General features: G+C 57.9%; 16 protein-coding genes across 30 annotated transcripts; 7 read left to right on the top strand and 9 right to left on the bottom strand.

The window, feature by feature from the left end:
- Window positions 1-7,019: 7,019 nt before the first annotated feature.
- On the top strand, window positions 7,020-20,679 carry CRTAC1 (cartilage acidic protein 1). Of its 4 annotated transcripts, XM_064144602.1 has the most exons (16): window positions 7,020-7,117; window positions 10,880-11,076; window positions 12,332-12,528; window positions 13,406-13,536; window positions 14,111-14,267; window positions 14,868-15,002; window positions 15,285-15,430; window positions 15,613-15,749; window positions 16,414-16,496; window positions 17,006-17,106; window positions 17,191-17,359; window positions 17,855-18,000; window positions 18,131-18,173; window positions 18,648-18,791; window positions 19,977-20,102; window positions 20,457-20,679. In XM_064144602.1, exons 1-16 carry the CDS (start codon window positions 7,073-7,075, stop codon window positions 20,582-20,584), a joined length of 2,085 nt encoding a protein of 694 aa, XP_064000672.1. In that variant the 5' UTR covers window positions 7,020-7,072; the 3' UTR covers window positions 20,585-20,679. The 4 variants fall into 4 exon arrangements, with proteins under 4 accessions (XP_064000672.1, XP_064000673.1, XP_064000674.1 ...); XM_064144603.1 differs by lacking the exon at window positions 17,006-17,106 and having other exon boundaries at window positions 17,165-17,359; XM_064144604.1 differs by lacking the exons at window positions 19,977-20,102; window positions 20,457-20,679 and adding an exon at window positions 19,284-19,690.
- A 187-nt stretch (window positions 20,680-20,866) lies between these two features.
- Window positions 20,867-25,055, bottom strand: GOLGA7B (golgin A7 family member B). The gene is made up of 5 exons (XM_064144608.1): window positions 24,913-25,055; window positions 23,099-23,224; window positions 22,574-22,726; window positions 22,347-22,448; window positions 20,867-22,233 (listed from the first exon to the last, which is right to left on the bottom strand). The coding sequence occupies exons 1-5, from the start codon at window positions 24,922-24,924 to the stop codon at window positions 22,135-22,137; spliced, it is 492 nt and encodes a 163-aa protein (XP_064000678.1). The 5' UTR covers window positions 24,925-25,055; the 3' UTR covers window positions 20,867-22,134.
- A 6,254-nt stretch (window positions 25,056-31,309) lies between these two features.
- Window positions 31,310-35,134, top strand: SFRP5 (secreted frizzled related protein 5). The gene is made up of 3 exons (XM_064144607.1): window positions 31,310-31,997; window positions 32,451-32,528; window positions 32,956-35,134. Exons 1-3 carry the CDS (start codon window positions 31,466-31,468, stop codon window positions 33,294-33,296), a joined length of 951 nt encoding a protein of 316 aa, XP_064000677.1. The 5' UTR covers window positions 31,310-31,465; the 3' UTR covers window positions 33,297-35,134.
- Window positions 35,135-36,210: 1,076 nt separating this feature from the next.
- On the bottom strand, window positions 36,211-41,656 carry ZFYVE27 (zinc finger FYVE-type containing 27). 4 transcript variants are annotated; one of them, XM_064144600.1, is made up of 12 exons: window positions 41,342-41,656; window positions 41,198-41,268; window positions 40,930-41,116; window positions 40,658-40,753; window positions 40,362-40,474; window positions 39,424-39,554; window positions 39,063-39,134; window positions 38,878-38,898; window positions 38,531-38,675; window positions 38,179-38,225; window positions 37,243-37,324; window positions 36,211-37,017 (listed from the first exon to the last, which is right to left on the bottom strand). In XM_064144600.1, exons 1-12 carry the CDS (start codon window positions 41,536-41,538, stop codon window positions 36,953-36,955), a joined length of 1,227 nt encoding a protein of 408 aa, XP_064000670.1. In that variant the 5' UTR covers window positions 41,539-41,656; the 3' UTR covers window positions 36,211-36,952. The 4 variants fall into 4 exon arrangements, with proteins under 4 accessions (XP_064000670.1, XP_064000668.1, XP_064000671.1 ...); XM_064144598.1 differs by having other exon boundaries at window positions 40,930-41,268; XM_064144601.1 differs by lacking the exon at window positions 38,878-38,898.
- A 1,310-nt stretch (window positions 41,657-42,966) lies between these two features.
- MARVELD1 (MARVEL domain containing 1) lies at window positions 42,967-46,008 on the bottom strand. Its single transcript, XM_064144594.1, has 2 exons — window positions 44,517-46,008; window positions 42,967-43,902 (listed from the first exon to the last, which is right to left on the bottom strand). Exon 1 carries the CDS (start codon window positions 45,404-45,406, stop codon window positions 44,876-44,878), a length of 531 nt encoding a protein of 176 aa, XP_064000664.1. The 5' UTR covers window positions 45,407-46,008; the 3' UTR covers window positions 42,967-43,902; window positions 44,517-44,875.
- On the top strand, window positions 45,940-46,906 carry AVPI1 (arginine vasopressin induced 1). 2 transcript variants are annotated; one of them, XM_064144597.1, is made up of 3 exons: window positions 45,940-46,389; window positions 46,462-46,649; window positions 46,727-46,906. In XM_064144597.1, exons 1-3 carry the CDS (start codon window positions 46,348-46,350, stop codon window positions 46,782-46,784), a joined length of 288 nt encoding a protein of 95 aa, XP_064000667.1. In that variant the 5' UTR covers window positions 45,940-46,347; the 3' UTR covers window positions 46,785-46,906. The 2 variants fall into 2 exon arrangements, with proteins under 2 accessions (XP_064000667.1, XP_064000666.1); XM_064144596.1 differs by having other exon boundaries at window positions 45,940-46,649.
- Window positions 46,907-47,047: 141 nt separating this feature from the next.
- PI4K2A (phosphatidylinositol 4-kinase type 2 alpha) lies at window positions 47,048-54,530 on the bottom strand. Its single transcript, XM_064144589.1, has 9 exons — window positions 53,824-54,530; window positions 51,208-51,408; window positions 50,819-50,950; window positions 50,584-50,737; window positions 49,941-50,002; window positions 49,403-49,502; window positions 49,027-49,160; window positions 48,703-48,762; window positions 47,048-48,559 (listed from the first exon to the last, which is right to left on the bottom strand). Exons 1-9 carry the CDS (start codon window positions 54,226-54,228, stop codon window positions 48,398-48,400), a joined length of 1,410 nt encoding a protein of 469 aa, XP_064000659.1. The 5' UTR covers window positions 54,229-54,530; the 3' UTR covers window positions 47,048-48,397.
- A 173-nt stretch (window positions 54,531-54,703) lies between these two features.
- On the top strand, window positions 54,704-58,498 carry MORN4 (MORN repeat containing 4). 2 transcript variants are annotated; one of them, XM_064144592.1, is made up of 5 exons: window positions 54,704-54,808; window positions 56,548-56,645; window positions 56,777-56,891; window positions 56,979-57,088; window positions 57,248-58,498. In XM_064144592.1, exons 2-5 carry the CDS (start codon window positions 56,579-56,581, stop codon window positions 57,394-57,396), a joined length of 441 nt encoding a protein of 146 aa, XP_064000662.1. In that variant the 5' UTR covers window positions 54,704-54,808; window positions 56,548-56,578; the 3' UTR covers window positions 57,397-58,498. The 2 variants fall into 2 exon arrangements, with proteins under 2 accessions (XP_064000662.1, XP_064000663.1); XM_064144593.1 differs by lacking the exon at window positions 54,704-54,808 and adding an exon at window positions 55,153-55,191.
- A 79-nt stretch (window positions 58,499-58,577) lies between these two features.
- On the bottom strand, window positions 58,578-62,349 carry HOGA1 (4-hydroxy-2-oxoglutarate aldolase 1). Its single transcript, XM_064144590.1, has 7 exons — window positions 62,121-62,349; window positions 60,488-60,616; window positions 60,284-60,411; window positions 60,036-60,170; window positions 59,764-59,860; window positions 59,456-59,589; window positions 58,578-59,019 (listed from the first exon to the last, which is right to left on the bottom strand). The coding sequence occupies exons 1-7, from the start codon at window positions 62,347-62,349 to the stop codon at window positions 58,870-58,872; spliced, it is 1,002 nt and encodes a 333-aa protein (XP_064000660.1). The 3' UTR covers window positions 58,578-58,869.
- Window positions 62,350-63,258: 909 nt separating this feature from the next.
- On the bottom strand, window positions 63,259-65,644 carry ANKRD2 (ankyrin repeat domain 2). Its single transcript, XM_064145610.1, has 9 exons — window positions 65,573-65,644; window positions 65,102-65,215; window positions 64,860-65,021; window positions 64,577-64,684; window positions 64,350-64,448; window positions 64,035-64,133; window positions 63,818-63,916; window positions 63,452-63,550; window positions 63,259-63,363 (listed from the first exon to the last, which is right to left on the bottom strand). The coding sequence occupies exons 1-9, from the start codon at window positions 65,642-65,644 to the stop codon at window positions 63,259-63,261; spliced, it is 957 nt and encodes a 318-aa protein (XP_064001680.1).
- Window positions 65,645-66,976: 1,332 nt separating this feature from the next.
- On the bottom strand, window positions 66,977-71,762 carry UBTD1 (ubiquitin domain containing 1). 2 transcript variants are annotated; one of them, XM_064144587.1, is made up of 3 exons: window positions 71,575-71,762; window positions 68,019-68,246; window positions 66,977-67,780 (listed from the first exon to the last, which is right to left on the bottom strand). In XM_064144587.1, exons 1-3 carry the CDS (start codon window positions 71,639-71,641, stop codon window positions 67,395-67,397), a joined length of 681 nt encoding a protein of 226 aa, XP_064000657.1. In that variant the 5' UTR covers window positions 71,642-71,762; the 3' UTR covers window positions 66,977-67,394. The 2 variants fall into 2 exon arrangements, with proteins under 2 accessions (XP_064000657.1, XP_064000658.1); XM_064144588.1 differs by lacking the exon at window positions 71,575-71,762 and adding an exon at window positions 69,380-69,477.
- Window positions 71,763-71,949: 187 nt separating this feature from the next.
- Window positions 71,950-88,266, top strand: MMS19 (MMS19 homolog, cytosolic iron-sulfur assembly component). 4 transcript variants are annotated; one of them, XM_064144580.1, is made up of 31 exons: window positions 71,950-72,090; window positions 77,038-77,086; window positions 77,827-77,927; window positions 79,467-79,552; window positions 79,928-80,002; window positions 80,536-80,605; window positions 80,793-80,921; window positions 81,132-81,193; window positions 81,462-81,548; window positions 81,845-81,919; window positions 82,198-82,275; window positions 82,581-82,719; window positions 83,096-83,250; window positions 83,460-83,538; window positions 83,792-83,917; window positions 84,238-84,316; window positions 84,663-84,760; window positions 85,109-85,249; window positions 85,468-85,623; window positions 85,838-85,937; window positions 86,088-86,190; window positions 86,296-86,370; window positions 86,502-86,628; window positions 86,715-86,815; window positions 86,898-86,954; window positions 87,067-87,253; window positions 87,367-87,449; window positions 87,546-87,710; window positions 87,766-87,847; window positions 87,962-88,062; window positions 88,141-88,230. In XM_064144580.1, the coding sequence occupies exons 1-30, from the start codon at window positions 71,994-71,996 to the stop codon at window positions 88,012-88,014; spliced, it is 3,015 nt and encodes a 1,004-aa protein (XP_064000650.1). In that variant the 5' UTR covers window positions 71,950-71,993; the 3' UTR covers window positions 88,015-88,062; window positions 88,141-88,230. The 4 variants fall into 4 exon arrangements, with proteins under 4 accessions (XP_064000650.1, XP_064000649.1, XP_064000652.1 ...); XM_064144579.1 differs by having other exon boundaries at window positions 71,951-72,090; window positions 87,788-87,847; window positions 88,141-88,266; XM_064144582.1 differs by having other exon boundaries at window positions 71,951-72,090; window positions 85,082-85,249; window positions 87,788-87,847; window positions 88,141-88,266.
- A 421-nt stretch (window positions 88,267-88,687) lies between these two features.
- ZDHHC16 (zinc finger DHHC-type palmitoyltransferase 16) lies at window positions 88,688-94,453 on the bottom strand. 3 transcript variants are annotated; one of them, XM_064144583.1, is made up of 10 exons: window positions 92,268-93,052; window positions 91,852-92,046; window positions 91,537-91,625; window positions 91,296-91,324; window positions 90,959-91,092; window positions 90,724-90,771; window positions 90,081-90,166; window positions 89,707-89,830; window positions 89,562-89,632; window positions 88,688-89,211 (listed from the first exon to the last, which is right to left on the bottom strand). In XM_064144583.1, the coding sequence occupies exons 1-10, from the start codon at window positions 92,598-92,600 to the stop codon at window positions 89,097-89,099; spliced, it is 1,224 nt and encodes a 407-aa protein (XP_064000653.1). In that variant the 5' UTR covers window positions 92,601-93,052; the 3' UTR covers window positions 88,688-89,096. The 3 variants fall into 3 exon arrangements, with proteins under 3 accessions (XP_064000653.1, XP_064000655.1, XP_064000654.1); XM_064144585.1 differs by lacking the exon at window positions 89,562-89,632 and having other exon boundaries at window positions 92,268-94,453; XM_064144584.1 differs by lacking the exon at window positions 90,724-90,771 and having other exon boundaries at window positions 92,268-93,050.
- A 324-nt stretch (window positions 94,454-94,777) lies between these two features.
- Window positions 94,778-97,334, top strand: EXOSC1 (exosome component 1). Its single transcript, XM_064144576.1, has 8 exons — window positions 94,778-94,886; window positions 95,294-95,409; window positions 95,584-95,658; window positions 96,246-96,334; window positions 96,568-96,601; window positions 96,728-96,778; window positions 96,875-96,959; window positions 97,060-97,334. The coding sequence occupies exons 1-8, from the start codon at window positions 94,856-94,858 to the stop codon at window positions 97,164-97,166; spliced, it is 588 nt and encodes a 195-aa protein (XP_064000646.1). The 5' UTR covers window positions 94,778-94,855; the 3' UTR covers window positions 97,167-97,334.
- A 526-nt stretch (window positions 97,335-97,860) lies between these two features.
- On the bottom strand, window positions 97,861-100,531 carry PGAM1 (phosphoglycerate mutase 1). The gene is made up of 4 exons (XM_064144578.1): window positions 100,282-100,531; window positions 99,589-99,863; window positions 98,937-99,117; window positions 97,861-98,852 (listed from the first exon to the last, which is right to left on the bottom strand). The coding sequence occupies exons 1-4, from the start codon at window positions 100,418-100,420 to the stop codon at window positions 98,683-98,685; spliced, it is 765 nt and encodes a 254-aa protein (XP_064000648.1). The 5' UTR covers window positions 100,421-100,531; the 3' UTR covers window positions 97,861-98,682.
- A 420-nt stretch (window positions 100,532-100,951) lies between these two features.
- Window positions 100,952-112,288, top strand: RRP12 (ribosomal RNA processing 12 homolog). The gene is made up of 34 exons (XM_064144575.1): window positions 100,952-101,102; window positions 101,730-101,965; window positions 102,065-102,148; window positions 102,303-102,379; window positions 102,565-102,670; window positions 102,832-102,948; window positions 103,065-103,203; window positions 103,482-103,609; window positions 103,884-103,982; window positions 104,067-104,158; window positions 104,236-104,347; window positions 104,498-104,595; window positions 104,684-104,798; window positions 105,605-105,747; window positions 105,935-106,056; window positions 106,164-106,228; window positions 106,324-106,486; window positions 106,582-106,736; window positions 107,103-107,170; window positions 107,349-107,442; window positions 107,649-107,807; window positions 107,912-107,992; window positions 108,076-108,181; window positions 108,324-108,431; window positions 108,555-108,712; window positions 109,023-109,114; window positions 109,216-109,374; window positions 109,532-109,704; window positions 109,819-109,932; window positions 110,269-110,318; window positions 110,595-110,673; window positions 110,904-110,971; window positions 111,354-111,436; window positions 111,633-112,288. The coding sequence occupies exons 1-34, from the start codon at window positions 100,964-100,966 to the stop codon at window positions 111,733-111,735; spliced, it is 3,885 nt and encodes a 1,294-aa protein (XP_064000645.1). The 5' UTR covers window positions 100,952-100,963; the 3' UTR covers window positions 111,736-112,288.
- Window positions 112,289-114,632: the final 2,344 nt, after the last annotated feature.

Raw genomic sequence — 114,632 nt, 5'->3', positions numbered from 1 at the left:
TCCCCAGCCCAGCCATGCTCCAGACACTCAGCATGCTGATGATGGGAGCTGCAGCATCCCATGGCCCTGGATTGAAGGCCCTGTCCTGTCTGCCTTGGCATCCTAAGACCCACTGTCCGTGTCACACAGCCAGTGGGAGCACGTGCTGGGAGCTGACTGGACATTGCTGATAGCCACAGCTCCCCTTGCTTCTGAAGAGTCTTGATCTAAAGTTGCCATGTCTGTGCCTCCCAGGGGATGGCGGAGTGGTCCGGGAGTGCTGCCTGGCTCTCCTTGTCTGTTCATCTGCAGCTGCGTCAGCCAGGGCCGCGGGGAGCGCAGGCTGAAAGGAGCAGCATGGGAGAAAAGGAGCTATCAGTGGGCCCAGATCTGTGTCTGTATACAGACAAGTTATGCATCCAGATCCTGCTCATGTAGCATCCTGTGCTAGGCTGAGCCCTAGGCTGAGCCCTGGCCCTTGGAGTGAGAAAGAGTGGCAGCACCAGGCAACCTTAGCTCTACTCTGGTTCTCTCAGCAACCTTTTCTCCCCTAGCCCTGCTTTGGAACTCTGGAGCTTCCTTCCAGCTGCCAGAGAGCCTATCACCCCTTGTGACTCCCAGAGCTCTCAGAGAGCTGAGAACTTGCTGGCTCAGCACGCACACACAGAAGTGTTAGAAGGAGCAGAGGTTTTGGCTGACACCCTTGGCTCCCTGCCAGCCTGTGAGCAGGAGGAACACCGACAGCCAGGCATGGTCCAGGGATAGGGAACCATCTCACACTGGGGTACCAAGGCTGCTGCAGCTATATCAACCTCCAGCCAGCCCTGAGAATCCTCTGGGACCACACACAATGTGCAGAAGAGTCCCCAGTTGCTCTGCTCTGTCTCTAGAGGAGCCAGATAACCTGGGGAGCTCAGAAACCTGTCAGTATGGCTCAGGACCCTCCAAGGAGTGAATGCTGGGCTTAACATTGAAATACCAGGAAATAAATGAGTTATGTTCTGGGGCTAAGCATCACCTCAGGTGCTTCATTGCACCCTGGTCCTGGGAAGCCTAATTCTGGCCTGTGCTTGAGCAAGCATCGCTCTGATTTATTGCTGCAGAGCAAATGCTTACAGAGTGCTTTTGTCTGAGAAAAGCCCTGAGGAGCTGCAACGGGCACAGAGGGGCAATGAGAGAATTGCCTCTCAGTTGCAGTGTGGTTGGAGCACCCGGAGCACCCACAGCCCTGGGTCTGTCACATCCAGCCAGGGAATGTGCTTAGCCCATGGGGAGGGGACTGCAGAGAGCTTGGGGCTGGGGTCGATTAGATCTGTTTTGCATTGTTGCACCAAACACCTGGGGACTCAGTGGCTCGTGACAGTGCTGTATAATGTGGGCAGCAGTTGGTGGTGCAGGCAGGCAACAGTGCTGCCAGCAGCTTGTGGACAGGGAAGCGATGGGGGCCGTCACCCCAGCAGCATGGGCTGGCTGTGGAAGGGGATACAAGGTCTCTTGCTCCCTGTTTCCCTGCACACCTACAGCAACGAGGCATGGAAGACAGCACTTGTGCTGCAGGAATCAATACCACTCCAGGAGTGGCCTGGGTGCTCCTCCCTGCACTCCCAGGAGTCTGCGCCCAAACGCCTCTCCCTGAGCTGTCGCTGTTGTCTCCTCGCTGCTCATGTTTCTCAGCACTCTCAGCAGGACTATGCAGCAGCATGGGGTGGGCGGTGGCAGCCCCAGGAGGCTGAGGAGCGTGCTAACCTGGGTAGCCTGTCTCCTTGGGGAGACAGGGGGCATAGGCAAAAGAAACCTCTAAGGAGGAGATCCAGGTTAAAACTGATTCAAAGTAGTCCCTTTTGGCACTGTGTTGCAGCCCACTCCACCATGGCCCACCCTGCTATGGTCCCTAGATGGTACCAGAGCACTGTGGCTGTCTCTGTCAGGTAGAGATGCTCCCAGGAGGCAATTTCTGCCTGACAGACCGTGCACAGGGATGTAGAGACTGTAAGCAGCTCCCTATCTCACCCAGTGCTAGCCTTGGCAGTGCCACCATGTCGGGTGACAGTCACAGCCTCATGGGAAGGAATCCAGCTGCTTTTGATAGACCATGATTTGAATTGATTCATCAGCAGGATCCGCTTGGAGCTGATAAATCTTTCAGGAGCCTTGGCAGAGGATACTGAGTTGGACAGGCTGGGCATCCCCCTGCCTTCCTGCAGCTGCCCAGAGTGCACACCCAGCCCCCTGGGTCCTGCCAGCCTCAGCCAGCTGCTGGCAATCCCCCGGGTTTCCTAGCAGCCTAACGCTGCAGTGGAGATGTTGCCCAGGTGGGCTGGAGCCCAGCTTACTTTTTCCACCCTGCTGGCATCCTCCAGCTGTTGAACCTCATGCCTGTGCTACCTTTGCAAGGGACCCGATCATTGCTGGCCATTGCTGATTATCCCTGGCTCCAGCACTGGACTGGACAGATGCCTTCTATCACCTCTCATGGTGCAGGGTAGGGCAGTCTCCCGGCTGAGTTCTGGCAGTGGTGCATCTCCATGCCAGCCACAGCCACAGGATCCCATTGGGGACAAGTCCGGTCTGTCCCATGGGGCCAAGCCCTGCAGAGGAATGGGGCTCTGGCCTCATTGCCCCGTACTGTATCCCAGCAGGTAGCAAGGGAGAGCAGGGACGGGGACAGCAAGGCGGGAGACGAGCACAGGAGGATCCGGTTACAGGCAGCACGGGGCAGAGAGATAGGCAGAGAACAGCAATGCAGCAAAAAGGGCTTTTAGTGATAATTAATAATTAACATTTCTAATGATGTCCCGGCGACAGGAAGAGCCCAAGTGGGGACCCAGGGGCACTGTGTAGGGTGACAAGAGTGACTGGGAGCTGTGCAGTGACCAAGGAGGCTGTGCAGAACCACGGAGTGAGGGGGGGAGACAGCTGCAGGGCCAGAGGTCCCAGGACAAGGGATAAACACCCCTGGAGCTCCCCATCACTGGGCAGCACCCAGGGCCCAGCCTTCACACCTGGCTGCTGTGAGGGTGCAGTAAGCTGATGATAAAAGAGGACTGGAAATGAGATAAAAAACACATCTCAGGGATTTCCCTGGCCTCTGTGATAACAACTTGCCATGGGTTTCCATGCCCAGCAAGTGCTTGAGAGGGACCTTGCTGGCAGGAGGAGGGGACTGAGAGAAAGGATGCTGAGAGGCAGCAGCTCATGGTGAGCCACTGGGATGAATCCCCACATCACTGCCAGCCCCGGTACAAAATGCCCTCCAGCTTGGGAGGTGTCCAGACACTGAGCAGTGGTGGGCTGACTTGGGGTGCAGGACCTGAGAGGGCAAGGGTATGTGGGCAAAGCAGCAAATCAGGTGCTGTGGGACAGAGTGGAGATGATAGAGAGGAGAGGGACAGCTCAGTGTGGGAGTCCATTTCTGTTAGCCACCACATGAAAGTCATGCAGTCGTGGGAGAGGCAAACGAATCCTAGGATGCACCAGGAAAGACATGTATAGCAGGGCCGGGGACCTGCTTGTGTGCCTTCCTGGGCCTCATGGGGTACCTGCTTCTGCTGAAGCCGTCCTCGGAGAGAAGCAGAGGCATCGCTGGGCTGCCGGGGGAGGCAGAGCCCAGGAGACTTGTGATGGGAGGACAGCAGCTCATGCCCAGCACAGTGCAGGCTGCAGGGGAACAGAGTGCTCACTATAAATACATCAGAGTGGTAAACGCCAGGGAGGAGAAGAGCTATTTCAGCTCAAAGACAATGTTAGCACAGGAATGACTGGGGATAAATTATCCATGAACACATTTAGGGTGGAGATTAGACCCTCAGAGTTGGAAGGTCTCAGCAGAGCCCCTCCAGAGAAGAAAGTAGTGCCAGGCAGGAGCCAAAGCCAGCTTAGCATCTGAAGGACCTCACAGCATGCTGTGGTGACAGCACATGCCCTCTTCTAGTGTCAAAAAGCAGCAAGGGTGGCTGGCACGGCCGGCTGTGCTGGTGGGTACGGCGAGCAGCGGTGACTAGGCAGCATGCATGTCGCTGAGTGCATGTGTGAGTGGGGATGCGTGTGTGTGTGCGTGGGCTGCACGCGTGTTTGGGCAGCACACTGAGTGCTCACACACCGTGGGTGTGCACAGCGCGTGTGCAGGTGTGCCAGCTGCACCCAGACTGTGGGTGCCTGTGAGTGTGCTGGCTGTGTGTGTGTTGTGCACCCACCAGGCTGTGTGCAGGTGTCTCGGCCTTCATGCTGCTCTGGAAGGAGCAATGACAGCCCCAGTGAAGTACCCTGGCGGTTAGAGCTTTGAGTCAGCGCTGCTCTGCTCACCTGCACCCAGTTTGTGTAACACCATCTGGAATTTGCCAGAGGGGACAGACTGGGTGCTCTGTGACTCCTGATGATCCTGGGGAGATTGCTGTCCTGCTGAAGGTCCCCCAGCTCCCAGGTCAATGCTGTCCCTGTGAGGGTCATGGGGGTCACCTGACACTGCCAACCCACAGGTTCACCTTAGCTAGCTGGAGCATTTGGCACTGCCACCCCTCCACCAATTGCAGTTCAAGCAAGGAACGGACTGACCCTCAGCATCCTGCTCCCTTCTCCGAGGGATGATCCACCAGGCACAGGGATGAGCCACCACGCAGTGGGACATAGGAGTGTCAGCACTGCCAGCTGCAAGAGGGTTCCCATTCATAGGGGTTTGAGTAAGTGTGGATAGGGCAATCTCACCAAGAGCAAGGACCAGGGAAAGCCAGGACACTTCTGCCCTGGGGGTAGGAAAGTGGGGCCCCAGGTATGTGAGGAGATGACTGGTGCTCATACTGGCCTCCACCTGCCTGCACTCGGGAGCACAATGGCTCCCTTCCCCCCACAGGTTGTCTGGCTGCTGCTGGCTCTAATTTCCTGTGCATTGTACCCACTGCTGCTCCCACCATCCCCGGTGCATCCGTCTCTCTGTGTGCTGCACGGCCAGGGTCTCCTGGCCTCACTGCCCCACAAACATCCCTGCCTGCATACCAACTCATTCACCGTAGTTCCTTGCAGGATCACCCTGGGGTGCTTGCTGTAGCATGTCCTCTGTGCACCCAGGAGCAGAGGGACGGGCATGGCTGGACCAGGATAGACCAGCAAAAAGTACAAGGGCTTTGCAGGGCTGTTACTTATGGCCTGCTGGCTTCTCTCATCTTTCAGATGACACCCCTAGGCTGTCAGCATCCATGGGGAGGGCACTGAGGAGTTCCAAGCACCTTGCAACCCCACGACTGGAAAATCACTCTTCTGGGAGCCAGTAACACCTGGAGTTGGGACTCATGCATGCAGTACCTGTGTATCTAGGGGGTGTCATGGTGTGAGCACATCCCTGCTGACACCTGCAGAACTGTGTGTGCATGCACCGTGCTGTGTGTCTAGCAGCACACATCCTGCACGGGCACCTGTGCACACACATGCAGGTACGGATGCACGTGCACGGTGTCCTGATAGGCCTGCCTGTGGGTGTTCCCGTGCTTGGGGGCAGGGTGTGCTGGCATGCTGGATTTGCCACCCCGGGGAGATGGCATGCCCCGTGCCATTCACAGTCTCAGCATGTTTGAGCTGGCTGCTTGCTGACGTTTGTGCTCTGTACCTGCCACTCAGAGTGGGAGCCTTGGGAGCCAGCTTGCAGAGTTTGTGTCAGTAACCCAGGTGGTTACTAAACCTGGGATGAGCCAAGTGCTGGCACTGTGGGCCACCAGTGGATGGAGTGCACCCACAGCTCTCAGGTGCACAAAGACATGTGAGCACAGCACTGTGCATCTGTGATGGTCACACCAGCTTCCCAGCTCCAGCAGGTCTGCTCAGCATCCCAAATTCCCTGTGGTGAATGCAGAGAAGCAAGGGTAGCTCCTGTCCCATAGCATTGCCCCATAGTAGGTTCCCCATGCCCAGACACCATCCTGCTGGCCATGAGGACCCTGCAGCAGGCAGCCACACTTCAAGCTCAGTGCTCAAGCCAGACACCCTGCAAGAGAAGGTGATTGGAAATGAAATCAAGGGGTACTTGATGGCCTTGTGGAAACATCTTTATGGGAGGCAATCGCTAGAACTGGAAAGCTCTTGAATCCAGCTGAAAGAGAGGAACTGGGAGCAGAAGGCAGAATCGTAGAAACATTTCTGTTGAAAAACACTTTTAAGATCACTGAATGCAATCATTGAAAGCTGTACCCAGGCATGTTCGAGCCCAAAGCCCAGGCTTCATGCTGGGCCACCTGAAAATGTGCTCCACTAGGGTGGCCTGGTAGCCTTGTGCCCTGCCAGTGCTGTGCCAGTCCCAGCTACAGACACTTTCTGCATCCAGAGACACACAGAGAGGTTTGTGTCTGTCCCTGCAGCAGCCACACAGAAGGACATGTCAGGGAAGGCAGGCTTGTGGACTAACTGTGATCCTGCCTCGAGCATCTACTGGCTGCAAGATCTTGGGCAATTTAGTGACATGCATGGCCTGAGATCTGAGTCTTTTCTTGCAGTTCAGCCTGGGTTTGGGGGAACAGCCACTCCCAGGGTCCCTGCAAAGGGAGGTGTGTGACCTGCAGGGAGATGGCACAGAGAGGGTGCTGTGCCTTCAGAGCGTGGCTGGGTGTTGCCCTGTCACCTCGGTTGCCCTTGCAGGCAGTGGGGACCTCTACCTAGCCGTGTCCCAAGTGTCATCCACTCCCCAGCACCCACAGGGCGACCACAGGGGTGCAGCTCTTCTCCTGCTAGCCCAGACCACCCCACAGCCAGCCAGACCCCCACCACTGCTGCTCCACCTGCCTGGGAACCGACGGCTGGCTCATCTCGGACCTCCACCCCTCCTGCTGCCGCCTACCGCTCCCTGCGGGCTCGGTGCCCAAGGTGATGCCCCCCAGGGTAATGTTCCCCACAAATCCCCCCGCAGCGTCCCCGATGGGGACAGTAAATCAGCGCGGCGCAGCTCCACCCCCGCGCTCGCCATTGGCAGCGGCGTCCCCCACCGCGCTCATTGGCGCTGCCGCCGCCGCCCGGCTCTACATAAGGAGCCGCTCGGCCGGGCCGGCCCCATCGGCAGGCGGGCAGCGGCGGAGGCGCAGGGGAGCGGTGCGGCGAGGCGAGGCGGCGGTGCGGGATGCGCTCCCGCCGCCGCGGGGGTGCCGGGCAGCCCCCCTGGCCCGTGAGTAGCGGGGCGATTTGCCGCTCCTTCAAGTTTCCCGGGACGGGGAGGGTTCGGGGGTGTGCCTTGTAACTCTGGCACGGGCACCAGCCCGGAGAGAAGTTGGTGGCAGAGCGGCACCGCAGGCCTGCCCCTGCTGCGTACAGGTGGTTGTGGGGTGGCAAAGCTCCCGCCTCGGGTGGGTGAAGGGTGGGATGGATGCATGTTGGGCAGGGGGGCACCGCGCTCATGAGGGTGAAGTGGTGATGGTGCTGTGTGGACTGAGACTGAGAAAGCTCTGGCAGGAGCATCAGAGCGATGAGAACCGAAGAACAGCTCCTTTTTTTGGGGTGCTTGTGCTTGCTCTTGGCTGATCCCGTGGAGGGGTTGGAGACTGCAGAGAGAGGGGTCCAGCCGTGCATCTGCATGCGTGGGAAGGGGGCTGATTGTGTGTTGGTGGGTCTGAGCCTAGGAAAGACTTGCTGTGTCTTTGGGCTGAGCTCAGAGGCTAAGGTGACTGCTCATCTCCACACTGCATTAGCTGCTGCTGGCTGAGCCCCAGCTTGCCAGGTCCGGCACTGAGGAACCTTGCACGGGAAGGGACAGGGACAGGCTAAGCAGCAGCTGGGGGCTTTGGGCCCACCAGAAGGAACCCTGATGCGATGCATGTACAGGCCAGGGGCTGCAAGAGGAGCATGGGAGGAAGCAGCACTGAGCCCACAGCAGCAGGCAGCTGGGACAGTAGGACTGGGGCACTCAGGTTGGAGTAGAGGCACTGCAGGGGTTGGGCTGATTCAGACTGAGGTGGTGTGAAGGGGACACTGCTGGCATTCCTGGGGAGTTCAGTGGATGCAGGAGAGGGTCTGCAAGATGTCTTCTACTTATCCTCTGCCCTGATGGGTATAGCCACGGCTGGCTATGGTAGAAACAGGAATATGAAGTTACCAACAAACATGCATCATGATGTCATGGGGTGCTGTGATGTCACCACGTTGTCACTGCTGTGAGGTGCCTTTGGGGTGTGATGAGGCCCTTTCTGTGTAGTGCAAGGCAATGTCATGGCGGACCTGGAGGTGACTGCGGCCTGGGATGGGATGTCGCTGCAGTGGTGGCGCGTGACATCACTGGGGTGCGTGGCGTACAGCAAAGTCACAGTGGCACATGGGATGGGGTAGCTGCACAGAGAGAGAGCTCCCACCTTCTCTTTGATACAGGGCAAGGGTTGGGGATGTGGATGTAGGAACATGTGAGTCCTGAAGACAGCAGCTCACCACCTTTGGTGAGGAGTCTGGGGCATAGTCCTGTGCCTGTCACACAGCTCACTTCCCCATCCCACTTTCCCTGCAGGGTGCTGCCAGCCACAGCCATGTGTGGGGACAGATGAGTCCAACATGCTGCATCTCTGCCATGGGGCCAGCACCCTGTCCTTGTGCTGCCTGATTGTGTTCTGTGTGGGTGCCATGGGCTTGCCTTGCTCCCATCCTTCTGCTGCCTCTGCCGCCTCTGCCCTGCCTGACACCTTGGGTTTGGGACACCAGGCTTAGCCTTGCTGAACAGGCACCCTGGAATGATTACAACTCCTGTGGTGACCTTGCCACCCGATGCCACAACACGAGCTGGTACTTGGCTCTTCTGGGACACAGCAGGCTGAGCTCTACCCTACATGCAAGCAAGATCCTGTGGCCTTAAACCACAGGCGGAGCTTCATGCTGGGGCTGTGTATTAGCAGTATGTTGGGAACTATAAGGTCCTTCCTGTCTGCCATGCAGAGCCTGAGCCTTTCTCCCCCTTCCAAAAATGGTCTGGCTCTGGGCCGTGCATCTCTTCCCATGACACCAAACACCGGATCTGCTGGGAAAAGCCTTTAGTCTCAAATCAGGACCATTGTTTCCTCCTGGAAAGGCTCCATCCAGCCTGGAGGGATTCCTACTGCAGCTGGATGAGGGGGGGCACCTGGGAAACAAGGCAAGCTGTGGGCAGTGGAAACAGGAGAGGAATGTAGAGCAGGAAGAGCCCTGGCTGTGGCCTGAGGAGAGCAACCTATTGCTTGGCTGTGGCTGGGGGCGAGGAGGCACTGCTCTGCACAGGCAGGTTGCTAATGTGGTAGTCCTGCACGCATCTCCCTATGTCTAGTCTTGCTTCGAACCCAGTGAAGGCTTCCCCTCCCTTACTGCCTAGCACTGCAGAGTGACACCCAAGCTCAACCCTATGAAACTGTCCCCATTGTACATACCTTGCATGGGTCATCTGCATCTTCTGCTACTGGAGACCCATGCAGCCGGGTGATGGGTACAGCTCCCCAAGTCTGGCTGGGTGGTGGGGAGCATGGTGCTGCACCTAGGTCTGTGTGAGTAAAGTTGGACACACATTCATCCTTGCAGCTGGGCCAAGGGAATGGATAGGAGCAGAGAGGGAAGAGGAGTGGGATTGGTGCAGTGAGATACAGGGCTATGGGTATGCTGGGCAGTGGGGTCCAGGGTTTCCTCTGCAGCTGGAGAACAGCCCTTTTCTTTCTGGTCAAGTGAGCCTGGAAGTGATTTGGTTGTGACAAAGGAATCCTCCTTGCTGAAAGACCCTAGAGACCATTCCCATCCCTAGGAAAGACAGCAGCAGACTGTTCCCTACAATCTGGGGGGACAGGATCTAAGCCTGAGGCACCTTCCTCTCTCCAAGTCAGGCATATATGATACCATGCAGCTGCCAATAGCTTCCTTTGCTTGCTGGCAGGGTCCACAGCATGGAGATCATCTGGCAGCAGGGTCATTCACCTCTCTCCCCCTACCAGTACTGGGAGGGCTTGTTCCTGGCTGGAGAGGCAACCCTGCCCGGGCAGGTGGCACAGCTACATGGAGCCAGTGTCCTCCACTTTGGCGATGGAGTGCTCCAGCTATCCTTTCAGTCTGCAAGAGTGGGACAGGCTAGTTTTGCTCCCAGCTGAAGCACTGGCATGTGGGTTTATGCCCACAGACTGGGGGATGCCTAGCTTGCTACTGGGCTTTTCCTCTCTGTAGGGTATTGTCTGGCCTGGGGTGAGGGCTAAGCATCCTGAGTGCTACCTTGCTTGTCACCTGTGCTACAGCCAGGTCAGAGCCAGCTCCAAAATCTCCGCAGTCTTGCCAGCAGTCCTGGCAGACACTGTCCTCCGCAGTCCAGGTTAATTGAGCCTCTCCTCCCAGTCTCCCATTCCTCCCAGAATCTCCTTTCCAAAGATGCATCCTTGTGCAAAAACGTTCCTCAGCCAGCCTGGAAGGAGTGTGTTCTGCAGAGATCCTGGGAAAAACAGTGCCAACAGGGTGAGGAAATTGAGGCACACAGGAGTCACCTGGCAGAGTATCCCATGTTTTCCCTGTGTCCTTTCCCAGCTCCAGAAGGCAAACTGGACAAGTTCCCCAGCCTAGCAATGGCTTGCTTTCTCTATCCTTGTCAAGGGAACAGTGATTGACACTGTGACTTGCTAGACTCTTGGGTGCCAGTGGCCTCTTGGGAGAGGATGAGCTGAGGTTGAGCATCATCAGCACTCCACAGCCCTCCTGCTGCCTTTGTCCCTCCCATGGGACAAGCTCCCAAGGTCCTCCCACTCCTATTCAATCCTGGCTACCAACTCACTGGGGTAAAATCCTGTCTCAAGAAAGTCCCAGGTTGAGGAGCTGGTGGGGTGGCACAGGCTGGGGTGGGTGATAAGGGGTGGAAAAAGAGTGTCTGTTGTGCAAGCCTGAGGGGGATGCTCCAGGACTGCAGGGCAAGGTCTTTTCCTGAAGCTGACAGGGTGCAGGTCTCTCCCAGGTGCCTAGGATGCTGGTGGTGTGCCTGTTGTCTCTGGCCTGGCTCAGCGAGGGCTTCCAGCGCAGCGAGCCCATGTTCACAGCTGTCACCCACCTCCTCCTCCCACCTGACTACGACAGCAACCCCACACAGCTCAACTATGGTGTGGCCGTCACTGACCTGGATGCTGATGGTGACTTTGAGATAGTGGTGGCAGGGTAAGTGGTGCACCCAGTGTTTCGGTGACAGCAGGACCTAGTGACCCTGCAGGGCCAGGTGTTCCTTGCTCTTTCCTGGACATGTGGCCTTCTAGGAGGTTATGCACAAAGAGTCTGCATGCACCCACTCATGTCTGTGCACCTGCATAGGGTGTTGATGCCAGCTGGGTGCCAGCATGGGGCCATGCAGACACCCCATCCCAGCCCCAGGGACAGATCCTGCCTCTACAGGGCAATGGCATTGTCCAGCAGCCAGGGTCCACCCTGCAGTGCAGAGCCAGCATGTCCCCAAGCCAGCTCAACTCTGCTGACAGGACTCAGCGCTCTCCAGAGATTTGGTTAATTGGCTGGAGGTTTTTTATAGCCCTTTATTGGAGTGATGGCTTGGAAGGGCTGGCAGGAGCTGGAGAGGCAGAGCCGTGTGCTGTGTTGCAGCACCTGAGCAGAGCTGGACACAGAGCAGCTGCTGCTGGCAAGCCCAAGGCCAGCCAGCGACAGTGGGGACTGTGGTGTGGGCTCTGCATATGTGTACTGGCATGGCTGGGGTCAGCATGTCTGTGTACATATCACTGTGCTCACTCCCAAAGGAAGTTTCCACACACAGCTGTGCTCACTTGGAGGAGACCTCTTACCTCCACAGAGCCCATGCAGGAAAGGGGCAGAGCTGTGAGAGTCAGGACACCATGGTGGACAGCAGAGTCCAGCCCCACTACCTGCCCATTTGGGGCAGAAAATCATTTGCAGCAACAGGGACCCCCAGAGCAGCCCAGGACACCACTCCCAGCTGTGCTAAGCCAAGCAACCAGTCATGGTTTTGTAAGTGGCCCCAGTGGCTGTTGTATAACTTGTTTACTGGCGCCTGGGACAGGAGCAGGCAGGGAGCCTGTGGGGTGCAGCATGCCAAGAGGATTTGTCTTGCATGCTGGTTTCCCTGCTCTGGAAGAGGGCTGCAAGCAGAGACCTGTACCTGCCCTGCTGGGCCCCTGCCCTGGCATTGCCCTGATGTACCCAGACCAGGTAGACATAAGATGCCTGATGTGCTGGTCCAGACTGAGCATTCCCCCTTGGCAGCTGGGAGCCAACCCCATGTTTGTGTGCCGAGGGCAGACCAGGGTCCTTGGCTTCCGTGGGCCATGCAGGCCCCATGCCATACCCATGGTGGGGAAGAACATTCAGCATTCCTCTGGAGATAGGCTGAGGGCTTCCATCCTGTCCCCAAGCCTCAGGAAGCCATCATTCCTGCTCCTACCCACAGGTACAATGGCCCCAACCTGGTGCTCAGGTATGACAAGGCGCGGGGGCGGCTGGTGAACGTGGCAGAGGACGAGCCAAACTCTCCGTACTATGCGCTGCGGGACCGGCAAGGGAATGCCATTGGCGTGACAGCCTGCGACATTGACGGGGATGGCCGCGAGGAGATCTACTTCCTCAACACCAACAACGCCTTCTCCGGTGAGCCCTGCTGGCGGCCGTGCCCGGGCGCCTTGGCTGTGGGGGGAGCTCCCAGCACAGCCGCCCGTGACCTTTGGCGTGTGAGGGATGTGTGCGGGCTGGAGTTAATTTCTCAGTTGAGTGGCTCCATTGATTGATAGCAGAGCGGGTGGGACGCTGAGCCCAGCCAGCCGCCGAGTCAGCATTTCCAGCTGCCCACTGCCCTCCCAGCAGCACCCTGAGTGGGACAGCAGCTTCTCCAGCCCCCCACGGCTGCCCCACTACAGGAGCCCTGTGGTGCAAATCCCAGCTGTGCCCCTCTGTGCCGTGGCTCCCCGTGCCTGCTACACAAAGCCATATCTAATCCTGCCCTGTCTGTTGCAGGGAGGAGACCTGAGTGCCCCAGCCCAGCACTGAGCATCCCTGGAGCTCCCTGTATCAGTGTTCTGGCTCAGCTCTACCCCGTGTCCCTGTTCCACAGCCCTGACCTCCAGGCAGCAGATCTGTCTTCCTGATGCTCCTAATTACCCAAACTGCTGGTGGCCACTGGCACACCTGTCCCTAAATCAGGCGCTGCCATCAGCACTGTCACGGGTAGTGCAGCTCACTGCCTATGCCTGGCACTGAACTGATTATTATTTTTACCTTCCTGGGGGTGATCTACAGGACTGTGCCCCTCTAGGACACATTTTACCTTAATGAGTTGATTCTTCTGCATGTCTCCTCATGGCTCTTAAGGGTCATGGGGGCTCTTGCAGTGGCAGCTTGGGCCAACAGCAGAGATTTGGGATGCTCCAGGAAAGAGAGTGCCACTTCCACAGCCTTCCCTTGCTGCAGGGCACTGGCCTTGGGTGGAGGTGGGATGCCGCTGCCCCCTGAAATATACCCCCTGCCACAGGCATGGCCACCTACACAGACAAGCTCTTCAAGTTTCGTAATGGGCGCTGGGAGGACCTCCTGAGCGACGAGGTGAACCGGGACGTGGCTAGCCGCTTCGCCGGGCGCTCTGTCGCCTGTGTGGACCGGATGGTGAGCAGGCAGAGCACACAGCATCTCTGTTTCCTTTCCACCCCCGTGCCTCTTCAGCCCTCCCCTATTGACTCCCATGGGACTTCTCCTCTTGTCTGGGTACCAGCCCCGTTCCACCCCCTGCTGGGGACAGAGTTGCCTCTCAGTTGCCTGTCAGGGCTGGAAGCAGCTCCAGCCATAGGGACTGTGGGCTCCTGTCCACATGTTTGCTGCCAGCTGATAAACATGCCTGTCAAGGTGATTTATGTTCCTGTCACCTGCTCTTTCTTCTTCCTCCTCCTTCAGTGGTTTGCTTCCCAAAGATTATCACTAAATCAGGGCCCAGCTGCTGCATGGGACAAGGAGAGTGGTGGGGTGGAGTAGGACCTAGCACACCAGGGATACCGAGAGGGGAACAGGGTGCCTATGCTGGCACCATGACCCTGGGGTGCTTTTCACCATGGGCTTTGCAGAGCTCTTGATCAGCACGTGGTAGTGGTGCCTGGTCTCATGAGAGCATTCAGCGCCATGGCAGTGATCTTTGTGGAGATGGATTTTGGGTAGGTGGGTGCTAAGAAGATGGCGTTGGCCACAGGGCTCCGGCAGATACTCCATCTACATTGCCAACTACGCCAGTGGAAACGTGGGCCCCCATGCCCTGATTGAAATGGATGTGGCTGCCAGTGACCCTGCCCGCGGCATTGTGGCGCTGGTGGACGTGGCTGTCCAGGCTGGTGTCAGCAAGTACACAGGTACTCCGCTGCCGTGGGCCGGAGGGGACCGGGCACTGCTGGGCATGGCTAGCGCGGGACCTCGTCGCGGGCAGGGCAGTGAGCCGTGCCACTCGTTCTGCTGCCTGACTGCCCCATCTAGTGGCAGCCCCATGGCCCCTGGAAGGGACCGGGGCCGGGGAGAAGCCCACCCGGCAGGCTCGCTGTGCCCGCTATCATCTCGGCAGATCTCTCCAGAGCCCGCAGCATATCTAGGGCAGGCAGTGGGGCACAGGGGTGTGGCCACACGAGCAAGGCAGCAAGGAGCATGCCAGCCTGTGCCTTGTGCGCCCCCACCACCGCGGGGACCACTGCCGTGTCCTGCCTCCCCAGCGGGAAATTGTCACTAATTAGGAGTGTTATCACCATGGCGATGGCAGTGATTGGGGTTGGGAGTGACTCAAGCGGCTGCCAGGACCAATTAGTTCCTGATGAGAGAGATTGAAGGCAGGAGAGGTGGGCGAGGAGGGGTCGCCGTGGGTCCCAGAAGCACTGGGTGGGCAGCCCTGAGGAGACATAGAGGGCATGACTTCCTTGGGGCAGGGCACCAGCTGTTCCTTCACTCCTGGCTACTGTTCCCAGGGGGCCGTGGAGTGGCCGTGGGCCCCATCCTGAGCGATAGCGCCTCTGACATATTCTGTGGTAACGAGAACAGCCCAAATTTCCTCTTCCACAACTCGGGGGATGGGACATACCGGGACGTGGCAGCTACCGTGGGTGAGTAGGGGGAGCTGGTGGCAGCACACAGACATCAGGGAACTCAAAGCAAGGGACTCTGCCTGCCCTTGCCTGCGTGAGCTGGGTAAGTAAAGGATGGAGGGACTGCCCTGGTAACCCCAAGCCCAGGTGACCACTGGGGCTGACTGAGGTGCACCAGGAAATCCGTCAGTGCAGGGATGCAGTTCTGCATGGGGAGGACCCATCTGGGGACCATGGGACACATCCCTGGAGGCAGGGAGGAGGTCCTGTCTCCCCCCCCGTCCCCTTGTGGCTCCCCAGGACTGGATGACCCATACCAGCATGGACGTGGTGTGGCACTGGCTGACTTTAACCGCGATGGCCGGGTGGACATCGTCTACGGCAACTGGAATGGGCCGCACCGCCTCTACCTGCAGAGTGGGGCCCGTGGGCGCATCCGATTCCGGGTGAGGGCTGCGACTGGGGCCCCCCAGCTGGCGGCTTTGCCACTGACCTGCCTTGACTGCTGGGGAGGGCAGCTTCACCCTGATTTGGCTTAGAGCTCCAATTCCTAACCCAAAGCACCAAAGCAGGACTCAGTGTCTCGCTCCCTGTGCCTTTTGTCACCTCATGCGCATCCCTTGCACAGGACATCGCCAGCCCCAAGTTCTCCATGCCGTCCCCTGTCCGCACTGTCATTGCAGCTGACTTTGACAACGACCAGGAGCTGGAGGTTTTCTTCAACAACATTGCTTACCGTGGCTCCTCTGCCAACCGTCTCTTCCGGTAGGAGCCCAGCAGGTACCAAATGGCTGGGGTAGCCTGCACCCCAGTCTGGGTTTTGAGCAGCCCTCATGGCACAGCCAGGCTCACAAGGCTCCTTTCCAGCAGTGTCACTGCTTGGGCTCAGCTCATAAAAGGTGCCGTGACTGAGCCCTTCCTGTTGTCATTACCACCTACTGCAGTCGTGCCTGCAGCAGCCCCCAAGGTCCCCGACACTGCTGATTAGCAGGCACATGGAAGCTTGTATGTGGCTCCTGTTAACTGTGAGGGTCAATTCCTCATTACTGCTGTGTAGCACCTCCTTGCCTGACATGTGGGGTGATGCGAGCTGGTTGTCTACCAGTGCTGTTACCACCAGTGGGTGGAGAGCAGTGGCATGACTGGGAGCCGTTGGTGGAGACAGTCCACCCCAGACGGATGCAATAGTGTTTGGAGATGATGTTGCTGCTCTGCTGTTCAGGCCCACAAGAGCCAGACTCATGACATCCCTGTCACTTCTGCACAGAGTGGGAACATGAGGTGCTAACAGGCAGGAGCCAGTCTCATCTCCCATCTGCCCTACATAACCACCGGGACTGTCACTTCTCTGCATGCTGCTGTGGGAGTGGACAGGCACTTCCTGGGGCCTGCAGGGGCTGGCACTAATCCGCTGTCTTGTGTTTGGCAGGCTTATCCGCAGGGAGCACTCGGACCCCATCATGGAAGAGCTGAATCCAGGGGACGCGCTGGAGCCTGAGGGACGGGGCACGGGTGGGTCTCCCCAGCCCTGGAAGTGAGTGGGCCATGCTGGGGCTGTTACACAGCACTGCCGGGCACCCTTTACTCCTAGGGGTACTACACAGCTAGCTGAGTCGCCTGCCTGCTCCCTACCAGCATCCTGGAGATCACATCACCCAAGACTGACCCCTCACCTCCACCCATACTCAGCTAGTGGTGCCACCTCCAGTTGTTTCCCAGGGCTTTGCTCTTGGGCTCCTTTCTGGCTGCCCACTCTTCAAAGTCAGACTTGCATTTGGGATGGAGCCAGTCAACCTTCCGGGTCACGTAACCCCCAGGCATGACTTGCCCTGCAAGCTGACCTACCTGCTTGTAGGGTGCCATCTGTACAGAGACCTTGACTCTTGCACTGGGCTCACCACATCTCTATTGCTCCTGCATTGCCTGAAGTGTTGCTGCCACCTGTGGGAGCCCACACCAGCAGGAGGGTGCAGTGCTGGAAGATGTTGGCCCAGGCCCCAGGCATGATCATGTCCTTGCAGGGGGTGCAGTGACGGATTTTGATGGCGATGGGATGCTGGACCTCATCCTGTCCCATGGGGAGTCCATGGCACAGCCAATCTCCATCTTCAAGGGCACTCAGGTGACTCAGGAAGGGAGTCCTCATGATGTCCCTGTCCTTTTCACCTGTCCTTGCTTAGGCTCCCTGCTCCCTCCTCTTCTGCAGGGAACCAGAAACAACTGGCTGCGTGTCATCCCCCGCACCCGCTTTGGGGCCTTTGCGCGGGGGGCCAAAGTGGTGCTGTTCACGCGGCGCAGCGGGGCCCACCTGCGCATCATAGACGGCGGATCAGGGTACCTCTGCGAGATGGAGCCTGTGGCACACTTTGGACTGGGTGAGCTGGGGGAAGCAAGGGGCTATCTGTACCCCGGCCTCCCTGCCCCCCAGCAGGGGCTACCTCTGCTGCCACAGTGCCCTGCTGCACAGTAGTCATCCAAACCTGTCACTTTAGGCATGATGGGCTCCAAAGGAGGCTGTGGGCACAGTGCCCAACCACTGCAGCCCTGCTGCAAGGGGCAGCTGCCTCCTTCCTCACCCCCAGCCTGCTGCTTTGCCCAGGCACCAGGGCTTTCCCTGCCCTGCTTCAGCATGGCTGGCAGACAAGCCTGCTGGGGCATCCCTGCCCACTGACAGCATCCCATTGCCCCCATGTGCACCCCTTAGGCTACATCTCTGGGTTGACAGCATGGGCTGTTGGCATCAGGCACCTGAGGCCTGGCTCAGGAAGCAAAGGAAGGCTTTGTCCTTCCATCACTACCACCCTCCCTGGCCTCCTTTCAGCCCCTGTCCACCTGGGAGAACCTCCCTCTGACAGGCTGCCCACCTGCAGGGCGTGATGAAGCCAGCAGCCTGGAGGTGACCTGGCCAGATGGCCGCGTTGTGGCACGAGCTGTGGCCAGCAGTGAGACTAATTCTGTCCTGGAAGTCTCCTACCCTCTGGACACGGAGGAGCCACTTGTGCCTGTCCAACTGGAGGTGAGGGCCAGGTGTGGGTGCAGGCAAGAGGCTTTGGGAGCAGAAACAGAGGGATGGGCTCTGCTGGCTCTGAGGCTGCCCAGGGCTGATTGCTCCCTATCCTTGTGGTCTCTGCTTCTCCCCAAAACAGTGTGGGCAGGGATTCTCCCAGCACGAGAATGGACGCTGTGTAGGTGAGTGGCTGCTGGGGGCATGGATGAGCAGCATGTTGCAGCATGGCCCTGTAAAGGGCACAAGGGCAACACCCTGCTATGGAGAGGTGGCAGGCAGGGGCAACAGGATATGCACGCAGGGCTCAGTGCAAGGTATGGCTGCCAGCCTGGCATGTGGAGTGGGAATGAGGCCTGCAGTACAGGTCTAGAGAAGGACTGTGGTATCATGGCGAGTGAAGAGAGTGGTATGCCAAGGGCAGGGTGCATGGCTGGCATGGGGCAGGCACTGTATTAGGTCTAAGAGGAATGGAGGAGCAGCAGCAATGCACCAGAGTGGCCATGGCTGTGTGTGAGCATCCTGGGCAAAAGGATGGCTTGTTTATGGCTGTCTTTGGGGACATCATCTAACATATTTGGAGGGAATCAGGGGGGCCATGGCCAGCTGCCACAAGCTCCCAGCACAGCTGCCTCGCACTGAAACCCCTCTGCTTGTAGACACAGATGAGTGCACCAAGTTTCCCTTTGTCTGTCCCCGGGACAAGCCTGTTTGCATCAACACCTATGGCGGGTACCGCTGCCGCAGCAACAAGCGCTGCAGCCGGGGCTTTGAACCCAATGAGGATGGCACAGCTTGTGTGGGTGAGTGATAACAGGGACCTGCTGGCCCCATTCCAGCACAGGCTGGCCCAGATGGTGGGCAGCAGCCCCAGAGCACCACCCTAGGACTCTGCTGCACCTCTGACAAAGGCCTGGCTGCACCCTATAATTTCCCAGTTGGTTGCCCAGCCACCTCCACCTTGGCGCCATAGCTGTTTGTGCTGTGTCCACCCTCCCTGCACTCTGAGCCACCACTGACTCCTCCTCTCTCTTTCTCTCTCTTGCTCCTTCTCTGTGCAGCTCAAGTGGCCTTTTTTGGGGGATACCCCTCTGCGGGAAGCTGGCCCAGGCCCCCTCACAGTGCCCTCCTCTCTCTAGTTCTCGGACTCTGGCTTTGCCTCTATGCACTTTAACCCCTGCCCATAACATGCCAGAGCAGCCTTGGCAGAAGGACCGACCAGCCTATGCCTGTCTCTTTTTCTTTCTCTCTCTCTCTCTCTCTCTCTCTCTCTCCATGTTAAACCGCCCTGGAAGTGCTGGCTGTGCCCCACCGGGGCAGCCTGCAGTGGGATGGGCTCGGAGCCCTGATGCCTCTTGCACCGTATCTGGGAAAACAGCCCCAGGGCAGAACCCCTTCACCGGCTCCTCCTGCTCCTGCCACACCAGGACCTCCTGGGCGGTCGCTTGCTCCGTCGCCTTGATACTGTACCATGTGCCTGCTGGTTTGGCCTGCGACGTGTGTGCTTTGCCTGTCCCCTCCTCAGTGATGGGGACCCCCCTCCCCAGTCCTGGCAGAGGAGGGTCACCCCAACCCTGCAGGAGTAGGACCCTCTTGGTCTGTTTTTTAACGTATTGACCCTACTGTTTAGAGTCAGACCCTGCTCAGTCTTCCAGACCCTCTCCTGAAGAACCTCCACCAATAAACTATATCCTGTCTATTAGCCCAGCCTGCTGAGCTGTGCAGGTCAGGGCTGTGTTCACCCCACCCTGGGACTGCCTGGGAAGGAGGATAGAGAATGGGAAGAATCCCTAGCAACCCCCAGCTCTCCTTGCTCAGGGATCAGGAGCTAGCTGCAATATGCACAGTGGCCCTAGGTGTCTCTATCTCTGCTCATTCCTGCTCCCAGCCCTGGAAACATGACCAGATGTGCAGCACCACAACAAATGGGCCATGCTGTCTTCCCCCTGCATGTTGTAACCCCGTGCTGCTCTCTTCTCCACCACCAGACATTGATGAGTGTGCCCAGGGCTTGCACAACTGCAGCCAGCTCTGCACCAACACCCCTGGGACACACACCTGCCACTGTCGCCAAGGTTTCCGCCCCCTTGATCCCACAGCCACACTTTGCCTGGGTGAGTACCTGCAGCAGTGAGGCTGGTAGCCTGCAGTGCCCACCCACCACTGTTAGGTGCAGCCATGATGCCCTGGGAGCAGGAATCCTGTTTCCTGGGGTGCTCTGTTTAACTCGCATCCCTGATCCTGGCCAACCCAAAACACAGGGGTCAGGATGGACAGACTGTGGCTCTGCAGGAGTTACAGTGAGGGGGGCATCTGTCACTCAGCAGCTGTACACTAGAGATGCCTTTGTGTCCCAGCTTCACCCAGTCTCAGAATGCTCCCTTGCCCTTTCCCATCCCCTGCCCTGCCTGTGCCAGATAAATCCTGTACCCTTGGCACAAGTCTGATCTTCTCCCCTTTTTTTCCAGACATAGATGAGTGCCAGGTACAGCCTGGCCCCTGTGACCATATCTGCCACAACAGCCACGGTTCCTTCCACTGCCACTGCTACCAAGGCTTCTCCCTGGGTGCAGGTGGACGCTGTCAGCGTAACTAGCCTGCCTGGCACAGCTGGCTGCCCCCTCTTTGTTCCCAGCCCTCTGCCGGTTGTGCTCAATGCCAACTGAATAAACCCTTTCCTGCACTGGTTTACCTCTGGGGCCACAGGCACAGCTCTGTTCCCCCAACTTATTTTCCCCTTTCTCACCCTTCTTCTGGGGTTTGATGCACACTGGTGTGCTACAGGATACTCAGCTCCGGCCCAGCCCGGCTCTGTGCCCTCCAGCATCACCTCCCTGCCCACTCCGACGCAGGAGTATGAGGGGCAAGCAACAGGGGATAAAGTGTGGGGTTTATTGAGGAAAGTCTCCATGCAGTTGGGGGCTCAGGAAGAACAGTGGGGCCAGGTCTACCCTGCACATGTGCCATGACCAAGCCAAAGGGAGTCCTCTCTCCAGGTTCCTGAGAGAGCAATGCCAGCTCAGTTCAGCCCTGCACCTGGGCAGAGACTCTTCTAGAGGTGCTGGGTGTCATAGAGACCCTTCTATTCTTCCTGCATCTGGCCCTGGCCCGTGAACTTTGCAGCCAGGCCCAGGTGCTCCTCAGAGTCCCCACCACAGATCAGGCTGAAAATGGGAGTGCTGTTGGCAATTTCATGCAGGACACGTGAGCAGGAGATGAAGGGGCATGGTGGAGCTGCTCCAGCAAGTAGCCTCTCTGAACTGGGGCAGAGCAGACTTCTGGGACAGTGGTGATCCTGGTTCAGCTCTACCACAGCTCAGCCTCCACTGTGATAGGCTATGCATGAGCCTGGGGCATGCATCACAAGGGCAGGGGCCTGCCCACCACTGTGTGTCCCTGCCCTGGGCACGAGGCTTGGGCTGAGGAGCTCTTTGGGTCTGGTGGGGATGGCAGGAGGCAGAAGCAAGTGTTCAGTGTCATGGGCAGTGGAAAAGAGTGTGGCTGGTGAGGATGCTGCTGCCAATTGGGTGAGGGTATTTAGCCAGGGCTAGGAGCAGCAACAGGCAACATGTGGAGCAGGGCTGGGGTGAATGCACAGCAATATCATGCAGATGAAGCAGCATCAGGGTTCTGCCAGGCACCCTGAGCAGCTGAGCCCATCCTGCAGCACCAAGAGCAGGACAACCCAGGGAGGAGGTGCAGCTGGCAGTGCTTGTAGGCATGGGGTTAATTGTGTGCTCTCCCCTTAGCATTTCCTAGGGCTTTGCCAGTCCCTCTGCTCCCCATTGTGTGGCATGCAGGGTGCTGCCAGCTGGGGTTGCCTGCAGCAGGGCAAACTCCTTTGTTTGTGGCAGAGGCAGCAGTGCCAAGAACCCAGAGGGCTGCTGGAGCCCCTTGGCACCGGTTTGGCTCAGTGGGAAGCACCTAGGATGCACTAGCACCTGCCCACAGTGGTCTGAGCAGGGGCAGTGCCACTGCAGAGGGCATGGAGCAGAGAGGGGTGGGTAGCCCTACTGGGGCTATCCCTCCAGCTTCCTTCTCCTGCCCACCCTGGGCTCAGAAGCGGGTGCTCTGGTAGTGCAGCCTGCGGAGCTCAGAGAGGCCACTGTCCCGGCAGTATGAGTCCCTGCAGGGACTCTCTGCCAGTCACCGGCCCCCTGCCCCGCCACCACCGCTGCTGCTGCTGGAGCTGCCGCTGCTGGAGCTGCCACTGCTGCACCGGTCCTCGTAGATGGAGATCTCAATCTGGGCTCTGCTAAGGATCATCAATGAGATGAGCTGGTCCAATTACCTGGCGCCCACGCCCAGTATCCCCTTACCCTTGATATTCCCTCAGCATCCCAATGCCCAAAGGATACGACTCTCATGCCACGCTCCAGGGGGTCGGTAAGCAGCAGCCCTCGTGGTGCATAGATCTTCTCATTCTGCTCTTGGATATACTTGGAAATCTTCTTCAGGACCTGCTGGCACATGGAGGGACACTCAGGGCCTTCTAATACTGTTGCTCACTCCCTGTGCCATCCCTGTGCCCACCACCAGATCTGCAGCTATGCCCATCCCTGAGCCCTTCCCTGGACCTCAGCACCTTCTCATAGTGTGTCTCCATGCAAAGGAAGATGAAATAGGCAGTGGCACAGGCCAAGCACCCCTCCAGGTATGAGCTGCCTCCAATCTTCTCTGCCTCAGCGTAGAAGCTGTTCAGGGTTTTCACAGTTTCCTCGAAGAGCTGCCGCTCAATCTGTGGCAAAAATCAGCATGAAGAGAAGTCTGACCAGAGGATGACGCCCTGCACTGCCCTGTCCCCATCCCTGAGGGGCACTTTGGGAGCACTTATCCCTCTCCTCCCTGCCCAAGTAATGCCTCAGGTCCCTAGCCCTTGCCCACCTCCCACCCAAGCCAAAATCTGCTGAGCTTGCAGCCTGGCACCAGAATCTCCTGGTCCCCAGGAGCACTAAAGCTCTTGAAGATTAAGCAAGGTGGCTGCAAACGTATGCACCCAGCAGCATTAGCATGGAGGCCTCATGCCTTCAGACTCCCCTCCTCCTCTGAACTCCCATAGAACACCAACATAGGCACCCCCCCCACCCTGTCGACCGTCTGCACTCCATACCCGGCTCTCCAGCTCAGGAGGGAACTTTGTCTGGAACTGGCACGTGGTCCCATCACTATAATCACGCTGCACGAAGACCTTCGTGGCCAGGGATGCGCTGCGTCGCAGCTCCTGCAGGCTGTGCACCTGCATAACAGCAAGGTGAGTTCAGGAAGGGCTGCAGCCAAGGTGTGCCAGGCATTCCTGTTGTGGGCAGGGGGCCTGGAGATCAGTTCCATTACACCATCATCAGGGGTTGCAGTCTTGCACAACCCTGGGCAGGGAGGCTGCAGTGTGGGCTATGTCATACTATGAGCACAGCTCAGCAATGGAGGTGCAAGGCCATGGCAAGGGGAGGGTCACAGAATCACAGAATGTTAGGTGCTGGAAGGGACCTCCAGAGATCATTGAGTATAACCTCTCTACCAAACCAGGATCACCATGTTGCACGTGAATGCTTCCAGGAGGGTTTTGAAAGCCTCTAGAGGAGGAGACTGTAAAGAAGTTTCTCCTCACATTGAGATCAAACCTCCTGTGTTCCAACTTCTGCCCATTGTTCCACTGGGTATCACCAGAAAGAGACCATCACCTTCATCTTAACACCCACCCATCAGGATGTTAATAAGATCCCCTTTCAGCCCTCTCAAGACTAAAGAGTCCCACTCTTCATAGCAGAGATGTTCAAGTCCCCCAGTCATTCTCATAGCTCTCTGTTGGACTCTCTCCAGTAGATCCCTGTCTCTCTTGAACTGGGGAGCCTGAAACTGGACACAGTTTCACTAGATCACTAAGGCAGAGTAGAATGGAAGGAGAACCTCCCTAGACCTACTAGACACACTTTTCTTGATGTACCCCAGGATGTCGTTTGCCCCCTAGGCCACAAGGGCACATTGCTATCTCGAGGGGATAGCAATGTGGAGGCAAGAGGAGGTTGCTGTGGCAGCCTCAACCTTGGAGCATAGGACAATGCATGTGATTCTTGTCTTGGCCTGCTGCCTGGCTTGCCTCCACTTGCTGCTGCAAATGTAGGTGGCTATCCCCTGCTGGGCTATGGCCCAATGAGGGGACAGGTCCTTGTCCCCAGTAGTGCCCCACTCAGCACACAGCCACCCTAGCAGCATCCAGGTGAGAGGGGGGGGGGAAAGCTGAGCAGGAGCAGGGGCCCAGGCTGCAGTAGGGCTGCAGTGGCAGCACAGTGGGCAGCAGGCTGCATTGGGGCAGCTGCATAAAAGAGATCCAGCCCCAAGGGCAGGTACTCAGCTCAGCCCCACCAGCTCAGGCGCCCCACAGTGAGCAAAGCACCGTGGGGTCTGGGCTGTGGGGCAGCTGTGGGAGGTTTAGGGGGCACAGGTTGTGTCAGGGGCAGCTGTCAGACCCCTCCCTGTGCTTCCCTTGGATGACAAGGGGCCACTGCCTGCTGTGTGCCTCATGGGCCCGCTGCCTCTGTCCCGAGCCCCACCTACAGCGCCGGAGAGAGGGACCCCCATCCCCACAGCCACCTCTCCTCCCGGGGCACCCCACTCCAGACCCATGCTGCTCCCTCCAACAAAGGCACCTTGCACCAGCACCGCACCCCTCTAGCTCACCCGGACCCTCACATGCCTTTCTGTGCACATAGACCACGCATCCCTCCCTGCCCCTAAGCCCCCACACCAGCGCTCCCCAGTGCACCTCAGGCAGACCTCCGCCCCCCGTCCCCCGCCCCCCGCCGCGGATTCCATTCCCCCGAGCCGATGGGGATGGGAGGGCAAGGCGGGGCGCCTCTGCTGCAGCCCGGCATCGGGAGGGTCCCCGCTGTCGCGGTGGCCCTTGTCGAGCCGCCGCCGCGCACCCACCTCCGTGGCCATGGCGCGGGCTGTGCCCGGGCCGGGCTGGGCTGGGCCGGGAGCGGCGCGGGTGGAACGGGCGCTGTCACCGGGGCCGCGCCGAGCCGGGCGGGGGCCGGCGCTGTCCGCGGTGCTGCTGTGCCGAGCGGCGGAGGCGGGTCCCGCCGCCCCGTGTGCGCAGACGCCCGGCCCGCCGCGGCCCGCCCCGAGGCGGCGGCGATGGGCGCCAGTCACTATCGGCACCGAGCGCCTGGAGGACGCGGTCCCGACTGCTGGAGAGAGCAGTACCCGGGATCTGGCTGTTCCGGGGGTGGCCCCGGCGGCCGGGCTGCAAGGAGAGAGGACTACTGCTGCAGGTCCCCGGGGGTCCTACTGGCACTGCGGATAACAGGGCCGGGCTGCCGAGAGGATGCGGCAGGTCCCCTCCCTGGTGGGGGTGGGAAACTGGCTGCCGAGGGGTTCCTGCTCGAGGTCATCGGGGTCCTGGGCCGCCGAAGGACTGGCCCGCTGGGTATTCAGGAGACCGAGCATGAGGCTTGCAGCCTGCCATGCCCAAGAGCCTCGTCTGAAGTTGTTGGTTTGCGAAGGATTTGCAGCTGGCGCTGCACTCTGGGTGGACAGACATCAAAGAGGAGAGCTAACGAATTTCCTGGTATCTTTGTCCGTTAACAGCTCAGTTAGAGCCGGACAAATGCAAAAGGGTGACAGAGGCTCTCCCAAGACGCAAAGGAGAGGACACTCTCAGCTGGAGCCGTGGTGAGGCGAGAGGGATGTGGTAGCACAGGGCCCTTGTCAGGCGGGAGAGCAGCCAACCCTTCCCGCCGCACCTAGGCTGTGCTGAAGACAGTGCCTGCACTGTCAGCACGGCTGGTCAGGCTGCTAGCACAGCACAGCACAGCACAGCACAGCACAGCACAGCACAGCACAGCACGCTGCCCGCGGCACAGGGCCCCTGGCTATCCCAGGCTTCAGGCAGAACAAACAGAGGCAGAGCCCTGGAGAGGCTGGAAGCAGCTCACGTACCTCGGAGTATGACAGGGTTTTTGACCAAGGGAGCAAAGAACACATGCAAGTGAGGACCCAAGTTGCAGGGCTTGTCTTCCTCATAATCACAAAGCTACAGGTTACATAGCTTCGGGGAGGAACTTGCTGCTCCCATGGTTGAGAGCAGCTCTGCCAGCCCATACCCCAGAGCAGTGGGGTACACCCTGCCCAGGGAGCACCACAGAGCCAAAGGATCCCTGTGAACGAGGGAGGTGAAGTCTTTCATAGACACACACATGCATGTGCACAAATGCAAATGTTAGTGCGTGCACTCAGATGCCCACATCTGCCTTCACCCCTTGGCATGCACCCAGGTGCGTATGCAAACACACAGACAGGCATGTTCCCAGACGCCTCCAAATCCAAGCCCTGCATCCTGGTTCCTTCCCATGCCCATATCAGGGCTTGCCTGCCTGCCTGGTATCACCCTGCCAGTTGCCATGGCAATGCTGCTGTGCTTGCCAAGAGATGAAGTTTGCTCTTCGACACCACGGCAAGGGGCAGAGAGCAGCCAGAGTAGCTCAGCTGTCCCTGCCACTCCAGATTCTGCCCATCTGCCTGGGGTGCTGCTCCAGCGATGTCTCCAGCTGCACCCACTCAGCCCAGATGCTGGACCTTTGGTTCTGAGCTCCAGCTGCCTCACAGGCCACAGATCTAATGGCTGCAGGTCAAGAACCATATATCAAGGAGTGCTCTTTGGTAGGACATTTTCTCCCCATCATGAGAATCTACCTTCTGCCAGCTGTACTACGCAGGATCAAGTCTTGCCCAGTGGCAGAAATTACATGGGCAGGCAGGACCTGCCCCACAGTGCTCCACATTCCCACACAGCCCTTGACCCTGCTTATGGTGCCCATAGTCTCTGGTATCTCCAGAATCCACTGAGGGCTGCCAGGCCACCTCCCCAGTGCGAGCTGCACCATTGTGGGCTTTCCAGTTCTAATCAGAATAGGAATAGACCCTTCTGGCCTCCATGCAGACAAGACAGGCTACTGCCAAGCAATGCCATCACTTCCATCAGGCTAGGGCAGAGGCTGAGGGAGGCTAGTGTAGCTGACAGGATCACAGGCAGTAGGAGCAAGGGCAGCAGAGGCTTGTGGCAGCCCACAGTACTATACAGGGGACTGGCAGGGTGCCTGCAGCAACAGGACTCTGGCCATTCTGCTCCATCTGCTGAGCTCTGAGGGGTTATTTTTAGACTGCCCGTCAGAGGGGACAGGCACTGAATGCACAGCTGCTGCCAGAGCTGCCTTTACAAGTCTTCCTGGGTCCTCCCCTTGGTGCTTGGAATGAGTGGGCTCTGACCTGTCCTACAGACAGACCCAGCAGACCTCCACTTGACCACAGCTCTGGCTGACTGCCCAGAGGCTCTGCTACTGGCCCCATGAGACAAGCATGGGACATTCTTGGGGCCCCTATGGCCAGCCCTGCAGAGCCAGCATGCCCATGCACATGCACTGTGCAGCAATGCCTCAGTGCTGCCCTAGTCCAGAGCTGTACTTGGCTTCCAGGCTGGGACAGGGAGATGTCCCCAGCATGTCCCTGAGTGCACAGTGCTGCACCCTGTCTCAACATCCCCAACGCTCTCTGCAGGCTCAGTATGTAGCTGGGGCCATGAAGGACAGCTGGAGTCCTGCAAACAACCCTTGGGGTCCCATCCTGCACCCACTGCGTGCCAAGCCCCCTTCCCAGCCGATCAGAGCTGTCAGCAGCTCAGGCTGAACTTCAAAGGAGCCAGGGCAGGGCTAGACTTTGGCAGCTGCTTCACATAGGACTGGAGGGGGGAGCTTTCATTAGTGGGGGAGTTAGCATGAGCTCATAGGCCCAGAGCACAACGGTGACATTTGGGAGGTTGGCAAAGACAGTGGGGCAGGGTGATCACCTGATAACCTTTCCTGGGAGATGCCAGGTGTGTGCACCAGTCTGGGGAGGGGCACATCTCTCACACTAGAAGCCACTTCAAAACAGTGCCAAATGCCCAAACCTGTCCCTTCATGCAGGACATGGAGACTGGCCCACTGGCCCTACATCCTGGGTACCTTTCTGTGGTATCCACAGCACCAGCATGTCTAGCTGTGTTCATCCCAATGGGTGGTGCCAGGACCCTGTTTCACTGGGAGCCTTCCCAGTATACCCCACAGGAGTGCATGTTTTGGGGGACACAGCATAATCCTGCTAGTGGGCAGGCAGAGTGGGTTGCAATTTCAGAGCAAGGTGCCAAGGTCTGATTTTGACAAAGGTGCTAGAGGATTACTCTCATGCTGGGGATGGTGCTGCACTGGGAATAGATGTGGGTGGCCTTTCTCCCCTCCTCAATGGGGCAGGGGTGAGCAGCACACTGTAAGGCAAAGGGGCTCTTCCCCAGAGATATTCCCACACTGGTCATGCCCCATCTCTGCCCTGCAGAGGGGTGTTTGGGGTCGGGTGGCTGGCAGTGAAAAGGGCATCTGTGTGCAGGCTCGGGGAGATGGGCAGGGCCAGGAGCGGCAGGAAGAGCTGGGCAGCCTCAGCCTCACAGCTGGCCAGGAGTGCTGCCAAGCCACATTCCTGGCACTGCCAGGCCAGCAGGAGTATGTGTGCGAGCAGGACTGTCCTGGCTGCTGCCCACCCCGCTGGTCCCATACCCCTTGGCCATTTCAGCCTTGCACAGCTCCCAGACATGACCCAGACTCGATGGGCCACCCTCAGACAGGGCCAACCTCGCAAAGCCACACTGCCACCCCTGCATTGTCCCCCATGCCGGGGTGATCTCTCCTGGGAGGTGCCAGGCACCCCAGGACACACATCCTTACACGGCCAGCCCCGGTGTGCCCGTGCCCGTGCTGTCCCCTTCTGAGAGCCCCTGCTCTGTGATGGGTACAGTCCATGTTCAGCACTGATGCAGCTCAGCAGCTATAAGTCCCAGGAGCCTGGGAAAAGGCTGGAACTGGGGAGATGAGAGGATAGGGAGGACAAGAGGACCGGAGGTAGCCCACTCAATCTACCCAGTCCTAAGTGATGTGTTTCTGCCCGCAGAAACAAGGTCAGCAGCACCTGAAACTGCAGTGGCAGAGGACGCAGCGACACAAGGGAGGACAGGAAGAGGCAGACGCTCAGCGTCTCGTTTCACGGGAGCCTCCTGCTCCCCAGCTCAGATATGCTCTCTCCTACAACCAAGCACAGGTCCCAGGGGAGACCCAGAGTGGCGAAGGGGCACCCCCAGGGGATGTCCTCTTACCATGCCACCCTGGCTGGAGGTCCCCGAGGTCTCCATCGTAGAGGGCACAGCCCCCATGGTCCCGCTTGCGGCTCGCTGCCGTGAAAAGGTGACAGAGGCGGTGGCACAGCCAAGCTCCTCCGAGTGACAGGCGCGAGTGCCAGAGCCCCGGCCAGCTGCGCAGGAGCAGCACGGCGATGTGGGCACTGGAGCAGCCTGCGCAGGCAGGACGCTGTGAAGGGTTCCAGCTCCAGATCCCTTTCCTCGAAGTACAGCCCAGATATACCTCCCCATGGCCATTCCGGGTGGGAAAGGGTTAATGAAGCAATGAATGTGCGGCAGGGATCCCTCCAGAGCAGTGGCAAAGTCTCAGCTTGAGGACAAAGCTGCCAGGACACCTGGCAGGGTGGGGGCAGGGTGGGAGCAGGGGACAGACACCCCTCTCCTGGTGCAGCCCTGCTACCCGCAGCATGGCCATGTTGCCAGAAGGTGACTCAGTGGCTCTAATAAAGGCATCGTGACAGATGAGAGGAGCAGATCAGCTGGCAAGGAGCCCCTTTCTCCCACCTCAGCTCCTTCACCTTCATCTGGTGGGTTGCCAGCTGGCACAGGGTGATCAGCACCTCCAACATGTTTCTGGAGGAGACTCTGGGTGCAGGAGACTGGACTGAGATGGGGGCAGGGCATTCTGAGAGCCAGGAACCAGTCTGTGGCCAACAGCAGGACAGTACCAATGCTGGCAGTGCCAGAGACAGTCTGGGGACATCACCCACCCACAGGGCAAGGTGTGCTTGGCATCAGACACACTGGCAGTTCTATTCAGCACACGCAGGCTCCCTCTGTCCCCACCTCCTTGGTCTCGCTCCCAGGCCTTGCTAGCCCCTTCCCAGCCCAGCTCCCATAGCAATTGTGCCCTGCCCCAGCCCATCCATCACGGATTAGCTATTTTCTATCAGCGTTTATCTCCAGGTAATCTCACCCCATCTGTGACAGCCCGATGCTTCTAGCACTCTCCCTCCTGCTACCGGGCAGCCCTGATAAAGGGCCAGTCTATCTTATCATGCTCCCCAGCAGCCACATACTAATGGTGCCATCTCCGAGGCTTGACTGGGGCATGATGAGCTCAGCTGCAAGCCAGCATCAGGCATCATTGGGCAATGCATTGACAGGTGCTGCACCCAGCACAGAGGGCATGGGCAAGGCAGGCAGGCTGGAGGCAAGTGCAGGTTGTGTGGGTGAGGTTCCCAGTAAGCTCCCAAAGCCGATGTATCCCACCAGGGCTGGGGCGACAGTCCCTGCCCCCAGGCCGGAGCAAAGGGCAGCTGCTATCACTGCCTGCACGGGGGTGTTTGCTTTGTTGCCCATTAACGGAGCCGCCTTATCCGGTGGGCAGGGGCCAGAGGTGGACCACAGCCCGTTGGCCAGGCAAGGGTATTGATTGTGGAAAGGGGAGGGGGCTCCCTAGATAACCCTTGCAGACAAATGGGTTTCTAATGGGGTCTTGAGCCTTGCACTCCCCATAGTCGAGCCCATTTCCAAGGAGATGGAGGAATGTGGCCCTGGCAGGACTCTTACTCTGCTCAGGATCCAGTTCAGTCCATGCCCTGGGCACTACCAGAGCCTGGGTGCAATTCTTTGCACCCAAATTATACCTGTGTTTGGCAGACCACGGGCTGCCTGAGGTGCATGCTGGCAGGGCCATCCATGAGGAATAAGGACCCCCATCGTATTGCCTTGGTATTGATGTCACACATGGGTACTCCAGCTGCCACCAGTGCTACTGGGATGTCCTGCTTCTCCATCCCCTGCATCCCAAGCATTCCCAAACCCATAACCCATGTGCCACTGGAGACCCCGGGAAGCATGGAGTAGAATCAGTGACCCCTCCCCTGTGCCAGGGAGTGCTTCTACGGTGCCACATGGGACAAGAGCAGAGTTGCTGATGGGTAATGGGAGCACCTTGCTCCCGCAACACACGCCCATGGGGCACGCAAGCCTGCCCTTCCAGAGAACAGCGCCTCGGGGCACAGGCAGCCGGGGCGGGGCTGAGGGGGCTGTGTGAAGGGGGCTCTGTGGGCAGCCAAAGAGTGCGCAGCGCCCTGCGCCCACCCCGCGGCCCGTCAGGGAGGGCAGGCTGGCGGGGGGCCGGGGGCCAGCCCCGGGGGGGTCCCGGCAGCCAGAGCAGATTGGCTGCTGACGAGGCCTCCCTGGGCAGTTTAGAAAGGGCAGCGGGCGGGGGAGGCGCCAGGGCAGCAGCAGCAGCGCCGAGCCGCGCTCCCGTCCCGCTCAGCAGGCGCGGCTGGCGGCAGGAGAGCACCGACGATGCGGCGGGAGGGTGTCCTCCCGGGGGGGCGAGGCACGGCGCTGCTGGCGCTGGCGCTGGCGCTGGCGGGTTCTCCGGGCGGCGGGCAACACTACGACTACTACGGGTGGCAGCCCGAGAGCCTGCCCCACGGGCGCTTCTACGGGCGGGAGCCGCAGTGCCTCGACATCCCGCCCGACATGCAGCTCTGCCGCGACGTGGGCTACAAACGCATGCGGCTGCCCAACCTGCTGGAGCACGAAACCATGGCCGAGGCCAAGCAGCAGGCGGGCAGCTGGGTCCCCCTACTCGCTAAGCAGTGCCACACCGACACCCAGCTTTTCCTCTGCTCCCTCTTCGCCCCCGTCTGCCTCGACCGGCCCGTCTACCCCTGCCGCTCCCTCTGCGAGGTCGTTCGTGACTCCTGTGCCCCCGTCATGGAATCCTATGGCTTTCCCTGGCCCGAGATGCTGCACTGTGGCAAGTTCCCCTCCGATCACGAGCTCTGCATCGCCGTCCAGTTCGGGAACAGCAAGGTCACCCCACCGCCAGGTAAGTGGGAAGGGCACTGTGATGGAATGAGGATGCCTGAGGGGCACATGCCATCACTGTCCCCCCAGGCAGATGGGGATTCACATGCAGGGTCCCACTCCAGACCCCCTGAATCCCCATCCCTGCACCCCTTGAAGTAGAGCCCAGGGCACTGGCTCTGTCTGCAGCAAGCAGGGCACAGGTGGACGCTTAACTGCTTAGCGTGTGACTGGGCATCACTCACTGCTTATGGGAGCCAGGCACCCGGCTCCGTGCAGAGAACTATCCCAGAGTAGGGCAGAGCAGCCTGGGACGCTGGCAGGCAAGGTACTCTGTGCCCCCAACATCACCCTGGCACAGCTGCCCAGGGAGCTGAGGAGCTGTTTGGGCTCTCCCAGCATGTCCCTGCAGAGAGGGCTCAGGCAACAAGTACCCGCAGCATGGAGCTGAAACAGTGGTTGGTTTTTTCACCAGTGTCCAAGATCTGCACCCAGTGTGAGATGGAGCACAAGGCAGACGGCATGATGGAGCAGATGTGCTCCAGTGACTTTGGTGAGTGCTGGGGTCCACCTCCTTGCCTCTCTGGGACAAGAGGCTACTTCCTCCCGTTCTGACAGCCCAGGCAGAGGTTGACCACAGGGCACAACTTGTACAGAGACAGCCCCATGGGAGACCCCCTGAGCCATTTTCTTGGACCCTCTGTGCATGGGATGAGTGCACAACAGAATAGGACATTGGTAGGGAAACAGGCAGAGTGGGACATTTGGGAAGGTCAGTGGGGGTCTGTGCTGAACTCTGCTACCATAACCCCTTCCCCTCCCCACACAGTAACTTCCCCAAAGACCCTTCTGAGTCCTATCCCAGGGACAGACTACATCCTGTCCTGCACAGACACCTTGCTCAGACTCCCCTAGAAGCACCTCAGCAGTATCCCCTGTCCGTCCCCTTCCCAACCATGCTCCGTGGCTGCCCCACACAGTGGTGAAGATGCGCATCAAGGAGATGACAGAGGAGAACGGAGAGCGGCGGCTGGTGGCTGCCCAGAAGAAGAAGGTGCTGAAGCTTGGCCCTCTCAAGCGCAAGGACACCAAGAAGATGATTCTGCACATGAAGAATGCAGGTGCCTGCCCCTGCCCCCAGCTTGACAGCCTCAGTGGCAGCTTCCTAGTGATGGGCAGAAAGCTAGGCAGCCGCCTGCTCCTCCTTGCCATCTACCCCTGGCAGAAACACAACAAGGAGATGAAGTTTGCCGTCAAGTTCATGTTCTCTTACCCCTGCCCCCTCTACCACTCCCTCCTCTATGGGTCTGCACAGCACTAGGACTCTGCCCATCCTGCCATGTTGCAGGACTCCTGCATTGGCATCATGCTGCCCCCCCCTTGCACCCCAGCTGCACCCCTGGTGTTCCTGGTTGCACCCCAGGACCCAAGCTCTCCTCCTCACAGCTCCTTGGCTGTGCCTCAGGACCCTGCTGTGCACTCTCAGCGTTTCCAGCTGCATTTGTGGGATCCTTGATCCACAGCCAGGACCCCTTTTACCCTCCTGAGAGCCCCTCTTCTCCCATGACCCCTGCCCAAACTCAGGAGCTTAGGCTACACCCAGAACCCTTGCTCTGCATGTTTGTGAACTTTGGCCTGCACCAGAGATGCTTGGCTATTCCAGAGCCCCCAGCCCCAAATACCTGCGGGACCTTTGCTTGCACTTAGGATCCCTGCTTGGCCCTTCTGGGACTCCTTGGTTGCTACTCCATGCTTCCAAAGTATCCCACACCTTCACTTTGAGCTCACATCCCAGCCCTGGGTTATCCCACCTTTGCAGGCCTCACACAAGACACTGTCCCTACAGACTGCCCCCGTCAAGACTGACTGCCTAGAGCAACACACCTCCTGTGACAGCATCTCTCACACACACCCCTGCCAAGACCCAGCTCAGGCACCCATTGTCCATCCACACCACAGTAAATTATTCTGCCTCAGACAAGCCTGTGTCCAGCTCCCTGTGGTTTGTAGGCAGACGCCCCTTGGGACACTCTCATGGACCCCAGGAAGGATGAGAGAAGACTCCCAGTCCTACCCTGGGGAGTAGGGTCACTCTGGGCTGTGGCTCTAGACCTGCTCCAAGTGCCATGCCCAAAGCTGGGCAGCCCAGACCAGGTGAAGGGTGAGGTTCCCAGTGGTCACAGCATGTCTGGAGACTCGGAGGGTGGTGAGGACGATGGAGCAGACAGAGGCATCACTGCTGCTGAAGCCTTACAGCTGTGTCTGAGAGCAGCCTGGCAACCAGCATAGGAGGAAGCAGAATCTGGACCAGGCAGCCTCCATCCCTGGCCACCCCACCTGAAAGCCCTGTCTTCAGCTCCCAGCCAGCCCTTCTCAGCTGCCAGACCTCCCACTCCACAACCTTCAGTCTCCTCCAAGAAGGCTCCCAGTGGCCACCCACCTGCACTAGCTGGGATGCCGCAGCAACACCGGCGCTAGGGTATCCCTCAGCCTAGCCCCTATGGCAGCAAGGCTCTCCCCCTCAGTTCAGCTCCTGCAGCCACCACACAAGGGTTGTCTCTGCTCCAGCGGCACCTCAGTCCCAGCAGGTGAGGGGGGCAGCCTGCCCAGCTCAGTCTTGTTTACCCAGCACATTCCCACATCCACCCGTCTCGACGGGTGAGGGAGGCACGAAGGCAGCCACCAAGATATTTACCCAGCACCTGGCTGCCTGACATTGCAGCTTCTCACCAGAACTGGCCCTGCCACAGGGGAGCCTCCCAGGACAAGAAGGGAATTGAGGCTGCAAGATGCCTACACCCACCCTCCTCCTGCCTGAAGAGGCCTCTGGGCACTTGCCTTGTGCCAGGGTGATCCCTGCTCCCTCTGCTCACTTTGGGCATGGCCTTGGCCCTACTGGCTACTCTCCAGAGCCTCAAAAGGCACTCACATCCTGCACCGACCAGGGTGGGGGACATACCCCTGCCACAGCCTCGCACTGGGGGCAGGCAGTTCCTGCCCCCACCCTTGCTGATGTGGAAAATAAAATGGAGAGAAAACTGAAATATTGTTAGAAGGTATGTTCAGAACGAGGCTGCTGAGAAATAAACATCATCAATTATGTCATTTTACTGCAAAATTTAAAGTGTGCAAATAAAACCCCATCTCCCACAGCCCAAATTTATCTGTAGCCCTCTGTACTTTGTGTCATTAGCATCTTTCCAGGGAGTGTTCAGACATTTGTGGTCATTGCACTCGTTGCTCTAAGGGTTTTCTCTAGAAAGAGGAGTAACTTCTCTCTGCCTCCCACCATCAGCCCTCTGAGCTCCATAGCTCAACCCCCGCCAGCCCCTCACACACTAGTTCTTGTCTCGTTGCAGATACACCCCCATCCACAAAAACAACCTCACAACTCCCTCAGGTTGCTGCACCGCCCCCTCCACAATGCTACAGTTGCTCTGCTGCCCCCTAGTAATTACTGAAGCCTCCACATGCCAGCCCCCCTGGCACACCTTGGCCTTGGAACGCACCCAGCAAACTCAGACGTATTCATCGTCGCTGCCGAGTCCAGCTTTTCCCCAGATTTGCAGAGCACAGCCTGGAGAAGAGGTTTACAAGCGAACAGCTGAGGGCCCAGACAGCCCCCGGGGCTGTTCCGTGGAAGACCCAAGCTGGTGGGGTCAGCAGCGAGAACTTGGCCCCCAGCACCATCTCAGGCTGGTGGGTGTCACATCGTGGTGGGAACTGAACAATGTCAGCCCATGAGCACCATCTCCCCTCCCTCCCTAGACCACTCAGCCAGGGATTGTTGCAGCTGGCTAGTAGGGACCCAGGCCATGGCCATTCCCAGCTGCATGGCAGCCAGGGTCACATTCCTGGGATAGCTGAGAGCTTTGCTGTTCACGCAGGGAAAGGTCACCCTTGTGCAGGAAAACAGCTGCTGGGAACACTGCCTGAGTGGGGCAGAAGGAACAGCCTTGAGAGGCAGAAAGGAAGTCCAGCCAGTCCTGCCAGGGCTGACCTCCCCAGCTCCAGCCCTGGCACAGCCACGGAGGTGCAGCTGCACCCAGCCCTGAGCAGGGGGAAAACAAGGCCACAGTGTAACAGAGCACAGAAGCACCAGCAAGCATGGAGAGCTGGTGGCAGAGACACACCCTTTCTCTGTGGCCACCTGCAGGACAGCTGGGACAAGGCCACAGGTGCCAGGGTGGCCTGGGACAGGGATTGCTTTCATTTGAGGCAAGACAAAAGCCAGCTGAGGGCAGGAGATTTATTGATCACTCTCTATATACACATAAGTAATCTGTAGTAGAAAGCAGCAGTCACTAAGTACAGCACCAACTCATGCCTCTTCTTATGCTGCAGCTGGGACCCGGCGACACATCCCCACTCAAATGTATCCTTTCTGCCTCCTCAGCACTACAGCTGGGAGGACAGGGAAAGACTAAACCTACAGGCAATGAGGCCAAGTTGCACAGGAGTGATTAGCAAGAGTCTCAGCTGGACCACGGCAAAAGACCACATTCTCACGGGGATGGAGGTGGAGCTCTGACTTCCTCACAGAAACAGTCACCTAGCACAGCACTGGAAAAGATAGGGACAGAGCCCCAAGGTGGCTGTTCTACTCCACTTATGAGGTGGAAGTAGGATTGCAAGTGGGAAGGATGGCTTCTTCATCACTGAGCTGGGCCACAGGGCCTGAGCACTGAGTGTCAGGGACTGTCCTGGAGCAGCTGCCAGGGGCAGCCATAGCAACGAGGGCACAGCTGTGGGTGCTGCTCCACTGCAGGGATCCAGCTGTGCAGCTGATGTTGCATGGCAAGGAGTAAAGGTCTGCCCCCAGCCTGGCACTGGCAGGAGGAACAGCAGTCACAAATGTCCTCTGTCAGGGTGATGCCATGCTGGGAGCCAAGCAGCCCAGGTCCCCATTTGCAAGGGCACACTCTGTCCTGAGTGTCAGGCAGTGCAGGACCCAGAAGCTGGCTGTGCCTGTTTCAGTCACTTGATGAGCACCTGGTTGCACAGAGCACACACAAACACTGTCTCCCTCTGTGCCTCTGGAGCTGAAAAGAAAAGGAGGTATCAGAGATGCAACCCTTCCCCACCAAAGGCTAGAGACTCAAGCCACAGAATGGCTCGAAGAGCTGCAAACCCGTAACTGCTCTGTCAGGAGCCAGGCTGCACTGGGCAGGTCCTGACCACCCTCCCCACCAAGGCTGGGGCACATCCCTGCAGCAGACAGCACAAATCGGGGCAGGAGCTCTGCCTTCCTTCACCTTTCCACTCACCTGTGGCTCCCATCACAGCCTTAGGGACTTTGAAGGAACAACACCTGGAGCAGAAGCTGTTCCCACAGTTACTGCAGCTCCGCTGTGGAGAGAGACAGACAGACACTATTTTGAGCCCATTCCCAGCAAACTCCAGTGCTCACTTGCTGAAGTGGGGTGAGCATAAGCCCCAAGCCTCAACAACAGCAGAAGACTTATCTGCCAACAATGCCTACACCAGCTGCCTAACACTGTATCTGCATTCAAGTGTGCTCTGACATCACAGGTAGCCTGTGCCCAGCCTGAGAAAGCACTGGGATCACAAGTTCCAGGAGGCTTAAGGACACTGTGACACATCCCCACTCAAATGTATCCTTTCTGCCTCCTCAGCACTACAGCTGGTGTTCTATAATCTGGAGCAACATAATCTCCAGAGAGCCCAGACTAACCCAGGAGTAAGGAGAGGGGACAACAGCTCTGGAGATGGGGAGGCAGAAGGAAGACAGCAATGTGAGTCTGGACAGGATGAGATACATCCTTCCCAAAACTGCCCATGGGATGACAGATCAAGCATCATAGGCAGGGGGTCAGACAAGACAACAGAAGTGGCCTTTGCTCCCCTAATTCCCCAAGCAGACCCATGTTCTGCTTCAGCAGAAGGCTCCTGGGCCACAGGAAATGAGCTGTACTAGGGAACAGAATATGTGCTTTCTACACCAGCACATGTGGGTTAGGACTGAAGCAGCTACCAAAGGAGCAAATAGACAGACACCAAAACACAAGGGATTCCTAGCACCATTAGGCATACAAAAATAGCCATAGCTTAGCTGACATCATCTGTGGCTGGGCTGTGACCAAGGCCAGTCACATGAGCTGCTGGAGAAGGTCACAGAAAGCACATGCAACACCTCTGCCTCAGGTGGAGGCAGCAAGCTGAGGTAGAAGCCAAAGACTCACCCTCTTCTTGAGGACAGAGAAGGTGGCTGCGCAGCCTGTGCAGCTCCCTAGAAGAAAGGAAACGGAGGTCAGGCAGGGCTCTGCTGCCTGGGACTGCAAAAGGTACAGGAACAACCATAGTTGTTGTAAAAGCTCAGCTTGGAGATGACATTGCTGCACCATCCTATTCTTGCCCTTCCTAGAAGGGCTGAGAACATCCTCCCCACAGAGTGGGGAGGTCATTGTGGATGTCAACACAGCCCTAGCAAGTACCACACCACTCTGTCTCCCTCCCAGCTCAATGATACCACTAGGAGCAGTATAGATCCTGCCCTGTCGAGCCCCTTCAGGCAGCCGCTGCTCCCAGGCTTACCGAAGTTGTTGGTGGGGCAGCGCTTGCGCAGGCGCTCGGTCAGGCGCGACACCTTGCTGCGGATCACCTCGTTTTTGCTCATAAAGCCGTTGTCGGGCAGGCTGAGGTCAAAGTCTGCTGAGCACTGAGAACTTTCATCATCTTCCTGCAGAGAACAGGGCCAGAGGAGCATGGACAGGCAGCCAAGGCACACTTGAGGGCTGCCAGGCAGCCCACCCCAGAGATGGCCACTCAAAGAGCAGGATGCTCCATCTGGCACTGCCACAAGCCACCAGCAAACCAGGCAAAGCCTGCCAGTTTCAGCTGGCAGATGCCTCTCTCACACACCTTGGCATGGCAGTACTCACCATGACCAGTAGCTGGTTCTCCTTTTCCCGCAGCATGGGACAGAGAGGAGAGGCAGCATAGATGGAGTCAGAGGTGTCCAGCCCCACAGCCACCCTGCCCAAGCACCCACCTTGCCCACCAATGTCCAGATCCCTTCCCACCTCACGTGCCCTGCAGGCACAGCCTGTTCCCACCAGCCTCAAACCTCAATAGCATCTTTGAACTCCTCATCAGGCTCTGCCTCCTCTGCCTCTTCCACACTGCCAGGAGTAATGTCCTGCAAGAGATTCACGATTAGTCTTGTTCTATCCCAAACTTCTGTCCAAAGGTGGGCCCACTCTTCTGCAGCAGGTCCCACGACTATTGATTAAACCTTGGGCAGCCCCATGAACAGACACAAGCCCCACCCTACCTCTCCAGACTGCATCCTTACATGCAGCAAAAGAATTGAGCCAAGCCCTCAGTGCAGCCAGGCAGCCCCCAGCAAAGCTAGCAGCTAGAAGACATTTGTGAGTAGAAGGACACAGGCTCCCACCCTACAACTGCCAGCCCTACTCCTATCTCACCTCTGTGCTAGTGGGTGTGGGAGTCCGATCCAGAGGAGCAGCAGGTGGCAGGGGTTCAGCAGGCTCTGAAGTGCTCTTCAGGGGTTTGGTGCCCATGCAGTGTTCAATCGAGGCCTTGAGCTCCATTATCACTGGTAATCAGAGGAACACAGCTGGAGCAGGACGGTATTTCCCTTCTCGTAGCACCACCATGCAAACATCATCTGCAGAAGCTGATCTCCAAGGCTCCAGATAGGAGATGGACATATGCAACCTTCACCTGTTAGGTACCCTGAGCCCTCCTCTGCTCACACAAAATTAGGGGAGGAAGGAACCCCACCACCACCTGCCCCAGCTCAGGATAGGGAACAGCAAGAGCCTTAGTCACAGCTCCACAGATTTCATCCAACTCTCCTCCAGCATGTGCCACAGAACTAGGAGCTCCTCCAGGATTTTTCTTCCCCTCTGACAGCACATTCTCAAGTAGGAGTCATACAGCATCCCAGGCACCACAAGTCCTACAGAGCAGGGTCAGGGACCAAGATGGGTGGTGATGCTCATGAGCAGTCTGCATGGTCAGGCCTCAGTTTCCCACAGCACAAAGGACAGGAAGAAACATCATCCAAGCCAGGACACACATCAGGAGAGACCTCACTCCTCACCAGTGAGCCCCAGGACCCCACGGGACTGCAACCAAAGAAGTTCTTTACCATAAGGGTGGTGAGACCTTGGAACAGGTTACCCAGGGAGGTGGTGGAAGCCCCATCCCTATACTTTTAGGGCCAGGCTGGATGTGGCTCTGGGCAATGTGACCTAGTAGAAGGTGTCCCCACCTATGGCAGGGGGGTGAGAACTAGACAACTCTTGAGGTCACTTCCAACCCTGATAATTCTGTGATCATGGCTTCAGAAGGCCTTTCTCCAACCCCTCGACGTGCTACTTCCAGGGAGATCTCTTACCTTGGTAGAACTGGGCATTGCCCAGAAAGAGGGTGCTGTTGAGAATAGCAAGGACCCAGCAGAGGGGCAGCAGGTAAAGTATGCAGACAGAGCCCAGCAGTGCCCCATAAAACCTAGGAAGGAGCAGCAGGACACTGCAGTCAAGACGGAGCAAGTCACACCACAGCACCAGCCACCTTCTTTCACTTGGTCTTCCACTTGCTCCCTCCAAGCACCAAACATCAATCACAGCTCCACAAGCCTGGCCCGCCTCCCCACTGAGCGCACTGCAGGATGCTTGACCTGGTACTACTCACTGGGAAGAAATGGTGGGGTTCTCCCAGTACAGTACACTGTACACTGTCTTGCAGCTGCAGCACATCCCACTCAGGAACCCCTCCAGCTGGATCAGGCTGCAAATGAGACCTCACAGTCACAAATAAACTCCATGGACAACCCCTGGCTCCCACACACTCACAAGCTCTACACTGGCCAGGCTGGCATGAACCCAGACCCTCCACAACCAGGCAGAAGTGTTCCCAGACACTGAGGGCCCAGAAGCCCCACAGTCAGGTCTCCAGAGACTTACAAGTTCTTGACCTGGGCGATGGCCTCCTGCCGCGAGAGCTGTACCCTGCACAGATCTTCCCGGCGAACGCTGTGATACCTCCTGCGCACCAGTTCGGCCTCCGACGGCCGAGTCCGACACGTCTCCTGCAGGTAGCCCAGCAGGGCCGGCACCACAACCAACAGGGCAAGCACAGAGTACCAGGCGGCTAGAGGCGGCAGAACAGCGTCAGCCCAGGGCGCCTGGGGAGAGGACCGGCCCTGTTCCTCCGCCTCCCTGCTACACGCACCTCGGCCGAGGGTGAGCAGAAGAAAGTTGAGGCTGAGGCAGACAAAGAGGGAGCACACGGGCCGCTGCCACCTGTGGAGGAGAGGGAGGGTGAGCGACGTGAGGTTCCGGGCATAGTCTCGGTCCCGGCCCAGTCCGCATCTACCGGAGAAGGGAACGAATGCCCTCGGCTGCGTCCCGCAGCGGTTCCAGGTACAGCGCCAACCGCCGGTAGCTCCGCACCAGCTCCAGCAGGTCGAAAGCGGCAGCAGCCTTAGGTAGTGACGGCTCCGGCGGGGCCTCACCACCCCCCACCGCCCCTTCGGGCCCGCCTGCCGCCCCGTCCCGCTCTGCTGCCTGCATGACGGGCCGGGGGAGCGGGGAGCGGAGCGCGGGGCGGGGCGGCCGAGCCGAGCCGGCAGAACAAGGCCGAGTCCGGCCCCGAGTTCAGCGCAACCTGCGCACCGCTTCCGCGGCTCTCCTGACGTCACCCGCGCGCCGGCGCGCAGCCAATCGGGAGGGTCGGGCGGGAGCGCAGCAGGACCCGCCCCCACCGGGCAGAGGGGCGGGAGAGGCCGAGGCTGCGGGGCCGGTCCCGCTCTGCCCGGTCGAGCTCGGCCCGGCTCAAGCATCCTGCTGGCGGTGGATGTGCTCTGGGTCCAAGGATACGTTTGGTGGTGGTGTACCTGGGGCAAGGATTTGGACCCGGTGGGTCTGGTCTGGATGCTGGCCCTCACTTGCGACTGATCTGAGTCTCGACTCAATCCCGATCTGGGTTCTGTGCGGTGCAGGACTCAGCCCTAGTCCGAGTCCGGTTCCAGTTCAGAATTGGGTGCTGATCTCGGTCTGACTTATCTGGGAGATAGTCCTAGTTGGGGGCTGACCCTGATCTGGATCTAATCCTGAACCTGGGTTCAGCTTTAGTCTGGGTCTGACCTCCATCTAGGGCTAATACTGGTCTGAGTCTCATCCTGCTCCCACCATCCTGGCCACTACCAGGAGCTTGCAGTAAGGCAAGGCTGCTGGCACCCAGGGATGCTCTGAGGACCATAGGCTGCTCCTGGTGCCAAAAGGGGTGGTGCCAACCCATAATACTCCGTGTCACCATGTTCACTATACGCTAGCTTTCAGGCTATGAGAGTAGCATAGGACTCAGAGCGACTGCCAGCTGCCCACAGAATCTGGGCACGTATTGTGCAGGCAGAAGGCTGAGGGGCCTGGTGACACCCCAGCTGCAGGTAGAGGTCCAAGGCTGATCTCCACCCTGAAAGTGTGGCCCAAGGCCAGAGCCAGCCCAGGGAGCAGCTGGCTGCCCTCAGCCTGCCCCCAGCTCTTCAGCCACATGGGCAGGACTGCCCAGTAGTGCTCCAGCCCCGGGACAGAGAGTCCTTTCAGCTCAGAGTAACAGACCACATAGGAATGCAGCTCTGTCCTGTCCCCAGCACATCCCTATGGTCGCACAGTCCCAGGCACTTGGTCTCTAAAACACTAGGTGGCAAGAGGTGCCTGCACCCAGCACCAGTATGAGCACCAGGCTGTGTCCAGTCCGTGGAGGGAGCCAGGGACAGCCCCTATCCCCAGAGGCCAAGGCTTAAGCCTCTCTAGCAGGGGTGGTGGCTCTGCATAACAAGGCTTGCCCATGACCCCAGAACATGCTAGGATGTTGTGACCACATCCAGAGGTTCCAGATAAGGAGGCCTTTAGGCACACAGCTAAACGCCCAGGTGTGATCTCAGTTCAGACCCCAGCCCTAGCAGGTCCCAGCCGCAGGACAAAGCCCCAGACACTTGGTGAGCGCCAACATTGCTTTATTTGGAAAGTGAATCCATAGGCACTGAAAAGGGACAGAGCTGGCACAACAGGCAGGACTGCAGAAAGCCAAAGAAAGGCACTTGTGGTGGCAGAAGCCCCACTCGGGGGTCTTGGACAGCCTGGGCCAGGTGCTGCACCAGAGTAGCTGGGGTAGGCAGTGTCAGGGACCAGCCCTGACACAGGGTAGGGACAGTATGTCCTGCCCAGGGAAGTTATAGATGGCCTGGGGACTGGCAGGGCCCTCAAGCGTAAGGGGAGAGTGACTGGAGCAACGCTTTATGATGGAGTTGGTGATTTAGTGCTAACCCTGGACTTTTCCAAGTCTCGGAGGGATCACAGCTGCTTCTCTCTGACCCCAAAAAGGCACCAGGAAACCAAAAGCAACAGCCAGAGCCTGTGGTCAGCTGCTAGGGACACATCTCACTCATCCAAGCCCACACAGAGACTGGAATAGGTCCTCCCTCACACCAAGAGTGAAAGGACTTGCCTGCAGGCAGCACAAGGATGGCTTCAGATAGGATAGCCCTGGTGTGGTGCTCCTCCAAAAATTCCCATTTTCTGGCTCCAGCCAACCCTACATGGCCTCAGGGCTGAGCAACCATCAGGCTGTGGAGCCTGATCCAGAGTTGGGCTGGTCCCACTGACAAAGTCCGCTTCTCCTATTTCCCAAAATGGGCAGTGTCCTCACAATGCTTGGCCTCCACTCCCCTTTTGGCCACGGTGCCAGCAGCAGCCCAGCACTGCCATGCTGCCGCACTCACCCTCCTCATCGACCTCGCCGCAGTCTCCAGACAGCACAGGGCCTCGAGATGGAGCCAGAATGTCCCGAGATGAGAGTTTTCCAAGATGATAAACCAAGAGCCAGGCAGCGTGGCAGGGCAGTCTCCAGTGCTGCTGGCTATGGTGTGCCTGTTCCTGTGGGAGCAGCTGGGTCCCAGGTCAGTGTTGGTGGCTCAGAGTCACAAACCTTGTTGCAGGAGTGCAGGGGCAGGGAACTACCTGGTGCCCTGCTCCTTTCAGCCCCAGGGGGACCCAGCCCCATCCCAGAGCGGTACAAAGACAAGGCTGGAGCAATTTACATCATCTGTGGTTACAGAACCAGGCTATGGCCCTGCATGCCCCTCCCCTCACCCCACAGTGATGGAGGCCATGCTGCCATGTGCAGGCTCAGCCCCAAAACAGAACTGCATGTCTGGGGTGGCTGGGGCGATGCTGGATCAGGCTCTGCAGGAGCTAGGTGTCTCCACATCCTCGGAGCACTGGACATGGAGGAGCTGAGCCCTGCAGAACTCAGGCAAGACGGTGGACGTGTCCAGGCCAGACAGAAGGAGGGGCCCGGTCTGGGGACGCCAAGACCGGGGCTTCTGTTAGGGAACTGCAAAGGCGCCATGTAATTGAGAATGGCAGGCAGAGGCTGTTAGCAGATTAAGGGGGAATTTATGCCCACCCAACCCCACTATGCACCACTGCCCCCTACTCAGCTCCTCCAGGCCAGTCCCCCTCCACCCTGAGGACAGATTGGCACCCACCTGAGCACGCAGCATCTGCAAAGCCAGGGGCAGAGGAGTTGGACAGGGGGCCGAGGGTGTTGCTAGAAAGTGTGGTCTCTCTTAGGGGCTCTTTGTTTGGGTCCTTCCACTTGCAATAACCATCCAGGGGTGGAAGAGGGGCCTGCACCGTGGTTGAGTGCCCACACTTTCTTCATGCGGTGCACTGGAAGCCATGCTCAGTGAAGGCCTCTGTCCATCCATCCATCTGCGCAGGACTCTCTGGAGGAAGCGTGGTGCAGTCAGCCAGGAGGGGACGGGGTGGCAGGGTCACTTCTTCCCAAAGCGAGGCTGTGCTCCATTGGTGGGTAAAAAGAAAGGGAGTTGAGCAACAAGGTATCTCAGATGATGTCGCGCTGATCCCGGCAGCGCCGCAACAGGCAGTAGAGGCCAGAGAAGAGGTACAGGCAGGCGGCAATGCCTCCGCAGATGGAGGCACTCAGGTATGCACCGTAGAGGCACTGCTGGCTGTAGCCTGGCAGGTTGCAGTAGCTTTTCCGCCCAGCCTTGTAGCCCATGATGCCGGTAGCAGCCGCGTAGAGCCCCACACCCAGTGCCAGGTCGTGCACCAGGTTGGTGAGGAGCCAGCGTGAGCCCAGCCAGGGCACCAGCGCCCAGCGCCCCAGCAGACTCAGCCCAAAGAGGGCCAGGGTGAGGAGCCAAACCAGGACGGCAGCAAAGAGGGCAAAGTGGGCCGCCCCCTCGTACTTGTGAGCAGCCACCGTCACCCAGAAGGCAGCGCCCAGCACCAGTTGCCCCAGGCGCAGCAGTCCTAGCGGGCTCCGCAGGTAGGCGCGATGAAGGCTGAGGGAACCACGGGCGGGCGGCCCCGAGGGCGGCGGCGGCACTGCAGGGGGAGCCGTGCGAGCCATGGTGGGAGCCCTGCCTTCTCCGGCCGCGGTTCGGGCGGGACTCAGGGCCCCGGGAGCGACTTCCTCTCCCGCCCGCTGCCAAACATCTGGCGCCTAACGGTCCTCCCCGCGCAGGGCCTCTTTTCCTCTCTTCCCTGCCCCGCCTTCGCGGGCTACCGCCGTCGGGCGGGCACCACCGCGCCGGTCCCGCCCCACCGCTACGGAGGTGGCTGAACCGTGGGGCGCGGGAGGTGGCGGCGCGGCCGGGAGACGGTCGGGAGACGGTCGGGGAGCGCACCGGGACCCCACGCGGCAGCTGGCGGGGTCGCGCACCGGGGTGCCCCCCTACGTCACTCGGGATCTCCCTTCGGTGTGACGCGCGCGGGGTTGTGCCGGGGGCGGGGTCACGTCCGCTGCACCGCCCCTTGGTTACGTCACTAGCGCCACGTGTCCGCCTCCTCGCGGCGGCGCGGCCGCTCCCCTCAGCGCCCATTGGCTCCGAGGCCGGAGGCGGGCGCGGATTGGCAGCGCGAGGCGGGGCGGGCGCATGAACGGGGCGCGCGGTGCGGAGCAGCGCCGGGATCCGCACGCGGCGGCACGGAGCAGGCACGGAGCAGCCCCGGGCCGCGGCGGTCACCCGGCAGCCCCGCGCCGGCCTGGTGCCGCCAGGTCTGTGTGAGGGGCCGTCGGCGGAGGGAAAGTGGGTCACAGTTGGGACCGCCGTTACAGTCACCGGCTGGGCGTGACCGGACCTGCGTGCACCAGCCTGAGGCGGGCGCCTCCCGCATTCCCGGGCGGCCCCGCCCGCGCGGCTGGCCTCCTGCCCGCGTCCCGTCCCGCCTTCTCCCTACGGCCGCAGCGCGCCCTTCCTCAGCCGCTCACCCTTCCTCGCCGGACATCCGCGCCGGATCCCGGGACAGCCGGGCTGGGCGGCGGGAGCCGAGCCTGGGACTGTCACTCTGATGCCGGCAGTGGCCGAGACAATGGGCACGCCGGCCTCTGTGGTAAGCGACCTTTCGGGGCGAGCGGTCACCGCAAGTCGCGGTCGCAAGCGGGCCTCGGCCAACATCTTCCAGGGTGTCGGACTGCCGGAGCTGCGGAACCTGTTCCGGAACGGCGGGGCCGAACAGCCTGAAGAGCGCGCCCGCCTCGTCTGGCGGTATGCGGGCCAGCGGCGCATGGCGCGGGTGCTGCGGCGGCTTCGGCGGTGGCCAGCCCAGACCGGAGGCGGGATAGCGGCCCTGCGGCACTTCGGCCGCCTGAGGTAGGTCCGGTTAGGGAAAGCCGGGAGCAGGGGAAGCACGGCAGACCGCACCGCTAACACACGGCTCTTCCCCGCAGGATCGCGGAGGAGCTGGAGGGCAGACGCAAGGCAGAGGGGCCCTCGGGGTCCATGTAGCTGCGCTGAGGCCGGGCCCTGGAGAAAAAGAGCTGCTGACAGTGGGTGCCAGGACAGCCGGGCTCTCCGAGGACACTAAGCATGCTGGACAGGGTGCAGTGGTTAATAAAAGATGAACAGAGGCTGCGTGAGGCTCTGTCGGTGTCCTGCAAAGCCCTCGCTTCCCACCCCAGGCCCTGGTGGAAGGTGAGCACTGAGCTACTCTGGGGTGCTTTGGAGACACAGAGGCAGGCAGCTGAAGGGCAGCTCTGTTACTCAGACAATTGCATGGTTTAAATACATTACATATATTTCTACAGTGCATTAGAACAATACATTTTGAGTCGATCAGAGCTTAGCTGGGCCTGATCAGGGAGCTGGGGTCTCACTCTACCCTCCCAGTGCTGAGCCCCTCACATACACAGGAGATAAAGGAGGCGCTCTCCCATCCCAGCCTCAAGCAGCAGAGCTCCAACCCCCCCCAAGATAGGCTAACAGGACAGTGAGACCCAACATTGACTTCCCCTATCAGCAGGAGAAGCTGCAGCTAGAGGCAAGCAGATGCAGGCAGCAGTCCTGGTACCGTTTCATGAGAGACAAGCTCAGCAGCTTCTGTTCTGGGGAGAGAGGGGCTCCCTACCTTGTCCACTCACAGCAGGCCTGCAGGATTGTCAGCACCCTGCTCCCAACATGCTTCCTACCCATGCAGCAAGAGCCTCTCTGGCCCTTCCCAGACAGCCCCCCTGCCACTTCGATGGGGCCTAGGCACAGACAAGGCTGCCACCATCCTGGCTGCACAGCAGCCAGGGAGCTTGCTACAAGCAGGGTCAAAAGCCAAGCAAGAGCAGCTGTGGAGACCTGGCAGGAGGGATGGACTGTGGCAGCAGAGGGCACTCACACCCACCCTCGGCCCTCTCCAGTTGGGGGGGGTGGAGCCACTAAGCTACAGCCCCTTCCAGAGGCACCTGCTTGTCACAAGGGCAAACTAGCACCATTTTCCCCTTAGTGTCTAGCTGCACTCAAACCAGCCTCATGAGTTGCCCCTTATCTGTTCCCCCTCCTGAAGCCCCCAGCCAAAGAACAGCCGTTCATTGTGGTCCCCACCGCTGCAGCGGGCAGCAGGAACTCCCCCTGAGGAAAGCAGCGTGCACAGGGTTGGGGCAGAGGAGGGACAGTGGAGGAATATAGCACATCCTTGGGGAAGGGGAAGGAGTATAACCTGTTATAGGCTTTCCCAGCAGCTGGTGTGATGGGGAAAGGAGCCAGTGACCGGTGTAAAGGACTGGACGGATCCAGGCCAGGGCAGCCTGCTCATCCCAGCACCAAGCAAGAGTGCTCAGAACGGCATGCAGGCCAAGAGAGGGAAGCAGGGGCAGGGTTCCTGCCATACCATGGCTCCTAGGGGATTCCCATACCTCCCCCAAGATCTGTTCCAAGCAGGGCACTGAGGTCCATTGATGGAGCTGTGGAAGGGCCATGCCCTACCTGCTTGGGTCCTCCAGATCAGCTGCAGGTTCCTCCAGCCACACCTGTTTGCTCAGAAGGTCGAGTCCCAGCCACAGGAGCCAGCAGTGACCTGGCTCCTCTCGCAGTGTTAGTCCAAGGCAGCCAAGCCCTGCCCACAGTTCCCACAGCTACCACCATGTGAAGAAAGGCTTCCGGCTCTGGAAGCTCTGCGTGTAGGACTCGCTAGCAGCACGCTGGTGAGAACGTGCCGTTTCCACAATCACAGGTGGCATCTGAACCAGGTGCAGGGGGCTCTTCCCATCTTTCAGTGCCTGAGTCAGGTTCAGAATCTGCATGGCACAACAGAACAATGCCTGAGCCTGTTCCGCTGAAGTAACAAGGAGCATCCACCTCAGCACCCTTCCAGCTACACAGGCAGGAATGAGACTCTGTGCCATGCCTCACTCATCTGCCTTCCCTACACATGGCTTACCTGTCCTCTCATGACAGCAATCTGCTTGTGAAACTGTCCTCTGTCAAAGCCAGGGTCCTTCTGCAACAGAGAGCAGAGAACACAGTGGGATCCACTTGCTGCAAGATATCCCTCCCTATTCCCCAAGCAAGCCTCCCTTTTTCAGTCCTGCAGGTTTCCTGCTTCTCCCCACACTGAATATTCAGCTTCTCACAGAGGGATGATCCTGCTGTACTCAGGAACTGTCAGGACCTTGGCCACCTTTTTGTCTCCTGCAGAGAACTCTCTAACAACAGCTCCACTTTTCTTCTTCCCAGGCCATCCTCACCTGCTCCCCCAGCTCACCTTGAAGAGCTCATACAGATCTTCCTCCAGATCCTTGACAAAATTGGGGTCTGAGATCTTGGGAAGAATCAGGTCCTTGATCTCTTGTGAAAAGGGAATTTTGGCCTGAGGCAGCCATGCCCAGTAGAATGGATCTGTGGGAGGAAGCAGGAGTCATTAAAGTTGGGAAGGCAAAGGATGGAGCCATATATATGACCCTGAGTGCCAGATCACTTGAGTCTGGGACAAAAGGTCCAGCATCCTCTGCTAAGGCCATTACTCATAGACATGGGTTTGCAGGACCACCCTAGCTTTCTCCTCTCTAACTCTGGAGAATGACATCTGCCCAGAGTTTTATGGCTTGCCAAGGTGCTCTGGCACAGCCTGAGGGTCTCACATGCTCTCCAGGAGTCCGGGTGTTTCAAAGGAAAGGCCAAACCGTTGTCTATAGCAGCCAGCTTGATGATAGGCTCCTTTACCACCACCCAGTCGCTGTCCTGCAAGGAAGGGGAGCATGTCATAAGGAGGCCCTCCTAATAGGAAGAGTCTTTCTCCCACACCTTCAGTTCTGCTGACAGAATCTTCGCACTGGCTAACAGAGAGGCACAGCAGCCTCTCAACTACAGCATGGCCCATACCTTCGAGGAAACACTGTCTGCTTCAGGTGGGAAGGGGACAAAGTTACTGCTTGCCCCCACCAAGGCCTCAACCCAAGGATGCACAGGTCCAGCAACACCAGTTTCTCCCACACAGAGCAGCTGCATTCTCAAAAAGTCCCACTAGGCCAAAAATGACTGATGCAGAGAGCAACTGAATGCCCAAGAGACAAGATCAAGGCCTCCACACCCTCAAAAACCCAAGCCAGCTGGGAAACCCCTGGCCTGCCTGCCAGGACTAGAGCCCCCATGGAGCCCCTTGCCCGAGAAGAGACTCACCCGCACCCCTGCACTGTCCAAGGGACAGTCATACTTGATGAGCCAGTTGTCATTGCCCCGATCTGCAGGGAGATAAAATCAGCCATGTCAGCACCAGGGCCTGTCTGCATCAGACCAAGCAGAAGATTGCTGCTCCTATATGCCAGCAGTGAGATACCAGTTTTAGACTCAAACTCTACCCTAGAGCCCTCAAGCTTGCTGTAGGCCTAGGAAGCCACAACTACGCAACCAGACCTGGAGACAGAGAACTTTGCACATCCCCAGCTCAAAACAGAAAAGTCAGCCTGTAAGTCCCAGAGCACCACCACAACCCTTTTCAGCTTAGCAGATACTCAGAAGCCCAGAATGAGATGGGATATAGGTACTAGACCTCTGGATGTCTCATAGCTGGCAAACTTTCATGCCAGCACTGTGGTGGATCCAGATCTCCCAGAACACAGGCCAGCAGTGAGAGCATGGCCATGGTGGTGCATAGCCACAGCAACTGCACTCTAGTCACAAGCAGCAGTCACCTGGCAGCAACCAAGTGCTGTTGTGAGGAGTTTTGGGTACCAGGAAGAGCTGCCGAGCCCTCATCCCCTTTCCTTTCCTCCAGCTGGCAGGATGTGAAAGAGCAGGCAGAATCACAAGCAGCTGGCCTTACCTGTGTTCCTGATGATGTAGTCCAGCACCACCAGCCGCTCGAATTGCAGCAGCAGCTGCCGGTTAGTGTTCTCTGGGAGGGGCTCAGCTTCAAACTTCCGCAGCCAATAGTCAGCATCCTTGTAGCCTTCCACGAAGAGCTGGAAGGAACCCACCTGAAGCAAGGGGAGGTTGCATTATAGGAGGCTGCAGAGGACAAAGTAGCAATGGGCAGGTGCAGAGGCTGGCAGACCTACCTTGGGTGGCAGACCAATGCGGTTGAAGCGCTGACCAACCTTCGGCACCTTCTCCAGGGCCAGCCTCTTCCCTCGGGACTTCACCCTGTCGATGGCACTGTAGTTAAAGGTCTCGCTGGCCAGATACACCACCTACAAGGATGAAACGCAGGTGTCAGCAGGACCACCTGGCAATCACCACACAACTGGCTGAAAAACCAAAGACAACATTGTCCATGGCTCTGGCCAGTATGAAGATTTCACAGCTTGAGCAGGTGTACAGCAGCCCCAGTCCAGAGCTCTGAACACATCTCCAAAGCCAGCAGTGCCGCAAGACAAAGCACAAACAGAGCTCAGAAGAAGCACACAAAAGCCTCCCCATGAGAAGACCCCAGCAGCTGTCCCCTTACCTTTGTGCGGGGAACAATGTTGAGTTCCAGTTTCTGATCCACCAGGCTGGCACCCGCCTCTGACAAGTAACCCTGGTTAAGGACAAGGCAGTCTCTGCCAAAGCAGCACGGGCAACACAACTTCTGCAGCCACTTGGTCCATTTGGGGTTCAGCTGTCCATAAGGCTCCTCATTCTTGGGCTTGAATACACCAATGATTTTCTGTTAGGAGGAGAGAGAAAGGCTGATCCAAGGCAGCTGGCAGTCAGGACACTCTTTCCCAAGACAGCTAGTGGTGGGGACACTCAGAAACGGGCCCAGAGCAGCCTCTCATGGGAGCAATAACCAGCTCCCAGAAGCAGGCAAGCTATGCAGCTTGTAGGAGGCATGGCAAGGGACCCTTCCCCAGCCAGTGCCACATTCCATGAGTGCAGGGTACTGCCCCAAAACCTTCATACCTGGCTCACACACCTGCAAATTACCCTCCTTGTCTCAGAAGACACCAACCTCAGTCCTATTCCAGTGACTGCTACTGCTACTCACTACACACATGCAGGAGACAGAGAGCAAGAGCAATCCTAACCCTGGCTCCGAAATCCACTGGATGGAGCTGATCCTTACTGACCAGAGAAAACTGGAACAGAAAGCTGAGTGGCTGGAGCACCTGCAACAAGCCTTGAGCTCTATACTGGAGAGGCTAGCTAGAAACAGCAGAATGACAGGTTCTCCAAGTACACTGTGGTCAAGAGTGCACAGGCAGCTCCAAACCAACCACAACCTGGTACCAGCAGCACTCTCAGCCCCTAAGTACAGCCTTAAATATATCACCAAACCAGCACTGCCAAGCCATACAGCTGAAACAAGGGCCTGGGCAGCAGCAAGACCACCCACCCCTGTGGGCCAAGCATCCCAGCTCTGGGCTAGCAGCCTCTGTTGCAGCACACACAACCAGCCCTCCTCCCTCTGGCTGGTGCCAGGCCCAGCGTAAGTGGGTAGCATTTCCCCAAGATGGGCTCCTTCCACAATGTGGAAATAGTATGTGTCTCAGTACCTCAACAGGAAAACCCAGTGGAATCCTGCTCTGCCAGGGGCCAACCCAGGGCAGGCAGAAGCAAGGTTTTGTCCAAAGGAAGAAGGTCGGAGGCAACAGAAGCACTTCAGCCATCACCAGATCACACAGAGGAGCTGGCTTCCCCTAAGAAGGCCATTAGGTAATCCCCTCATCAATCTCATATGAAGGCACACAACTGCCAACATACCCTTGGATTTGAGCCTGCAAGAGGTCTGGCAGCACAGCGCCCTGTAGTCTGTGAAGTCAGACCAGTAGAGCAAGGTCCAGCCAGGCAGGGACAGCACAGCAGTGAAGGTCAGAGGCCTGACAACACAACATTCCCCTCCAGAAAGACCTGTGCTGGGAGTAGCACTGGCAGGGAAAACAAGTCTGTCTGGCACCATCAGCAGGGCAGAGGGAGCCAGGCCAGCCCCAAGCCACAACCAGCACTTTGGCTAAGCAGAGTCACTTGAGCACATCCTACCTGGGACAGCTCAGGCCCTGACATTCTCTGTGAGCACAAGAGAAAAGGTTTCCCCTGATTCCCTTACCCTCTGTCCTAACCTGCTCATCACAGCAATGCACTGCACTCCCTCCCATGCTGGCATTGGGGAGGTTTTGGTGACCCTGAGAAGCAAGCCACAAATCAGACACACACCACATTTGCTGATAGCAGGGTGGTCTGGGGAAACTGCCAGGTGACCCAGACTACAGTACACAGACTTGTGTTCCTCGCACACATCCTCCACCAGCCCTTGCTGAGCTGGAGTCTCCTACAGCCTGGAAGCATTGCCACCCTCAGACAGCTTGTCCAGCTGCCCACTCTCATGACACCATATCTCACATTGGGCAACAGCAGGGGACAGCAGGAGGAAGTGTGTATTGCCCCACAGCCTGACAGCACAGCCAAGACTTGCCTGTCACAGCTACCAGGCCCAACCCAGGGCAAGAAAACTAGGACATAGCAGAGCCAAGCTAGTCCAGTCCCATTTCCCACGAAGCATCCCACAATACAGGCAGTGAAGGAGTCACAGGAAACAGCAGCAACTCCAGTAATTGCTCTGGGTGCTGCAGGTCACAAGACAAGCCACCCTGTGCTATGCACACATCCTGTCAATGGTGTGGAGGCAGCTGCTACACAGCTGAGCCTGCAGATTTCTACAAGGACCAGCTACACGCTTACTTTGCCTCAGTGTGCAGCCACAGAGAAAACATTTCATGGCCCATAAAAACCCTCAGCTCTCAGAGTCAGAGGCCTAGGGCTAGAGTCACTGCAGTCAAGAAATGCTGATGCACAACTTAGGAGAGAGGACGACCCTTCCCTGTCGTGAGGACACGGCAGCCACAGAAGCTGAAGCAGTGCTAGAACACTGCTGTTCCCCACTCCTGCTGATTGTCGCACTGCACTTCTCACCAGAGAAGCCTTAAAGGCGACTCTAGCCGCTCCTCTCAGCGCCCACTGGCCAGCGCCAGCAGTTCCCCGCGGGCGCGCCCTCCTCCTGGCCAGCGCTGCTCGGCCCACAGTCCTCGGGGGGCGACGGGGAGCAGCCAGCCACCCCCGGGGCGAGCACACGGGGCCAGCTCACCCCCTGCGGGTCCTTGACGAAGTAGCTGCCGCTGGAGCCCTGCGAGATGCGCTCGGGGAAGATGCCGCGTTCGCTGGCCAGCTCGGCCCGTCGCACCACCTCGGCGAACTCGGGGTCCTCCGGGAAGTCATTACGCTCTCGCTGCGCCGCCGCCGCTGCCTGGGCCTGTGCCTGCGCTGCCGCCTGGGCCTGCGCCTGGGCCTGCGCTGCTGCCGCCGCCGGGCCCCGGGCCCCGCGCTCTAGCAACGGCTGCCGCTCTCGGTCTCGACCGCCGGGAGAGCCGGGAGGAGAAGGTGGCGGCGGCGGCGGGGCGGCTGGCGGCAGGGTACGTACGGCACCCCCTGGCAGCCCGTAATCGGGGGCCTGCGCCCGCTCCGGCGACACCAGCGGGCTCGTCTCGTCCATCGCGCCCACCCGGCCCCGCCGCGCCGCCCGCGCCCGCCGCTTCCGCTCGCGTCACCGCGCCCTGCTGGCTGCCCCGCCCCACACGCCGAGCCCGGGCCGGGGGCACGGTAACTGTCCGGAGCTGCCACAGCCGTAGAGGCGCATGTAGCGGGCCTGGAGAGTCTCACACCGTCCGGCTGTGAGGGCCAAACGAGTCCGCCGGTCCCACGGCCCCGTCGCGGGGACTTATGGCAGTGCCCCACACAAAGATGCCCGCTGGGGAGTGGCAACGCCCCCCCGCTTCTGCCCTTCGCAAAGATGGCGGCAGGGCGGGCTGGCTGCCACTGTGCCGGACACACCCAGGAAGGGGACCGACTGCCCCACGCAAAGATGGCGACTGGCGAGGACGCGTTGCGAAGCTGACCAATGAACAGGCGCGTTGCTAGTGGTTGTCATGGAAACAGCCAATGGTGGGTGGGTATGGACACTGGCGGCGTGGCAGTGCCCGGCGGGTAGGGGGACTGGCAGGGGTAGTAGCCGTGCCACCGCCCCTCAGCGGGACACCGGTGGGGAGTGGTGCGGGCAGCGAGCGCCGAGCCAGGTGAGCGCGGGCAGTGGGTCCCTGCGCCGCCCGGTCCGGCCTGCCTGCACCGCCCCTAGTCAGCCAACCGGCCCCCGGGCCTGCGGGCATCGCCACGCGTGTCCCATTGGGGCGGGTGTGACCGCCGCTGGGTGCATGGACTTGGAGCATGCATGTATCAGCCGTGTGTGCATGGACACAGCGGGGCGTGGGTGCATCAGTCGTGGGTGCATGGATCCGGTGGAGCGTGCATGGACACAGTGGGATGTGGGTGCATCAGCCGTGGGTGAATGGACATCGTAGGGTGTCCCCGTGGGTGCATGAACACAGCGAGTTGTGCGTAACCGTGGCTGTAGACAGCATCTCTGGGCACGCTACCCCGATGCAGTGTGCATACGTCCCCGGTAAGTGTGTGGCCCGGGCAGGGTGTGTATGCGTTGCCCAGTGGCATGTGGCCCAGCTGGGACTTGCGTGGCCCGCTGTTCGTGGCTCCAGCCTGTGGCTGTGTGGCTAAGCAGATCGTGGTCTTAGGGTGGAGGTGCGCTCAGCTCAGGCTGTGCTGTGTGCACCTCTGTGCACAGCGTGGCTCTGCTGTCAGTGGGGGGACATCCAGCTGCTGCCCATGCTGGGTTGCTTACAGAACCAATCCTGCCCGTCCCTCAGATGAAGTTTCATGTCCAGGCACAGTGTGCTAGTGGAGGGACCCCTCCCTTCCTCGAGTGTTAGCAGTCCTTGGCAGCAACCTCTTCTACTGGCACTGCTGGAGGGATCCCCAGAAGTCCTAGGCAGGTTGCAGGCTGGAACCTGGCTCTGAGTTCCTGGTCTCTACCATCAGCAGAGAGCGTTGTTCAGTCATTGTTTGGCTTGGCTAGGGGCATTTCTTCTCTGGACACAATGCCCTTGCCAATTCCTTGTGGTGTGGCCAGGTTCAGCATCTGTCTGGTTAGCATGTCTCGGCACTCATCTTTCCAGAGAGGCAGGCTTGTGTGAGTAGCAGTACTCTCTCTGGAAGGGCAGTGTCACAGGCACTGAGCTGTTTCAGGAAACCCTGGAGAGGCAGTGACCAGCCCAGCCACAGCACTATCTCCATGCTGATGCCTTCCTCTGTGTGCTGGGGAGAGCTCAGGGGGGTGTGCAGGGCTCTGGGGGACACCTGCTGTATCAACAGGCAAGTTTGAAAACCCCCAGTAGTTGAAGCAAGGCCCTGGAGCCCCAGGGTCTTCTGTCCCTCTTAGGAGTGGCCAGTCCATCCCTGTGGAGTGAGCCTGGTCTGCCCATCCTCGACGACAGAGCTGAAGACTCTGCTCTCTCCCATGAAAAGCAAGCGTCTTCTCTCCAAAATTTCTGTTTCCTTGTGGGTCTGCCCTAGTGGAGCTGAGGGTGGGCACTGGCCTGAGTCTACCATGGTGCCAGACTCCTCGAGTCCTGTCATGGAAGTGTGCTGGAGGCAGGAGGCAGCCAGCTCCTGCCATGCTCATCTGCCTGCCTCTCGCTCACATTTCCTGGGGCTGTGACCCATGGGCTCACATCACTCAGAGCCCTACAGCAGGACGTGCAGCAACTCGAGCCCAGCAGCTGGGGTTTCAAGGACAGGGCTGGACAAATGTGCTCCTGAGGTCACCTCATCTGTGGCATGCAGTAGCATAGCTGTCTCCAAGGCAAATACATGCCCTTCTAAGAGCTGAGGGGACTTCGATCCTCTGGGCAACCCAGGCTGTTACCCTCACCCAGCAGTCACCCTCCACATCTCTGTCTGCCAGCTCTTGCCCTGTGCTGACGGAGACTGTCGCCATGACGCTCACCAAAGGCTCCTTCACCTACTCCAACGGGGAGGAGTACCGCGGCGAGTGGAAGGAAGGTGAGACAGGACAGGAAGGGATGGTGCTGCTGGTGCTCAGGGCCAAGCAGCACCACATCCCCGTCCAGCGCCGTGCCAGGGTAGTACCTGCCTCCATCGGTCCAGTGCTGTCCGTTTCTGCCCTTGCCTAGGTCGCAGGCACGGCGTTGGGCAGCTGACATTTGCTGATGGCACCACTTACGTGGGGCACTTTGAGAACGGGCTTTTCCACGGCTGTGGTGTGCTTACCTTCTCCGATGGCTCCAGGTGAGTGTGGCACTCCTGTACAAACCCTCCCAGGCATCCCCACTTGCTGCAGGGGGGGTTGCTGCCTCAGAGCTTCCTCCCACGCAGGTACGAGGGGGAGTTTGTGCAGGGCAAGTTCAACGGTGTAGGCGTGTTCACTCGCTGCGACAACATGACCTTCGAGGGCGAGTTCAAAGGCGGGCGTGTGTATGGCTTTGGTGAGTGCCCAGCAGCACGGTGCGGGCAGCCACAGCCCCCTGCGGCTCCAACCCAGCGTGACCCCATCAAGCACCTCCTGCTCTGGCCCTCCAGCCCTGTTGGGTGCTGCTCCCTGCTCCCCTGCTCCTTCACTCTTAGCCCTTCTCTTTCCTCTTCAGGTCTCTTGACCTTCCCGGATGGCTCCCACGGGGTGCCCCGCAACGAGGGCTTCTTTGAGAACAACAAGCTGTTGCGGCGGGAGAAGTGCCCAGCCATCATCCAGAGGGCCCAGGGTGCCTCCAAGTCTGCCCACAACCTGACAGCGTGACGGTGTCTCGTGTCCCCTCCTGTCGTGGCAGTCACTGGGTACTGGCTGGCCCTGCCATCCTCAGAGAAGGGATGTGGCACTGCTGTGTGCCCCCCTTCCCTCCCTCCTTACCACGTTCCCCCTGCCAAAACTGCCCCTACTGGGGGGGACAGGGCCTTCTGCCCTCCACTCAAGTGCCCCGGGGCAGCCATGGTGCCTTCTCTCTCTGGTTATAGCCCTGGCACCTGCTGGAGCAGTGAGGGAACAGTGTGGCCAGGGCTTGGCCCCTCTGCCCCTCAGGAAGGCTGTGGACCACCAGCGCTGCTAGCCTGCTGCAGAGGATGGAGCAGGGGTGTAGGGACTGGGGCTGGGCCCTGGCCCCACTGTCAGGATGCCTTGGCTAGGAGCTGCTGGCTGGACCACATGCCCATGGAGGGGCAACTCCTGGCCCTTTTGGCTACCCTGGTCCAAGGTAGGGTGGCGACCTCAGGCACCCTGTGGCCTGCACCTTCAGCTCTGCATGATTGGCCAGACCCCCATATTTCCTGGACAGGGTAGCATTGTGCCTCAAGCCTGCTCTTGAAGCCAGCTGATGGGCTGTGTTCCTCTCATCCTTGTGCCAATGCCATCCATCTTCTGCCTCGGGGACAACTGCAGCAGTATTCCAACCAAGGGAAACCAGGGGATGCCCAGCCTGACCCTTGTCTGCTGCACACTGAGGGAAAGCATGAAGGATGGCAGGCAAGGAGCAGGGTTGGCTGGCTGGAGTCTGGGATGAGGGGCATGAGCAGGGCTGTGGGAGATGCCAGGGCTGGGGCAGGGAGCCTGAGCGGGGCAGGGGGCCTGAGCAGGGCAGGCATGGATAGGGGAGTGGCAAGGGACAGGAGCCACACAGCTCTTTGCCCCCTGCACGTGTCCTTCAATCTGCCCTGTGTGCCCACGTTCAGCCTAGTGTGGGCTGGCTGGCTGCAGCATGGGGGTCCTGGCAGCCCTCACAGCTCAGTGGTGGGCTACAGGGTGGGCATGTCCCATGTGCCCACACCAGTCCTATCTGTGCCTTGCCATGACCCTGCCTTGTGCTGCCGCCTGCACAGGCCTCAGCTGAGTAAACCACATTGCCAAACGCCTGGGCTATGTCCTTCTTGCTGGGAGCCAGGACTGGGTGGTGCTTGCTTATGTGGGCAGGACTGGAAACACAGAGTAGAGGGCAGCAGGTTTATTGCTGGCTCACAGCATGGGCATCCATCCCTTCCCAGGTGGGGACAGCAGCACCCTGGAAGCTGTTGAAAGTAGCTGTGTGCCCAGGCAAGGGAACACAGGGGTGACAGGGGGATGCTGGATGTCCACCCCACTTGCTCTGCCTAAGGCATCACTGTCCAGCAGGAAGGAGCAAGGTGGGTGGCTTTCTCCTGGCAACATCCCAGTGTTCCTGCCACGTCCCCTATCTCTGGAGTCGCTGGCTCTGGCACCTTTCTATGCTGTAGGAGAAACCCTTCACAACCAGCCATTGGTGCTGAAGGTGCTCCTCAGCTCCTCAACCTGGGCAGGGCTCAGTGGTGCCAGAGGTGTGCGGCAGGGTCCTCCATAGTAGCCAAACCATTCCATGGCCTTCTTCAACCCTGGGATCCCGAAGCGGCGGGTGACCTGCAGGAGGCAGGGTGCGAAGGCATGCCGACTCCATTGAGAGAGCAGCCTGCTACCTGAGCTCCTGTGCCAGCGCCATGTGGGGCTGCAAGGCTGAGCAGGGCGCAGGGTGGCTGCAGCCCCCCCCGAAAAGTATCTGCAGTGGGGTGAGGGACTCTGGGGAGGAGCAGCCCTTTGTCCCATCACTACTTATAAATAGTCAGCAGAGGCTCCTGTGGAGCAGCAGGCAGGCACCCACTGCCAGTAGACATGTGGTTCCTGGCATAGCAGGGATGACATTTCTTTGCTGCCTCCCATCTGGCTCATCTCACCAGCTGGGTGCTGTGCCATTCTGACCCCGTCAGCCCACCCCCAAGGTTCTCCATCCTTTCTTGTTCCACAGTTCTGCCATGGTACAGGAATCCCATCCCGCAAGCCAAGGGTGCCGCCTGCTCACCGCCATGTTGGGCTCAATGAGCCGGTGCTGCAGGTCACGGGCCTCCTGCCAGCAGCCCTCACGGCACAAGTGATCCAGCTGGCACAGTGCATCCCCCAGGACATTGGCAAGGGCACAGACACCCCCAGAGGCACCTGGGGACACCAGAGAAACTTGGCAGCCAACTTGGCACACAGTGCTCAGCTAGCACATCCCAAGCATTGCCACCACCCCTCGCCAGCCTGCCCCCACCCAGCTGCCAGTCCCAGCCAAGTGTCTCCCAAGGCAGGAGCCCATGGCCCCAGCTGAGCAGGGGCAGCAACACCTACCTAGGGCGTAGCTTGCCAGCAGAAAGCTGGCTGATCCTGCCAGCACCTGGAAATCCTCCTGCTGTGTCTTGTGGACCATCAGTCCCATACGGCTAATCTGGGGAGAGACAGGCTGTGCCCTGGGACGGGCATCACCCTGTGTCCCCCCCCCACCATGGGACTCATATGGCATCCCCAGGGGCAGAGAAAGGGCTTTAAGTTTCAGCTTCACATTCCCAACTTGGGGCCATGTTTAGTGGAAGCCAGCCCTGGCAAAACCTTGGTCCACTCACATCTCCACCGCTGTCTTTGATCCCCATGATGTTGGGGTGCTGAGCTAGGATGAAGACAGCCTCCAGGGGCAGGTCCAGGCCTGTGTTGGCAGGGACGCTGTAGAGCACCACGGGGATGGGAGATGCATCAGCGACCTGCAGGAATTCAGGGAAAGCTCAGAAACTGGGGTGGGTTAGATCTGTGAGAGATGCATTCCTCATCCTAGTCTCCTGGCTGGAGTTACCAGCAGGCATTGGGTACAGCTCACCTCTGTGTAGTGCTGGACCAAGGCAGTGCTGGTCATAGCCCCTCGGTAGTAGCAGGGTGTCACAACCAGCGCCACATCGGCCCCTGCCTCTGCCATGCTGACAGTCAGCTTTATAGTAGCCTGGGTGGCTGGGGAGGAGGCAAAGCAGTAAGAAATGACCCAGGGGACACACATGGCCCCTGCACTGCCCATGTGGGCACTCACATTCGCAGCCTGAGCCAGCCAGCAGCAGGCGGTCCTTGGGAAGAGCCTGGCGCACACATCTCACCACGTCCAGCCGCTCAAGAGGTGCCAGGTAGGGGTACTCCCCATTGGAGCCTAGCACCACCAGCCCTGAAACACAAGCATGGGAAAGACATTGCCTGGACACAGAAGAAGGGTGCCTATGGGACAGCCATTCCTGCCCTCTCCACACCTCACTTTCTGGTGGGTATTACACAGCAGGAGCAGCCCAGTGCCCAGTCCCTTGGGCCAGAAGACTCCTGCAAGTACCCCAAAAATCCCTGGGCTCCCTCACAAAGGGCTTATGTGGGTATGTGCCCCCTAGATGGCAGTGCCCACCTTCACTACACTGAGGACTGGTGCTACTGTCCCCGTACTGTGCTGGTTTGATCAGCCTACTGCAGACAGAATGGAGAATTTACCCCCAAGAGGGGTAAAATAACAATGCTCACACAGAATTGGAAGTTAAGTAGAAGTAATACTTACAAAACCAGATGAAAATACAAAATACAACAGGAGGAAAAGGATATATACAACTCAGCAAAGCCCCTGTCCTCCCCAGGACAGACCCAAGACAGGACATGTTCTGCAGCAAGAAATCATCTCTCCCGACAACTAGGGCCTACATTCCACACAGAAAGCCCTAAGAAAGTTAAGAGCACAAAGCAAGAAGCAAGGGAGAAGAGAGCCCTGACTGGAAGGTTGGCTTCTTGTATAGGGAAAATACAGGATAAGGAATGGGATAACAAATTATGTACCTCTGGTACTCTCTAGCCCCTTGGAGGAGCTTTCCTCTCTATGGTTTTACAATACTCTCTAACCTACACCACCTATCCAGGCACCCCAGTGCATGCCATGCCATCCTGTGGACTGAGCATGCCACCTGCCTGCCTCCATCCCCCAAAAAACAACCCACACAACACTGCTAACAAAGCATTAATTGATGCCCACAGCCAGGGTGTGCCACCCTGTCCCCATCTGGGGGACACAGACCCCTTCCTTGTGACCCTGCTAGCACTGAAGACACAAGCAGGCCAGCCCCAGCCCAGTGCTGCTGGGCTCTGCCATGGCATCTTGGGCACGCTGGCAGAGTTCTGCAGCCCATGGCATGCCCTTTCCTGTCTCTGTCCCTGTCCCTGTCCCTGCAGTCAGAGAAGCCCTGGACTCGCAGCCCGATCAGAAGAGAGGAGAACCAGGGCACATCCCTGTGATTTGCAGCCTCTCCCTGAAGCCCCTCTCATCACACACATTTGTCATGAGCAGTCACCAGACACGCATCCTGTTGCTCTGAATCCACATGGATGTGCAGAGGGTAGGCACAAGCCTGCAGCTCTGTGTGGAGGATCTGTGCAAGCCTGAACATGAAGAGTGTGGTTGCAAGCGTATACTGGAGTGTGGTATGGGTGTACCAATGACGCACGTGTGCCTGGGCACTTGTTGTGCAAAGGGCCTTAGCTGGATCATCTGAGGGGCTGCTAGCCCTGGAGCAAAGTCCAGCTGGAGGCTGAACACCCTTGGGAAGCTGGCAGGCTGACAGAGCACTGCTGCACAGCTCCCATGATGGGCAGGGATCTGGCAGGAGTCTGCAGGGAGAGGAGCAGCAGGCAGTGCTTACCTCGGAAGGGGATGCTGGCATAACGGTGCAGGTTTCCCTCCAGCTGGACATAATCCACCTCCTGCATAGGCGAGAAGGGGGTGGCGAGAGGCGGAAAGATGCCCCTGAGGTCGTGTGTGTGTCCGGGTCCCGGGGGGGTGCTGAGCCTCCGACACTGCCCAGAAGCTGCCCAGTGCAAAGCTGCCAGGGCACGCCGGAGGGGTGAGGTGAGGCGGGTGCTGAGTGCCATGGTGGCTGGGTGCTGCTGCCGACTGTGCTGCCCGACCTGCCGACGGGCTGTTAATGTTTGACGGGGCATGTGAGGGACCGGATACTTCGCGGGGCAGACAACATGGAGGGCGGTACCAGGGGAGCTCAGAATGCTCTCTCTCCTCCAGAAGCTGACTGTAGAAGCTCAACATCCCTCCGAGTGAGCCTTGGCCACCTCAAATGTGCTTTCCCTTTTGCTTGACAGTTGTGCCACCCATCCCTCTACCATCTGTCAGGCCGGGCTGCAAGGCCAGGGCGGGACTGGGCATTTCGAGGAACCCTGGGATTGTGGGCAGGGCACACCAGTTCTGGTTGTTGGTGCAAGGTGTCCTGTAAACGGGTGAGTGAAGGCGCTTACAGCTAGAGGGCAACGAGCACTGTCCGTGGCAGAAGTGACCAGGCTTGCAAAGGGGCCACTGTGTCCCCGTGGAATGGCTCCAGCAGGGAATGCAGGAGAGCAAACAGCCGTCCAGCTTTGTAGAGTGGCTGCTGGTTCTCCCCAGCACATCACCAGCCTCCAGCGCAGCATGGACTCGGGTCGAATTCTCTCTTATGTGGTTTCTCTCTCCGAGGCTGTCTAGAGGGGGACTTGAAAGCACTGCAAGCAACCAGGGCTTCCCTGCAGTGGGAAATCCTGCTCTTGGACCACATGACCATGGTGTCACTGAAATTAGAGTTCCTAAGCAAGGAGGCACTTCCACACTGCAGATAACCCAGCTTCCTGGATAACCAGCTACCCCATCTCCACCATCCCTAGTGCAAACCATCCAGCCCCACAGCCCACTGGAGCCAAATGCTGATCTTTGCTGGCATTTATTGATACAGACAAGTCTCAGCTGGATCTTGTTCCTTGGAGCTGAGCCCTGTCCTTAGTGTCTGCCTGACGCTTTCATGCAGGGATCTCCATCTCGACTTGTGGCTGCTCCTTGGTCTCCAATGCCTGGCGTGTGTCCACTTGCCACTGCTGCACCAGATCTGTTGGAGTCTTGCCAGCCTGCAAGAACGGGCAGAGAGGTGCTGATGCTAGGGTTGTACAACATAATGGGGCAGCAAATGGCTTCAGTGCTGGCCCCTTTGATCACCTGGTTCTTGGCCATCATGTCAGCCCCGTGCAGGATCAGCATTTTGATGATCTTGTAGCGACTGAGCCGTGTGGCATCATGCAGTGCTGTGTCACCTTCCTGTGAGAGATACTGCCTGGTCCAATTCTGGGCACAGACAGCCCCTGTCTGTCCCCAGCATTGCTCCTTGGCTCCCCTCACACCCACCTCTCTAGTGGGAGGGTGCCTGCCCCCAGCTCCGGCTGCAACTAACAGCACCCGCAGAGGTGTGCATATGTCTGAGTGTGTCGTGCTGCAGGTGTTGGGGGCCCCCAGAGAGGTCATTCAAGAGAGGGGGTATCAGTGCTCCCCCTCCAGTGCTGGGTGTGTGGCTGACACAGTACTCACCCTATCTGGGGAGTTGATGTCCACACCACAGTGGATGAGGTGCTCCACGATGTCAGGATGCCCAGTCCTGGTGGCCACATGGAGGGGTGTGCTGAGAAGCTTGAGGGGGGAGAAGATAGACACCAGAAGGGATCAGCATCCATTTATGCTGACCCAACACGGGGTCAGCCCTGGCCCTTCAGCACAGTGCCATGCCCCTGGGATCTGCCCAGCACACCTTGTCCTTCAGGTTGAGGTCTGCCCCACGGTCCTGCAGCAGCTTGACAGCATCCAGGTGCCCACCTCGGCAGGCCCAGTGCACGGCAGTGCAGTCCAGCTGAGCACACAGAGCCATGTCACAGCAGGGGACACTTCCACTCTTGTGTGCACCTCCCACCCCAGCCAGTCTCTGTGCCTAGGCTGAGCCAGCAGAGCCATGCCCGCGACCACCTCAGTGACCCTGCTTCAGGGGTGACTGACCCTGCTGTTGCTCCTCTGTGCCAAGCCAGGAGACTCAGACCAGCATGGAGCTGGGGGCAGGATCCAGCCTTACCCGGTCCCTGAAGTCCACGGTGGCTCCGCTGTCCAGCAGCTTACGCAGGATGTCCATGTGTCCCTCCAGTGAGGAGCGGTGCAGGGCTGTGCGGTGGAACTGGGGGAATGAGCTGCTGCATCAGTGGCCAGATCAATCCTGACACAGCCTAGTGCTGAGTCCCAGTCCCTGCCAGCAGGCATGGTGGGGCGTGGCAGCAGGACACAGGGGTGGCCTTGGGAAGCTACCTCATCACATGTGTCTGGGGGGCCACCGTCTGCCAGAAACTTCTCAATGACGCGAATGTTTCCCTGGACAGCAGCTCGCAGGAAGCTCTCCGGCTCCACAGGACCCTCCTGGCAGCAGGGTGGGCTCAGGGCTGGGGCATCGCAGGGGAACAGGCAAGGGGACAACACAGGAGGCCCCCTGCCCTGCTTCCCAGAGAGGTCCCTGGCTGGCAGGGTGACCCACGGGCTGGCCAGTTCCTGTCCCAGCAGCTCCCCTCCCACATCCCAGGACATCCCGACATACAATCTCCAGGGGCTCAGGTAGCGGAGGGGGCTCAGGTGTGGCTGCCCTCTCCTCCCGGCGCTGCCGGCGCTGCTTGCGGAGCTCAATGAGGCGCTGGATGCTGCCCACATCGATGATTTCCCGACGCAGGTCCACTGAGCTTTTCCGTACCCGCTCTTGGCCCTGGGGGGGACAGACAGTGCCCTGTTTGCCTTCTTTGCCCCCAGCTGCCCCATGGCCCCCTGAACCCTGTCCCCTCTCACCTTGATGGCCTCAAGGCCCCGGTTCCTGGGACCACAGTGTTTCTCCTCCTCCAGCTCTGGTGTGCTCATCCGCTCCACGGCTGGTGGCTCCCGTGCCCCATCCCCTTTGAGTCGCTGCATAGGCACAGGGGTGATGCATGATCCTGGTTGGGCATGGAGCAGTCCCACCACCTCCCTCCCAAGCCTGCTGGTGGAGGTGGCTCTAGATATGGCTTGCAGTTTGTTAATGAAATCTATAGGATGTCCAGCAGCCCTGGGGCTTGCGCTTGCCCACCTGCCTTTCATGGCAACCTGGGCACCTGTCTGCTGCTTGGCTCTGCCCCATGGGCAAGAGCTCCCAAGCTGGGAACCTGAGAGACTTGGCCACCTTTCTACATGCCCAGGGACAGCATGGTTGGTGCCAGCCTCCTCTTAACTGAGTCCCTAAGGATAGACATAGTGCCAGGGGGTCCCTCTGCCCCATGGACCCACCTTCTCTTCTTCCTCCTCCTCTGCCAGCTTCTGTTCGATGAGCTCCTTGGCCCGTTCGATGTCCAGCTCCATGTCTGCCAGCAGTGCACAGCCCTTTGTAGGATGTGGTCTTTTCACCACCACAAGCAGAACCCGGACTTGGTTCCCAGTGCTGCCGGCAGCTCCACCGGCTGCACAGCTTTATGCCGCTGGCCCCTCTGTCCCACAGACCAAGGGCACCAACAGCTGTGGCTGCTCCACATGACTGGGGCAGCTTTGTCATGAGCTCACCCTCCTGCTTTCTGGCGGCCCTAGCTCACCTCCTCAGCCCCACACCCTCTTAAAGAGACCCACTTCCCCTCTCTCCAGGCTGCCTGGCACCCCTGTGCTGGGTATGAGGAGCTAGGGCGCATGAAATCTGTGTCAGTCAGTCTGGAGAAGCTGGGAAGAGTGGGAACATGGTCCAGGGTTGCCCCATGTACCCATGCCACCCACTCTGGGCAGCCAGGATGCTCCTTGTGATTCTTACCACCCATCTTCAGGCAAGCAGATGCTGCAGCACCCACTAGTATTGCCCAAGGCTTCCTGGCACCCCAAAGATTCAATGCCCAACACAAAGGAAGGTGATTGGGCTCCCCTAAGCCTCTCAGCCAGCAGCAGGCAGCATTTGATGCTGGGAGCCACAGTACATCTGCACCACTTTGGAGGATGACTTCAGGTGCAGAACGTCCTGAGCAGCCCTGCCAAGATCCTGGTGACTGCCTGGCCTCCTCCACCACACATGAGCAGCCTGGCAGTGGGACCAGCCTCACATGGGGGCCAGCCAGCAGAGTCGGCAGCTATTCCTGGCAGTGGAGACATTGTTCAGACCTTCTGGGATTTGTTCTCCCCTGTTGTAAGATGAGGCCAGCACTGCCCTGTGCTGGGACAGTTAATACACTGGGCACCAGCCCCCAGCACAGGACATGAGGGAAGGACAGATGGTACATGTCACTGTCACCACCCGGGGGAATTCCCAGGGCCACCTTTGGGTGCCCTGTCCCATGAGTGCCACAGCTTCTGGCTGCAGAAAAGCACTGTTTTCACTAGGACAGGCAACAGTGGCCACAAAGGTGGTCCTGGGACCATCCCCTTCTGTGGGCTGCCCCAGCTAGCCCCGTGGCAGACAAGCTGAAACCTCTGGAGGGCAAGCACTTGGAAAGGGAGGTGATGGCCCTGTACTTGCAAACAACCACGACAGTAATGCCAGCTGTGCTGGAGAAGGGTCCAGGTAGGCAAAGATCTAGGGCTGGAAGGGTGGCACTAGGGAACAGAGCTGGGGCACCCATGCTCTTCCCTGCTACCCTGTGCCCATCCCAGCATGGGAGCTGATGTCAGACAGGCAGTGAGTGACAGTCCCCTTAACCTGCTGCAGAGAACAGAGGCATGACGAAAAGGCTTTATTGATAAATACAGACTATGTACAGAGGGGAGACATCACCACCCAGCCCAGCACCCTGGGGCCTCCTGGCCAGGGAAGCTGAAGCCCAGCAGGTCACAGCCTCTCCCTGCCAGCACAACCCACCAGCGGGGCCCTGGCTGTGATAACCACCCCAGAGACATTTGGTCTTGAACCTCCAGAAGGAAATGCAGTTCGTGCCTGTGTGCCAGCCCAAAGGGGCCACTCCAGCAGCACAGCCCCATGCAGACATTCCTGGGGGTCACTTGGATGGAGGGGTCTGCTTTGCAGGAAAGTAAGGGCTGTCCTAGCTTTGTCAAGGCTGAGATGCAGCACAGGGCATCCCCAGAGGTGCCACTGCCCCCTGGCCTGCTGCCCTCTCCCAGCAGCTAGTGCAGGGGTGTCTCAGTTCCTGGACGTCAGGGGCTGGTTGACAATCACTTGCACAACAAAATCCTTCTGGATCTTGGTCTCTTGCAGCCGTGTACGGTCAGTGAGCAGCTTGCCTGAGAAGAACCAGCGCTGCCAGGCCAGGTCGATGCCCTCCTGTGCCTGCAGCTGCTTCTTCAGCTGCCCAATGGTGTCGCTCATGCTGGCATTGAGCCGCAGGTCCTTGCCGGTGGAGAGTCGCACCTTGAGAGCAAACTCCCGTCGGGTGTTTGGCAGGGGCTCCACTGGCTCTGCTGTCATCTCCTCACTTCGCTCCAGGATCAAGTTGACAGGAGGGGCCAAGCAGTAGACAGGCAGTTGGTACCGGTTGCCCAGCTCATCGTAGCACTCTGTGAGGGACCCTGCAGGTAGCAGGATGAGATACTGTCAGTGGGGATGCAATACTGTCAGTGGACATCCCCATGGAGCATGGGGACAGGTCCACCCCAGGCAGTTGCATGGACCAGTTTTGCCCCCCTCGGCAGGGCTCAGCTGCGAGTCTGGCAGCTGGGAACATCTCTCCAGTTTGGACCCCTCCATGTGCCCAGATAAGGGACACTCAGCATCCACCCCACCCACACTCCCAATGCCACCTCTCACCATGAGGCAGGGTGATGCTGGCTCCATCAAGGATGGCCTGGGCCAGGCTGTGATCGTTGGCCTCCACGGCATAGGCAGCTGCCTTCAGAGCATCCCAGATCTCCTTGCGGCCCTCAAAGGCAGGTGCTGTGTCCCAAAACTCATCCCGCTTGCTGCGCAGCTGCCCGTCTGTCATAGGATAGTCGCTCTTCCACTTGGGACGCTCCTTCTTCAGGGGCTCATTGCGACCTGCAGTGAGTAGGACGTTCAGCCAAGGAACAGAGCCCTTGGGCCCTGAGCTCTCCATCTCCCCAGGTTCCTGGGGACCCCTTGCAGTGTGCACTGCAGTGTCTGAGGGGCCATCCTGCCCAGCACAGTCTCCAGTGCTTTTGGGGGCAACATAGCTAAAATTAACCCTGTCCAAGGTCCCACTGGCCTCATAGCAGCTACCCCAAATGACAACACTTGCACCCAGGAAGGGATAAGGGCTCTTGTCCCCATGCTAGGGGGATAAGACCCTGCCCCATGGGGTGGCTGCAGGACCTCAGGTCCCTCTGAGGCAGAGCAATATTTATAGCTTGGGGAATTAGCCAGGAAATAAGCTGGTGAGTTGGAGAGGGAAAGGGATTATGGAGGCTGAACTGCAGTCTTGGCAGAGGACGGAAGAGAAGGCATGATTTCCCTGTTCTCTCTGCCCACCCCAGGGTGACAGAGACCAGCAGCAGGCAAGACAGCATTCCCAGAGCAACAGGGTGGTGAGGGGCACTGCTAGCATGGGGGGGCTGCCAGCCCACAGAAGCCCCAGCAATGGGCCAGACTGAGCTGGCTCTCCATTAAACAGCTCTCAACCATGTCCCCAGAGACCCCCAGCAGCCAGCACTGCCCAGGGGTCTGAGCCACTTCCATGCCAGTTGCACATCACCTCGTCCTCTCTGTCCCAGGCTGCAGCCTTGTGAGAACAGTCCTGTCTCATCAGCCCCACAGTTAGGCTGGAATCGTGAGGCAGGAAGGAGCTGTTGTCACTCCCAGCTGAGCTGGGGACAATGAGTGCCGCCACTCTCCCTGTGGCAGCCAGCCAACACCTTTCCTGCAGGGACAGGACATGGGGGATGTGAAGCCCCAACCAGGCAGGAAGGATGCCTGTGCCTGCACAGTGACCTGCTGTGCAAGGAGATGCCACACATCCCTGCTGTTGGGGACAGCCACCAGTGCCCGCTGCAGGCTGAGCCATGTTCCTCAGGCAGCTTTTCCTGGGCAAGTGTGTGAATGACACAAGGCAATGCATTGTCCCACCCCATCATCCAAGACCAGCAGAGCCAGCACAGCATCCGCTTTCCCAGCAAGCACCCAGCCCAGAGCTGGACACAATGTGTGGCACCCACCTCAGGAATTCCCATGGAGCACAGGAGCTCAGCTGTCCCGGGGCAGAACACTAAGCATCGCTGATGGCAGCATCCTGCCTGCACTCGCAACCCTGGAGGAGTGAGGGCAGCTGGCTGCAGCCAGCACTGTCGATTCAGCAGTCACGGTGCTGGGCAGGGAGGGATTTGCAGCACCACAGGACAGAGCAAGGTCACAGGCAGCACCTGCCCTGGGATGGCAGTGGAGCATTAGCAACCACGGCCAGCCTCCATGTCTCCACAATGCTGTGGCCACCAGGCCAGAGCAAGCATCTTTGCGACTGCAACTGTGATGCACACCAGAGCTCTCAGCTGTCATCCCCTTGGCTCTGCTTGCAGCAAAGCAAAGAGGCTGGCCAGGGAGAGGCAGCAGGTTCAGAGCCATGGGGCCCAGCCACAGCCAGGGAGCAGGGACAGGCTGCGGTCACCCGTACAGGCAGGCATGTCCAGCACCCTTGCCCAGGTAGGTAGAGGCTAAGCCGTATCTATTTATTGCTGCCACCCAGTCAGGCCCCACAGCCTCTTCTAATCACCTCTTGCCACTCTATTCCTGGCTCCTTGTGCAACTCTCCACGGCAGCGCTGCCGGACAGGTCCGGCCACTCACTGCACCCAGACCTGAGCCAACAGGATCTGGCTGGCAGCCCACCTCTATCCTGCCCTGTGCCTGCAGCACCGTCCCCCTACAGTGTCCTGCGGTGGTGACCTCCAGGCAGAAAGCTGTGCCTTGGAGGATCCTCTGCCCAGGGCTTGCTCCTTACCCAGCTGTAGCCCCAGGCAGCCCCAGCTCAGTCCCAGAGAAGATGCCAGCCAGATGGCACACAACATTGCTTCCAGAAGTGCTGGCTGGTCCCCTCTTGGGCCAGGCAGGGTTGAGTTGATCCATGCCACCAGCGTTCCCTGATCCTGCTGGCCACTTTGGGAGCAACAGTGTCACCTACTGCTGGGAGCCCCATCAGGACCCCTCTGCTGGGGTTCGCGGTAAGACCTAGACAGGGCAGGAGCCAGCCAGGCTGCTTGGCAGGACAGAGAACCCCTCCCCGCTGACGGAAGGTTCTTGCGTGCTGGGGCCTGCCAACCTAGGGTAGGGTCCTTGTATTGAGGGCAACTGTACCCTCACTTCATCCCCCACCACATGCTACACGATTCCCATGGGCTGGTGGCACTACACAGGCAAAGGCACCCCAGCAGAAAGGGCAGTCCCACGCTCCCAGGAAGGTATATGCTGCAAGAAAGCAGCAGCCAGGGGCACTGGGGCACCAGAATGGGACTGCGAGCCATCCCAGGAAAGCCTGGCAGGGAGCAAGTAGAGGTGATGGAGACACAGGCTTCACACAGCCAGCTGCTGCCTTGCACAGGACAGAAAAGAGATCCAGACGCTGGGATCCGTCCCCCCGCACAGGCTTCCTGCTCCTCCTCTCCCGCCGCCTACCACCGCTTTACCATAAACAGAGTAATTACCGGCTGCGATTGCATCGGGTGGGGGAGCGAGGGGAAGGCAGGCGTGATTCACTCCGCCGGCCCACGTCCCCTCTGCCTGCCCATCTCCAGCGACCCACCAGGGTACTATACTGGCAGTAACCGGCCAGGGTTTTCGTCTGCTTTTAACTCCGACGAGGTGCAGGGATGTACCAGCATCCCCCCTCCATCCCGCGTCTGGACCCCAGGCAGCTCCCGAACCCCCTGGAGAACGGGGACGCGACTGCCTGCCGAAAGCAGCTCAGTGTACAGGTATCACTGACCCGTGGCAGGGACCCAGCAGTGAACAAGAGGCGGCGCGCAGGGGCACACTTCCGAGTCCCAGCCGGGGACATTCGCCACCCTGAAGAGCCCCAGGGCACCCCCTCCCTAGGAGCTGGGAACCGGCGGGGCTAGGCAGGACGCACCGTGCACTCTGACCTTGCAAACCCCCGAGGGTGCCGAGGCAGGAGCTGTGATGCCTACTCGCTCTCGGGACGACACACCTGACCACACTTCCACGGTGCTTGAGAATCCCTATAAGCAGAACGGCTCCCGGGCGTGTGCAGGAGATCGTCCCCTCTCCGCCCACGGACGGCGCCCCTCCGATGCCACGGTTCCACCCGCGCATGCCACCCTCAGAAGTACATAAGACCTCTGGTGCTCGCGACCCCATCCATGCCCAGGCGGGACAGCCTCGGCGGGCTGGGCCCTGCTCACCTGCTCGCTTGCGGGGGTTCCCGGCGGCGGGCCGCTCCCGGCGCTGCCGCCCCACGCAGCCGCCCATGGCAGGGCTCAACGGCGGCGGTGCTCGGCATGGGGCCGGACCAGCTCCGCGCTGCGCCCGACCACGGGGCCCGGCGCCGTGCAGCCCGGCTCTGAGTGCCGGGGCCAGCCCGCCGCCGGAGACACCCCGCGCCGCGCCCCGCCCCCCCAGGTGTGCATGTGACCGCCCGCACCGGTGTCGGCCCTGTCACCGGCTCCACCCACGTGTGCACCCCCCTCTCCCGCAGCATGTTTGTCCCTTCCCCCGCGCCGTACCGCGCTGGATCTGCCCCGCCGTGGCCGCCCCTCTCCCCGCGGGGGCGCGGCGCATGCGCCGTGGGCGGGCCGGCGGCCGCTGCCCGGGGCGGGGTGTCATGGCGGCGGCCGGGGCGCGGGTTGCGGCGCTTGCCGCCGCCGTGCAGGACTTCGTGTCTGGGCAGCAGGATGGCCGCGCCGCAGAGGTGGCGGCAGGTACCAGGCGGCTGCGCGGTGGGGCCGGGCGTGGGCATAGTGGCGGGGCCGGCCCGAGGCGAGTGTGGGCACGATGGAGGGGCTGTCGGGTTTTGAGGCAGGCTCTGAGGGTGAGCGTGGGGCTGCGGGGCTGGCTGTGGGTCTGTGGGACAGGCTGTGGGGCTGGAGGCAGCCAGGGCTGTAGGGCAGGGTGTGGAACAAAGAACGGGGCAGGGCGCGGCAAGATGTGAGGGCGTGAGACAGCGTGGCCGTGGGCTGTGGAGCTGAGGCATGAGGCTGTGGTGTAGAGCAGGGCAGGGGGGAATGGGCAGGGCCTGCAGGTGTGAGCTGACCACTGAAAAGGGGGTTAGGACTAGGAGCCGTGAGGCAGGCGTGAGCTAGGGTGAGAGGCTCTAGAGGTGAGGCCGAGGTAGGTGGTGAAGTTGTGGGAAGTAGGAGTGAAGGCAGAGTTGTGGGGTTTAGAGATGAGGTGAGATTGAGGCTGTTAAGTCTGCTGATGGTGCCAGGGGCTGCTCTGGAACTGAGGAGGGTATGGCTGTATGCGTGAGCTGTGGGAGCATCGTGCTGCAAGCCCTCGCACTGGGTATTTGAGAGAGCTGCTGTGGGTGCTGCTGGACGTGGCTGGCTGGAGAGTAACCGTGGGTAGGTAGTGGAGAAGCTGCCAGTGGGGAAAGAGCTCCTGCCCTTGCCGATATGCTCTAGGAGATAAATGATGTGCTGGCTTCACTGGGCCCCCCGTTTCTGGGGCCCATGCTCTAACTGCCCTCAATGTAGTTTCTTCTTTCCTGATAGCACCTAAGGCATTTTGTTTCCTTGGATAATTCATCTTTTCTTCCTGAAGTAGTGATTTGATTACTTTGTTACATCAGGGAATTTGCAGCTTCAGGAGCATATAGGGATAAGGTGAGGTGTTTGTGTTTCTGGATAGTGACTTCAGTGTGTTGGAAAGAAGTTAAGAGACCAGAGAAGGACTATCTAGCTTGCATTACTTACAGACCTTTCCCAAGACTCGTGGATTGTGAACTGATCCATGGTATCTTGGTAGTGAGATGAGCTGGCAAAATGGTAAGGTCCATGTAACAGAGAGTGAAGAAAATGCCAAGGAAATTTGGAGGAATTCACTACATTGTGTGACATGCAAGATGTTATAAAAGAGTTGCACAAAGCCCTTGGCATATTAGGGATAGACGGGAAAGATAACCTTACAGCTGCTGCTGTCACCCGTGCTCATGTTACAGAAGTGCCCAGAGAAAGCTTTGTCTCTTTGAAGACATACAAAAAGAAAAGCCACCCTCCCCACCTCCAGCTCTCATCAGCCGTATTGTAACAAACCTACCTTGACAAGCGAGGGGGCCGGCAAGCATCCTTTGTCCCTTCTGGCCTCGTGTGGAATCACACCTCAGAAGGTGTTAAATTGCATCACGTATCCTTGAGCGAAAGGGGAGGCTTTTTTATAACCTTGGTGGCCGTTGTGCAGTTGTTGGAAGAAACTTGATGAGTTTCTCCCACGTGTTGCTGAGTGCTAAATTGAGTGGAACTTGGCAAGTGAGAGAAAGGCCTTGGTGCAGTCACAGGCACCTTGGACTGTACAGGTCAGTGAGTGTCAGAAGGAGGCTGGACTAATTTTTATTGAAAGATGGGGAGAGAAGAATACTGACATTGCAGAAGTCCATTACATGCTCTCCATGAATGCTGTGCTCACGTTTTGAGGGTGTGAGACAGTAACTGAAAGCTCACAGGAATCATAGAATTGTCAGAATTGGAAGGGAGACCTCAAGGATAATCTAGTGCCAAACCCCCTGCCATGGAGGGACACCTTCCACTAGATCAGTTGCCCAGAATCACACCCAATCTGTCCTTGAAAACCTCCAGGAATGGGGCTTCCACCACCTCCCTGGGCAACTTGTTCCAGTGTCTCACCACCCTTATGGTGAAGAACTTCTTTCTAACATTTAATCTCAATCTTCTGTCCTCTAGCTTGGATCCATTCCCCCTAGTCCTGTCACTATCTGACACACTAAAAAGTCCCTCACCATCTTTCCTGTAGGCACCCTTCAAAAATTGGGAGGCTGCGATAAGGTCTCCTCAGAGTCTTCTACCCTCCAGACTGAACAACCCCAACTCAGTCAGCCTATCTTTATAGGAGAGGTGCTGCAGCCCTCTGATCATCCTCATGGCCCTTCCCTGGACACATTTCCAGCCTGTCTGTATCATTCTTGTAATAGGGGTTCTAGAACTGGACACAGTACTGCAGGTGGGGGTCTCACAAGAGCGGTGTCGGAGAAGAATCGCCTCTCTTGACCTGGCCACACTTCTGATGCTATCCAGGATACAGTTGTCTCCATGGGCTGCTGGTGTACCAGCACCCCCAAGTCCTTTCCTTCAGGGCTGCTCTCAAGTCAGTCACTGTCCAGCCTATATTGGTGCCTGAGATTGCCCTGATGCAGATGCAGGACCCTGCACTTAACTTTGTTTAACCTCATGAGGTTGGCATGGGCCCACCTTCCCAGCCTATCAAGGTCTCTAGTTGGATCCTTTCCCTGCAGTGTGTCAGCCGTACCACACAGCTTGGTGTCATCATTGAACTTGCTGAGGGTGCACTCAGTTGCACTGATGAATGTCTAAAAGAACACTGTGTGAAAGAGGGACAGATGTGTCAGGAAAGGGAGCAGCTTGATTCCCAGTAAAAGTCTAGCAGAGGATAAATGGCTTGCTTCTGTTTAGCCTCTTGGACTATAGGAACACCAGGCCCTACTGGTGAAGAAAGTGCTGAGATTCAAGGTGCATAATTAACCTTGGGAACTTGCTGCTGACAGATGTGGAGGCAGAAGTTTGATGGGCTCACTGCTGTACCTGCTGTGCTGAAGAGGCAGGTCCAATTATAGCTATACTTGCACTGAAGCTGTGGCCCGTGTGGCTCTGCCTGTGAGCAGGAGGCAGCACTTGCAGGTCGTGCTGTGGGGCTGATGTGGTCATGCCACATGAGACAAAAGCAGGTCACGCCCCTGGGTCCCTGATTACAGAGCAAGTCCTCTCGCTGTGGCTGGGCGAAGGAGCTGTTAACCACACGGAACATCAATCACAGTATCATCAGGGTTGGAAGAGACCTCACAGATCATCAAGTCCAACCCTTTACCACAGAGCTCAAGGCTAGACCATGGCACCAAGTGCCACATCCAATCCTGCCTTGAACAGCCCCAGGGATGGCAACTCCACCACCTCCCTGGGCAGCCCATTCCAGTACCCAATGACTCTCTCAGTGAAGAACTTTCTCCTCACCTCGAGCCAATGGCTGGCTGTGGTTTGATCATTACATTCATCTCTTTCCACTTGATTAAGAAAACAGCAGCTTTGTATAGATGCTGCATTTGGTCTTGGAAAATGCAGAGAGGCAGAGTGCTTGGCCACAGAGGCATGATTTGTCTTAGGCCTTCCCCATCATGAATTTGAGGCATGAGGGCTTTTTGTGGGTTTGCAGGGTGGGGGGTTGGTATGCTGAGCATGAAGGAGCCGTCTGAGCTCTAGTGGCAGCCCACTCAGGTTTGTGACAGTGCACAGCACCTGCTCACTGTTGCACTCTTCTCCTGCAAGACATTTTCTGATGCTGTACAGCTGTCACTCAAGGCACCCCCTTGTTAGTTTGTGCCTGTCTACTCTGTGACCTGCTGGCCTCCCTCTGTCCAGGCTCCCTCTCTGCTGTGCCAAACAGGATTGGAAGTACTGTCTATGAAGCAAAGGCTGCCATCTCTTCTTCCACCACCACAAACTGCTCTCTGATGAACAGTTTGCATTAATACTGGAATTGATTGCTTAAGAGGAACCATTGAATGCTTGCAAGAGCAGGAGATATCAAGACAAGGCCTGGGAAAGCCCCAAATTACACTGCTGGGCTTCTGAGGGGATGAGTGCCCGGTCAGTTGTTTAGGCAAGATAGAGTTGTGTAGGACAGAAGGATAAACAAGGTCCTCTGGAGTGCCCAGAAGTGTTCCTAGGCAGCAAGGAAGGTGCTTTATTATGTTATGGAAAGCTGTTTTGTGCAGGTAGAGTGAGGGCTGCTGCTTGTTTGCCAGCAGTGTCCCTGGTCACCTGAGCTACAGCTTAAAGGTCTGAAGGTAAAGACAGTGCATTGCCTCTCGCGCCATGTTGGACCATAGGGCACGTACAGAACTTTCTTACTGGGAAAGTGTCACATTGGCAGTGGGTGGTAAGGGTGGAGAATCTTCTCTTCTGCCAGGGCACTTGTAGGATGTGGCAGGTCCTTGCCAAAGCTTCTGAAGGAGTGACTCCCCAGTTGAGGTGCAAGAACATTGAGGCAGGAGGTGAGTGAAGCAACCTGGCAGGATGTCTGAGTCAGAACTGGAAACAGACTCCAGGAATCCCAGCACTTCATCTTCCTTTGACCACAAGGCTGCCTTTCTCCCTTCCATCTTGGATGGAGTTTGCACAAGGCTTGTTCAGCATAATGTGGAGGTAGTGGAGCCAAGGTGGGAAGCTGGGTGATCACTACTGTCTGGACTGTTTGTTTGGCCAGTTCTCCCCTGGGAAGCATCTAGAATGCCCTCTGTCTCCTCCTGGCTTGCTCACATTTTTGTTTCTAGGATCTTAGCAAACTGAGGCATAGTGAGGTTGCTTCTCTTGGGAGCAGTATGGTGATGAATGCAGCCAGGCTGTGAGGAGAAGTACAGGCAAGTTCACCCCTTGCTGTCTGCTGTCAGTTCTCATCCAGTCAAGGCAGCTCTTTGTCCCAAATATGTTTGCAAGCAGAGCTGAAGGCAGCTCCACCAGCTAAAAGCACATGGCTCCTTTGGTGTTTAGCAAGGTGCTGGCACCCAGACAGCCTGTTCTGCTGTGGTGCAGGGGCCCTCCACTGGCATCTAGCTCCAGCACCATGCCTGACTGTTGGTCTGAGAGTCTCTTTGGTTCACTCTTGTTACCTCCTTTCTCTAGGGATGAAAGATGGAAACTGGACTGTACTGCAGCTTGTGGAAGCCCTAGGGTAAGAAAAGTTTCTTTGTGCTGTACATTGTGTAAGAGCCTTACAGAGGAGAATTCTGCCAAGAGAGACACAGAGAAGGAAGAGTGCAGTGGCAGACACACTGCATATGAAGACCTGCAAGGAAGTTGTCCAGTCACAGTACCACAACCTGGGTGGTGCTTTACCCTCTCAGGATTTGGGAGCTGTTTGGGAAAGAACAAGACTGGAGTGGCTCTTGATGCTCACTCAGGATCAAGGAGAGGTGTTTTATGAGGCAGCAAGTTGCAGGATACTTCTCATTTGGTACCATCTTTAGAAGGAGGCCATCCTCATGCAGCTGTACATTACCACATCATGAATTGGATTGAATGCAGCTTTTGATTCTGTCTCTGAATGGTCATGGCCTGGGACTCGAGAGGGTTGTTTCTTCCAAGATGAGGGCTGGATTTGCTTTGTTCTAAGAGACTTTGCCCTTTTTAGGCCCCTGTGATCTTGGGAGCTTGAATTCTAGGTGCAGAGCATAGTAGAAGAGCAATTTCTTTGGTCCAGCTTGAGAAATTGAATTTATGGCTGCATGGCTCTGAGGCTGGGTGCTCATGTGCAGCATAGTCTGAAGGAGTCTGCACCCATCTTGCTGACAAGTCCTCTGCCTGGAAAGTAGCACCTCTTTGTTTTCATAATGTGTCTGCTCAGGATATGTTTACTGCTTGGGTTTCCCTGCTTACATCAGGCCTCTTGGGCATTCTCTCTGCTTGGTCTAGGTCTTGCTTGGAGAACACAGACCCTCGGATGCGAGGGCGAGGCATCCAGCTGCTGTCACAAGTCCTGCTCCAGTGTTACTCCCTGCTCCAGGAGAAGGAAGGTAAGGGCTGCTTTATTTGGCCCTTGAGTGGGTCCTAGCAGGCTGGAGGCAAAGGCTGGCTGGTTGAGTGCCTGTCCTGCCCTGCAGCTGGCAAAGGAATTGATTTAGCACCATGACAACTTTGTGCATGTCTCTGAACAGTCAGCCTAAAGAGGGCATAGGGCCTCACACTGCAGCCTTTTTGCCACCATTCCTGCACTATTTGGGTGCCTCCCTGAACACACAAAAGCCCTGGGCTGCAACTGGTGCCCCGGCAGCATGTGGGTGTTGCACATATAGGTGTGCTCAGTGCCACGTGCACCTTAGGGACACATCTGAATGTCAGAATCCTTTGTGGGTGATTCAGTGCAGGAAACCATCATTCACAAAGCAAGTAATGCCACAGTCCTGCAGCCTGTCCAAAAAAACTGTGGGACCTGGAGAGGAGGGAAGATCAGCATAAAGGTGATAATAGAGTGGAGGATTAGGATAGGGAGAGGAAGTTGCCCCATTCATGGATGCAAGGAGGTTTGGCTATGGAGGTTAAAATTTTCATAGCAGTTGATTGGCAGTGGGGGAGGCCAGTAAGTTCAGCCAAAGTTTGACTTGAACTGGGGGCCTTGCAGATGGGTAGGTGAACCTGTGGCAGCAGCAAGGCAAGGCACGGGGGTCCAGATAGGAAGTAAGGTAGAGAAAGGGAAGGGTGCAAGTAAAAGGTTCTGATCCCTTCACATCTGGCTGGCTGTAAGGCTCAAACTAGTGCCAGGCAGGGACTGCTCAGCCAGGCAGCTGTGCAGAGAGAATACACACATACTAGCTACTGGTGTAGCTGGAATCAAACTGTGATGAGGACTGGTGTGCTCCAGAGGTGGAGGTGGGGAGGTTTGGTGGGGATACCTGGCAGTCAGGGCAGCTAATGAGTTGAGTTAGAGCCAAATCACCAGGAGCTCTGGAGGAGGGTGGACAAAATCAAGGACGTGGGTGGCTGCTGTGACACCCCCAGCTGGCCCTGTCTCTCATCACATCCCTCCTCACGCAGTTCATTTGTGAAGTGCTTCGTCAGGCTGCCTCCTGGGGATTGTTTCGGCAGCATCTGTGGGCACAGGATGCTGCTAACTGGCTCTTCCAGTCTGCTTCCTGCTGCCACTCCCCAGGCGCCCGTGGCAGTGACTCAGGGACTGGGAACGTGTTGTGGAGCTGATGGAAGGGAAGCTGGAGCTCCTGCTTCAGCCCTGTGCCCCACCCCACAACATCCTCCAGCCTCTGCTGAGCAGGCATCTGCTGCTTCCCTGCTGGTGTCTGCACCCACGTGTCCGGGCAGGCCAGGGCAAATGCTTCTTGGGTAGCTCTAGCACCTTTGCAGTGGCCAGAGGCATGTGCTGCCTTGCTGCCTCAGACGTGGGTTGCTGATGGGTGGCGCTGAAGGTGTTGGAGACAGGTGAGTGCACCCAACAGTGGCAGTTTGTTCTGTTCACCAGCATGAGATGTGCTTGCTCATAACTTGCCCCCTGGCACCTGTGTTTCTTAGTACTAATGCACACTGGTGTCTGTTTCTGACAGTGCTGCATCTGGTCCTGTTCTACGAGAACCGGCTGCAGGATCATCACCTCGTGATCCCCTCAGTGCTCCAGGGACTCCGAGCGCTGGTGAGCTTATGCCCTGCAGCACCAGGGCATGCTCCAGAATGGTTCCTGGGAGATGTAACCCTTGGGTAGAGGCTGGAGCACTGGGTTGGCAGCTGATGTCCATCAACACTGTCCTGTCCTCTCTGTTCCTGCTGTGCCCTTTGCAGAGAGGTGGGGGAGAGGATACCTGCTTGGGTTCGTGCCACATACTGGCAGTGGGACAAGGATTCCCTATCCCCTCAAGGGAGCAGCACAGATGGCAGGCACCTTGTCCTATCCTGTCATATGGGGGCGGTGAGCTCTCCTTGGCTTAGGAGAGGACTCTGCAGGTGTCCACTCTGCAAAAGCAGGGGCTCTGTTATAAGGACTTTTTATTGTTGCTTTTCCTGTCTGCAGAGCATGTGTGAGGTGCTGTCCCCAGGGCTAGCAGTGTCTGTGCTCAAAGCCATCTTCCAGGAGGTACATGTGCAGGTGAGCAATGTGATTTCTCATCCTCCTGCTTCCTGGGTGGCTGGGGGTGGCATGCATGCCCTGAGGACTGAGCATGTTCAGCAGCATGCAGTGTAGTGCATCCTTCAGCACAGTGCAGTGCTCCTGGAGAGCTTGGGAACTTGCACGTCTCACTGCAAAGTGAGAGGATCCTGTTTGGCCCTTGTCGTCTCTTCTCTCATGCCTGGGGTAGTTATTTCCTTTGCTCTCTTCTCCAGGCTGTGTTTAAGTGCCCTTAGCACCCAAAATTAAGATCATTTTTGCTGACCAAGCCGTCTGGGCCTGGTGTAACTGTGATGGGGCATTCATGTGGTGATGGACATAGTCTTGTTCAGGTGCCGTTGGTTAGGCAAGTGCACACTTTCCATGTGGTAACGGATCGGTGTGCCAGAAAGTAGCAGCTAAGCTGTTGGGGGTCCTGCCCACTTCTCGAGGGTATGCGCTGCCCTTGGGTGGTGGGTAGCAATGCTGCCATGTGTGAAAGCTTGTTTAGACTGCTCTGCTCCTCCCTCCAGTCCCTGCTTCAGCTGGACCGCCACACAGTCTACAGCATCATCATTAACTTCATGAGCTCCAGGGAGGAAGGTGAGGAGGCAGATAGCAAAAGCACTTCAGGATTGTCCAGGCTGGGAGAGTGACTCACTTTTTGCCTTTCCTGAAGGCTTTGTTGCTCTGCCTGGAGAGGCTGCAAGGCTAGGGAAACTGGGGTGATTTCATGCTGTATTGGTGAGGTCTGGTGTCCTTCATTTGCTGACAGTCTGTATTTCTGCAGAGCTGAAGGGCCTGGGTGCTGACTTCACCTTTGGCTTCATCCAGATGATGGATGGAGAGAAGGATCCTCGCAACCTGCTCGTGGCCTTCCAGATTGTGCGTGATCTCATTGCCAAGAACTACGCCCTGGGTGAGTTTGTGCCTGCTGAGCAGAGCTAACCAAGGGACATGTTGCTTTTCTTTGAGCTATTGGAGGAATGGCCCTCGGGTCTGACCAGGGCTGGGAGCATCTATAATGTGCTTAGGAGCTGCAGAGCCATCCTGTTGTAGGTGTTAGACATAGCTGCTGAGCCTCTTTTACCCAGCATCTCTGCTCATGTTCTCTTTCCTTTCCTTGCAGGTCCCTTTGTGGAGGAGCTGTTTGAAGTGACATCCTGCTATTTCCCCATTGATTTTACTCCAGTGAGTGAGCCTGCTCTGTTCCACAGCCTGTCTCATCTGGTGTTTTCTTGGAGGGTCTTATCCCCTCCAGGGGAAGGGTGGGCAGGAGTCTTGGCTGGGCAGTGTTTAGCTGCAAGCTGTGATATGCAAGCTGATAGACTGGTGTCAGGTTGGTTTCAGTGACTGGTGTTGCTGCAGTCCTGCTGGAGATGAGGTGATGCAGCTTTGACTGATGACTGATTTGGGAGATTTCCTGACCAACGACCTGCTCTCTCTGCTTCCTTTCCAGCCTCCTAACGATCCTCATGGCATCCAGAGAGAAGACTTGATCTTGAGTCTTCGGGCTGTACTGGCCTCCACACCCCAATTTGCTGAGGTAAGAAGCTTCTAGGGGGCTCTTGAGCACCCCACTCTGAGCATAGATTGCATTTCATAGTGCTGCAGCTCCTGCAATGGCTATGTGGGAAGAGGACTAACTGGGATCAGGAGCCTGGAGCAAACCTGTGCTCTCCTGGGGCTAGGCATGGAGAGGGTGACACTCTGGGAAGGGACTGCCTGTTGCAGACATCCCTCCACCTCTGCTCTCCTGGCAGCAGCTGAGCTTGCAGCCCTGCAGGGCCATGAATAAGGTGTTGCAAAAGGTAGTCTGAGTCTATGTGCTTCTCTCTATAGTTCCTGCTTCCTCTGCTTATTGAGAAGATGGACTCAGACCTACAAAGTGCCAAGCTTGACTCCCTGCAGACTCTGGTAAGGAAGGATCCCCTATTCCCTTCAGTCCACACCTGGCATGAAGGCAGCTGCAGCCTAGCCACCTATGAGTCCTTCTGCCTGCCAGCTTAGAGAATCCCTTGCAGAACAATAACTTCTAGGCTCCTAGTTTGGCCTACATCAGTCTTCCCTCTTTTTCTCTCTCTTGAGTGGTTTGTGCAATTCAGCACAAGCCTGACAGGATGATCAGTGTCCCTGCTTGGTGTTCTCCTGGTACTGGCTTCTCTCTGATGCTTTTCCCTGGCTCCCTCTTGCAGACTGCCTGCTGTGCCATCTATGGGCAGAAGGAGCTGCAGGAATTCCTCCCCAGCCTCTGGTCATCTCTGCGCAGGGAGGTGAGTACTGCAAGGCCCTAACAAATGCTCCACCGTGGTTGGGCCCCTGTTGAGCAGGAGTTCGCAGCCAGACCAGGTGGGCCCCATATCTCCCAGCAGCCCCCAACTTGGACAGCCCCAGCTGAAGACTGAGGGAGCAGGACAGTCCTCTTAGTGTGTCGCTAGGGCTTGGATGTGCCACACTGCGTGTTTGAAGCACATGGGAAGTGAGGCAGGAGCCTGAGCCCTTCAGCATGCATCTGGAGCATGAAGCCTGAGTCTGGGTCCAGCACAGAGCTTAGCTGATCCTACAGCTTCTCCTGCAGGTGTTCCAGACGGCGAGTGAGAAGGTGGAGGCAGAGTGCCTGGCTGCGCTGCATGCTCTCTCAGCCTGCCTCTCCCGCTCTGTGCTCAGCTCTGACACCGAGGATCTGCTCGACTCCTTCCTCAGCAACATCCTGCAAGGTAGCTATTGCAGAAGCCTATACTGCCCTGAGCCTGCAAGCAAACCCCTAGCTAGAGATCTACCCTCTTGTTCTGTTTGAAGCCTCTTTCTTCTCTTTCTAGCTTTGTTGTCTTCTACAAGGAAATTTGCTACAGGAAGGGAGGAGAAAGGGGGCACAGTTGGAAATACCTATTGGATTGAGTAGCTTTCTTCTCTGCTGGGGTTGAGGCAACCAAGGCTGTGCAGTTGGAGCTGCGGGAAGCAGCCACATTACGGATGCTGTGCAGCAGCTCAGAGCTGCGCCCCAGCAGTGCATCCCAGCCCAGATATCAGCTGTGTCCCTACACACAAAGCAGAGGAGCTCTGCTGGTGCAGCTGACACCCAGCCTATCTCAGATTGCAGGCACCATCTGTGCGAGCCAGATATGAAGCTGGTGTGGCCCAGTGCCAAACTCCTGCAGGCAGCAGCGGGTGCCTCTCTCCGTGCCTACTACCGCATCACCCGCGTCGTCCTGCCCCTGCTGCTGGAGCAGTACACCAAGCACCCGCAGGTGAGGGATGCAGCCTGGGCTCTGTGGTCAAAGGCAAGCAGGGCTTAGTGCACCCAGTGACTCTGCAGAACTTGGTGAGAGCACAGTGTCAGAGTGGGTGTCCTTCCATATTGTAGATGGGCACCCCATGGGCACCCTCTGGCCTTGCAGAGGTATAGCTGTGTGCCAGCAGTGACAATCACCTAGGTTCTGCCTTTGTGTCCCTGTAGAGCAGCCAGAGAAGAACAATCTTGGAAATGCTTCTGGGCTTCCTGGAGTTGCAGCAGAAGTGGGGACTGGTAGAAGAAGGTGAGGCTTGCTTGTCCCCCTGGAAGCACTTATGTACCAGGGGACTGCTGGCTTTGGTGTCACCTTTCTGTATGCTGACAAAGAAAGCTTACCAACCTGGGCAGCTGCACGTGCAATCCCCTGCCATGTGCCAGGGACTCTGTATGGCTGGATGGCAACGGGCAGGGCCCCAGAAGGGATCTATCAGGTGCTGTGATGGTGGCTGTGTGGTAACAGGTGAGCATAGGCAGTGACTTCATGCTTCCCTCTCCAGATGAGAGCACTCTGCTGTCACTTCGAGCCTCAATTTGCTCTGTGGTGTTCTCGGCACTGACGGATCCCAGTGTGCAGCTGCAGCTGATTGGGATCAGGGCACTGACTGTCCTGGGCTCCCTGCAAGGTTGGTGTCTTGTCTCCCTTAAGGAGGCAGAGGCGGGGGTCTCACCCTGGTTTTGGAGATGCATTGCCTCGTGGCTTCTGGGACATCCTCGCCTGCTGTCTGTAGGTGCACAGGAGCAGTGGCAGCATTTTTCACTTGGGCCATAAGCTTCAGGGACACCATGTCTCTCCCTTGCCTATTCAAGCTGGGCACATTTTATCTCTGGTGTTTGGCATGCTGCTGTATTGCTGCCAGTGTGGACAAGGGGGAAAGTTGCTGGCCAGAACATGGACATCTTTGCCTTTGGCTGAAAGTAGGATTCTTTTTGGCTCTTGTTCCAGGCTTCCTGTCTCACTCTGACCTGGAGCTGGTTGCGGATCACCTCATCCGTCTCACTCTGCATGAAGATTCCCAGAGCAGGTGAGGGGTGGGCTGGTGCTGCTGCAGTCACCTGTGCTCTGGGGAGAGGAACAAAGCCTGGTTTTGCTGCAGAGAGGAGCCAGAGTCTGGGGGAAGCCACAAGAACTGTCTTGACTAAAAGACCATGTGGGTATAAGAGCAAAGGTATACATCAGATGATTTATAGGCTGGAAGTTAGAAGTTCTGGGCCTGTCAAAGTATGGGGGTCTGTCTGCTTGCCAGTAGAGAAAATAGGCAGACTGCTGAGAAATGGGTTTCTGGAGGTACCTTCTGGCCCAGGTCTGTGCAGCTGGTGTACAAGCAACCCTGGGTTTGCAGTGTTCATGTGCCCTCTCTCTCCTGGCAGTGAAGCAGCGATGGAGGCAGCTGCATCTCTGGCCCCTATCTACCCAAAGGTTTTCTCTGGCCACATGGTACCCAGGCTTGAAGAGGAGCTGCGGTCAGGTAGGTCTGGCAGCCTTGGGAGAGGTTTTGGGTTGAAGCCTATCCCATCCCCATTTGGCTTCTACCAGGCATTTTTGGCTGTGCCATGTGGCATAGGTTGGCAGCTCTCTTTGGGGGTTCCTGGCACTGCTGTGGTGCTGGCTGTGCCTGGTGATGGAAACCAGCCTTTGCAGCCAAGATCAGCATTGTGGAGAGGAGTTGCCCAACTCAGAGTAGGCAGAGTGCCTTGGGCCTGGTACTGCTGTGCTGCTTCATCCCATCTATCCTGGCAGGGTCTAGGCCCTGAATGCCCTTGGTCAAGGGGGGCTGGGTTCACCTCAGCACCTCTCAAGCGAGTTTCCTCTTCAGAGCGGGAGGAGGAGAGCTCCCATGACCATTGCTCCCTGCGGCAGCGCTGCCTGCAGGCCCTGGCAGCTGTGTCTACCCACACCAGCATCGTGAAGGAGACTGTCCCTGTCCTGCTTCAGCATCTCCGGAAGTTGCAGAAAGGTAATGCTGCAGCAGGCAGCTCAGAACAAGGCTGGGCAGGAGATGCTTTCCTTACTGGTGATGCCTTGGAGAGAGTAGGGGTGGCAGTGGTGCTCAGGGCCGGGCTGTGGATCCTACTGGTGGAACGGGAGTGGGACAGGAGGCTGCATTGCCTTGGGATCCCAGTAGAGTTCATGGGGTGAGTGCTGCTGCTGTTCCATGGTGACTTTACCCTGCAGGGAGCGAGTCTGGGACCATCCAAGGCATGGTCTCCGTGTGCCAGAGCCTGCACCGCGTGGCCCTACAGTGCCAGAAGGACGACGACGGCTGCTGGTACTTCCACCAGACAGTGGTACCATGCCTGCTGGCCATGGCTGTGCAAGCTGCCATGCAAGGTAGGCGCGGGGCTAGAGCAAATGAGGGGAGGGCCTGCAGCTCTTCGGCGTCCTGCCTTGCAGCCAGCGCTGCTCTGCCGCCCTCCGGCGGCCTTGGGCACTGCAGGACTCGCCTTCCTTGACCCAGAGCTCGTGTCGATCGGGGGGGCTGCGCCAGCCGCCTCCCTCTGAGCAGCGGGCGCCAGCGCGTCCCTTTCTTCCCACTTGCATCCAGAGAGCGCCCACCCACTGCTGGGCAAAGCACTGATAGAAGAAGAGGTGCTGACTGCCATGGTTCCTGTTATCAGCGCTGCCACCACTCACCTGAGCCCTGAGTAAGTGATGCTGGGCCCTTCATCAGGAGGAGGGGCCAAGCTGCACTCCCTCACTACTGCTGTCTCTTGATAGGACCCTTTGCCTCCTGGCAAGTGCCCAGGAACTATCTGGTGACCCTCCAGAGCAGCACATTGCAATGTCTCTCCTAGGCTGGCTGCCCAGAGTGTGTCTCATGTGGTGCCCCTCTTTCTGGATGGAGAGGTCTCCTTCCTGCCCCAGAACAGTTTTCCCTGCTCCTTCCAGCCCTTTGAGGTGCATTGGGTGCTTGGGGCTGGGGATGCTGTAACAGGGGCAGAGAAAGAGGAATTTGGCATAGACTGACAGCAAGGACTGTGATGATGTGTTCTTCACCCACAGGATGGTGAGTGCTTTGACACACAGAGACGCCTGGTTGCCCTCCTTATGGCCTTTGTCTGTTCTTTGCCCTGCAAGGTAAGCTGGTGGTGAAGGGAGTGGAGAGGGGCCCTGTTCAAGCACCATCCTGTCTTGCTCCACAGTGAACTGCATGGGTTGAAAAGAGCAGCTGCAATCCCAGACTTTAACACGCTCCACATCTCTTCCAGGTGGCAATTCCTCAGCAGGACCGGCTGCTTCGGGAGCTGTTGGCACTGAGCTGCTCCTGCAACTGCCCCTTCACAGCCACCACAGCTGCCAAGTGCTTTGCAGGGCTGGTGAACAAGCACCCAGCAGGTAAGGGGGCTGGGGAGGACACTGAGGGTCCCTGCCTGCTGCTGGCAGGGGAGGAATGGCTCAGCCTGTTCTTTCTGTGTCCCCAGGACAGCAGCTGGATGAGATTCTGCAGCTTGCAGTGAACAGAATGGAGCCCAGCCTTGTGGAGGGGCCCCGACGAATGCAAGCACTCACACTGCTGCTCTGGGTAAGGTCTGCCCTGGCAGTGGGATGTGGGAAAAGCCAGGGCAGGGGCCAGCCTGGGTGCTGATTCTGCTCTGCCTGCACAGGTTACCAAAGCTCTGGTGTTGCGCTACCACCCCCTGAGTTCCCACTTGACGGACAAGGTAGGTGGCAGGAGCGGGCAGGCAATGTCTGAGGAGCCTGTCTGCTCCCATCATGGCTGGCTGGGAGCCCCCAGCAGCCAGGCACCCTATCTCAGGGCTCTGTCCCTCACAGCTGCTAGGCCTGCTGAGCGACGTGGAGCTGGGTCCTGTGGCGGCCGACGGCTTCTCCCTGCTCATGGCCGACTCCCCGGACGTGCTGCACAAGGGCTGCCATGCCGACGTGCGCATCATGTTCCGGCAGCGCTTCTTCACCAACAACGTCCCCAAGCTGGTGCAGGGCTTCCACGGGGCTGGTCCTGGTGAGCCACCACCCCCAGCATGGTTTCATCACCCCATGACCCCTTTGCCAGGGAACTTGAGCTGGCATCCCCTCCTTCTCCTAGCGGCGCTTAACAATCTCTGCACTCTGCAGATGTGAAGGCAAATTACCTGAAGGGTCTGTCCCACGTGCTCAACCACCTCCCCAAGCCTGTGCTGGTGACAGAGCTGCCGACGGTGAGAGCCAGCCTTGGTGGCAGAAGCAGGGGGTTTGTGGCTGTGCAAAGTGTGTAGTAGGGAGTTACTTTTATCTTGTGTTCTCCTCATCCACAGCTGCTTTCTCTGCTGCTTGAGGCCTTGTCCTGCTCAGACTGTGTGGTGCAGCTCTCCACACTGAGCTGTCTCCAGCCACTGCTGCTTGAAGCTCCCCAGATCATGAGTCTGCACGTTGACACACTGGTCACAAAGTTCCTCAGCCTCACCTCCAGCCCCACCATGGTGTGTATGCTTCTTCCTTCCCCATCCAAGTTCCTCTACTCCACTCCTCCTCCAGCCCTCAACCTTGTCTGTTCCAGGCTGTCCGCATTGCTGCCCTGCGCTGTGCCCATGCACTTACCAGCCTACCTGCAACTGTGGTAAGTACTTCTACAGTAGCCTCCTGCATGCATAGTGGTAAAGGAGTCCCATATGTCCTCCTGGGGGGCATCCAACACCCACCTTTCTCACTAAGAGCTCTTTCTGTCCTACAGCTGCTGCCATACAAGGCCAGAGTTATCCGGGCACTGGCAAAACCTTTGGATGACAAGAAAAGGCTGGTACGGAAGGAGGCAGTGGCAGCACGGGGGGAATGGTGAGTGCATGTGTCAGGAGCTGCTGGGGTGGTGGCATGTTGGGGTTGTGGCTGACGGCACCATCTCTGTCCCCACAGGTTCCTGCTGGGGAGCCCAGGGAGGTGAGCACCTTGTGTCCCCTCTCTGTGCTGACTGACAACATGACGAGATTCTTCACAACCCATCCGACCGATGCCACGGACTCTCCAGAGCCCAGTACTGCCCCAGGTGCCAGGGCTGGAGCACAGAGGCTAGCAGACAGCACCTCTCACCATGGCACCTTGCTGGCACCCCTCACCTTCTTCCTGGCACCCACTGGGGAAGCAGCTGTGCTGCTTGTGGCTTACCCTGCCTCGCCTGCAGCCAGAGACAGTGACAGACTCACCACCTGTGAGCAGAGGGCAGGCCTGAGCACGCACGTATGGCGTGTGGCAACCCACGTGCCAGAGGAATAAATATTTGTTTTGGTAGGACTGTGGGGAGGTCTCTGCAGCTCAGGCTGGGACCTCAGCATCCAGCCATAGATTGAGAGCTGAAGTTGCTGCTGGTTACAGACCCTTACCCTTTGCAGTGAGGTATCTTGAGCTTTCCTCTCCTCCCCATACCAAGTCTGTGCCCCTCATCAAGGAAAAGAGCAAATCTTACTTAAAAAAAAAAATACAAGGTTTTTATTGGATGGTCTTAAAAAGGCTCCCTGAGGAGTGCAGGGCAGGGATGCCATCCTCTGTGCCCTACCCTGTCAGAGAGCCCGAGGGGGCCATATGCTAGCCTGTACCTGTGCCAGCAAACGCAGCACCTTCATCTAGAGCAGGGAGCAGTAGCACTGCCACCTTTCTCCAGGGCTGCCTGCAGCCGCCAAGGAGCCAAGAGAGCATGGGTCCAGGCCAGGTACCAACACTGTCCCCAGAGTTTCTCATGGCTCTGACTCCAGTTAGTGATGCATGCCAGCACCTGCCTTCCACTGTGCCCTTGAGCCAAAGGGAGCAGGGGTGGCAGAGTAGGGCCCCTGTGCCCTACCCTGCCTGCAGGGAGGGACGTCTGCAGCACCTGGGGCTCAGATGGCCAGGAGTGGTGCATGCCGCTCAGTCACGCAGGGAGGGAGGTCCCAGGTCAGGCCTGTCCCATGGGGCAAGTGTGAAGAGGGCAGAAGGACACGTGTGAGCCAGTGCCTGTGGGGAGGAGAGGAGCAAAGCTGCAGCAGAAAAATGGAATTTTGGTGCTTCTCAGCTCTGCAGAGCTAAACTAGGGCCGTGAGCCCATGTCCCAGAGCTGGCAAAATGGCCAAGATCCTCAGCCATGCCTGTCTTGGCAAAGGGGTGCTGGGTGGGCCAGAACTTGCCACTGAGCTGAGGACACACAAGGCAGCTGAGCCTCAGGTGCTCTGTATTTTCTAAAGCCCCAGGACAGTGCACAGTGCAGGATGCTCACTGTCCTGCTCTGCTCCAGTTGCCCAAGCGGCGTCCCAGTATCCCAGCACCTCCATGAACTACTGAGCCCCACAACCTTCCTAGGGCTTTACCTTGGCACATCCACACCCAGGAACACCTTCCAGTTATCCCAGCTGCCGTAACTGTAGGGGTTCCTGAAGACCTGCAGGCCAGGGAGACTTGCATCATGTCTGGCTCTGCCCCAGCCAGCCCTTCTGCTCTGCAGGCTGTGCTCACCTTGCCTTTCTTCTGCAGTCTCTGCCTCTCCTTCTTGTTGATATGTCGCTCAATACTGGTTTCCCCACGAGTGATGAGGGCAGCATGCCACAGTGTGAGGGCACCCAAGGCCAATGCAACTGAGCTGGGGACAGGCAAGGGACAGCAAGTTGCACATAGGTCTTCCTTCCCTGCACCCACAGCTGTGCAGGGGGGTTGGCTCATCCAGTCCCCTGTGACAAACAGCTGAAATCTCAGCTGTGTGGTCTAAGAGTTGGCAAAGCACAGCTATCTGCTAGAATAAGCTAGTCCAGCACCAGGGCAATAGACGGTGAACAATGTCACGGGGGGGCTGCACACTGCTTCCCCCAGTCCCTGCCTCCCCCACCCCTTACCTGCACAGGACCCAGAGGTAGACCACACTTTTGTGGAAAGCTCGCTGGCGGAAGGGGAAGGTGGGGGGTGGGGTCTGGTAGTATGTCTGAAAAAAGGAGCAGAGAGGGGACATTACCCAAGCTGCTTTATAGCTTAAAGCCAGACATAGGGACCACTGCACATAGTACTGATGGAGAGCTCAGACAGCCTGAAAAGACTGCAGCTGGAACCAGTGCAACAGCCAGGGGTGATGGGGAGACAGCCACCAGACAGACAGGCACCCAAGAGTTGGCACAGGCATGTGAAACGGTGGGCTCAAGGTCAGGGAGCAGGTAGCAGCCATGGGACCAGTCAGGACACCACCACAACTGGTGCTCAAGGTAAGGTGGTAGACATTTGCACTGCCACAGCTTCCTCAGAAGAGTAGGGCCTGAGCAGCACATGCTAAGCAGCTGCTGCCAGCCAAGGCCCCTGCAAACAGTACATGGGGAAGCAGATCCCAAGCTGTTGGAGGCAGTGGTCATAGCAGAACTGCCCAGACAGCCTCAGCTCTAGTTCTGGCTGCAGGATGCTCCTTGAGAGCAAGGCCCCAAGCAGGACTCTGGCTGTAGGACAGGTCTGCTCCACACTGTCTGGAGCAGCTGTGGGGCAGAGATGCCCTACCTGGTTGGCAGCCACCTGCAGTCTCTCCTTCTCAAGCAGTTTCATTCTCTATTGGGATGGAAAATGGCACCAGTTACCTGTCTCAGGAGGGGACCCTTCCCCCTCACCCTCCCGCAGGACCGAAGTAGCTGGGAACCTCACAAGAGGAAGAGGGAGGATGCAAAGTCACTGTAAAGCCAAGACCAGCCCAACCCTGTTCTGCAAGCTCAGCCAGGGAAGCAAGGCGAAAGCTCACCTCAATGGCTGCATAGGCATCCCGGAACATCTCCCAGCCACTGATGCTGCAGTAGATGCAGCCCATAGTCATGAAGAGGCAGAAGGAGAAGAAGTAGCGGTGGTTGTAGTGTCCCACACAGTTGTTTAGCCAGGCTGCCTCTGGGGTTAAAGGTGTGTAACTGTGACAGACTACAGGTCCAAACCCACCCCAGAGTCCAGGGTGCAGGGTGCTGCTTCTGGTCCTATCCCCCAGAGCACTTCCTCATGACAACTGACCCAGAAGAGGAGCAGGGCAGGGGGATGAAGGGCCAGCTCCTCCCAGGAGACTGCTGTGGGTTAGAACTGAGGAAGGATACGACAGTGATGGTCCATCTTCAGCACACACCTGTAAGGGAGGAGAGCAGCACCAGTGTCAATGCCAGTGCAAGCATCATGTTTGGGAGGGGATAGGCAACCCCACCCTCTCTGTGGGCTGTGTGAGACAAGGCAAGAAACCAGCAGAGAAGGGGACCCAGTCTCATAATGTGGCAGGGGGTAAGAAGAGGGGTCCCAAAGTCTGCCTCAAGTACTGAAGTGGCCAGAGAAAGCAAGCCCTACCTGTTGCAGATGCTGCAGTGGTGGGTGCGAGCTGGCTTGGGGGCAATGCATTTCCTGCAGATGGAGACACCAGTGAGGTCATCCTTAGCCTGTGCACAGATCAGAAGAAATTCATGCACCCAAGCCCTACACTTGTACCCTCCTCCCCACACTTCTCAACTCTGCTGTGACCCCCAGCCTCCCTAGCTTACAGTGCCTCCCCTAGCTGCCCTAATCTGGAGGCCTCTTACAACAGTACCACCAGGCTGGTTTAGCTATTCCCAGTGATCTCCAGGGCCCAGCTAGGAAAGGCTGTATTGCTGGTCAGTGCCTCACCTGTGGTGGGTGCCCAGGTGAGGTGGTGATGGCCATGTAGTAGTGGAAGACAATCATGATGAGGTTCCAGTGCCCATAAGCAAGGTGCCAGCAGATCCAGGCAGGTGTGTAGGTCTGCAGGATGAGGGGCAGCAGGCAGATGTACACGATGGCTACAATGGAGCTCGTCAGCCCAATGACCAGTGCCACAAATACCTATTGGAAAGGAGCCTGTGTCACTAGTGGCAGCAGCTGCTCCTTTCCACCTGGGAAGATGCACAGGCAGGGTGTGGCCACGGGAAACCAATCTGAACCACACACTGAGGTCCCCACTCCCTTCTTACCCAGGGCACAAACAGATCTGAGAGTCAGCTGCCTAAGGAGTCCCCAGAGAGGTAGTCCCTGCACAGTGAGGATACCACACCAAGGGTACTCACCACACCAAACCACCGGGTGACATGGTCCACTAGCCAGTAGACAGGCTCAAAGAGAGAGTCGAGCACCACGTCGCCGTTGGTGAAGGAGTTGTAGAGCAAGGAACGGAGGCAGAGGTGCCCGTAGTGCCACAGCTGCTCTGCCTGCCGTACCAGCTTAAACCGCCGCCGCCGGCCCAGCCGCAGGCACTTGAGGAGCAGGCGCATCGCTGCTGCAAACATCCGCTGCCGGCTCCTCATCCCTGCCACGCCACGCCTGGGGGAAGAAGAGCTCAGCGTGGGCAGGCCACCTGGCTGCCTGCGCGTCCCTCGGGAGGGGTCTCCCCCCCTAGGCATGCTGATGCTGGTCACTCAGATCCCTGCACCGACTGCACAGCAGGACAGGGACCTCTTCTTTGCCCTGCCTCAGGATGCAGAGCAGAGGGAGCTGAGCCCAGACTCCTGGAGACTGTAGTGCCAGTGTCACTGGGATGGCTCTCTGCTTGGAGTAGGAGTGCACAGGCCTCTGAGCTCAGATGCTCTCTGACCACATCTCATCTTTCCCAGTAGGGTGGGGACTGGGGGAGTGACATGGAGAGTCTGACTTGGAGGAAACCAGAGAAGGCATGAGCACCCAGTATATTGGGTCAGTTCTAGGGTCAATTCCAGCCCTTCCCAACAGACTGGAGAATGAGGGAACCCACACAAGATGTAAAGGATCCAGGTCAGGATTATCCTTCTCTCCTAAACTGGTCTCACCTTCAAAAAGCAGGGCTGGGATGCTACTTCCCTTCCCTCAACCTCTGGCCCAAGCTGTAAAAGCTATTGTGCCTTTCCCTGCATCACAGCCCCACTCTAAGAGTCCACACACTTCTTCCTTCTCCTTGCCTGGATCCACCTTGGACAATGTCATGCACCAGGAAAAGAGCGGCCCAGGCTGAGGCCAAGCTGCACAGCACTGCCCTGTCTGCTCAGCCACTTGTCCCACCCAAGTGGCTGTACAGGAGCAAGGAGGAACCTGAGCTGGCCCAGCATCTGGGTAAACGATCCACAGGGCTGGCGCCCCCAGGTCTCTACGTAGGCAGCATCCATCAATATTAAGCAGTGAGGCTGCCCCAGGGTCCTGCCAAGGGACATTCTGAGCTTGGGCCAAGTGCTTGCCTTGGCACAATTCCAGGTAGTGGTGCCACATCCCCGCCCTCTAGCGGAGATCAGCTCCCTGATCTACGGTGCCCCCTGCACTGCCACCAGGCAGCAGCAGGAAGGGTAAGGACAGGAGCTGCAGCATCCAGATGGGTTGTCTAAAGGAGCCAGGGGCTCCCCTTCGCCCTGCCTGACACGCATGGGGGGCTAACCTGAAGGCTGTGGAGCAGACGGACATCAGAACACCAGATCCACCAGCCCACTCCTTGTCACAGGTATGTGACAAGTCTCCTGTAGCCTGATAAGTGAGAAGTGGGACATGCAAACCTCCGGGCACCTTCCTCAGTGCCCTTCCCCACGTTACCCCTTAGATCTGTTAAGAGCTCTCAGGTGCCAAGTGGTGCAACAACTTCTTGCTGTGCAGCCTCTGGATGGCACCCATCCCTGTGCTGCCGGGGTGGTAAGAGATAAAACGCTGCAGACAGCAGTTCTTGGGGGCAGCCCTTTCTTCCAAACAGCATTTCCCTGCCTCTCAGAGAGGTTTCCTTGCCTACAATAGCCAGTCTCAAGGGAGACAGCCAGGCTGCTCCAAGGCAGCACCCGGCTCTGTCCCTAGGAACTCGCACACTCGAAGGGAAGACGCTCCAGCAGAAACATGCAACCTTCTTGGCCCAGTCAGGCACTGCCCTAATCTAGGCACAACCAGGTCCCTGCTGGGTCCAGCCACCCAGCCCCCCGGCCCTGAGGCATCCTCCAGCGGCACCCAGTTCCACGATGCCGAGCTCCCCCAGTTCAGCAGCACCTTGCCTCGTGGTGCCAAGACGCTCTCTGGCACCCAGCCCCCACCATGTAAAGGCTACCCACAGCAACAGCAAACACCACTCAGCCCCGCTGCATCCAGCGCCGAAATACTCGGCATCCCTAGCCTCACAGCACCACCAGATCCTCCAAGCCCACAGCGTCCTCCTTCACCCGCCGCTGCCTCCCAACTCGAGTACCCTCACAGCACACACCTCCGCTGCCTCCTAGCCCCCCAAACCCCTCCAGGCTCAGAGCACCTCCTGTATGCTTTTTCAGCCTGTTCAGGCCCATAGCACCCTCCCAGTCCCCTGAAGGCCCACGGCCCCTCCCAGGCCGCCCATGCCAGCCCACAGCATCAGTCCCATCCAGAGCTGCCGACCTGCCACCCGCGCCCCGCCGCCCGCTGCCTCCATGCCCGGTGCCCGCCGCCCTCTCGGCCCCACGAGCAGCGCCCAGCTCCCGGCGCCGCCGCACTGCGCCTGCGCAACTCCCGCGCTGAGCGTGTCCGGAGGCGCCCCCTGCCGGTGTCGGACTACAGCTCCCAGAGGGCAGCGCCCACGCTCCGCGGCAGGCGGAGAGCGCCAATAGCAGCACCGTTTGCGGCGCGGCCTTGCCGCCGGGGACCAACGGCAGGAGGGGTTTCTGCGGCGGAGCTCCCGGCTGTGGACATGGCGCCGCCCGCTCGGTACTGCGTCCCCGGTGAGTGCGGGCCTGGGTGGCTGATCGGGGGAGGCCAGTACATGCGTGGGGCTGGACGTTGTCCGTGACAGAGGCTGGCCCGGATCGGGGGGTTGTCTGGCATGGAGGGTGGTGTGCTGGAGTTGCTGGAGGGGGCTCCCGGGGCAGTGCGCGTTCGGGGCAGGGAGGGTGTGTAGGAGCATGCCTGGAGCCGAGGGAGGCGGCTGTGTGGAGGGGGTTTGCCCTGGGGGTTGCAGGAAAGCACTGCCGGGGGACAGAGGAGGGCAGCCCTGCCACACAGGGTGGGCAAACAGTGGGTACTGTGCCCTGGGGCCGTGCAGAACCTGAGACCCCTGGAATAAGAACAGGAGCAGGATCAGAATGCAGGGCACCCTGGGAGCATCAGCCACTGAGTCCTTGTGTCTTAGGTGAGCGGCTGTGCAGTGCCGAGGAGGCCACAGCTGGCAGTGGGACTTATACCCGACATGGCTTCATCTTCTCGTCGTTGGCTGGCTGCGTGGAGAAGACGAGTGAAGACGGTGGGGTGAGCACAACCACAACACCCATTGCCCTTCCCTAGAGACAGCTGCTGAGTGCTAAAACTGTGCAGCCTCTTCCCAGTTGGTGCATAAGGCTCTGATGGAGCTAGACTGGTGCTGGCTATGAGCGTGTTTGTGAGCCATGCCCTGAGCTAACCATCCTGTCTGGTGTCCTGCAGCTGCCTGTTGTGTCGGTGGTGAGAGATGCTGAGTCCCAGCTCTTGCCTGATGTGGGGGCTGTGGTGACATGCAAGGTAGGGTACTGGAATGTGTTGTGATGGCAGACTGGCCTTTGCCCTCTCTACCTTCTGCTTTTATTCCAGTGCATGTATGGGGTGGGATCAGTAGGCCCTGGTACTTTCTATACAACCCCTAGCTTTCTATACAACCCCTAGCAGGACAGAGAAAGCCTGGGGGCTTTGTTGAGTCCCTTCCTCACCAAGAAACCAGATGGAAAACACTTGCCTTTTGACTTCACCAATCATAAGACTGAAGTGGACTGAGGGGAGGTTTTATTTTGTTCTGCCATAAAGAACTTCTGGGTCAAAGTGCATGGAGGACAGTGCCAGGAGCAGCTTGGAGAAAGGGTGGCACAGACTCAGTATTAATTTCTTTATGGTCCTGATGTTGGGAAAGGGATTGGGATCACAGGAGGTCTTAGCCTTATTGGTGTGTTTTGAGTTACACAAGTATCATCTTCCCACCACTGCTTTGGTCACAGGTTGAGCGAGATACGAGCTTCCAGTCCTGTCTGCACCCTGCTCTTTCCCTGCCTGGAGTGGCTGCCTTGGGGTGAGAGCAGGTTGGACTTGGCACTGACTTCCCGTTTTCCCCTGGGCAGGTTTGCAGCATTAATTCTCGCTTTGCCAAGGTGCACATCCTGTACATCGGCTCTGTACCACTGAAGTCCACATTCCGGGGAACCATACGGTAGGGAGAGAGCTGGCTTCTCTGCAAGATGGGGTGGCCAAGTCCTCTGCCCTCAAGGGTGGGGGGAGGCTTTTCTGGGCAGTGCAGCCAGCTGCTCTGGCAGGATCTCCACCCCAGGCAGGTGTCCAGCAAGTCCTGGCAAGCACCCAGGGAGGTCGGTGCCGGTCTTGCCACAGGCTGGAGTTGCTGTTGCTCTCCCTCTGGCACTCAGATCCCTCCATCTCATTTTTCAGGAGAGAAGATATTCGAGCCACGGAGAAAGATAAGGTCAGTGAGGCACTGCCAGTGACTATGCTACTGCAGCTGTCCCTGCTTTCTGCTGGTGGGGAACACTTGTGCCACTGGTGAGCACGACGACACGCTCTGTGGTTTTGCCCACTGTCTTCCATGCAGGTGGAAGTGTACAAGAGTTTCCGCCCTGGTGACATAGTCCTGGCCAAAGTCGTATCCTTTCCCCTGGTGCTGGGAGGGCTTGCCAGGGACAGGGTGTTTGCTCAAGTCCTTTTGAGGAGGCTTTTCCCTTAACCCTCATCTAACCAGATCTCCCTGGGGGATGCACAGTCCAACTACCTGCTGAGCACAGCAGAGAATGAGCTGGGTGTGGTAGTTGCACGCAGTGAGGCAGGTAGGGATGGGCTGTGGAGCTTGGACAGTTCCACCTCCTCCTTTGCACATGGAGGAATGCAATTTTGGGAAGGGGAACCCCTGACACTTGTTGTCTCTAGGGGTTCAGATGGTGCCCATCAGCTGGTGTGAGATGCAGTGCCCAAGGACACACACCAAGGACTTCCGTAAGGTGGCCCGTGTACAGCCCCAGTTCCTGCAGACCTAGCAGCCCCACAAGGAGCTGCCAGGATCCTGCAGGGCTAGGGGCTGCTGGGCTGGGGCCAGAGCAGCCCCTGGGCTCCAGCCTCCATGCCTGCAAGAGGCTAAAACAGCCAGAGAGGGCCTTGCTCACAAGATGGATTTTCTCTTTCTGGATAATAAATATTTTTCGAGAGCTCTGCTTTACTCCATTATGCCCCAGAGCAGGTACTGGGGCTGCCTGCAGCATGGTGGTCTGCCTGCTATTGCAGAACTGTTGTGCAGAGAGCTTCAGCACTACAGCCAGAAGTGTGTGGTCCTGGTCTGCTGCTGGGGAAAGGAAATAGATAGCAGCTTTCCTGCAGCAAGGCTAATAGAGTGGTGCTCTGCTTTGCAGCTCCAGGTGCAAGGCTTGGTTTCCCTACACTGTTAACTGCTGTAGGCTGTGCTCAGCCCCAGGGCTCTCTGTCTCTCCTAGCTATGTATGCCCTGCCTGCCTCTACAGACTGCCACACCCAAAGCCCTAAAACTAGTGAGCAGCAGGGCGTCACCCTCCCTAGCAGGGATTGCAGAGCTCTGTTTTGCTCCTCGAAGCCACACAGACCTTCTGCATCACCGTGTTTGTGCCCAGCAATGATAGCTGCCTCACACATGTGACAGGAGCTGAGTGAGGCAGAGTCCCCCACACGTGGGAGCACGTGGCACAGAAAGGCAGAACCAACTTGTTGCGCATTACTCCTTTATTGAACTGGAACAATACAGCTGCTATGTCAGACAGTTACGCTGGCCTTGGGCAAGGCCAGGCTCCCTGCACCAGCAGAGGGGGAAGCCACAGCAACAGGGCAACACACACGCGTATGAGATAGGGCACAACACCACCTGTGTCACCAACAGGACTAAGGTGGGCTTTGCCTGGGGGAAGCATGTGGTGGACATGAACTTCCAGACAACCCTCTTGCTCCCTCCCCTGCCTTCATCCAAAGGCAATAAGTTAAAGCAGGGGCTGGCAGAGCTAGGTCCCTCGGGTGCTGTATTGCATGCACCAAAATACAACCCTTCTACTGGCTACCCATCCAGGTCCTTGTGCCGCACACCCGTGAGGGGATGGGTATCCATTGCAGTTGCTGCCTGTGCCATGCTTACCCCACTGCTCTAGGGATGACTACGTCAAGCGACAAAACTACAGTAACCAGGTGATGAGAGCTGTCAGGAAAGCAAAGCAGAGGAGCCTGGCACTGTGAGGGATCGCTTGGGGCATCCCCCTGCAGACTGAGCCCAAGGGTTAGGATGTCAGCATGGAGAGGTGCATGGCTGTGGTCTGGTAGCGCCAGGGCTCCAGTTCACACCAGGCCCCCACCTATGTGGCACCTCACCCTTGAGCCCCGGGCTGACTGCAGAAGGAAGCCTGGTCCCAAGGGAATGGGCCTAATCTAGGGAGCTTCTCCAGTTCCGCAGTTCCAAGTTCCTATGGCTGTGAGGGGTGTGCACAGAGGGGTGGGGGAAAGTTGGGGAGGCTTATCTACTACGTGCTAACCTACCCACCCTCACTTCTTGACCTTGCCCTGGGCAGCAACAGCCTCCATGGCCTTGCGCACAGTCTCCTCATCACCTAGGAACTGCATGGGTTTGACAGGTTTCAGGTTCTTGTCCAGCTCGTAGACGATAGGGATGCCAGTGGGCAGGTTTAGCTCCATGATAGCCTCTTCTGACATGCCTGCAAACACAAGAGGCACTGTAACTCATGCCCGCTCACAGTGCCAGACAGGTCAGCTGGAAGACCCCTACTGGGCTTACATACCTTCCAGGTGCTTGACAATCCCACGCAGGCTGTTGCCGTGGGCAGCAATAAGGACTCGCTTGCCCTCTTTGATCTGTGGGACAATTTCCTCATTCCAGAAAGGCAGAGCCCGAGCAATGGTGTCCTTCAAGCTCTCACATGTTGGCAGCTGGTCCTCTGTCAGATCAGCATAGCGACGGTCCTGAGGAAAAGGCCAAGCTTATGTAGCAGCCCAACACCATGAAGCAGCAGCCTTCACCCCACTACCCCAAATTCTCTGCCTGGGCAATTGCTATATGTAGGCATAGCTGGCCTTGGAAGCAAAGAAATGCCTCTGAGGTTTGAGCCTGTGCTCATCTACATCTGGGGCTCTGAACCTCTCCTAGGGAAAACTATGTATTGCTTGCTCTAGGAGAAGAGACTAAAGCAAACATTGATGCACAGGTCACTGGACTAATGATTAACAGCCGTATTGTCACCTCTGCTTTGAATCTGTTCTGGGGTTTAACTCCTCGGGAAGGGAGTGAGACAAACAGCCCAATACCAAACAGCACAGCAGTCCTGGCTTCTGCAACAGAAGAGACCTTGCAGAGGAAGCAAGACTGTGCCACAGAGACCTAAGCTGATATTTAAGAGCCTTACAGCCAGGCAGATGAAGAGCAATGGGTCTTACCTTGCTGATGGTGCTGTAGAAGGGGTGATCGGACTGCATAGGAGGCGGAGGGATGTCATATGAGCGCCTCCAGATCTTCACCTGCGCCTCACCATGCTTTGCTGCCGTCTCAGCCTTGTTCAAACCCGTGAGAGCCCCATAGTGCCTCTCATTCAAGCGCCAGGTTCGGATAACGGGTAACCACATCTGATCAATGGCATCCAGGACCGTCCAGAGGGTCCGGATGGCTCGTTTCTGTACTGACGTGAAGCAGATGTCGAACTCGTAGCCAGCATCTGAAAAAGACCACGGAAAAAGAGTGTGGACAGGGACACCAGGAAAGTGAGTTCCGAGCCTTATGCAACCGGTTAAGGGCCAAGGGCGGTGGCCTCACTGAGCCGGTAGCGGTCGTGCTTCGCCGCCACCGACCAGTTTCTAAGGACCGACTAGAGGCGGCGGGGCTGCGGCTGGTACTGGAGAACTGCTTCCAGTACCTAGGGCTCTCCCCCCGGTAATGAAGCCGCCGTTCCGCGCCTCCCTCCCTCTCCCCCCGCATTGGAGGCCATCCTTTTGGCATCGGAGGACACCAAAGCCACCCCAATTAGTCCTGAGGCAGCCACGCTAGGCCGCACCTCCCCCCCCCGGTCTACCCGTCTCCGTCCATATCCACCCTCACCCACACCACCCCCCCCCCTTTTTAGCAGTCAGCTGTACCTCGGAGGGCCTCGCCGCCACGCCGCGCTTCTTGCTGACCAGCAGGGCTGAGATCAGCATCGTACCAGCCGCTGAAGCGGTTCTCCAGGTTCCAGGCGCTCTCTCCGTGGCGGACGAGGACGAGGCGGTAAGCGGCCATGGCGGAGAAGCGGGGCTGCGGGAGGCCGGTACGCGCGCGCCCTCTCCTCGCGCTGCTGCTGCCGCGCGCCACTGACGCTACCTGCGAGGCCCCGCCCCGCCCAGCCCCGCCCCGCCGGGCCCGGGCCGGGAGCGCTGGCGCGCGTGCGCAGAGCAGCCCGCGGGGGGAGCCGCACGTAGCGCATGGCGCGCGCGAAGGGCGGTGCGACCTTCAGGCCGTGACGTCACGGCACCCTGACGTCACGGCACCCTGACGCGCACACGGTAACCTTGTGTGGCACCGGCGTACGCGCTCGCTGCGAGCGGCTCCAAATCGTTCTCCCCTTCTGCCTCTGCCGGGGCACGTCAGATAGGCTCTCTGGCTGACCTCGACTCTGCCAGCCAAGCCCCAACCCCACTTAACTTCCCGTACAGCACTCCCCGCGTGCCCCACTGCCGGGCGGCCAACGCTGAGGGCAGCGCTGCCCTCACTTAAGATGGTGCCGAGCGCCGGAAGCGGAAGGGGAGGAGACACGGCGCGGCGGCACGTGGAGCCGGTTCCAGCATGGCGCGGAGCGGGCGGCTCCGTTCGGGCGCCGCTGCCAAGCTGAAGCGGTGGCGGAAGGGCCACAGCAGCGATTGCAACCCTGAGACTCGCCAGCACCGTCTGGCTGCCCGCAGCCGCTTCTTCAGCCGGCCCGCGGGTGAGGGCAGAAGGCGAGTGGGGCGGGCAGTGTGGACAGCTCCCAGTCGGTGCCCGGCCCTTCTCGGCAGTGGCCGAGGAGCGCGGGGAGGCTGAGGAGCGAGCCTTTGGGTCCTCGGCTCCCGGGTGCGGGGATGGGGGCAGAAGGGCCAGAAGCCTCTGACCCTCGAGCTGCAGGCCCGGGAGGTGGGAGCAGCAAACCGGGCCGGAGAGCCGAGCCTCTTGTAGTTGCTCGCAAGCTGGTGTCTGGGACTCAGAGGGACGCAAAGAGTGTGCCTTGGCTGTGTGGATCCAACTGGAAGAAGATCAATGGGGCGGGGTACAAGGAACATTTCAGTGTTAAAGCCTTAGTACACCAGGACATGTTGGTGAGGATGTGACGCTCTCCTCCGTTAGAGGAGATTGCTGGACTGTGTCCTAGTTTGTTTCCAGAGGAATGAGGAGCTCGCTCCAGTTATTGCTGTGCTTTCTCCCATCAAGGGGAGCTGGCATCTTGTCCCACCCATTGGAGATGAACTCCAGCCAAGCTGGTCTGGCTGAAAGGGGAGAGAGGGCTGCGGAGGGGGTTGGGGTAAGTGGTAGAACAATACGATTTTGTGGTTCTAAGTGTAACTCTTCACCTCGGCAGAGAAAAGCAACTTGACAGTGGATGCTGTGAAGCTGCACAATGAGCTGCAGTCAGGGTCCCTGCGTTTGGAGCGAACAAGTGATAACACTCAGCTCCATGTGGAAGAGGATAATGCTATGGAGGCCACCACAGAGAAGTCCTCTGGCACCTTCCTGAGCGGGCTGAGCGACTGTACCAACATCACCTTCAGCAAGGTGCAGCGCTTCTGGGAATCCAACTCTGCTGCTCACAAAGAGGTACAGGCAGGATTAGGGCTCATTTGAGGAGATGTGGTTGGCATGACAACCCTGGGTGTGAGGCTGAGAACACTGATCTTTTCCACCTGCTCCTGTTAGATCTGTGCTGTGCTGGCAGCTGTGACAGAGGTGATCCGCTCCCGGGGGGGCAAGGAGAGTGAGACAGAGTACTTTGCTGCACTGGTGAGTGATGGTCTTAGGGAGAAAACACAAGGGGAGCTGCTGTTGGCAGCACGGTGTGGTGTCAGGAGTGTTACCTCCCCAAGGGATGGAGTTGGGGAAGGGCTGGCCTGGTGCAAACCCTGCTCCTCCTCACTCACCTCTCTCCTGTTGCCAGATGACAACGCTGGAAGCAGTGGAGTCCCCAGAGTCTCTGTCTGCTGTTGCCTACCTGCTTAACCTTGTCCTAAAGCGGTAAGCGGCTGGCAGAGGAGTGGGTAGAGCTACCTGGCCCTGTCGTGGAAGGGCTGTTGGCACTATCCCCCTTCCCCAGGCTGGGGAAAGGGCCCAGCTGGGGTGGGTTGAGGATGCCATTCCCTGTGTGACTGCTACTGACCACGTGCTCCTCAGCCCACTGACATGCCCCCTTTTTCTGGCAGTGTTCCAAGCCCTGTGCTTATTAAAAAGTTCTCAGATGCCTCAAAAGCCTTCATGAGTATCATGTCCTCGCAGGCCTGCAGCAGCTCCACCTCTGCTCTGCGATGGGTGAGTAGCCAAGAGGCAGCCAGCTCTGCCTGGGTGTCCAGTGAGAGCTAGTGTCGAGGTGGCTGCTGTAAGGTGGTGCTGGGTGCTCAGCCTGAGGCTGTTGCAGTGAAGAGGGAATCTCTTGATGTCATGCTAACTCCCCTGCTGCTCCCTTGTTGCAGGTCCTCTCTTGCCTGGCCACACTGCTGCGGAAGCAGGACTTGGCAGCCTGGAGCTATCCTGTCACACTCCAGGTCTACCATGGCTTGCTGAGCTTCAGTGTTCATACTAAGCCCAAGGTGAGTGTCCAGTGACCCTGCCGAGGGATGAGATGCTGCCTTTGGGGTTCATTTCTGGGGCTGACTATGCCCCCAAGGTCTGTGGCTTCTAACCACCTGGGTTCTCCTTTCTCCAGGTGCGGAAAGCGGCGCAGCATGGTGTGTGCTCTGTCCTGAGAGGCAGCGAGTTCATGTTTGGAGATGCAGCCCCTGACCATCACCCTGCAGCACCCTCCACTGCCAAGTTCTGTGTGCAGGAGATTGAAAAAGCTGGAGGTGTGAGGTGTTGGGAGCACGGGGTCTGCAGCTGAGTGTGGGGGGGACTTGTGACCATGGGAAGATGGTAGGGTGTGGAATCTTTGATTGTCAGGAAGCGTATGAGATGCCTCTGAGGCACCTTAGGTGTTTGGGAGTGTTCTCAGACAACTGTCTGTTGCTCTATTCTCCCCTGAAGTTGAGAGGGTGTTCACTCTGCCTCTTTGGGTCAGCCCTGGCACTATCACAGAGGCTTTGCCTTGGGTGCCACAGGCTCAGATGTTGCTTTGCTCCCACAGGTGCCAAGGAGGCAACCACGACCCTGCATGTCCTCACCCTGCTGCAAGACCTTCTGCCCTGCTTCCCTGCAGCTGTGGTGAAGACCTGCTGTGAGACCTTGCTCCGAGTCATGACCCTCAGCCATGTAGTGAGTGTCCCCACATGAGGTGTGGCTAGGGCAGCCTCTCTCTCAGCTGTGACCTAGGAGGACTGAAAGCTACTTATCTGCCAGCTGGAAGGTTGGAAGTGCAGGATACAAGCAGAGTGGCCCAGAGCAGCTCGTGCTTGCTGGCCTGCCTGCTGTGAAAGATATGGGAGGCAGTCACAGCAGTGCAGCACTTCCTGGGGCAGAGCCTGCTTTGGGGTAGGGAAGGAGCAGGTGCAAAGCAGAGCCTTCATTCCTGACAGTGTGTCCTTCACAGCTGGTGACAGCGTGTGCCATGCAAGCCTTCCACAGCCTCTTCAGTGCCCAGGCCAGTGTGGCCTGCCTGCCAGCTGAGCTCAATGCCCAGATCATCACTGTGAGTGTGGGCTGTCAATGTGGGGAGGGATAGGACTGGCAGTGCTGTGACATCTGCCCTCCCACTCACTTTCTGCTTTCCCAGGCCCTCTACGACTATGTGCCCAGCACAAATGACCTGCAGCCACTGCTGACCTGGCTGTCCACCATGGAGCGGGCACACATCAACCTGGGCAGGTGCGGGCAGGGGCCATGAGTGGGCAGGGGGAGAGGCAGCCACTTTGTCTTTCACTTGGCCCATCTCTCTTTTCCAGGCTGCAGAAGGACCTCTGCTGGGCTCACTTGCCTCGGTTCTTCTCTGCTGCCATGAACTGCTTCCTCTCCCCACATTCTCAGGTGGTGGTGGATGCAGCACAGACCCTGGAGGTACCACACCCTGCTTGGCTGCCCTGGAGTTCGTGGGAAGCTTTGCCTAGGGGGCTGGGGCTTGTTAGATGGTGGTGTGCCCCTCTCTGCCTGCTGGGCTGAGGAATCCATGGTCCACTGCTGCTCCACTTTCCCCATTTGCCTTTGCAGAACCTCTTGAGTGAGTGTGTTGCTCCCAACATGGAGGATGTGGGCACTATCTCTGCATCTGCCCCAGCTCCTGCTGCCTACCTGTGCAAGATGTTCAGGTGAGGAGAGGCAGATGGCAGGCTCGATGGGCACCCTGATCACTGCTGGGTCAGTTGCTGCCAGCACAGCCATCTCTTCTCTCTGCAGATCAGTGGAAGAAGGCCTGACATACCGTTTCCACGCAGCATGGGACAAGGTGTTGCGGGTGCTGGAGGTGTTCTTTAAGACGTGTGGGAAGCAGTGCTACCCCATCATGAGGAAGGTGAGTCAGGCTGGGAAGGCTTAGACTTGCCTGTGGAGAAGGCTACGGTGGCTGCACCACTGCCAGCAGTAATGAACCCCAGTTCATTACCCTCCCCAGCTTGGGAGCAGGGCCATCTTGGTGCCTGCTGTCCTGCCTGTGGTGGGCAGATGTGATGGTTTGGGTGTTCCCCGTTCCCTGACACTTTAGAAATACCCAGACTAGACTCAGCCGGCTCTGGGAATATAAATTAATCTATTTATTTACAGCTAGCACAATATACAAGCAGATATTTACAGTATATACAGTTATATACAGAAATATACAAGCTAAAAGATAATACAGAAACACATCTTCCCTCCCAGAAATCTGAGTCCCCAGGAGGGGCTCTCAACCACCCCTGCACCTTCCCCCTGCCCCTCTCAACCTTACCCCAGTCCTAAAGAAGAATAGAGGTTCAGCCAAGAGGTTAGGAAGCAAAGGTGAGTGAAGGGTGTGTTAGAGAGATGCAGCTCAGTCAGCAGCCCAAGCCAGAGTGAGACAAAATGGCAAGAGTGCTATCTAATGTTTTCATTTCTTCTTCCCAAACTCCTTAGCGAGGCTTCTGAGGGAAGCAGACATCACCATTGTTTTCCTTTCACAGCTCGTAAGCTAGTTCTCACCAAAACATTCTAGCTAGCTTCAAACTAGCACAGCGGAGCATGCACAGCTCTGGGGCTTGGCACAGGGACATGCAGGGCAGCTGGCATCCCTGGAGAGACACAGTGAGTGATTTACTGGACTTGCCTCTGTGGCTCCTCTGTGACCTGCCTGCTCTGTCCCCACAGTGTCTCCAGTCCCTGTGTGACCTGCGTCTCTCCCCTCATTTCCCCTACACTGCCCAAGTTGACCAAGCAGTGGGGGCTGCCGTGAGCACAATGGGCCCTGAGGTGCTGCTAGAAGCTGTGCCCCTGGGGATCGATGGCAAGGAGTGAGTACAGTCTTGGGGTAGTATTTTTGTAGCCATTTGTTACGTTCTTGTTCTGTCCTTGTGTGGTCCTGGAGATGTTTGGCTCTGCTGAGCCTTTCTGTGCCCAGCTTTGGGGCTGGGTGAAGGTGTCTTGTGCCGTGGGGCTGATACTGGCAGTGACCCCCTGACCTGTGCCTTCCCTCCTCAGGTTGACGCTGGACTTCCCCCGCAGCTGGATGCTACCAGTGCTGCGAGACTATGTGCAGGGTGCACGACTTGGCTTTTTCACCAGCTACTTCTTGCCCTTGGCAGCTACCCTGAAAAGCAGAGGTTAGTAGGGTGGTGTGATGAGTATCTCAGCAAATATGATCCTGCGATCCCTTCCCTCCCTCTGCCACCTCCTGCTTCTCCATTCATCACCCCCTTCCATTCTGCAGCCTTGGAGTTTACCCAGGCTGGGAAGAGCATGGAAGCCAAGATTTATGACACACTGCAGTGGCAGGTAATGAGGAGTGCTCAGGAGCCCTACCAGGGTGTACAGTTGGTGCTTGGCTGGGGAGCGTGAATTAGATGAAGAGTTCTGACTTTGCCTTCCAGGTGTGGACCCTACTGCCTGGCTTCTGCATTCACCCAGTGGATGTGCTGGAGGCCTTCAAGGGCCTGGCCCGCACACTGGGCATGGCCATCAGCGAGCGCCCAGATCTCCGCCCCACGGTGTGCCAGGCCTTGCGCACCCTCATCCACAAAGGCTGCCAGACAGGTTGGTGGGGCACAGATCTTCGTGGTGGTCCCTGTCCTCTGCAGTGACTCAGAGAGGGGAAATGCTGATCTGTACCCCTGTCATCCTCTTCCTAGATGCCGAGCGGGCAGAAGTAGGTCGCTTTGCCAAAAACTTCCTGCCCATCCTGTTCAATGTGTACAGCCAACCCGAGGAGGACAGGGGCAGCAGCGCGCAGCGCCGCTCCGTGCTGGACACTGTCCGTGCTTACTTGACCATCACTGATCCCCAGGTAAAGGGCACGTGGCGCAGGCTGGGCTACCTCAGGCCAGTATCTCCCAGCCACTCCCAATCTGATGAGGCTACTGTGGGTATCCTACGGTGGAGGACAGGAAGAGAGAGGCTGAGCAGAGAGTAGCCATTTGCGCTCTCATGGGAAGGAAGCACTTCCCAGACAGTGCTCTGGGATATCCCAATCTTGCAGCTGCATGTGGCCCATCATGCACAAGCTCTTGGTGACCTTGTCCATCTCTTTTTGGACCTGCTGTGCTTTCGGCCTCCACAAAGTACTGTGGCAAGACTTGCCAGGTGGTTTGCAAACTCTTGTGAAAGTGCTTCCTTCAGTCAGTTCTGACCCTGCTGTTTGTCTACCCTGCAGATGGTGTGTGGGTTCCTGCAGAAAGCCAGCTCAAAGCTGACCAGTCCTGAAAGCACTGAGTTTGCCAGGTAACATCCAGGGACTGGTGCTGATGGGCAAAGCTGCTGGCTCACTCTGGTGCTAGGGCACTTGCACTGTTGCACGTGGGATGTGCCACTCTTGTGCATCCAGTGAAACAGTTTCAGCTTGGTCAGGCAGTATTAGTGATGCTGCAGTTACCCATTTGCTATCTGTTCTTTGCTGCAGACTCTCCATCCTGGACCTGGTGGTGGCAATGGCACCCTATGCTGATGAGCAGTCACTGGACTCTCTGTACTGCACCATTCGGCCTTCCCTCCAGGTGAGTCAACCTCCAGCTCTGACAGGTGCAAGGGGTGCAGTGGAGCTCCTTCCACTTGCTGCCAGCTTGGACCTGCACTCTCTAGGGCTGAGTAGGTGCTAGAGGACAGGACTTTGTTGGGTGATGTGGGGTGCTGTGGGCATCCTTTCAGACACTGTGGCAAGGGGCTGTGTTGACCATGAGGTCATGTTGGCTTGTCCCTGCAGAGCAAGGAGCACAGCACGCAGAAAAAGGCGTACCGAGTGCTGGAGGAGGTGTGTGCTGCCCCCTATCCCCCCTGCCAGGCCTTCGTCCGCTCCCACCTGCAGGATCTGCAGACAGTGCTGCTGGAGTCGCTCAAGAGTGCAGCATCCCCAGCCAAGAGGGTAAGAGCAAGGGCTGTGGTGGTGGAGCTCAGCTGCTCCAGGCAGGGGATGGGGTGGGCAGTGTGCCCCTGAGTGTACCAGTGCTGAGCTGTTTCTTTCCCCAGCCCCGACTGAAGTGCCTGTTCCACATCGTGAAGCAGCTCTCTGCAGAGCACGAGCCCTTCATCACCGCCCTAGTCCCAGAGGTGAGCATCATTCCTGGGGACACTCATCTGATTCTGGCCACGAGGGTGGCAGCAGTGAAGTGACATGCCTTTTTTGCTGTCAGGTCATTCTGTGCACCAAGGAAGTGTCAGTGGGTGCCCGTAAGAATGCCTTCCTGCTGCTCGTAGAGATGGGGCATGCCTTCATCCGCTTTGGACCTACTCCCCAAGGTGAGCTGCTGCTCTGCTTGCTTACCCTGCAGCTGCTTTGGCCTGCAGATAATCGGACCCATACTTAGTATCCTACTGAAATGGACCAGGGTTGTTGCTGGGCAGATGGCAAGCGAAGGCCTGAGTTGTCCTTCTCTTTCAGAGGCCATGGAGCGATTCCTGCTTCTGGTCTACGTGGGGCTCACTGGCTCAGTAACCATGATCAGCTGCACGGTGCTGGCACTGACTTGCCTGTTCTTTGAATTCAAAGGTGAGTAGGAGCAGGAGGAGCCAGGGGGATGTGGGCAGCACAGGGAGACAAGGCAGCACACCTCCCAATAAAAATGGGTGCTGGGAGGAGGCCAGCTGTGGCTGATCTCTTTTGTGGCTGCAGATCACATGGAGCTGAGTGTGGTAGAGCAGCTCCTGAAGAATGTCTGCCTGCTGCTGGCCTCCCGCACACGGGACGTGGTAAAGGCAGCCTTGGGCTTCCTCAAAGTCACACTGCTGCTGGTGGACACCAAACTGCTGGCCAAACACATCGAGGCAATGGTGAGATCCTGCACAAGGGACCCTAAGGAGGGTGGTGGGGCAGATGAGGGTTCTTCAATTGCACCCTGCTTCTGCTCAGGAGGCAGGAACTGAACTGAGTGGCTAAGAAGGCAGTGAGGAGGTTCCTGCCTTGAATGCTGGCATGTGCCTGCCACAGAACCCCCATGAACCAGCACTTCCAGTAAGGGATGGTTCCCTTTGGCTCTGCCTGGGGCAGATGTGGGGAGACAGTAGTGAAGTGGGCAAGGTGGGCATCTGTGGGAAGGCTGGGCCAGGAGTGTTTTGGTCTCCAGAATCTCTGTCCTGGCAGTTGGAGGCCTTGGGGAACCTTTCTGATGACATGAGACGCCACTTCCGTATGAAGCTGCGAAACCTCTTCATCAAGTTCATCCGCAAGTTTGGGTGAGTTAGAGGCTCCTTGGCTGTGATGGGGTCGTGAGCTTGCTCACTGGGAAGCCATGTGGGAGGAGATGGGCACTGACTCTTCTCTGTGCACTCCTCAGCTTTGAGCTGGTGAAGAGCCTGCTGCCAGCTGAGTACCACAAGGTGCTGGTGAATATCCGCAAGGCAGAAGCCCGGAGCCACAAGCAACGTGCCCTGAGGCAGGCAGCTGCAGATACCGGCAAAAAGGAGGCACCACCAAAGCAGCCCAGAGGAGACAGGTGAAGATGGGCCAGGGGAAAAGGAGTAGTCCAGGCACATCCGCTCAACTGATGCATCTAGAGATGCTGTGAATGTTTACAGGGCTGATACTTGCTGTGAGAGAGGCTGAGGTCTGCTACCGTGTTCTATTTCCTTCATCCTCTGCCTTCTGTCTAGCATGGAGGAGGTTCTGGCTGACTCAGAGGATGAGGAGGAGGAAGAGGAAGAACGGCAGCGGAGCAAGGAGTGGAGGAAGCAAGGACGGCAGAAGGGCCAGGCCTGGCTGAAGGAAGGGGAAGACGATGAGCCCCTCAACTTCTTGGACCCCAATGTGTCTCAGCGGGTGCTGGGTGAGATGTAGCTTTGGATGTGACTGGGGTGGGATAGATGGGGCAGGGGCCAGTGTGATGCCTTGCCCCCAGGGGTGGGTCCTTCCCCAGCCTCTCACCCTTCTCTCTGAGCAGCCACCAAGCCAGGCCCCAAGCGGTCCAGAGGAGTGAGCCATGACTTCCAGGTGTCTGAGGATGGGCGCCTGATCATCCATGAAGAGGAGGAGGTGGATGATGATGAAGCCAAAGGTATTGCCTGGGTTAGTGAGAGTGCCATAGTAGTCTTGCACTGGTACTCCAAATGGCTTTCCTCCTGCCATATATAGGAGCTTGGGGAGGGGGGTGTGTGTGGAAGCAAGAGGGGTTGGCATGGCCTCATGTCACTCTGAGTGGCTCTTCTGGGCCAGTGTCACCCAGGGGAGGCAGATCACCACCAGGAGGGTACTGGAGAGGACACAGCCATCACTGCTGGTTTCTCAGGGGAATACTGCTCCCACAGCACATTCTAGAAACTGGCATAGTACTGGGACTCCTCTATGCTTGCATCCTATACACTGATCATCTTGTCTTGTACTTGTGCTGTAGGAGTGGACAAGGAGATGGCAGATGTGCTGCAAGATATGGGTCTCCGCAGTGTGAGTATGGATCTTGTAGTCCAGAGGAAGTGCTGGGAGAACTTAGCATGCCAAACCTCAGCCTGTGCCAAGGCAGCTGCAGTGCTGCCTGAAAGGCCAGTGGGGACACCAGGCAAGCACCAACAGCTTGGAGGCGTGCAGGAGGCTGACTGGGGACAGGGATGTGCACAGGCAGTCTGGAAGTTCTCTGGGCCCCCATGGGAAGTCAGGGGTCTATGGGAGGGCAGGACTGTAAGGACAAACCAGCTGCAAGGTCCCCAATGGCTTTTTCTGCAGAAGAAAAGCCAGAAGCGTCGGTTCAGAGAGGAGCCAGATGACGAGGAACCTGAAGCCGGGACCCACTCTCAGTACAGAGGTAAGTCCTCTGCTGGTGTCCAGATTAGGGTTCCTGAGGATGCTAGAACCACATACCCATCTGCTTCAGGGCAGCTGAAGCAGAGGTCTTTGCTTGTGGGAAATGGTCACCCTGTTCTGCTGTCCTCATAGTCAAATGCTGAAAGCAAAGCAAGAAACAGCTCCCCCAGCCTGGAACTGGGAAGGGGGAGCCCTGGGATCCCCTTCCAACACACATTCCCTGTTTTCCAGCTGGAGGCTCTGGGATCCACCGGCAGCTGGACAAGGAGCCAGCCTTTGGTGCAGAGTACAGATCCAAGGTGAGGGACGCAGGGAGTCACAGGGTTTGAAGGGGGAATGTCTGAGGCGTTGCTGAGGCAGAAAACACCATTTGTTTGCTGGAGGTCCAGCACCAAGGCTGGAGGGGACCTCTGCTTCAAGACTTGCCACTCCAGACTTCTGAACGTATCCAGCCCATATTGGAGGCCCTCTCCTTCCCTTGTCATGGCCAGTTCCTCCTCACTGCTCTAAGCAAGTGTCTGTAGCAACATCTGGATAGGAAACAGCTACCAAAGCCATGTGTTCACCTGACACCCCACTGCAACATAGTCTTTGGGATTGCCAGGTGGCAGAACTGCACTAGAACAGAATGCATGCAACTCTCCTGGTGCTGCATCTTCTCCATGTCACTGTCTCCCATAGAAAGGTAAAGGTGACGTGAAGAAGAAGGGCCAGCTTGACCCCTATGCCTACATCCCCCTGAACAGAGCTCGACTCAACAGAAGGTGAGGCTTTCCAGGAGGGGCACAGGGTCAAGAATAGGACTAAGCCCTGGGGTTTGGGGTTTTGTCATGGGGTTTTTGCATGTCTGGGAGCTCTGTCGGCCTCTGCACCACTCCCTGCAGAGTTTGGAGCATCCTAGTGCATTTGGTGCACTCAGTGCATGCATTAACCCAGCCTCCTGCTCCTTCCTCCCTCCAGGAAGCGAGCAAAAATGCAGGGCCAGTTCAAGGGCCTGATGAAGGGAGCCCAGCGTGGTGCCAAGGCTGGCCACAGAAGCCGTCGGAAAGCTCAGCGCCCCTGAGGAGCCGCAGGTGTATGGCCTGCACCTGCCCAGGGACAGACAACATGCTGTGGTGCCTGGGCACTGCGGGGCAGGGGCCTCATGAGTGGAGCAGCAGGGACTCCTGTGCAGAAGGTGGCCTGTGGCTGTTTGGGAAGCCACCCTATTGTGTTATGGACTTATTGCCCAAGCCCTGCCCTCCTGTGCCTGCAGCAAGGTGGAGGGTTACGTGGCACAGGTGTGTGTGTGACAGCAAGTAACGGGTAATGAATTCTTTATATTGATAAACACCCACTGGTCTTACCCAGCCCAGATTCCTCCTCTCCTCGTAAGAGCTGGGCACACTGTGTCTGTTGTGCTCTGCCTGCTGCCCTGGTGACACAGGTGCTGCTGCTGCTGCAGCACTGCACTCCACAGGCACACGCCTGCATCAGCCTGGGAGCTGAGGCTCCACTGAGGGTGCAGAGCAGTGAGGCAATGCCCATGACCTGTGCCCTCCTGACACATGTGCAGTCGGGTTGAATTATGGAGTTGGACAAAGAAAGAAGCCAGAAGTGAAGTCCTCTGCTTATGACCAGTTTTATTGTAGAAACTTTCTTACAGAAACTGCTAGGGTCTTCTGCCCTAAACCAGGGGATCTGTGCAATGTGGTCAGTGGCTGCCATTTGGCTGCCACTGGTTTCTGTCTTGCCTCAGCTTTTCCTTTATCAGCCATGCCTGGTTGCAGGGCAGGAACAGTTCAATGCAAATTTCTTCAAATTTGCTGAAAAACTGCTATTGCCAACCTCCATGACTTTCCTTTTCCCTTTCTAGTGAGAGCTGAGAAGCATTTCTCTCTGCTTTGACCACCTCCTGCCAGATAGATCTGAGCAACATAAATAATCCTGGACCTTTTTAGTGATTCAGCCATCTCACGTTGGCCTGAGCATCCGTTTTTGTCCAGTTACTTCTGAACCCAAAAGATGGTGTTTAGCCAAAGCATGCTGGTCGACAGGTGGCTCAACATGAGCCAGCAGTGTGCCCAGGTAACCAAGCTGGCCAACAGCATCCTGGCTTGTGTTATGAATAGTGTGGCCAGCAGGGCCAGGGAAGTCTTTTTGCCCCTGTATTCAGCACTGGTTAGACCACACCTTGAATACTGTGTCCGGTTCTGGGCCCCTCAATTTAAGAAAGATGTTGAGGTGCTCAGACATGTCCAGAGAAGGGCACCAGAGATGGTGAGGGGACTGGAGCACAGCCCTACGAGGAGCAGCTGAGAGAGCTGGGGTTGTTCAGCCTGGAGAAGAGGAAGCTCAGGGGAAATCTCATTGCTCTCTACAACTACCTGATGAGAGGTTGTAGCCAGGTGGGGGTTGGTCTCTTCTCCCAGGCAACCAGTGACAGAACAAGAGGACACAGTCTCAAGCTGAGCTAGGGCAGGTTTAGGCTGGATGTTAGGAAGAAGTTCTTCACAGAAAGAGTGATTGGCATTGGAATGGGCTGCCCAGGGAGGTGGTGGAGTCATCACCTCTGGAAGTGTTTAAAAAGATACTGAGTGTGGCACTCGGTGCCATGGTTTAGTTGATTAGATAATGTTGGGTGATAGGTTGGACTTGATCTTGATGGTCTTTTCCAACTTGACCAATTCTGTGATTCAAGCTGAAGGGAATGAAGCTGAGGGTAGTGGATACAGGCCCTGTTGCTCACACTGCAAAGAACCTGTACTTGTGAGTGTCGCTGACTTTGCTTTCCGCTTCTATACAAAACCCTTTAGTCCTTTGGCACTTTGCTACTATGTTAGCCTGCAAGCTGGATGTGCAGTGCTGCTTAGTCTGCTTATTAGCTGAAAGGATTGTGCCTGTCCAGCCTGTTGCCTGCATGCTTTTTCCTGAGGTTGCAAATCCACTTTTGTGTTTTTTATATGGGCTTTGTGTTTTGGGGGTTTGTTTTGTTTTGTTTTCCAAGATTGTTTTAAAAGCCTGAGGGTGGAGGAAGAGCTCTTGTACTGGTATTGGTCCTGCCTTGTCAGCAGCACTGTCCTATGCCTGCTTCTCTACCCAGGGGAAGACTTGGACCTTTGAGACCCAGGACCATGTTGAGGTGGTGCTGCTCTAGTCGCACCAGCAGAGACCCCACAGCTTGGCTTATGGGACAGGCATGTCCCATCTCCTGGCCATGTTTAGTCAGCAGGAGCTAAGTCCACCTTTCTCTACTGCCTGCAGCCTGGCCTGATGCTTTTCCTTCCCTGAACGCAGGACAGGGGAAACAGGCAGCAGTCACTTGAGCTCTCAGCACCTGTAATACATGGCTCCAGCCTTATCAGAGCTTTCTGCTTTCTTTTCTGTCCTTGGAGACAGGAAGGCTGTAGCTAATTCATTTAAAAGCTCCAGATTACTCACTGTATTGTTCTTCATTTGCATGTTGTTGCTTAAATTAGTGCATGCCTGTGTGGAACAGAAGAGTTTCATTAGCACAGAGGATGGTGTTTGCCTGAGCTTGTGTCCAGAGAACAGATTCTTCTGCAACATCTTGTTAATCAGCTAATTAATCATGTAATGCAATAGAAACCCTTGGAGAGGAGACGTCATCCTGGCCAAGAAGGCTGGCTGTGAGTCAAGCTTATTCTCTACCATCATCTGTCCCTGCCAGGGAGTGGAGCTGCGTGTTGGGGGCCCACAGAAGCCTGAGCACAGATCTCTGCTGTGAAGCAGGATGAGGAGAGATGTGGGGTCTTGCTTCCTGCAGATACCAGTCATAAATAATTTGCAGTTACCCACAGAGAAGAGCAAGATGGGCACCTGAGGTGATGCTTGGCTTTTGTTGCTCAAGCTGAGAGGAGGTTGAAGGCTGTTTCTTTCCCTCATTAAACCATGCACCTCCTTTCCACAGGCTACAGCAGATACTAACAGTGTACCTGTGTTCAGCAATGTGTAGAAAAC

Source organism: Pogoniulus pusillus, chromosome 6 (assembly GCF_015220805.1).
Source record: "Pogoniulus pusillus isolate bPogPus1 chromosome 6, bPogPus1.pri, whole genome shotgun sequence".
Lineage (NCBI taxonomy): Eukaryota > Metazoa > Chordata > Aves > Piciformes > Lybiidae > Pogoniulus > Pogoniulus pusillus.
Note: the sequence above shows the minus strand (reverse complement) of the source record. Positions and strands in the feature narration are given on the sequence as shown.

Excerpts from the sequence above, each read along its gene's own strand:
- GOLGA7B (XM_064144608.1), bottom strand. Across the intron at positions 22,727-23,098 it reads CTCCTGAGCTGGAGAGCCGG|ATTGAGCGGCAGCTCTTCGA; the intron begins GTATGGAGTGCA and ends TTTTTGCCACAG. Across the intron at positions 22,234-22,346 it reads TGGAGCGTGGCATGAGAGTC|ATTGAGATCTCCATCTACGA; the intron begins GTATCCTTTGGG and ends AGCAGAGCCCAG.
- CRTAC1 (XM_064144602.1), top strand. The coding sequence starts at position 7,073 with ATGCGCTCCCGCCGCCGCGGGGGTGCCGGGCAGCCCCCCTGGCCC. Across the intron at positions 12,529-13,405 it reads CACCAACAACGCCTTCTCCG|GCATGGCCACCTACACAGAC; the intron begins GTGAGCCCTGCT and ends CCCCTGCCACAG. Across the intron at positions 13,537-14,110 it reads TCGCCTGTGTGGACCGGATG|GGCTCCGGCAGATACTCCAT; the intron begins GTGAGCAGGCAG and ends CGTTGGCCACAG.
- ANKRD2 (XM_064145610.1), bottom strand. The coding sequence starts at position 65,644 with ATGGAGCTGGACATCGAACGGGCCAAGGAGCTCATCGAACAGAAGCTG. Across the intron at positions 63,917-64,034 it reads ACCTCAACCTGAAGGACAAG|CTTCTCAGCACACCCCTCCA; the intron begins GTGTGCTGGGCA and ends TCCCCCCTCAAG. Across the intron at positions 63,364-63,451 it reads ACATGATGGCCAAGAACCAG|GCTGGCAAGACTCCAACAGA; the intron begins GTGATCAAAGGG and ends CCGTTCTTGCAG.
- RRP12 (XM_064144575.1), top strand. The coding sequence starts at position 100,964 with ATGGCGCGGAGCGGGCGGCTCCGTTCGGGCGCCGCTGCCAAGCTGAAG. Across the intron at positions 104,799-105,604 it reads GCTACCCCATCATGAGGAAG|TGTCTCCAGTCCCTGTGTGA; the intron begins GTGAGTCAGGCT and ends CTGTCCCCACAG. Across the intron at positions 110,972-111,353 it reads GTGCAGAGTACAGATCCAAG|AAAGGTAAAGGTGACGTGAA; the intron begins GTGAGGGACGCA and ends TGTCTCCCATAG.
- EXOSC1 (XM_064144576.1), top strand. The coding sequence starts at position 94,856 with ATGGCGCCGCCCGCTCGGTACTGCGTCCCCG. Across the intron at positions 96,335-96,567 it reads ACATTCCGGGGAACCATACG|GAGAGAAGATATTCGAGCCA; the intron begins GTAGGGAGAGAG and ends CTCATTTTTCAG. Across the intron at positions 96,602-96,727 it reads GAGCCACGGAGAAAGATAAG|GTGGAAGTGTACAAGAGTTT; the intron begins GTCAGTGAGGCA and ends TCTTCCATGCAG.
- ZDHHC16 (XM_064144583.1), bottom strand. The coding sequence starts at position 92,600 with ATGCCTAGGGGGGGAGACCCCTCCCGAGGGACGCGCAGGCAGCCAGGT. Across the intron at positions 91,325-91,536 it reads CACTGCAGCATCTGCAACAG|GTGTGTGCTGAAGATGGACC; the intron begins GTAGGGCTTGCT and ends CCTCCCTTACAG. Across the intron at positions 90,772-90,958 it reads ATGCCTATGCAGCCATTGAG|AGAATGAAACTGCTTGAGAA; the intron begins GTGAGCTTTCGC and ends CCATCCCAATAG.
- AVPI1 (XM_064144596.1), top strand. The coding sequence starts at position 46,348 with ATGCCGGCAGTGGCCGAGACAATGGGCACGCCGGCCTCTGTGGTAAGC. Across the intron at positions 46,650-46,726 it reads CGGCACTTCGGCCGCCTGAG|GATCGCGGAGGAGCTGGAGG; the intron begins GTAGGTCCGGTT and ends TCTTCCCCGCAG.
- HOGA1 (XM_064144590.1), bottom strand. The coding sequence starts at position 62,349 with ATGGCACTCAGCACCCGCCTCACCTCACCCCTCCGGCGTGCCCTGGCA. Across the intron at positions 60,617-62,120 it reads TGCCAGCATCCCCTTCCGAG|GGCTGGTGGTGCTAGGCTCC; the intron begins GTAAGCACTGCC and ends CTTGTGTTTCAG. Across the intron at positions 60,171-60,283 it reads TGGTCCAGCACTACACAGAG|GTCGCTGATGCATCTCCCAT; the intron begins GTGAGCTGTACC and ends GAATTCCTGCAG.
- ZFYVE27 (XM_064144598.1), bottom strand. The coding sequence starts at position 41,538 with ATGCAGGCAGCAGAGCGGGACGGGGCGGCAGGCGGGCCCGAAGGGGCG. Across the intron at positions 40,475-40,657 it reads AACCCCACCATTTCTTCCCA|GTTTTATGGGGCACTGCTGG; the intron begins GTGAGTAGTACC and ends GCTCCTTCCTAG. Across the intron at positions 39,135-39,423 it reads CCACACCCACTAGCACAGAG|GACATTACTCCTGGCAGTGT; the intron begins GTGAGATAGGAG and ends AATCTCTTGCAG.
- MMS19 (XM_064144582.1), top strand. The coding sequence starts at position 71,994 with ATGGCGGCGGCCGGGGCGCGGGTTGCGGCGCTTGCCGCCGCCGTGCAG. Across the intron at positions 85,938-86,087 it reads ACCACTCACCTGAGCCCTGA|GCTGGCTGCCCAGAGTGTGT; the intron begins GTAAGTGATGCT and ends TGTCTCTCCTAG. Across the intron at positions 86,371-86,501 it reads TCTGTTCTTTGCCCTGCAAG|GTGGCAATTCCTCAGCAGGA; the intron begins GTAAGCTGGTGG and ends CATCTCTTCCAG.
- MORN4 (XM_064144592.1), top strand. The coding sequence starts at position 56,579 with ATGACGCTCACCAAAGGCTCCTTCACCTACTCCAACGGGGAGGAGTAC. Across the intron at positions 56,646-56,776 it reads CCGCGGCGAGTGGAAGGAAG|GTCGCAGGCACGGCGTTGGG; the intron begins GTGAGACAGGAC and ends GCCCTTGCCTAG. Across the intron at positions 57,089-57,247 it reads CGGGCGTGTGTATGGCTTTG|GTCTCTTGACCTTCCCGGAT; the intron begins GTGAGTGCCCAG and ends TTTCCTCTTCAG.
- MARVELD1 (XM_064144594.1), bottom strand. The coding sequence starts at position 45,406 with ATGGCTCGCACGGCTCCCCCTGCAGTGCCGCCGCCGCCCTCGGGGCCG.
- PI4K2A (XM_064144589.1), bottom strand. The coding sequence starts at position 54,228 with ATGGACGAGACGAGCCCGCTGGTGTCGCCGGAGCGGGCGCAGGCCCCC. Across the intron at positions 50,951-51,207 it reads ACATTGTTCCCCGCACAAAG|GTGGTGTATCTGGCCAGCGA; the intron begins GTAAGGGGACAG and ends TCATCCTTGTAG. Across the intron at positions 49,161-49,402 it reads CCCGGACTCCTGGAGAGCAT|ATCCATTCTACTGGGCATGG; the intron begins GTGAGACCCTCA and ends TTCCTCCCACAG.
- SFRP5 (XM_064144607.1), top strand. The coding sequence starts at position 31,466 with ATGCGGCGGGAGGGTGTCCTCCCGGGGGGGCGAGGCACGGCGCTGCTG. Across the intron at positions 31,998-32,450 it reads CAAGGTCACCCCACCGCCAG|TGTCCAAGATCTGCACCCAG; the intron begins GTAAGTGGGAAG and ends TTTTTTCACCAG. Across the intron at positions 32,529-32,955 it reads GATGTGCTCCAGTGACTTTG|TGGTGAAGATGCGCATCAAG; the intron begins GTGAGTGCTGGG and ends TGCCCCACACAG.
- UBTD1 (XM_064144587.1), bottom strand. The coding sequence starts at position 71,641 with ATGGGCGGCTGCGTGGGGCGGCAGCGCCGGGAGCGGCCCGCCGCCGGG. Across the intron at positions 68,247-71,574 it reads GAACCCCCGCAAGCGAGCAG|GTCGCAATGAGCCCCTGAAG; the intron begins GTGAGCAGGGCC and ends TACTCACTGCAG. Across the intron at positions 67,781-68,018 it reads CAGCATCACCCTGCCTCATG|GGTCCCTCACAGAGTGCTAC; the intron begins GTGAGAGGTGGC and ends TGCTACCTGCAG.
- PGAM1 (XM_064144578.1), bottom strand. The coding sequence starts at position 100,420 with ATGGCCGCTTACCGCCTCGTCCTCGTCCGCCACGGAGAGAGCGCCTGG. Across the intron at positions 99,864-100,281 it reads TGGCGGCGAGGCCCTCCGAG|ATGCTGGCTACGAGTTCGAC; the intron begins GTACAGCTGACT and ends GGTCTTTTTCAG. Across the intron at positions 98,853-98,936 it reads GATTGTCAAGCACCTGGAAG|GCATGTCAGAAGAGGCTATC; the intron begins GTATGTAAGCCC and ends TTGTGTTTGCAG.